The sequence below is a fragment of the Zonotrichia leucophrys genome, chromosome 5 (genome assembly GCF_028769735.1).
Source record: "Zonotrichia leucophrys gambelii isolate GWCS_2022_RI chromosome 5, RI_Zleu_2.0, whole genome shotgun sequence".
NCBI lineage: Eukaryota > Metazoa > Chordata > Aves > Passeriformes > Passerellidae > Zonotrichia > Zonotrichia leucophrys.
Window position 1 is genome coordinate 38,148,201 of NC_088175.1, and position 144,179 is coordinate 38,292,379.

General features: G+C 41.8%; 1 protein-coding gene and 1 long non-coding RNA gene across 7 annotated transcripts in view; one reads left to right on the plus strand and one right to left on the minus strand.

Annotated features, from left to right (window-relative positions):
- Positions 1-3,772: 3,772 nt before the first annotated feature.
- Positions 3,773-110,258, minus strand: LDLRAD3 (low density lipoprotein receptor class A domain containing 3). 6 transcript variants are annotated; one of them, XM_064714810.1, is made up of 6 exons: positions 110,145-110,258; positions 77,363-77,509; positions 57,752-57,877; positions 55,199-55,333; positions 10,145-10,490; positions 3,773-8,572 (listed from the first exon to the last, which is right to left on the minus strand). In XM_064714810.1, exons 1-6 carry the CDS (start codon positions 110,176-110,178, stop codon positions 8,344-8,346), a joined length of 1,017 nt encoding a protein of 338 aa, XP_064570880.1. In that variant the 5' UTR covers positions 110,179-110,258; the 3' UTR covers positions 3,773-8,343. The 6 variants fall into 6 exon arrangements, with proteins under 6 accessions (XP_064570880.1, XP_064570879.1, XP_064570881.1 ...); XM_064714809.1 differs by having other exon boundaries at positions 3,773-8,575; XM_064714811.1 differs by lacking the exon at positions 110,145-110,258 and adding an exon at positions 103,071-103,141 and having other exon boundaries at positions 3,773-8,575.
- Positions 110,259-139,946: 29,688 nt separating this feature from the next.
- Positions 139,947-144,179, plus strand: part of LOC135448019 (uncharacterized) — a 6,300-nt gene continuing 2,067 nt past the window's right edge. The window contains exon 1 of the long non-coding RNA XR_010440381.1: positions 139,947-140,054. This is a non-coding gene — a long non-coding RNA (uncharacterized LOC135448019). The remainder of the gene's footprint in view (positions 140,055-144,179) is intronic.

Here is a 144,179-nt window from a genome sequence, read left to right on the forward strand (position 1 = left end):
TACCCTTCAAAGCACTATCTTGAGCTAATTTTTCAAATGTCAGCATGAAAGGCAGCCAGGTCACACTCTTCTCTCTGTAGTTCCTTGTATCTCTTTGGGCTACCTATAAACTCAGGGTCAAAATGACATTTCTCCCTCCCACCTGCTCCCCCTCCTTTCCCCTGTTCCATAAAGCAGAAAATGTTAGTGCCAGCCACCTGACAAAGTGTTCCTTCAGGGCCTGTAGTACCTGTGGCCCTCCCTCCACACACTGTAATTCCAGTGTGCATCTTTAAACCAGCATTATTTACAGCAAACCATTTCCAGTACACTCCCCCAGCTCCCTTCTGGAATCCACATATTTGTTATTTGTTATTCCTTTGTGGAAACCTACAGAAATACCTACTCTAGGGTAAGACCCAGCCTGAAATCTTATTCTAGAGCAAAATCCTCCCTCCATCTGAAGAGCTATACAGAGTAACTGTTTCAATGAGTCTGCAGAAATAATAGGGCTAACAGATACCTAAAAGATAGAAGAAAATAAGGAATTCAAACATTTGTTCATATTTTTTGATCACTACAAGAATTTTCACAAAAAGAAAAAGAACTGCATCTCCAGACTTACCTATTTTTTTTTTCTCCATAAATCTGCAAAAAATCTTCTGTTAAATGGAATGGATTTAAAAGATTTCAAATACATGGATTAGACAACACTATGCAGTGGTCAGGACGCTGGATCTTGGAAGATGCAAGTTCTGTTATTCTTGAAACTCATTTTGATGTCTCTCCCTGTCTCAGCTGTCCCTACTTAAATAGTTCAAATTTTCCTGCCATCTCTGCAATGGATAAAAAGGAAGAGAGAGTGGTTAGTTGCTTGAGAAACATGATGCAAACAAAGCAGCCAAACGATTTCCATGTAGCTTCCTGAAGGAAGCTGACAATTGGTCTGGAATGATTTTCACATATTTCAGGTATCAGATACTAGAGAGACTAACTCATGCTGCCAAACCTGAAACAACCATTGGTTTTTCCTCTGAGTGCTGCACTTGCAGCTTCACAAAGGGTTACAGTGCAGGAATTTCTAACCCTGACCTGCAGCCAGCTCCTAGACTGGCCTTGCTGATGAAGAGCTGCTGCATCTCTCAGATTCACAAGTTTGCTGCCTGTTTTTTTCCTGTAGAAGCTCAGGTACAATTTTATTTTATGTAATTCATGTCTCAACCAGCATATCTAACATGACACCTTGCAAGTGGATATGTAAGCCAGCTCCTTTATTTCTGAAGCAAAGTACTCTCCAAATCCACTTCAGGTAATTCATTGGTTCTGCTAACTCCTCTGCTCTGCACAGATTGCCAAGGGAGAACAATAAACACAGCAACAGAGGCATGGAGAATTATTGCTCTTGACTATGCATCATATTTGAGTAAACAGAAATTAGCAAAAGACCAGCCAAGTATCAACCATACTTCCTTAGTCTGCAAATTCACTTATTGTGCAACACTTAAATATTTCTTATTTAGGTACAAGAGCTGGAACATGTAAGAAATCTCCAAAACAGTTTTATATATATATATACAAACATACACATTAAACATCCAACCTTACTGTCCTCCCCTTGCCCCCCACCTCTGTGAGGTAGTGCTGCTTTTGATGCAGCATTGGGCAAGAAGCATTTGGAGCATTTTCTGAAATAACTCTCTCACCAACAAATGAGAAGAAAAATATACTCTGTCAAACACAAGATCATACTTCTTCATCACTGTGCCACTACAGGATCCACATCTGTCAAGGAAATAGCAGGTGTTGCAAATAAATGTAAGAGACTTGGATTCATTCAGTCAAAATGATGCTGCCAGGGTGCTCCTGGAGAAGTGGGAGGTTTGGGTGAAGCTGAGCTGTTACTCCTGTTGTTCCTGCACAGGTGAAGGTTATTGTACTTTTGTGTGCTGAAAAAATGTCAGTGGTTTAAATCTGAAGGGGTTACAGGCTGTGGTATCAAATAACGACAGATGAAAGGTTTTACCTCGGGGTAACTGATAGGAATTAACCTTAGGTAAGAGACCAGGGAAAAAAAAAAAGGCACTTGTACAGTGGCTGTTGAGAAGAATATAGGAAGTGATGGTCCCAAATCAATTCTCAGTGAATGGGGGTCTTCTGCACAGTATCCAGCATCAAAGCAACTGCACCTACTGAAACACTTTGTCCCCATTCCCACAGAAATGCTAAGGGTCAGATCAGCCCCAAAACTGCTCTACCTCTTCTTCTCCAGTGGTCCCTGCAATAAGGCTGTAAGGAATACTACTGGGATTTTGGGGAGCAGAGAATCATGTTTCAGTTTATCTATTCATAGCATGTTTGGCAGATAAACAGAAAAAATAATTCCCTAGAGAGATCCATCCGGTACTTTTCCAAAGTGCTTTATGCAATATGCATACCCTCAACTTTGCTTTGAAAAGCAAAGAAGAGCTGTGAATTTCCACATGAAGATGTCTTTGCTTCAATTAATAACAGCACATCATTTTGGACTACAGCTCCCCAAACAGTGAAAAGCTGCTTAGTTCTCTCTCCAACAGATAACTGAGGCTGACTGATTAATAGACTGCTTGCAAACCAGCAAGAAAAGATGTTGCACTCAGAAATCACTGCTGCCCATTTAATTTTTAAGGTGTAAAAATTAGGATCTTTAAACAAATCAAAGCAGAGGGAATAAAAAAGACTAATTAGGAGCTTAGCTGGAGACTATAGTATTTATTATCAACATTTCTCAGCACAGCTTTTGCTGGGTGTGACTGAATAAGTCAGCCCTGAGAGCCCAGTATTCCCTCTCCTGCAGAGAGCCCACTGTGGCAGCCTCAACAGCTCCATCTCCCTTGTGCTGCTGGTGAGAATTCTGGATCCACAGCTATTTTGGGGCAGTTTGCCAGCACCAAACAAAGACTTCCATCTGAGAATCTGAGTCAGGGCATGTGATTTAATTAATGAGGATGACAATAAAACTGGCACGCCTTTGTGAAGTTAGCAAGAGGAAAAGAATCACAGAAGGGGAATATGTCAACTTCTGGATACTTACAGAGATTCAACAATTTAGACATAACATTTGAATTAGTTCTCCTTAGTCTGGGAAAATAACTTTATAACGTTGGGGTACTTCTTACAGCAATCCTTTAAGTGACAGGACTTTGTGGGTCTGGATGACAGTGGTGGTGCCTGCATGGGGCATCTGCCAGGGGCAGAGCCCTGACTCAGGAGCGCAGGCAGACGCTGCCTCCGTGGACCATCTGCACTCAAACCTGGCTCACACACCCGGCACGTGGATCCCAGACCAGAGATAAACAGGGACACTGTGCTGGGAACACGAGGGGTGGGAAGTGGCAGGCAGAAAGGGGGAGCATGAGGCCAATGCGGACAGCCCTGAGCTCTGCTGGTCAATCCATACACAGCAGCCAGCACAGAGCACAACCTCTGCTGCAGCCTCTACAGCTTTGCAACAAAGCAGACAAAACTGGTTCTGACACCTTGTCTTTGATAGCACAAACCTCGTCTTTGATAGCAAAATGAGAAATTATAGTAGTAAGAAATTTTCATTTGTATAAATATGGATCAGTAGATTTTTATACATACAGGTAAATGTGATTTCCAATATAACTTCATTTTAAAAATATATTTAAAACCCAAAAAGAATTAACAAAACTTAACATGGAATGTAAAAGAAATTGTAAGAAGCCTCATGCAGGAGACTATAAAACCAGAACAACTGAGACGTTATGAGACAGGGGACATGCCCACTTGTGAACAGTATTAAAACATCAATTTTATTCAGGAATACAGAATACATTTTTGAAGATTTCCAGTTTACAAAAGTTTAAGACAAGGCTGGCTTTCGACATTCAACCTCTTTTAAAGCATTTAAGTAACGTCTCCATTTCAAGTTGACAAAACCCCTCAAAGAAAGAAAAAAAAGACAAATGAAGGCCACAGTCCTGTACTGGGATACATTCAGACAAAATCCAGCACAGTATTGAAATTCTTCCTGCAGTCCATATTTTAGTCCATGGGTGTAATATAACCTTGTGTTAATAAAAAAAATACAGCAGATCTACTAAGAACTGCAAGAAAAGCCCTTGTCTTACAATTTTATTTCCAGGCATTATATGCAAAGTAGCTTCCAATAAACAACAGTTAAAAACAGTACTTGTAATTTGATCACCACATGAAGAAACACAGCATTCAATTTTTTCTTCATTTATACAATTTTAAAGATTCATTAAAAATCAGAATCAGTGTCCCTCCATCCTTTTCATCGTTAATAGTTTTCCTTATCTACTAAAACCATTTGTCTTTGCTACAATGTCTAAAAGGAAAGAGCACAAGATTAACAAGCTGCAGCATTAATTAAAGTGAGAGTCATCTCTTTCTTCCACTCAGTTTCTAAATCTATCACAAGGGCCCTATTAGCTGTATCAAAGTGAAGTGGTGTAAATAAAACTGATTTGGCTTAAAAGTAGAGGAAGAAGGAATGCAGTTATTTAAAACTTGCAATGCAGTCAGTGTTTCTGTATATGTCACTGCAGACAAGAGCCAAGAAAATTATTCACAGGTTCTCTTTTAAAAGCATCAGTGCCAGTTTTCCATTTCCAATACCAGAGAGGTAAATGGCAATTTGCCTTACAAGGAACTTCAGACTACTATCAAGCAGAATCACTAATGCCTTAATTTTAAATACACAGCATGCTGATTTCAGCAGAGGTTACAGTTGAAGCTCCTGAATTTTATTTATTTGTTTATATTTAAATGACCTTTCCAACATGCCTTTATTTACTTCAAGTAATCATTTCTTCAAACTCTTTTGTTCAAATATATTAATGGCTGCACTGAGAACTACTCAATACAGTGGTCACCATTCAGTACAGATGTGGAAACAGAATTTGGCTCTTGAAGAGAACTTTAATTAAATTTACTTTTGTATGGATAAGTCTGTGAAATAACATCCATTTGTTTAAATATTAAGTGGAAAGGAAAGCTCTTGGATGACTAACATCAAACTAAAAGGTTAAGAACAATTGCAAACAGGATGATCAATTCCAGTTTTATCTGCTAGCAAAAAAAAACCCCTACCACATGGTATTGGATGAACATTTAACTTCAGCCCTACAAGCTGCGGGATTTTCAATGAAATATTTAATTTCATCAGCACTCTTCCCAAAGATCCCACTGAATAATGCAGCGTAATGCTGTATTAACATACTAGAAGTGATACATCATAAACAATTTCTGTGTGATTTCAGCAATTTCAAAGAAAACAGCCTAGCAAACCTGTTCTACAAACCTGAAAACTGGAGTAAGATGAGCCAGCCCAAGTTTTAGCACACCTTTTTTGAACAAAACACTGAATTGCTGTAGTCCTTAAAGTTCAGCGGTCCCCACAAGTAACAAGGAAGAGGAAGACAAGACTTGTTGCTCTTTCTGGATCTCTACACAATGACACATAACACCCAGAAATGCAGGTAACAGCTTTTCCAATCAACATTCAAACAGAAAGGCACAATCTCCTTTTAAGTTGTGTTCTCAAAAACTAGACAATTCCTATACAAAGATAAATACACCCTTAGCTGGAAGGGAAAACATCACACCATTAAGAACATTTTTTCTTCTTTTTTGGTAAAGTCCAAATGGATTATCTTAATGCAAAAGTTACATGAATATATACATCCTGAAAGAGTATCTTTTTTTTTTTAATATATATATATGTACATATATGACAGTGACTGACACAAGACAGATGAAACAGGCTATATTCACTCTTTTCCTACTTCTTAGCAATGTGAGGCAACACTTTTCAAATGCCATAGGCACACAGTATTTGGGCTGCACACCCTCTGGGGTCTTAGAATACACATGGTGAAATGCAATCCCTTGTGGAAGGCTTGTTTAAGGGGTAGTGAACACAAAGATTTAGTTTCACTAATACAGGTTTAGGCAACTTTAAAATATAAAAGATACCTAGTTACAATGAAACTACTGCAAACTCTTCAATGGTGTCTTTTCAAGGCAAATATAAAGTTTATAAAACTATAACAGAAAACCATTAAGGTTAATACAGCATAACACAGCTCTCTCTTACAGAGGCTAAGCAGAACCTCATTGAAAGGCAAGAGGGACAGCAGGGTCCAGTGATCACAGGAGATATCCCTGCACCCATCTGTACCATTAACTCATTCACATACTTGAGTCTGATCTACCTGTAAAATAAAGAATAGCTGTCTGCTCTGTGCAATGACAACAGCCTGCCTATGACCTTGGTCAGTCAGTAATAAAGCTAAATCCTGCTTTGTGCAGGACAGCATAATTACATTGCTTGAGTTCTCAGCAAGGATGAAATCTGAGCCACTCTTATACATTACTTTGCAAGGACCTAGGAGCATCTCCACCAATGCACTTCACCACAGGCTGCCTAAGCCTGTAATGAATGCTGCCCTTAATCTGCTTCCAAAGTCAGCCTAGCCCATCAGCATTAGAATTCTCCAGGACTCCCCACCATGTCCTCAGTCCTGGAATGACCTGTGCTTGTAAACCTATCGGGTGCCTGCCTCTTGCATATGTGGCAACAGTCTTGAAAGCTGGAAATGAAAAAAAAAACCCCAAAAAACACCAACCCAATAAACAACACCCTAACTCCCTCCCTGAAAAATCAGGTGTATTTGTAAGAACCGAGACTGAACTTGAGCTGTTGCCTCACCTACACTCCAAATTCTTGGGTTCTGAGCATGTAACCTTTGGGCAAAAGAATCTACCTTACAAAGATGGTGAGGAAGAAAGCAGAAGGTGTGGGCAGTCAGCTTCCTTCACTTCCTTTAAAAAGCAGAGTCTGTTTAATGACACTATTCTTTTTTACATAGAAAGAGTGGGAAAAGTGGGATAAACAAACACAAATAACTTTTCAAGGCAAATTTTCCTCCAGACAAGAGGAAGACACTGCACTGTGTTCTGTATACTGAGCATAAGTACAGCACTGCAGTGGCATTTAATTTCACAGCTTCTTCCCTCTTGCCTCTCTAATTACCTTTAACCTCAAAGGTGCTTTCACATGGTGATTCACCAAGGTGCACTGAAACACTTTTGACAGGAGACCATTACAAGACTTATGGCAGAACAGACATAAACAGTTCTGCTGCAGAACTGTTTATTTCAACCAAATTTCAACCAAATGAACGTGAATAACGCAAACCCTGTGAAAACCAATTAGCTTATCAAAACCAACACTTTGACATCAGAGTTCTTGTGGTGTAGCAGAACTAAACCCAAGTGATACACTCTGTACATACCTACATACAGGCAGATATCCATTTCTGTTCACACACATGCTGAAGATGGGATACCAAGCCCACACCTTTCACTGCATGACCTGCTTTCAGGTATTTTACAAATATAGCAAACGACTAATGTAGCAAGCTACATTAAAGCTTTTTGTGCTGGGTGTTTGCCTCAAAGCAGTTTTGGTGTTGAAGCTTTTGCTGGAACAATTTGGGGGCTTGTTTTGTTGTTCAGTTGTGATTTTTTTTAAAAGGGAATACATGGAGTAATGTTATGCCACACAGGAAAAGAAGCCCTGCCCTGTTGTTTTGAGAAGCTTCAGTGCCTCTGTACTCAGCCTTGACATTTGACAGGTAAGCCAACCTTTGTGGTGTTGCTGAGACAATCCATGCAAATTTGGCCTAGATACTGGCAACTGAAGGAAAAAAAACCTGACTTAGAGTTGCTGCATCCTCACAAGCTTAAACCTCCTTCACAGTGAGAACGTTCCAGGCCACGCAGAGATAGGTCAATAGGAGATTTTCTGCAGTTTGGGCACTGCCAGGAGACTGGCATTGGGCTTCAGATCTCCAAGCAGCATGAGTGCCTCTCATGTGCTTCAGTCACCACCAGTTGGCACCAGACAGTAACAAGAAACAGCTCCCACATTGAGAGGATGGAAGGCGGTCTGAAAACGAGTCCTTCGGGCACAGTTCTCCTGTGCAACTTCTGTAAATATTATACACACACATATATACATTCATATACAGTAAGCAGTCCAATAAATACACCACATCAGTTCTTTTGACAAAGCACTGATGTTTCTCTTAGTTTTCTGAACCAGAACTTGCTCACAGAAATACTCTGGAGAGATGATGCGACTCTACATTTAGCTCTCCTTGCTCTGCCTTTGATGAGCCCAAAATGCTGAATTCAAATATTAACTCAGTGTGAACTCAAAACAAGTCATCATTCAGGCACACATCCCCCTGAAACCCATTAGCCACAGCAGATTAACCCAGACAGTAAATGCCTTCTGGCCATCCCAACTACTGGAGCAGTTACACTTCTCTTTCAGCAGTGTGGCTGATCTACTGTCCTCTCCAGCAGAGTTCTGTGCCCATCCATGCTGCCATGGACGTCTCTCGTCCAGCTGTCGGATGTGCCCACAGGGCTTTCTGCCACGGGGCTGTCTGTGCTGGCCAAGCTCCCCGACCGAGAGCGGTAAGGAGGAAGGTCTGCCTGATTAGGGGGTTCAGATTCACAACAGTAAGGTGGTGGAGGAAGGTCAAACCAAGGTGGTCTGCTGTAAGACACACAACAGAGTAAGAAGTTACTGAAAACAGTGAGACAGAAGATTGTACTCCAATGATGAAAAAAACCAAACAGTATTTCTTAACTTTTCAATTATGACACAGATCAAGAGATCTCAGACCTGCTCACATTATTCAGGTAATTTCAAAATATCCACACCACCACTAGGAAGCAAGGTTTGTGGCCAAGGTGCAATATAGTAATTACAGCAAACCAATTTAACAATCCACATGCTGAGTTAGATGGCTGTGAACTTCCAACAAAGCTGGCTCAAAGACAGCTGTGCAAGAGGCAAAAAACTTTTCTGTTTAACATTTACTCAGAGAAAACACTAAAAGAAGTCACATTAAGTGGTGAATTTACACCTGTAGATGATGATGCCAGCAGAAGAAAGCTCCAAGGAAACTTCCACTAAGTGACAGAGATTAATGGCTTACAGTCTACAAATAAATAACAAACTGAATTCTCCACACTGACAAATTACTTTGGCTGTCATGAGATCACACGCAGAACAACTGTTAAGCAGGCACAGGCAAGATGAGCACTGCATTCAGCACTGCATTGTTCTGATAGCAAGCAAGTAAGGGTTGAGCAGATTGGTAATAGGCACTGGGAGCAATTAGCTCCAAAACTGCTGATGGTTTTATCAGCGCAGGTGAAAAGTGATTACAATCTGGACACCTGCTCATTTAGTTGTCCTTAATAATGCAAATATATCATAATTATGAAAGTCAACATTAAGACAAGGGACCTGCAGCGAACAGGAATTTACAATTATTCTTAAATCCCACAGTTTGTACTGTAAATACCAACAGGGTGATAGTGAACAATCTGAATTGTTAAAGTTTGTACCATATCCTTTTTAGGTACAGGGATGTCTGCTTACAAGTTTTGTTTGGAAAGACTTTACAGACAGAGGTTAAAATGAAGGTTAATTATCTACAAATAAAACCAGTGCCACAACTACATAACTCCAAAAGCATCACATACAAGCCACACCCACACCAAACTTCAAAGCATTTTCTGCTATTTAAATTAGGAAGAGGCCTTTCCAGAGTTCTGTTCTTTTCTTCTCTTGGTAAAAGGTAAAACAGTGCAAACCAGAAGAATTATACAGTTCTTTATAAAAGAACTGAAGAACAATCTCACCTTTATATCGTTATCATAAATGAACGGGGCTGTATTTTTTCAGTGCTATGACCTACAACTTACCTGGGGTTTTTTTGGTGAAACTCCAAATGCAGTTTTCACATTTTGATTTCAGACTGGCACAGGTTATCACTACTAGACAAGCGATACATTATCCCGCCATTCTTAAATTCTTACTACCAATATGTGCTAAGAGACCTGAGTTTGCCTCAAACCCCTTTTAATACCAGTAACAGTAAACAGACCTGAGGACCATGAATGAGCTCAGATTTACTGAAACTTGACTCTGTGCAAGTGAGAGAAGCACAGCACTGGACTTCTGTCAACAGCAGCAGTAAGTGGGGACCAGCAGCACAGGTTACCACCAGCAGAGGGATGCTTTGGGGAGGTCACACTCAGCTCCTGTACATACCTTTGGTCGAGCACGGCCTCTGAATAGGACGGTGGGGAGTCCAGCTCCACTGGCCTGGGGTAGGGCTGGCTGGCCACGTACTGGATGCCGTTGTTGACGTTGTAGGTGACGCTGCAGTGGTGCGGGTGGTCGAGGACCACCAGGCGGGACAGCAGCACCGGGTGCTGCAGGCGATGCACTGGCAGTGTCATCAGATTGTTGCGCTTGCGCTGGTGGTGCAGCACCAAGGCCAGGAAGGCCACCACGAGCACGAAAATGACAGAGCTGCCAATGATGGCATAGGTAATGCTCGGGTAGTAAAGCAGCTGATTTTCAGAGGTCACGTAATCCTGGCCGCTCCCTCCCTCTGCAAGACAAAAGGAAAAGGAAGCCTGAGATTGGTTTCAATATAAAATTGATTTTGTCCTACGCTGTGTTTTCTGCTAACACGCTGCGTGGCAAAGAAAGTTTTTCCTTTTTCCTTCAGATTGTGAAAATGAGCTCATTAAAAGCACGTGCATGCAAATTGGAGATGGTAAAGTATCCCTCAGTCCATCCTCATCCATAGTAGTGCCAGCATGTAACTTACTAGGGAGAGAGAAGCTGAGAAAGAGGAAAATACACATTGTAGTAGGAAGCATGAGCATTATCATGGGAGTATCTCCCTCACCCATACCTAACAGTCACAGCTTTGGTTTCCAGAGGTGAGATACCCAGTTCCAAGCCATAAGCACAATACTTCAGCTGCACCTGGCAATGCTCACTAGAATCAGACTTACAGAAGGTGCAACATATTTTGGCTGTCCTTTTTTTTTACTTTACATTCCCCTGACACCATTTAAGCCCCACATCCACAAAGTCATGCAGCCATTGAGCAATATATTTTTGGGCAGGAATTTCTCTTTCTTTACTGTGCAGCCTGTAATTCCTTATGGCCTCAAACAGGCTATTCTGACATTCATCTACCTCAAGAAAAATATGAGGCTGAGTAAAAACCAAACCAAACTAAACAAACAGAACCTCAAAATCCACACAATTGTGGATGATCCATCCAAATTCTTAATTTCCTCCTGCAGAAGGCTGGCACAGTTAAGTCTTGGCACGTGATTTTCCTCTCTTTTCCTTATCAAGCAAAACTGCTTTTCAGTCATTCAGAATTGCAACAGAACCACTAACATATTTCTCTAACAACAGATAATGAAATATACACTGTGTCCAGCATAATGGAAGATATTTACTCAAGCGCCCAGCGTTTTCATCCAAGATGCTTTAGGTATCTCTCTCAATATTTCATTTTGGTAGTTCACTTCCATGGTTAAACACCAAACCACAATTTCCAGCATCAGTAAAAACAGGTCCTGCATTTGTCAGTAAAACAATACAACATAAAAGGGCTAATCCTTTAAACATCTCCATTTTAAAGCATACTTTCATAAGAAGAGATGAGATGGGAAAAAAAGACTATAACACAACAAAGAAAATGTGATTTCTTCATTATGAGAGTAGTGAGGCTCTGGAACAGGTTGCTCAGAGAAGCTGTGGATGCCCCATGCCAAGAACTGCTCAAGGCCAGGCTGGATGGGGCTCTGAGCAACCAGGTCTAGTGAAAGGCTTCCCTGCTCCCAGCAGGGGGGCTGGAATGAGAAGGTCTTTATGGTTCATTCCAACCCAAGCCATTCTGTGATTACTGATCCTGATACCAACTACGAAAACTACCACTCAGATAGAGCTGTTCCACTGACGATGCCACTGCAACCACAGACCAAAGCTATGCAGGACAGATGCAAGCCAGACTTTTCCTGATACTTAGTGTAACACCTCAGGGAAGATCTTTGCTAACTTTATTTCCCTGTGCAACCGTACTAGAGAAAGCAGAAATTACTGTTTCCAGTCAACAGTTGGTCTCTGGCTCACTCGGCAAAGTGAACCAAGTCTGCACGAGGAATGTAAATGAGAACAGAAGGAAGGAAAGGAATTGACATGCATTAGTAATTTTAATTACAGCTCATCACATATTACTCTGGCTCCTTTAATACACTCACTAAATTCAACAGCTGAGAAATGAATTCATGTCTCGCATTGCAGACAAGGGCAGTACAGATCATTTTTATGCAAGCATCAAGAAGTTTACTTGCAAGGACTGACCCATGGATGAATACTACTACGTGCAGCAAGTGCAAGGAAGGTAAATCTATTATGACATCCCAGTAAAATACATTGGACACTCAGTACATTGGCATAAGACTGAAAACAGGATCCCTTTGCAGACCTGATGAGACCTAATTAGTTACCATGGGGTCATTCTGCAGCAGCTGTAGAATTATTCTCTGTATAATCTCCATCTTACTAAAAAGGGGAGAAAAATGAGAAGTGAATTATCCATCAACTTTTTTTCCCAAACTTTTAAAGTTATCCACCTGTTTAGGATAACATCTTCTAGGTCCTACAAGAACCAGTTCTATAAATCCAAACAAGTTAACTAGACTGCTGAAGAAAAAACTGCTTTGTCAAAAGTCAGATGGGATCTGATGACCAGCTTCACAACAGTGTGAAACAAAACATCTCTTATCTGATTTTACAGTCCTTTTCATACAACAACCATAGACATTTTGCAGAGATTTGGGATAACTTTGCAACGAACACGCTGTTTTGGAGATTTGGGATTACTGTGGCTAATGAAACATTTATTTACCAGTAACTCTATTCCTTTTTGGAAGTTCAGATCTGTTTCTCGTACTCCCATTTAATTAATTGTCTTTCTGAAACCAAGAGCAATCTAAGGGTATGCCTACAGATCTTTGTAGAGGTCTCTGAACCAGAAGAGCTATTAGGGTGCTGTTTTGAAAGTGCTGTCTGGTGCAACCTTTGAAGCAGCCAAAGCAGCAATATTGCATTTGGGACTGGAATTAGCATCTCCATCAGTTCAGCTAATTCTAGCCCATGTGTGTCCAACATGAAGCAGCACAGGGGAGTACAGATATATCCTGTGAAGAGGAAAGAATCTGGTTCGTTTGTCGAGTGCTCTTTCTTGCACCCCAGGCAGGGCTGAGGATTTGCAGAGACACCCTCCCCACACAAAGGATCCAGCTCCCTAGACATGCATAGCCTTTATACCTGTCCCGGAACACACTGTACCTGAGATGGAGTTCTAATCAGGAAGCTTCAGCTACCACTGAAACTAAATATTTTTTCACCACAAAAACAATATTACTCTTACTTTATTGGTGGATTTTCTGGGCCAGGAAGACATAACCTTAAGGTCCCTTAGCAATCCACACTCACAAGTGAAGTCCAGGGGCACTTCACTTTTGCTGTGATATGATTTATTCCACAAAGACCAACCTGTACCTAATCTCTCTTTTCTAGCAAGGCCAGTAAATCCAAGCCTGCAAAAGATGAAAGTAACATTACCTGAGCCTATCAGCACTGCTTGGCTTGCAGTCCTAGAGGGGTGAACTGCCCTTAATGGTCTTCCAAAGTAACATTTGACAAGAAAATTGCTCTATGGCATAGCTAAAACAAAACATAGTAAAGAACTAGGAGACAGTTTTGCATACAGGAGACTTTTGCATCAAGTTTTTGCTTTGTCTTCCTATGTACCTGATCATGTTAAAATAAGTAACTTTTTAGAATTCCTTGATAACATTCTGTTTTTTTTGTAGAGCCTGGTGAATATTCAGAGGTTTGGAAGGGAATCAGGGGTACTGAGCTGAGACTGCCTGATGAACCTCTATCTATCTGGCACTCGATGTAAAAGGGAGAAGGTGAGATAAAGAGAGCACCTGAAAACTGTCTGTAGGACATGCACGACTACTTAAAGAAACAAAATCCATGACTCTTTAGCTCTGCTCTAATAACTTCCAGCAAATGTTTACACATCACAGAAGTCATTTAACTGAATTTCTTGGTAATTCAGTTATCATCTCCCAGGAGAAGCAGGCATTATCCAGGTAGGTTTAAAAAGCTCTGTCTGTTCTGCTACTAACCACAAATGTATGAAAAACAGTGAGTAGGGAAACAAATTTCATTTAAATTCATGGAGTATTTACTATTTTGTGCCTTTTTTTTTTCCCCTTAAGAAGATTCATTTTCTATCATGCCACATATAAACAGTTTATCAATGCCACTTATGCCTATTAAACCCCAGTATCTGGGAAATGCCAAATTCACAGATTAGAGATTTTTGGAGTGTAAAAAGCCTTGTGAACAATTTAGGAAAACACTGATAAAGGAAACATAGCAGGTTGTGCTTAAAAGTCTATTTTATTGACTGTGAACAAATTTGCTGTCTCAAAGTTTAAAAAAGATCTGAGAGTAACTGCATTAAGTCTGCCAGACACAGGGATGAGAGGCTATTATTTTATCTTTCACAATCCTCTGCTCAAGTCTGGCTTTTCACAGTTCATTGGAGAAAAAGCTTTTGAAATACATAATCTGAGCAGACATCTGTAGCCTTAATGAGCACGAGTCACGGTCCATCTCCAACAAAGATGCTACTGTAACAACACATTTAAATTCCAACTGGTTAAAGTGCAGAGCTGCAGCTTGGAAGGTTAAAGAACAAAAATCAAATGCAGACAGGCAGAGCCTCTGCACATTATTTACTTTTTGTGTTTGGAGCTCTTAGGGCATCCAGCTAAGTCTCTCAAAACTCTTATTAAATTTTTCATCCTTGATGATTTTATGTACCATTAAAGAAGCCTCTCATAGATTTTTGTGCACTGAACTCTCAGAATGTTCTTTATTCTAATGATGTTTTTCTAACTGACTTATCTTTTTCCCTATTGCCCTTCTCAGTGTTACAAACAAGATTTCTCTCCGGCAACACAGCACCTTGACCTCATGAAGCCTCCTGCTAGGTTACCACTGTTCCCCTCCTGAACAGCTTCACAGTTCTCATGGACACCAGAGACAAGGGTTTGTTTTCAACTGCATTCAAAGCGTGTTTTTGCCCTGCTATGGCTTTCTCTGTTTCAGGCACAGAATAGAGATTCACTAATGGAAGTGCTACACATACTAAACAGGTCTTATCTATGGGAATTGGCCAAAGGAATACAATATGATTACATTTTTGCTTAACAGGTAAATGGGTAAGATTTCTGGGAAGGCACCAGGATGAGGCTCCTTCCAGGTATGTCTGTAAGTTACGGCTGTACAGACAGACAACAGGCACCTGCACAGATGTCATGGCTTCAAATGGCACCAAGGTTATCCTGTGTTTAACTCCCTGCTAATCACAGGGGTCCCAAATGCCCACAGCCCAGAATCACAGCAAACAGAACAGCCCTTCATCCAAGAAGTTGGAGCAAAGGGTGGATCTATTCACAGATCTTGAAGTTGCCCATCAGGTAATTTTCTCCACCTCTGCCTGGCTAGCCCCACCTGAAAACTAGATAGTGACGTTCCCAGGACATTCTCCAAAGGTGTTTCATACTGACAAGAACTACATTTTCCTGAAAAGTGTTTCAAATATCAGTCAAAAGTCTTAAATACCACTGGATGCTCTGTCTTTACCTATTCTTTCAGATGACTGGAAAGAAAGTCATGACCTTGCCTGCACAAACACAGCAGGACCTCTTGATATGAAGAACTAGTTAGCTGTACATATATATTTATATATTTACATCCCTATTGATACTAGTACAGCAATTTCAGCTCAGAGCAATGAAACAGAATTTCTCTGCATAATGCACTTTAGAGGCTCTGAGCAAAATAATGGTTACTGCTCCCAAGAATGCAAAGCTAAGTGTAAGACTTGGAACTATATATAATTATAAAAGTAGCTAGCAAGACACAGATAAACCTAAGGATAGTAGCAGTCAGCAGAATTAGAAGCAGTGCCAGCATGTCTCATTCAGTGCACCAGAATGGGTGCATTACCAGTGCCTTCCTCCCCAGACTTAAATCCTCATCCTGACCACACGCTGCAAGAGCTGTGCTTTCAAGTCTTTGCAGCTGCTCTAAATGAGCAGCTGAGTCAGCCTGAAGATCAAGAGCCTCACCTCTCACATGCCATCCTTTTTTATCTTCTGCAGGGCAGGATAATTACTCCATGCACTTCACACACACACACAAAGAAAAGCAAAAAACTGAGCAAATAAGTAGAGAACTAAGAAATACTTAGCAGTAGTCATAGCAACCAAAGTTCTAAAATTAACTTGGCAGCAATGTAAAAACCTGCAAAGCCAAAACCTGCCATAAAGCGCAGAAACAAAAGGTCCAGGCTTGGCAGCTGGAGGGAGCCCAAGGAGGAAATTAAAGTGTTACTCAGAAGTAATTTAGAATTACTCCAGCACTGATCTATGCAGCAGTTCCTGGACACATGATAGGATAGTGGTGTACTTTGATTAAATCACAGCCACTAAAAAAACCCAGCCCAAAAGAGGGGTAAAACATAAAAAGGAAGAACTTTGTCCTGTAAGTCTCCGCTTTCTGGTTTGTAAATGTAGGGTCACCATTAACAAGGCTACCATGAAATTAGTTACTATAGAGTTCAGGTAACATTTTAGGACAGGAAGATGCCACTCAGGAAGAGTATGGGGCACTGAAAGCTTTAAGGGCTACTTTGGCCCCTCCAAGCACTAAATCAAACCTGCTCTGCAGAAAGAAAATCTCTAACTGCACCCACCAGAAGGCTCTTTAGTAGACCAAGTTATAAAATAAATCAAGAATCTGCTTCAAAGAAAGAAAAACAGTATTATCTTCATAGCATAAACATGCTCTGGTGCTCTTGCTGAGCATGACATTACAACTACACACCTCCCAGGCTCTACTGCCATTTCAAACAAGGTGCCTAAGCTGAAGATAACAGCCACTGATCCTAAAGCATAGCCTGCTCCTTCCTCCAATCTCCCAAGAGATATTCCAGTCTCACACAGTATTCTCCAAGTGCATAAAAAGTCCAGGTTTGGGGTCTTTGGCTGCTGTGTAATCTCTTGTGTACCATTAGTGAGTAGTATAGGACAGTCTTGAAAGTTAAAATAATATAATATTTTAATGGGGATGTTAACAGAACTATAAAACCCAACCAGCAAGACCCAAGCACACTCAGTCTCCAATACTTAAGGAGTAATGGACATACACTAGAATACAAGTTCCACCTCATCATGAAAAAGAATTCCTTTACATTGAGGGTGGCAGAACACTGGAACAGGTTTGTCCAAGGAAATGATGTTATCTCTCTCTGGAGACATTCAAGAGGTCGCTTCCAACCCTAGTGATTCTTTGATTCTGCAACATCAGCTTCATCTTCACTTTAACTAAAGCATACTATTTTCTACCAAAAACCCTTGGCATCACAGGCAAATATATGTGCAAGTGCACTGTGCTGTCTTCTGCAAAAGTTAATTGGAGCTCAGAGCCTGGACATTGTATCAGCTCCCTGCCAGTGCAAAGGCATGCCCTACCTTGATTAATTTTGAAAGGTCATCAGTACAATTCTAAGCCAAAAGTACGATGGAAAACAGGTTTGGCAAAGGCCGTGGGCAGCTCTGCCTTTCCTATTCTCTAAGTGTTTAGAATCCAAGTTTCCATGACATAATCCACTAGCATTCCTTGGAATCATGTGAATATCTAGGAGGCAGAAAAACCCAACAAATAAAAACAGAAATTAAACTAATTAAAATGAAAATTTGTGGATGAAATGCTTGTGTTTTTATCATCTATCAACTGTGAAAAGAAATTACACCCATTGCAAAACTGTTACCAATTTATCTTGAGTGATCTATATGCCTGAAAAATGCATGTTATTTCAGCAGAATGTCTGGGAAAAGCTGAATGTGGGATGCTGTGCAGGACAGCTGAATTGCATTTTTAAAGTGTTTATTCTGGAGGCTGGCAAGAAGAGACACACAGTGCTCAGCTAGAATGTGCACATTGACTTTTTCCTGGGTGCTGATTAGTGCCATGAACAGCTGGAGCATAAGGAGGATAATAAGGCTTGAAGAAATACAGTGCAGGACTTATGGAGCCTGCAGTCAGGTATACATGACAAGAAATACTGCTTAAATGTGATTTAAATCTATTTTAGAGTAAGTTTATAATCAGTTTATAAATTTAGTCTAATCTTTCAAGAACTGTATTTTAATGGCTCTGATTTTTGAAAAAGTATTAGTACAACATCCATGTCCTATTTTACATATTAATATTGTCAATCGTACTTATTTTCCAGAATTGTGAAGAGGAGATGTTGCCAGATGCACAGAACACATAGTTTCACTTGTTCAAGAAGCTACTAACAATCTAGAAACCATGAGCAGGTAGTGATCCCAAATAAAAAAAAGAAACAAATCTGCAGAGACAGAGAATACCTTCCAGGTCACCGACTCCCTTTCCATCAGCCATTCATTCATACCTACTCAATGCCCCTTCAATGACCGCCTCCAGGATGCCACAGAAGGAACCAGCAGCAAATCCACTCCTGCAAGAGCCTGCAGGCCACCCTCTGGCTCTAGGAATCAAAAGGAGACTGGAGAGGAAAGGAAAGACTACAACAACTGAGCAATGTGGGCAGACACTGAGTCCAAAGCAAGATTAGCTCAGTGCTTGGCTCCAACAGACAGTGCACCTGTGTGAATTTACATTCTGAGATGCTTTCCCTCTTAAAATTATCTTGACTTTGCATTACATTTGTTTGACACACAAACTAACGTTTCCCTTAGGCACAAGCTTTGTAAACTCAAGAAACTCCTGCCAAACAGCAGCCTGAGTAGCTTCACTGTTCAGGTTCCACCTCCAGGAAGGTCTTAAGAAACATTGCACCTGGATACAAACCAAATTCTAAATATTTCCTTACATATGATATGCATGTACATACAACAGGGAAAAAAAAAGAGCAAAACACAACAGCAGAGAAGACAGCAACTGGCTGTGAAAGCAGCTCTTGCACCGCCCTTTTTGGCCTTCCTGATCACAAGACCCTGACTGTCAAATGCCAGAGAAAGAGAGAGGGAGGAAGAAAGAACAGAGAAGCAAATGAGGCAAAGAGAATAAAAAGAAAAAAGCTGCATTTGAAAGCTAGTGTACACAAATGGGACACTAACAAGCATCTGGAAGGCATTAACACCAGGAAGAAGATAAACATGTGCTTTTCACCCTCTGATAAAAATCTCACTTGACAGAAGAGATGACACTGAAAATAGGGAGTGGGAGGGAAACATTCAAAGACTGTGGCTGCTGTGGCTCATTAGAAAACTGAAAGCTTTTCAGGGGGGTCCAAAAGGCTCTGCTCTGAACCTGAAACTATTCAGTAATTACCTGAATGACAGAGAATGATTATTCAGCTTGCTGTTAGGCACATCAACCCAGCTAGATGAGATCAAAATTAAAACTTATTTTAAAATAGCAGAAATAGTCAGGATCGCATGCAGTCAGGTGTCAGCAGGGAACAGTATGTTCACTGGCAGTGAAAAATACAAACCCAACAGAATCTAGCTCTAGCAAGGTGTGTGCTCAAGCATATATCCAGCTCAGGACATCACACTTTAAAAAAAGAGCAAAGGTGAATCATAGCTTGATGGAGAACAACATGAAGATGCCCACATAGACACTAACTACCAAGAAGGGATTGTTTAGGCTGAAGAAAACATCGCAGGGAAGCCTATAATATGTTAAAATACAGAAGTTTGAAATTAATGAGAATCAAAACCATGCCTGCTCTAACAATGTAAGCACAGGGCTTTCAAACACTGCAGTGTTTGAACAAACACTGAAGTGTCCCAAATTACTAATGTGAGAAATCACAGCTTTATTTCACACATCTAATTGATTAGAGCTGTCACCTCTGTCAGTGAATAAACACTAGTAGCACCACGTGCCTCCATGCCTAGAATTCCAGTTACACTGATCACTCTGATGGTTTTTCCATAGGGACTATCATTCCTGTAAGTCCTCAGGAGAGTTTCTCAGTTTTTCAGATGAATATAAAAAAAATTCCGATAAATTTAAAGTATGTACAATCCAGGCTGAATTTGAACCACTGACCTCCAAAGGGAAGGCACTACAGTAACTTACTACCTACATGGGTAGCTCTGGTGTGAGGTGCAACTTGGAAAATGGCAAGGAGAATGCAGCACTGGAACAGATCCCCTTGAGCTAGCAATGGTCTAGCTGTGCTTTGGAAATAACCTGAGACCTCTGACAGTCCTGAATGCATACACTGGCCTGCAGTCAGAAGTAACAACACTTTCACCCTGCCAATCAAATAACCCAAAATACCTCACAGAACCTAAATTTGGGTTATTTCTCCTGGTGAGCTGACACACCTGTGTTTGTTTCACCAAACCTGTCTTCAGATGCACAGAAAAAATACGAAAAACACCTTCTAACAATGAGGATGGAGGCCCTCTTGTAAAGAGCTTTTATATCATTTGTTACATGATCCCATTATTCTCCCAAGTTCAGTAGGAGTTCATACTTCATTGACAAATCAATAAATTCTGTAAGCCTTAGAAGCCAGCCATGCATTCGGAATGGAAGGAGGAGCTCAGCCCCTCCTTTAGAGTACAGAGGACATTTGGACACCTTTACCCTGTGAATGGACTTAGTGTAACATTTCAGACAGTAAATCAAGATATTATAGTACCTGGGATTTGATCCAGAACCTTTTTTTTGAAATATGCATTATAAAAATTTTGGTCTCACTTCAGCAAGTTTTCATATAAATAAATTTAGCAAAAAAAATATCTTTAATTAGAGAACGGAGAAAATTGCTGCACTTGATGAAAGGCTGTTTATTCAGCACTGACAAATGCAGCCTAATGAATGTGAGAGTGCCAGATCTTATTCTTGCTGAAGATGTAGTCTTGCTTTTTGTTTCCAGAGAGATTGTGGAAACATTTATTTTCCCTTTGACCCTGGCTGACTGACTAAACTAGTCATACTGAATTGTGCAATTCTTGATATGAAAAGCATGTGTACAATGCAAGAAAGAAAAATGTATTTTAAAATTTGTATTAAGAGGCAAGAATCATCATTATTAATCACTATGTCAAGATAATTACTGTATGCAAGGGCAAATGAAGAGATTTTTGGTGGCATACTTATAGTTCTCGTTCTGCCTGAAAAGACTGGAGGCAAATAATAATGATTAGTACAGCTTAGCATAGTTTAAAAGGCACTGAATTAGCTAATGTGTCACACGAGAACGAACCTTTATTGACAGAAACTTCAGCTAATGCATAGCAGTGGTAAAGAAGGTTAATAGAAAACTGGCTTATCACAAGGAAAGGATATTAACTGCATTATGGCATGATTCTGCAAAACCCCAATGAAACCATGTTTGAACACTGGCAGCCTATTTTGGCCAGCTTACTTGAAGACAGAATTAGGTTGATGGAGAGTGGAGCTTGAGAAACAAAGATGATGAATGGGGGAAACAGGGCTTAAATATCAAGAGACAAAAAAGCATGCTTTATTTAGTATTGAGAAAATATTACTAAAAGGAGATATGACTGAGGTATTTATAATAGCCTCTGGTTATAAAAAATAAGCTCAGTGACTAATTCTTAGATTATTGGACAGATCAAAATTAAAGGTGAATGAGGGTAAAAGGGAAAAGATGCAAGACAAATTTAATGAAACACTTCTCAGGAAGAAGAGAAAATAGGTAAAATGATGCTTCATGACTAAATTTAAACAAAAGCTGGGGGACTGTGTGGGCTGGGTAAAAGCTTCTAGGGAACATAATTTGTAATAGTTGAGACATGTTTCCACTTACACACACACAAGCATCTGCTGCAATTTTAAAAATCACTCTTAACAAAGGTTGAGAGTTTATCTAATTTGAAAGAGGAAGAAACAAAACCATTTACTACTACTCCTTTATAGTACAGATACAAATGGCCAACTATAGTATTTTTTTAGCACTATTCCTTTAAGTATTTAAAGACAAATCACATAAATGTTACAGTAATCCAACAAGATAGGTAAACCTATTCCATATCTAAAAAGCAAGACTTAAATTAATAAAACAATTCACTTCAAGTTGCAGAGCTAAAAATTGTCAGCCAGGATCAGAAACTGGGAATTCTCAGCTTCCATCAGCCATACCCTGCTCTCCACACTCACAAAGACTTTAATGAATTATTTACTTTTTCTTTACTATCAAAGAGGAGGCAGCTTTATTGCTTTACTCTTAAGGTGCATTTAATTATCCTTGAGCAACCCAGTCCTGTCCTCCCCAGCACTCTGTGGTATTTTAACAAGCTGTCTATATACAGTGTTCACACGTTAAAGATGGAGGCTGATTTAATATGCCTATGTCTCAGCTTAAAAACTTGTTTAAACTCAAATTAGGAAAGAAAATTAAAAGAAAAAAAAGACCAAATCACACTGGATTCTAGTCTAAGTGGAACAAATCAGGTATCTAAAAAATACTGAATAAAAATGCATAACAAACCACAGACACACACTGGTCTGCATGACTCCTTGCTCCCTTTACAAACAGTGTTAATTTTTCAGCAGATTTTGTAGCTATAGATAAACACCCCATAAACAAAGACCTCTGGATGCTGAAGGCCTGACTGATCCTAACATAACAATTTAGCAGTCAATCTTACCTTGTGCTTGATGGTTCCTCTGCATCATGCTCACCTGTGCAATTCTACATCCTTATTTTGAGTATTTTAAATACACAAACAACAAATTGCACAATTTGCTTTCATCAGGCTTTTCACAAAAGTTTCAAGAGCTGTAAAATTGGAACATAGTGGTTACCTGTAATTCATAAAGTGACAGATGACCTGCGAGACCTCTACCTAGGAAAAATAAAACCTAAAATGCAATTTTCACACACTGGGGTGTAACTATCCTGCCTTGGGAGTGTCACTGCAGTTTTGAAGGGATTAAAACAAAGAGCAGTCTCCATAACTAAGCCAGCTAAAAGTTTAATTAAATACAATTGCTTGCTGTGCTTCCCTTCCCCAAACAGCCTCATACATATTTATCACTGTAATTACAGCAGTAAAAACCTCCACAACTAATTATGCCATGCTTCTCATCTTCTGTATGCCTGGAATTTTTTACATAATTACTACTGAAATTAATTGCAAGTTAGTTAATTTTGCACTTTGTCCTTTCAAGCTTAATTGAAAATTAAAATTTTTCAAACCAGTCATTCTTGAAAGCATGGTGCTTTTACCTCAGATGGTGCCATAACCAAAATGCTATTTTAATGGCTTTTAGTAATACAGCAGAGGGGAGTAGTGTAAATGTTATCATTTAAAATAAGAGAGCGTTGCTCTAATGTATATGTTCCATATGCTTGGTAGTGCTACACTTTCCATAGAATTTTCAGCCTGCCCAGTGGCCCTTGGCCTCTGGTGCAGTGCATTAGCATGTCATCCCTTGAGGCAGAGACTGCTCTCAGCCACACTTAGCTTAGATAAAGCTCAAATGGAATTTCATTTGACTATGGTTTAAGCATTGTGGTAATATTTTAAGGGTGACTATTGATTTTGGATGTCCAGTTCTACAACTGATTTTGAAAAAGTAATGAACATTTCCTTCCTTAAGAGGTATGCGAAGAGGGGAAGAGCCAAGACTGGACTTGGTCTAGAAAAATAATTGCCCAAAAAGTTTTGACTTAGCCCAGGAAGCACACAGTGTCCTCATTTTCTAGGGTAGTCTCTGCAGTGAATTGTGATTTACTGATTTGGGAGTGCCTTTAATGAAGGACAACACAAAATCTTCCTATCAACTAAAGAAGTATCTTGATGCCATGCTGTGACAACAGACAGAAGATGCAGAACCCCTGGATGGGGATCCCAGCAATTTCCAAAACACCACTGGCACTCAAAAAGGACCAGTGACACATCTCAGCAAACCAGGGGACATTTCAGGGGCCAACACCATATAGTCCCATGTAACTCAACCCACTATTTTTATTTTTTCACTATTATTTTCATTTAAACCTATGTCCTTAGGATCTTATAATAGTGGCAATATTAGTGGGTTTTGCCCACTCAAATAATTCATTATTGTTTTAAACAAAACAACGTCTTTATTTCAAACACCTTTTCAATCTTAACTTCAAAACTTCAATCTTGCTGTGTTTATTTTTTTCCATCTGTCAAGAAATCTTGCAAATTTCTAATCAGATAGAAGACTTTCAAAAGCACAAGAGAACCTTGCTAGGAGAGCACTTGTTCCTCACTCCTTCACTATAAATCTCCATAAGCCAATGACTCAATGGATAATTTTTCCCTTATAATCTTTTGTTTTCAATTTCTGTGGAATCTTTCAATTCTGTAGACATATTTAAATTTCTGTAGATTAGTTCAATATCTTGTTGCAACAAAAATCAGGGTGGTTGGGGAGTAATTAAAAAGGTAATGAATAAGAAAAATCACTGAAAGTCAAGAGTCCAAGAATGCCAAGAAAGCTCTTTCAGCAAGTGTCAAAGACCTATGACAAGTGATCCCTTAGCAGTAAATGAATACAATATTTGTTCTGTCCGAGTAGACTAAGAGCTGCCAGTGAGTAGTTGTGAACCTGTGAGCCACATGTGTGTTATTAGCTATGAGGTTCTGAATAAACTAGACTGGTATAGTGTCAGAAAGTAATGATTTCTGTTTTACAGATAATTTGCATTTCAATGAGGAAAACCCCTACTTGTTTATTATGTCCAGTTTAAAAGTTGAAGCAAAACACGAATTCACTCGTGCATTTTCATAGATGGACTATAGTTCAATACTTCTACCCACATAAAATTGCAAAGCTTTTTGTAAACCAGTCTCACATTTTCTTAACCAAAGAAACTTCATTCTGGTAGCAAGTGTTACACAGATGTATACACAAAAATACAATGAATGATTGGGTGTGAAATTCATGATATTTTGTACTCTGCACCTTTATCTGATGAAAGTCTTCTATGCTCTTATTTGAACCTCAGAAAACACGGTTCAAAAGTTTCATGCTAGTTCAGATGTTCTAAGGATTTCTCAGTGCATACCTACATACTACACTAAAAAGCATTTTTAAAACCTAAAAAGAACAAGGAAAAAAAAATTCTGTCAGTGTTACACATGTTGACAGTCACTTATTTCAACTACCCCACCACAATACTTCTGCTTTAATTAAACATTAAATCAGTCAAGTAGGCATGCAGATTTAATTACTGCTGTGGTTTAAAATGAGCTTATTTTCCCTTGAAGCCAGTGAAGGTTAGCAGGATGACCTCGGTATAATGGAAAATCCTCAGTCTGGCAGGATGCTGGACATGAATTTGTCCCTTATGGCACAGTTTAAATATCATTCTCAGTAATGCAATGCTCACAAAGAAGTACTGGTTTTACAAGTTTAATCCAAACATACCTGAGGTCTATGGCAACTGAATATTTGAAGGAAATAAATCAATCTCTTTTAGGCAAACAGCCTATTCAGCATTAACTTTGTCAGCCCAGTAAGACTGGACCTGATGCAGAAGTCCCCAGACTTCTTCATGTCTGATTGATACTTTTCTCCTCTGAATCATCATTGTGACCATTTCAGCCATCTCAGTGGGGGAGTCAGGGTCAGGTCACTTCAAGTGGAATGGTCAGAGCTCTCTTGGGGACAATGGGTGGTACAGGAAAGGGGAAAGAAAAGAGGAGTCTTTCAGGCCACATGGTATCAGTTCAAAGCAGTTCCCATCAGACGAGAGTGAGGATTGTCACCTTGAGCAGAGTCTTGTCCTGTTCACACCAGGGGACTGAAAGAGGTCAAGAGCACATCCACCACAATGATGGTAAGAAGTTCTGTTGTCTCCTGAATTATGTCCTACAGGGACTTCTGGGATAGCTGTCAGCAATCTGAAACCCACCCACTGATTTCCAGACCTCTGTGAAGGACAATTTGTGTACACTTTTCTGCACTAAGATTTCTGACCAAGAATCCCAAAGGCTCTGTGTCAGATGCAGACAGTGATTCTGGTTCCGGGCAAACTCCAAGCAATGAGGGCAATTATCTGCTTAGTGATAGATCTGAGTAGTTGAAAACAGGGCAAAGCTGTTTAGTAGGAGGCAACTACAGACATTTGTATTTATTAAAAACCTAAGTATGCAGTGAAAAGCAACTGGCAGCTGAGAAGGTACTTAGTAATAGAGTCCTCTTGCATTTAAAAATTGCAGATGTTCCTGAGTATCTTTGCAACCCTACTCTAATACTCTGTCTAGACAAAAACACCATAGAATGCATAACATATGACACTTTCTATACCCTCTGTGGGGATTCAGCAATAAATCAGGTTTTCAGACTCAGAAAAATTGCATTCTTTTGAAAGTGACTTGCCAAATTTCAGTAAAGGAAAGGTTTTCTGCCCTTGGGAACAAACCCATGATGCTTTAAGAATGAGTACCAAGAGATCATATCCAGGAAAATAACTGAACCAGTTTTGAAGTAATAGGACCTGCAGAGATCAAGGAGAAAACAATGACATTCTATGCTGCACACCCTCTTTTTAATGCTGCATCTTACACAAACACTCCAAACTTGACACTCATTGTACAGAACAAATATTATGCATGTTCTTCATTGCATGCTAATTCTGTAACAGAACTGCAGCATTATGACATTCAACACAAAATCAGTATTCTTCCATTCTCCTCCTTCACTAGCATCTGATAACAAAGGCAACTGGGGCTGTGATTCTTTCATCTCCCCAAGTTACTGAACCTACCCTCTAGGTTGAGGCCAAACAATTACAGAGTTCACCCAGGAAACAGGAGATGCCAAGTCTCATCTCTTCTGCAGGGACTGCTTATGCTTTCCTATACATATAAATACATGAACCCTACTTATGGAGAATGGAACACAGAGCTGCCTCCTCCCACACCTCTTTTGGATCATCCTCCTTCTTTCTCTCCCTTACTGACCCCAAGGACTCTCCAATTCCCTCCTACAAAGCAATAAAATGATATAAAAAGAGTGTTTCCACCCATATACCCTGAAGCTGTAGAGTTCAAGGTTCTCTCTTAAGGTGTTTTGCTCATAAACATTTTAGGATGAGGGCAGCAAGGTGTTCCATCCTCCAACAAAGATTTAACTAACCCTGATAGAGGATGAAAGGGAAATTCAGCTTATCCTGAGTATTTCTGAGGTAAGTGAATGCAAATGTTACATTTCTGGTGGAAATTAATCCTGTTTGTGCCCGTGAGCCCTTCACCTTGGGAGTCTTTGATAAATGAACTCCAGCTGAGAGCCTCTCAGTCAGAGACGTGTGAAACCAAAGCCAAACTGCTCTGCTCCACCCAAATGGAAGCAGATACAGAACACTTCAGCATTAATCCAGGCCCCTCTTTGGACTAACTGCTTGCTATACAGTGGCACAGATATTTCAAAACCACATCCTTCTCATTCAGTTATCTCCACCATCATCATCAGCGTATTGTAGAAAGATTAGCAACAAACTTTCTTTCTGACTATGTCTTTGGCATAGTTTCTTTATTGAAACTCTAATGAAACTAATTCATTTGCTCACTAGTTGTTTGTTGTTCCACTGCTAACAGGATATACAGCATTTCACTCAATGAACTGCACATCCTTATTTAACAATCCTTTATACTGCACTGTTTTTAAATAAGGGACCAAGTGAAAAATCTGCTGCATTACATCATACAAGGCAAACACTTTCTTAAACAAGGAAAATTTGCTTTCATCTGAAGCCCACAGACCAACTTCATTGGTTCTATTTACTTATACTTGCTGAATGCACGCCATAAAGCATAAGTATCTGCATGGCAACACATGGTATGTGATAAACATCTTAAAATACTTTATGGAAATGCCTTCTTTTCCAGCTCCTGTCCATCCTACACCTGAATTTTTAACACTTCAAGGGGTGACTTGAATAAACCCTAACTCAGACTGAATTGTATGAACATAGCCCAAGGTTCTGACTTTCTCCTGTAACTAATGACACCCTTATAAAGCACATAGTACATGCTCCTAACTATTTTTCTTGATAACCTATAGTAAATCAGGTATTCTGGAATTTTCCTTTCACCCCTCTGCTCTGACAAACTCCTGATCATTAAAATCTCAGAAAAAGATGCAAGCAAGTGCTTTCATCTGTCTAGAAGAATATTTTGAACTAGGCTGAAAATCAAGAAACAGAAGATACAGACCTCCACTATTCAAGCCACAACATGTCCATGGATGGAGTCTGTTGTGCATTACCAAAAGCTTTTTGGCAGGAAGAAAACATGCCAGGAACCTGTTCTCCAGTAATATTTGTACATGTATATGAAAAAGAACACATCTGTTAAGACTGCATTAATGTTCAATTTTGATTGCTCTGGACAGACAGTTAAAAATTAACCTGCACTGTGGACTGAAAAAAAACCCCAAACTTTCTACCCCTTCTAGTTAATACAGATGCGTTCTCCTCAGGAAGAAAAACACTTTTTTCTGTAGCACACAGAATTGTGAGTGCAGGTTTGCTGTTCTGCCTCGTGGTTATACTGTGCCATTTAAATCATACACCATTTAAGATAAAATAATATGAAGTTTATGATCCTGTCAGTTTTTAAAAGCTAATGATATGTGCTACTTAAAGCAAACTGCAAGCCCAGTGGGAGGCATTATAATTAATACAGTTTGTTCAAAGAAAAACAAATGCAATTCCCCCTCATCTGTCAGCCAGCTGCACTGCAACCTGAATGCAAGCAACATGGAACAATAAAGCAAGAGTGTGAGAAAATCAGACAGAATTGGGGCTCAACAAAAACCAGTAAGACTATAACCGCATCAATATCAGGCAGAAAGATTTGAGTTTGTAACATCTATTTAATAAATATAAAATTTCCCCATCTGTTCTGATTTCAGGTTTATCTTTCCTAGCAGAGATTACAAGGCAATTTTGAAATGCTCCCTCCTAAGGAGAGCTCTTAAATTGTAATTATAAATTATGAGAATTTGCAAATTCAGGCACAGAGAAAAAGCACAGTAGAAAACAGGGGAAAGAACAAAGGAAAGTTTGCACAGCAGAATAGGCCATAGGAATTTCTCCCCAGTCCCTGAAATCACACCCACACCAATCAGGGGGTCCCATTAGACACTAATCTGATATTGATTTTAATCTCATTTACACCAGATTAATTGCTACAATACCAGATGATTTACTACTCATTTAAAATGGAGTATGTTATACTCAGATTAGGTCCTTAACATTTTGACAGTCTTAATATTGATTCCCTCACAGCATCTAGTCTTGCAGAATTCCTCTAAGGACATCTACAAAGCCATTATTTCAATTTTTTTTTTTAAAACAACACCACCAACAAAATTTAAAGACTGGCTGTCAAGCATTCACAACAAATTTGATCAGTACTTGCTAACATTTTCATGCTCCAATATTAGTATGGTACTTCCAAGCACTTGCTGAGGCTTGAAACAACAGAGACATTGTAGTTTTCGCACTGATGCAAATGTAAATTTTTTAACATGCTGCGCTGCTGACGTTAGACAGCCTTCATCTGAGTCAGAAACCAGTCCTGTGGAGTGCAGGTTAGCCAACAGCTTCCAGGTAGGACATGTGCACAGGTATCCTTGGTAGAAATCTACCTAGACAACGGCAGGGGCACAGCCTCCTCCCCTCCTGCTGAGCCCAAGTGATCCCAGAGCTGTCAGCTGAACATTTAAGTTGAGGTGCACATAAATGTATGGCTGAGTTTAAAAGTACCATGGCAGTGCCAATGTATAGCTGGGCATGTCTTCACACACATAAACCTGTACAGCTTCATTTCCCTTCATCACTTGGCTTCATTTACGGCCAACAGCTGTTTCTATCTTTAAATTATCAATACTTCATTTTATAAGATAAGGAGAACAGTCAGCCAGTCTCTACACTATTATAGAGTAGTCTCTACACTATTATAAAATTCACCTGGCCTGTGAGAGGAGTAACACCAAGAATCTTCCTCTTAGCACATTTCCCCTTAAAGCACAAGGCATGCATTTTTTTGAATTGTGTTAAAAGGAAATGGGTGGATAATGACATACACTGCAGATCTCCTTAGAAAGAAAATTACTCAAAATTTGACATTCAGGAAGCTTTAAATAAATTAATTTTTTCTTGCACTGTTTTTCTCCTTCCCTTCTCCCACACCTCTACAGATGTGAAAAAAAATTCAAAATCTTATTTATACAAGTTCCAATATTTATCTTGGTACAAAAGTTGTAATAATATATTCTTTTTCAAGCAACAGGGACAATGCTGAGACCACACAACCCAGAGGAACTCAGGATGGCATCCCTCAGCACCCAAATAGGAAAGTGAAAAACCACTGTCACCACCAGCATTCGATCTCCTCCTCAGAGCTGACGATTGCATTGCTCTAATTTTTGCTTAGCTCAGTATTATACAGCTGTGCATACAATACATGCATCATACTTGTTAGGAAAACAGAAAACTGTTTTATTGCTCATTGACTACTATAAATGTTAATAACTGTTCCACAGCCTCTATTCTTCTTGCTGCTTTCATACTCTTTAAGGGAACGATGTTTTTGCCTCACACAACATACTGACCCCATTCGCTGGATTTTCAGCTTGACTGGTCATTTCTTTGAACTGGTGATTTAAAGTGGTAGATACTGTATTTCTAACACATCTATTTGTGACAGAATTCATATTATCTTTTAAATTTGGGTAACCTGACTGTTGCACTTAGCTATGCAGAGAAACGGAACAGAAGCAACTGAAGGAGCAGCACTGAACACAGAATTCACATCAATTAACTACATAACATACATAATATTTTACATGATGCAGAGTTTATATTAATTCTTTTCAGTATGTACAGAATCATATAAAATTCAGAATTGTCTTCAGAATGGTAAATGGGTTTAAAGTTTAATGGGTTAGAAGTTTCCTTTCAGACTCCACTTCCAAAGATGCTAAAACAAAACAGTGTCTTCTCAGATATTGATTATAAGCAATTAACAAACAAGAGCTGTTCTTTGCTGAGTTGAGAGGGCACGGGAGTGTGCCAGGTTTGGACTGCCAATAAATCAAGAAGCAATGAGTTTCCTTTCCCTAGCACCTCCACAGCACTTGTGTCATCCCCCAAACTCCATGGGGCTGGTATGTTGTAACTTCAGGGGAACAGAGGCCACCATATACAGGGACTGTGTGAGCATGATCATTATGAAGATGCCAACAAAGAAATTACTTTCCAAGTAAAAAGCCTCAATAGAACACCAGATGTTTCTTCCTAGGGTTAATTAGCAAAAATTCTCCCCCACCTCTGTAATAGAAAAAAAGGCCTCACTGCCTTCCCTGTTCTCATGTTTATTTCATCTTTTGGCCTTTATCACTGATTTGCAACAAAAATTCCTCCTTCTCTATTTCCAAGAAGAGCAGATCTGAATGAGCAAAAACTTATCTTTTGAGGAAGTACACCCTGGAAACACTTTTAATTGCACTGTTTTAGTGAGAAAATATTAACCTCTTCCTGATAATTAGTGGATTTAATTAATAAGGACAGTCTTTCAAAAGAACTAAAATCTGACTTTCTAATGCACACCAAGCTTAATGAAAACCTACATAAAACCAGAAGCAGGGATAATATACCTATAGTCATTAAAATTATATGTCAAGACTGCAAAAAGGAAAAAGGCTATCCAGGAGACAAAAATTACCTGTGTAAGCAAAAAAAACCCCACCCAATAAAACGTCCCAAAACAAAACAGATGGTAAAAGACAAATTATAAACTTTGATTCATCATTATTTACTTACACAGACAAAGCAAAAGAGTGACTTAATCGTATTCTGGTGTTCTGATACTTCCATTTAATCACTGGACTAATTTCAAATGGAAATGTAAATATATGAAAAGAGATAAAAACATTTGATAGATTTAGAGGCCAGAGTAAGTATTCTGAGATCATAATGTAAATACTTATTTTGTAAATATCCTCTTGTGACCACGTTATTTTTTATACAACTCTAAAGTGTTCTTATAAGAATTCCTAGGTGAAATGGATCTTCAGTATTAGACTCTTCTTGCTGCTCAAGAGGATTAACAAGGCATAAAAAGAGTCACGCTAGAAAACAAAGACTAATGTCTACAATCAGACTCCATTGATCAGAAGGGGAACAATATTTTCCCTGTTGCCCTTCAAATTGCTGATTGATACAACGTTCCACAAGCTGAAAAATGCTCATTTCACCCATGCAGAAGCCACACAACAGTTCTGCGTGTCAGCATAATGAAGTATTAAAAGCTTTTTTGCTTTTAATACAGGAGCACCTCATTGCTAGAAGTGAAATAATCTACTGGGAGAAACATGATTTGAATTGAACTGCAAACATACAGCAGGATCCAATCAAGATCACCCTACTCCAAAACACCTTGTCAGAGATGCCCTTGGGAATTGCATAAAATAACTCCTAACCTTTCCAAGGGCATGTCCAAAGGAGAAATGAACTCACAACTTCTTCCTGAGCAATGCCATCAAGTGAACTTGTGACAGTATGTTTCTGTCCTGCTGGATATAAGAGACAAGATACTAATGCTTACTGTCTTTTTAATGTCTTTTTACAAGGGCATATAGTGACAGGACAAAGGGGGTGGCTCTCAACTGAGAGCAGATTCAGATTATGTATTAGGTAGAAATTCTTTACAGTGAGGGAGGTGAGGCTCTGGAAGAAGCTGTCCTGAGAAGTCATGGATGCACCATCCTGTTCAAGGCTAGGCTGGGTGAGGCTCTGAGCAAACTGATCCTGCAGGAAGTGTCCCTGCCCCTGGCAGAGAGCTTGGAACTCGATGATCTTTGAAGTCCCAACCCAAACTGGTATTAATGATTCTATGAGTAAGTAAGCAATCAACAAATAGTTTACATAAATCTCTAACTATACCCTTTGAAGATAAAGGAAGTGCAACTGCTAACCTAAAAAGTTGGGGGGAAAATTATCTCAACAGAAACTTGTTGTAAGTCACATAGTAGGATCCCAGATGATCAAGGAATTAAATTTATTCTCTCAATCCTTTGATTAGATGGCCCACATGTCAAGGATGCCTTGTTTAATCTTTATGATCTCTGGTGATGACTACAGTGTGCCAGGAAGCCTTCAGACAGATCATTCCTATATTTCTCCTCTAGCTAAAAGCAGAGTAGGAATAGAAAGTGTTATTAAAAATAAAAACTATATCTTTCTTGATTTGCAAAGCCAGTTGCCAACAATGCAGATCCTTTTAGTAACACTGAGAGGGATCAAGAGCAAGGAATACCTTCACATATTCAGCAAGTAAGCACTCTGAACTGCACTGTCAAATGCATGACTAAATGTCAGACTCCCTCCAGCAGCTCTCTTCCTTCTCTGGAGGATGCATTCAAAAAGCTAAGCTCCACAAATATACCTAGAAAATCCTTCTTCCCTAGGAAAATGCTCTGTATAGAGGAATCATTAGAATCATTACAATATCAATAAAACAGCAGATTAGGACCACAAGACTTCTCAGCAATACCCTGCTCCCGAGTCTGTCAATGCAGCCATGGCTACACCAGCACAAACAGCTGGGATGTTCCCATTTACTCTGCAATTGGTCTGAAGTACAAACAACAATAAATTCTGGAGCCACAGTGGACTGGAAAATTCAGCATAAAGAAATGACATTAAAACATCCTTCTTTACATCTCTGAAGATTAAGACAGCTCCTGCTTTTAGGTGAAATCTAGTCAGCGTAGGATGGCAATAAACGAAGCATGCAATGAGTATCTACTCTCAGATGGGGCTTCAATACCTTTCCTAGATTAGTGACATTCTGCTGAGCCACTGCATCCCCAGCACAAGTCTGCAGTTTGAAATCAAAAATACCTGGGCCATGATGCAGAGTGCTACTTTGGGTTAAGAAATTTAAAAACAAATGCCTGCATCTGAAAACATTGTGCTGGATAGACATCACCAGTCTTTCTTCAACTGACCTAAACTCAATGCTGCAGTAAACAACAAAAACATGGCCAAATCTGTACCTCTGACTGACAGAACAGCAAACATTCCCAGGATTAACAATTCTGGAACCATGGTCTCGTACTGATCCTATCCTCTGACACAAGGCAGATTGAAGGAAAACAGTATTGATCATCAATGCTTTATCCATGGGCATACATTTTAATTCTTTGGGGTAGAAAAATAGGGTGTTTGTATGAATGCTTTAGATTTGTTCATTTTTACAGTTACTGGCCACTTTTAGAAATTCTACTATAGTTCAGAGGCAATATTATTCCCATGGATGAGGGAACAAAAGTAATTGAGAGCAGAGAAACAGAGTCACAAGGTTGGCATAAACAGTTATAACAAAGAAGGCAAATAATTTATAGTATGAAAGGATGCAAACACAAAAAGCTTAATGTTAACCTGATGTGATGCCAAAAAAATAAAACAGACTGAAAAGAAAATATTTGACAGTACATTCTCTGGATCATTAACAATGTCTAAAAATATCCTTGGTCAGCAGCTTTCCTTGACACAAGCGATCTGTTCAGAAAGACAAGTCAGCCTCCCACTAAATCCTGATCAATTAAAAAATTCACAGGATACAGTAACATCTTTTGGCAAGTTAAATATCAAGTGCTTTGAACATCTGACTAAGCATGGTAGTGAGGGAACTAACAATTAAAGCAGCAGAAAGCTGAGGAGGCACAGGAGGGAGAAGTACAGAGGACAGAAGTTGGAAATACCAGAGTTCAAGCTGCACATGAAAATGCCACTCATAAGCACTTGATTTACATAGCTGATCTGAAAACTGATGTAAATAAATATTTCCTTTGGAAAAAATATCTACTTGGCATACAAGAATCAATCACATGATTACATGTTAATAGACAGAAACAGAATGCTCTGAACGCATTTAATTATAGTAATGGGAACCGGAAGGGAAAACATTACCCACTGGAGTGACAGAGGCTGTGGCAAGCTATTCTGATAGAAAATCAAACATGCTATTCCAGAGTTTTCTATGTGCAGCCCAGAGAAAAATGATCTTCCTTTTGCTCTAGCAATTTTAAACACAAAAACTCAGCACTTACATGACACCATTAACAGCAAAACAGAAACTAAAATATAACTAGCATAACCCTGGCATGGCACAATTTCTGAAAGGCTGATAATCCCTGCAGAGTGACTGTAACACACCAGAAAAACTCAGCCACAACACAACCTAGAGCTGACTTCTTTATCTGTGCCACAGAGGCACAGCAGCTCTTGAAACAGGCACAAACTTACTTAGCAATAGCTCAAGACATTTCACTCATCCTTGACAGAGGCAATGTAGCTGTCAACACAGGAAATTATACACAACTCTGACATTCAAGTGTGAAGTTTCTAATTTTAAAGGTTCATCTTGAAAAAGGTCTAGCTCAAATTTTACACAGGAAGGTGTCTGAAGTGGCCTATTTTCAAGTCATAAAAATATGATGAAACAGGAATATCCACAGCAAAATATCTGGGGCAAAATATGGGAGGCACGGCAACATTATTTCAGCTTTCAAATCAATCTCTGTATTGGACAAGGAGCAAACCAAAAGCTTTGACTGTTAAAGCCCATAGTGATAAGTTGAATATTCATGAACCAGATCATGGAAAATGAGCCCACCAGTAGCAGAGATGCTCTGGATCTGCTGCTCTCTGGAAGCCAAGACCACGCTCTTACAGAAGGTGGCAGGTTTCACCAACATTCACACTGCAGCTCAGGAGCCTCCCCTGACAGCGAGACAGCACTTGGGGTGTGACAAACCTGTGACGGTTCAATGCTTCAGAATGAAGCCTTATCTCCATCCCTATTTGGCTGCAGATGCCAGGACAACAAAAAATGCAACTGATTTATCTTGTAGGTGTGAGAAGGAAGAGCAATGTTCAAACCAGACTGTGCTGTAAAGACATTACAAAGGATATACTGAGTAATTATCAAGTTACTGCTTTTCACTCTAAGCTTAAAACCACATGGAAGTGATCAGATTTAATACTTAAAAAAATTGACCCTGACCTCTAGCGATATATAAATCATTAAATATTGTGCAACAATCAAACTACAAGTTTAGAAGTGCTAAGAAGCTGCATTGTCCATGTTCTCAGCATAACACAGACCTGTGGAGGAAAGTTCTTTGCCAAACACAAACCTCTCAATTTAAGAGGTCAAAATCTCTTCCATCCTGAACAGCAATCCCAACTTCATCCATTGCAAGCTTCAAAGTCAGAATTCACAAACTGACAACCTTTTAAGGTTAACTAATGGGCTTCGAAGTATGGTCTTGAACAATGTGCCTACTGAATCCCCCCTCCCAACCCTGAGAGCTAGAAGGAATTTGTTTTCACAGAAGGATGGGACAATTTGTGAATGCTATTTCCAATGGCACTTGACAGCACTCACAAAAAGTAGTTCTGGTACCATGTTCCACACATTGTACCTTCACAGAAGCACAGTATTCTCCCAGGGTAAATAAATCCTCGCATGCACATCACCTGTCCCTACCAGCTTCTGCCTGTACATGACTAACACCCACAACTAGACTTTAATAAGCCTTCTAATTCTATTTTCTGGTAGGTGAACTACCTGACATGGGAACTCCCAGAGCTGCCCTTCAGCCAGGAAAGTTCCAAGCAGTAGGATGTTTCATGTGGTGTTCTCATGTTGGATCAGACATACAATCAAGAACAATACATCAGGTCTCCAGGTGTAACAGGAATAAGGCTTTGTCAAACCTCACTCCCCTGACAAACACTTCCTGTAGTGTACTAGAAAAAATTAGGGACCCAACACTACTGTTTTTAGCCAAATAGCCAGAAGTTTTTGTTCTATGTATTTTCGCACAGCCTCACAACACATGCCTTTCCTAAAAGAAAGCCAGCAAATATGCAGCAGTAACCCCCCAAGCTTTAGTGGAATACACACAATACCATGCAGGACATGGTCTCATTTGCCAAACACTGCCATCACACTGTTAGATTTGTTTGGTTTATATTGTCAGGATTCTTAAAACTTTTAAAGATTAGTTATAAATCAAAGCAACATGACTCTTTTTCAACAGAACAGAGAGTCCTACCCAGCTTTTGCGGATGCATCTCATGCAGCTCTATAGACAGACACTAATTCTCCTGGCAACTGCACAAGTTAACAAAACCACATTTACATAATAGGATTGTGTAATAAACTCTTGGAAACCAAAAATCTCAAATTTAACAGTCAGCTCTTTGTCAATGTTAATGATATGCATACTTGTGTGCATGTGAGTGGGCAACAATCATCTGCAAAAAGTGCATTAGCATTAAATTTTGAATTTTCTGTGTCTTGCTTGGGTTGCAGATTTAATTACTTTTTAATACAGGCTTCTTGTCCATTTTCTGAAAAGGGAAATAGAGGGTTGTGAAAAATGAAATGCATCCACAGAATGTTATTGCTTTAGCCAAGTGATTATTTTAAACTGTTTTAATGTTTTGAAAGCTTTGTCTCAAGTAATCAAACACCACTTTAAGGAGGCTGTTCATGATATTTATGAATGCAATTTCTACAGCAATTTATTCTCAAGCTATTAGCTCATTGGGTCTCATGAGTCAAACACAGGATTAGAGTAAATGACTTTCCTGAGATGCTTGTGACAGTGCAAGACAGGAAAAAAGGGAATCAAAAAGCTACTGCCAACAGTAGAAATAGGAATTCACTTTCATCAGGAATATTGCCACACCACCATGCCAAAAGAGTCACAATACTCAAGGTTTTGTCTCAGATGAAAGCACAAGATCCTCATTGAAATACAGTCCTGTATTTAAGTGTCAATACCCAATTTGCAGTTTATTGGCACTTTTCACAGGACTCAGATTACAACTTCCCTTAGACTGTGCCCCATCACCCTCACTGCAATTTCTCTGGAAAGCAAAACAAACCCCAGAGCTGGCACTACCACAGCACCGAGTGTTCACAGAGAGCAAAGCAGTTCTTCTGTGCGAGCTCTCAGGACTCCCACTTTGCCTTCTGGACTTCTATGAACATGTCTCCTCTGAGCAAGCTCGTGTAATGAATTTAGCTACTGATAGTTTGCAAGGAAAAACTGATATTAGGATGTACCTAACAGAAGACAGACTGAAAAACTTGAGCTTTGGAAGCCCATTTGGAAGCATTTTAAAGATGTAGTAGTAAGTTGTAAGAAATGATGGTGAATCTGTAGAGTGGGAAATTCTCTCTCCTGTAGGAATGAGAACTACACCAACACTAAGGACTCCTGCTGCAGTGACAGCTGTACTTCGATGAACCAAACCTGTGCTTCATTTAAAGCCCACTTGGGCAGAACATAGGAGGCATCATAACTCATAATAGTAAATGATTTTAAATGACAACAGACAGGAGTTTTGTCCTTGCAAGGAATAAACTTTCACAACCTTAGATAAGCAAGTGAAACTAGAGAAAGCAGCAGCTTTCTCCAGGGCTGACAGAACAGATGGCTAAGGTGCAGCATGAAATCAGGAGGGAAAAGACAGATTGATAATCTCTTCTGAAAATGCTCCCACTCACACATTACTGCCAGAGAACAGACCTCTCCCTCTTCTTTCTTAGACTGCATAGCGGTAAAGGACCTTGTCTCCCACTTACATCTACTTTTGCACCTTTCCCACTACTTCTCCACCAACAGAACAAAAACCACATCAGCTAAACTGCAGCCATACCACACACCATTTATCACCAGAGGGGGGAAAACTGCCCAGGGGAAGGTGACACCAAACTGCCAAGCCCACAAGGCCCAGCAGAAAAACCTAGAGCTTCTCAGGTCACTAAGAGACACTGTGCAACAGTCAGCATCCCTTTCAGATTAATCAGAAAATTACAAATAAGCTGGTGTAGAGGACACCAGAGAATTTTTCCCAGTTAGAGAGAGAAGAGAGTCAAGCCCTCAGAATAACCATCACAAGCAATAACCACTCCTTTTTGTGTTCTGCTCTGGGTGACATACTCCCTCATTTCAGCAGAGCATCCCGGTGTCTCAGCAAATGAAGAGCACTGAACATCCACCTACACTTTCAGACTCTCTGCCCAAAGGGCAAAGGAAAGGATTTTCACCAGCATGGGTGAGACAGGGGCTGGTACAGCATTGCCAATAAATCAATGTGAGATGAAGCAAAGAATGACAGAAGGGAAACACCTTTTAACAAGCAGCAGCAACAATTAGAAGTTAAGAGATACTGGTGGGGCAGAAGAAAGGAAAAGTAGGACTCAAACTTCACTATTATGGCCAAAGAGATCTTCCTTTCTACCTCACTGAATTCCCTCTGAAAGTTTCTCTTATTTTCTTCTTCTTCTCTTTCTACCCTCCCATGGAAGGTCTCCTAGCCAGATCTGTTTTCTGGATCTTTCATGCAATACTTGGCTAGTACAGATGCTCTTCTGCTGCTTGAAATAATTTTCATGCAGCCTGAGAGTGCCTAAGAAAACAGATGCTGTTGAGCACTTTGTGAGGCTGCAGCAGAGCTACCTCTACCCACAGCAGCTGGACACCAGGCAGAGCTCCCTCCCTGCAACAAACCCTGGCCATTCCCTGGGCCAGGCAGGGGACAAGGGCCTGGAACTGGATCTTGCCCAAGGAAGCAGCTAAATAGGGAGGAGGAAACACCAAGCATTTACTCCCAGGATCACAAGATACATTTAGTGTTCCAAACTGGAAGTGTAAACTATGTAGGGCAAAAGCAAAGTTTAGAAATTGAGATCCAGCAAAAAAACACAAATAGGCAATAAATTCAGCTGGATTGAGGATGGATTCATGTGATTTACCAGTCACTGACTCTGAAAACTGACCTCAGTTACTTACACCCATGGAGAGAGAAACTAGTGCCAAGAAAAATGAAAGAGAATCTTTGTTTGATCATTGTTGTGAGTTCCAGAGATCAAAAAAGCCCAAACAGCATAATAAATAATAAAAATGAAGTCATAACATCTGTATCCCTTCTGTACTCCTATGAAATGAAGCACCTATGCAAATACATGACACTTGCAGGTCAGATAGAATGCAGAGGACAGAATGAGATCAGGCCAGGTTGAACCATGCACAAAATGTCAACAGAAAGGTTGATGCTTGAAGACGAAGCCGCAGAGCGGCAATTTAATAACTTCCTAATGACAAAATGGGCCTAAATGCAGCTGATCTAACCACTGGAAAAGTAACAAGCTAAAGGACAAGCTCAGCGCTACATGATCCTACCTCTAGCCAATGAGAATCTTCTTGCAAGAGTAATTTAGCAAGACTCAGCAAGAACTGGTCCACAAGACCTTAATTTAAAAAAATGCAGCTGGGATTGAGTGTTCATTAAAAACAGGAAGCACATTTAATGTATAGTTCACAGAAAGAGTGGAAGCAGCCCAGTGAAGGGGAAACCTCACTTATCTCAGCATCAGTTTTCATCCAAAACAACTGAGATAAATTCAATATCCCATTCAGGATAAATCAATGATCTAGAAAGTTTATTCTGGATGCAAAAGACAAAGGGAAGGTAAAAGTTAAGAGTCATTCTACACTACAGGCTTGCAGAGGCCTTGAAACCACATAGGCTATGTAACACTTGAGTTTTCCTTGGCTTTAGAGCAGAGGTGAGGTTAGAACAGAAAAACATGAGAGTTGCAGTTACAATAATCCCCCAGAAACAGTAATTAAATCCTCACAGCCTGAGGCCTTGAAATTTAGACTGAACAAAGCATAGCACAGTGTACAGGACAGGGCAAACTGAATTGTCAAGGTATGGCGATCCTTCTTAAAGCCTCTAACAAGGAAATAAGTGGAAAGAAGGACTCTGATATCTGCTCCAGTCAGCATTCTTTCAAGCAGCGAGAAGCCTTGCTTGTATTAAGTTATCTTTGGTGCTTCATTATTTACCTCCTTTAAAGAAAACCCACATTGACATTATATAAAGGGTGATCTTTTCAAATTTGCCTAGGAGTACAGAACCTACTAGAAGTTGACCTTACTTGTGCAGCTAAACATATGTTTTGGAAAAAAAAAAACACTTCATAAGTTTTGGCTTTCTTGTTGGGACAGAGCCATAGCACACATAAAAGAGACACATTCCTTTCTCAATGTGAAAAGGGCAGAGGTGTGCAGCACCCTTTTAATTTCCTTGGCTTTCTCACTGCATAGTTAAAGTAGAAGGGAAAAGGGTATGGAAAAGAAAAGAAAGAAAAAGCAAAAAGCTAAAGAAGTCTGTTGAAATTATCCAGAGAAGAGACAGAATATGATGCGATTGCAATTCCAGAGACAACTGCCATAATGTAAAATAATGGTTTTGGAGAGGCGGTCCTGCAGCCCCTGGAAAAGAACAAATTTAAGAAGTCTGAATAATTTTTTCCCCCTCCCATATCTCCCATAACTGAAAAACTCGGGGAAGAGCACAGCAGAGAACTCCACCCTGTTATGCATGACAAAGACATGTGGTTGAAAAAAGCCCAGGGAGATTTTTCTCTGAAGCACCACTCTCAGAACTCAGGGCAGTGAGGGATGCTTCTGGACAACTGCTGGCAGCAGCCTGCACTCAGGCCAGCTGCAAAGGCTTCTTCCCCCTCCTCCCTTTTAATGTATGAGTTCCTGCTCTGCACCCCAACTCTGCACAGCCACGTTTGCTGCTGTGTGCTGCATGTGGCTGGGGTTGGCCAAAGGCCTGCCCCCAGCTTACACTCCAGAAGCAGACTATTAACCCACTTCTTGTGGAAACTTCCTCCTCCAGCAGATGTTTAACGCAGTAACTTCTTTCAAGACATTCCCCCCCATCACCTCCTTCCAGTGCAAGGGCTTGGTTCTGGTGTCCAAAGGGAAGGTACTGCAGCCAACAAACACACCTCATGTCAAAAGCATCAGGACACTGCCCCCACCTAGCAAACCACAGGCAGGGAACTGCTAGCAGCATCAGAGAAACTCATGACATATGCTATAAATCACGGCCATAAAATACAAGCAGTACAAATAATATGGTTAAAAAGGCAGAAAGGAAATTCCAGCACTAACAGCTATAGCACAACCAGAGCAGAAATTGACTCCTTTTCTCACCTGATTGTGAAGTGCAGACACCACTAAACTTACACTAAATCTCTGCTGAAAGAAACACACAACTGCTATGAATACTGCTAGGGGGCAATGTTCTTGTAGAGGGCCACTGTCTGGCAATCTCATTGGACAGAAGAGATGTGGTCCAGAGATGGAAAAGAAAAGAACTTATACCCAGTCTTCTCAGGTAGATGTGTGATTGCTCCTGCCTTTGGGTTTTGAGGGTTTTCTTATTTTTTTTATGTTTTAAGCCTAGATGATCTCCTGCTCCTCCAAAGCGACACTAAAATAGGAGGACAATTATTGCATAGGAAAGATTTACCTGTATAAGGCAACAAAACTTTGTGATGTTTTAACTAGAGATAGTAGAGGGAAGACTGGATATGGCTTAGTGCAGAGCTCCCCTTGTCTAACACATTCAGAAAATGCAAAAAAAAATGTGCAACAAAAAAGCAAGACGCAAAATTTGAAGACAGAAAGAAACCAAAGCAAACAAACAGAAACAAATAGGGAAAAGCCGCTGATGTCTTACAGGAAAGAAGGCAATTAAAAAAAAAAGCTGGGGGGTGGGGGGGCAGCAGCACAAGTTTGACTTAATTTCTTTACTTGAAGAGTTTTTCCAACAAAAGAAAGTAGAGAGTATGGCAAAGGTGAAATGATGAATGAAAGAGCACAGAAACAGGAGAAACAGGTTCAGTATGTTTCCTCTACTCTGTATTTACACCAGGCTTTCTGGAAAGATTGACCATATTGCTGAAGTACAGATAAGAGGGACACAAACCAAAAGCATTTGGGAAATGCATTATTCAAAGGTTAACTCATTGCACAGTGGTTTTCCAGGTGCTTCGTTTCCACCTCAGACAGGTCATACAGCTTGCAGAGTCATCTGCTGGGATCTGTCTCCAAAATGTGGGCTCACAAGACCACATCTGCACATTTCCTCAGGCACTTGCAGCCAGCACTCCTTCACATATAGAGTCTTGAATTACATCCACCTTGGCCAGGAAGGCACTCCCTGAATATTTTCTTGCAATTATCAGTCATGGCTAGAACCTGATCTCATATGGCTGCCAACTAACCATCAACTGAGATTTACATATCAGGAGGTGCAAAAGGTAGTCTGGAAAACAAGGGAGAGGCCAGCAGTGGCTTCCACAAACACTGAGTGATTCAATCACACTGCTGTGACTTCAATGAAAAAAGCAAGAATTTGGGCTCAGGATTGTAAACCTTGGCAGCTAATTCATCACAAAACTGATCAACCATTGTGTGTGCAGATGAACAGCACGTTACTACCACCTCAGCCTTAATTATAAGAGCTGCCTCCCACGCAACAGCAATTGACAGGACTGTTGCCAACTGACCCTTTCATAAAATGCAATTTAAAAAAAAGAAAAAAAAAAAGAAGGAGGAGCATGGCTTAAGTCTCTACCTGTGATGTGCAGCTGCGCAGTACTATTTGCACAGCAGGCTCTGCTCTCTGCCACCAGGCCTCATCCTTTATCACAACAGCTGCTTCCATCCCCTCATTCCTGCTGCAGCCTCCCTGTCTGAGCCCATCTCTGAAGAACCTCGCTATTGAGCCTATCCCAAACACACCTGTTCCAATCTGGTCAGAAAAATTCTGCTTTAATAGCAAGTAAAAACAACAAATAAAATCAACCTCGAATTTGTTCAGTTTTGAATGGAACATATGGTCTTCTCATTCCCCTTTTTGTGGTTGATCACAGTTGACCAGTTTCTAAGCAAGGACACAACTTCCCTCACAGCACTGCATTCCTGAAGACACATACTTATTGTTTTCTAATTCTACAGTATGAAATAAAAATTTCAATTTGATGGTGACTTACTGTAAGGACCCATACAATATTCCCTTGCAGTATTTCCACAACTATTGATTTTTACAAGTATCAGCATATCAGCACAAGATACCTTGCAGAGCTTCCATTTTAATTGCACATAATGCTCCCTTTGCCTCAAACTAACTCCAAACCACATCTTCACAAACCAGTCAGCCGGGCTCCAGCCAGCATGGACTTTGGAGGTGACTGACAAAACAGTTCAAGTTTTAGTTCAGAAAACCTCTGAGGTCTAGAACTTGTGCTGCAGCACAGTTCTTAGTCTTCTGTAGAGAACCATAAACACTATTTGCAGTGAAAAAACCACCTCAAAAAGTTTTGAAGTGTTTTCCTAACAGCCATCACTAAATCAAGGCTGGTGCTTGTTTGCTATTCAGCATGAAGGAGGCAGAGGGAAATTACAATCTGGAAAAAAACACTTGAACAAATGGAACGAGTTAGTTTTTAATTCTCACAGGGAACACGTTTCCTACCCCTTAGCAAAAACACCAGATCCTCAAAATTATGTCCACTTAAGAGCTCGATAATAATTGCATTTACTGTAGTGCATTAATGCTGTCAGAAGCTTTGAAAGCCTCTGCTTTGAAGCCCCAGAGGATGTACTTCAGCACCAATGACCAGACTGAACAGTGACTGGCTGGTGTACTGCAGCTGAACGACAATATTCAGAAATTATGAATCATTTATTTTCTTCAAATGGCTTAATATTTTACACACCTTTTAAAAGTTGAAAGTTTGTTATTTCTCCCATGCAAAACAGAGATGAGGCATACAACCCAAACTACCCAAGGTTATTTACCACTCCAGTAGCTGTGAGCATCAGACAGCTCCAGCTGCTGCCACCCTTGTGCTCAAGACATGAGAACGGGCACTCTCAAGTGTCCCTGCCTTCAGCCGCATTAATGGAAGCACTATTTAATCATAAGATGCCACAGCATATGTCACAGTTGAGACAGCCTCAGTACACAGAGTTATCACTATACAATTTCAGAAAGCTTCAACTCATACAGAATAACACCTTACCACATCAGAAGGCTTCAGGCATCTATCCATACAGAGCAACCTTACTTCATAAGGCTGCAAGCATCTGCTTCTCTTGTTCTTTAGCCCAACCTTTTATACCCCTGATGTTGATGCACTGCACCTGTGTGCCCTCTGTTACCCTTGGTGGTTGGTCAGTGTCCCTGGGCACTCCAGGTCAATTGCTGTCAGTGCTGCTCACCTGCTGCTCACAGCTGTCCCCACTGGGGATGAGGCTGGGCTGCAGCCCCACCCCAATTACCACAAACTGTGTCCCTACAATGGGGCATATGTATCAACAGGAGTTCTGAACCCAATGCTGCTACTCACCAGGTTGTGACCTCCCTTAATAGCCCATACCTGTTTTGACATCTGAACAGAGATGCTAAAAGCACTTTATGGCACCACACCCTTCATACTTGTCCCCCTGCTCATTCTCCAGGTTTTACTGTTTGCATAGACTCTATATTACAAATAAACATAAAATTAATTATTCAGCTTCTAATTTGCATTGCATGTTGATGTTTATATAATTGAAAACCATATAATTACTTTATGTTTTAACATCCCTCATAAATATGGATTTTTAAACACAATGCTTTACAGCAAATTAGCACCAAAAATCTGGTAACGTGAGATGGGAGCATGAGTTACTTTGCCAAGCTCGGGGAGCAGCATGAACACTAAATACTGGTGTGATGTCTCTCATCACTTCACAATTTTCAGCAGGCTGAAGAAAATCCACTACAGTTCCCAGCTTTGCTAGGAAGCTTGATCAGAGTTTGGGACACAAGTCTGAATGCAAGAGCAACAGAGAAGGAAAATCTAGAATTCAACAGCCTCATCCTTCACACATTTACAGGTACTGAAATGCTTGGTTGAGGATGAATCTCAGCTTAATCTAAAGCCTGGCAAGAAACTTCCTTTTTAATCATAATCCACTTACTCCTCAAGTTTCATTTGGTAGTTTTAGACCAGCCAGTAGGAAATACCTTTCTCTGCAATGCCAGCTGGCAACTGGCTTGGGCTTTAAAGCCATCCTCAAGCAATGTGTGCTCCAGTGAATACAGCACACTGGCATGGCAACTTAAGTGTGATCTACAATAAAGAAACAAATGCCTTCAGCTGCAGAAAGTTAATGCTTCCATTGACCTGGCTGGGACCAGCATGTGGAAGGAGTGGGCATGAAGATCAGTAAGACCTGGTAGATACACTTTGACATTAATATCACCTCAGTCATTTGGTATCCCCCACAATTCAGTTTTCCATACCGTTATTTCTCCTATAGTGACCGCTCTGGCTGTTCATCTCTGCACGGTCACGCGTAGGATGGCCTTGGGACAGCCCGCGCTTCAAAGGATGAGTCTGGACTCTTCAGATTTTCAGCCTTTGAATTGTTTATTATTTCTTTTCTACAAAATTTTCTTTCAGCCCAACAGAGGTCTGACCAGCAAGGCAGCCAAGGGCACTCTCACCTCCTACTGGGCGGTTGTCTATTTTTATACTAAAAACTACGCACATCATATTTACCTTTATTTCCCAATACCTTTCACCCATATTAGCAAGTGCACCTTCACCAAGGACCAATCCCAAAGCGCCAACATCACTACAGAAAATGGATGACAAGAAGAAGAAAGGAGGACAAGACGCCCTGATCCCCTTCATCTTGTCTCCATAACCCCCCTCTACCAAAATCCCAAAATCTATATTTCACCCTGTAAATACTTCATTCTTATACCATTCATTCCCAAGTGACTCTCTCGTCCTCAAACAGGTGGCACATCCCTTGAAGGGTCAAAATCCAACCACCAGGCACTTCTAGCAACATTCCAGGATTTCCAAGCCCCCCCAAGGGTTGTCTCGGTAACTCTGGACATCCAGAGCGATGTGCTGAGTTCCCAAACTATAGGATCATATAAAATCATGTTTTCTGTAAGGCAGAATAAAACTGCAGCTATGCTAGCACAGTGAAGTGAAGCCATTTAGAGAAAAACAGGAATTACCCTAACCAAGGATTTCTCAAAGTAATAGACACAAACTGCCAAGGTCTGTTGAGGTCCTGCACTCATAGGATCACTTGCACTTCTAGGGACAATTCTGCATTTCTACCTGCTCTCCTCCCTACAAACCAAATGCATTGCAGCAGCACAGATTCCAGCTAAAGGAATCTGGCTAACCTGGAGCCACTGACCTTGTTGTTGAGCAAATGTCAGTAAAACTTCTCAGCAGAGCTCGGTAACCCTGCTCTAGGGGATTGTCTACACTGAAAACACATCGCTTTAGGTCAATCACACAATTGGCTATGTACTAAACTGCTACGCAGTCTGAATGGAGACCCTTTTACTCTGGCCATGTTGGCTCTGCTTGTGGCTTTAGCTTTGTATAAGAACAAAAATACAAGCTCTGCCAGAGCTCATATGCCACAAATTATTCCTAGATATAACTGAAGTAGTGAAAATATACAGATTTTAACCACATGCAAAACTAGTTACTGCTGGGGATAGAGTTGTAGCCTGACATTTTAGGAGCCACACCTTCCAACTTTACTGTTGGCAGCTGCAAGTGGAAAAAACCAACCAAAACCTAAAAAACTACCCCAAAATTGGACACACTCAAGTAGCTGAGATCTGTTCCCCACCCCTCCCTCCCAGGTATATGCAACAAAACTGGTCTTCTTGCCAATTCCAGAAAAAAATTGCTGCAGAAAGAACACAGTCCAACTTCTAAAAAGAAAGAAAGGGACAGTGGTACTCTCTGCCTAAGTCCCAGTGCAAACTGCTGAATGCAGCCACCTTCCTCAGTAGTTCATCTTGGGAAATCATTTCTAACCAGTGGTTACACACATGACAATGCCAGACCAAGATTAACAAGCACTTAAGCATAAATTAACCTCACACTTTTTGCTGACCTGCTTAATGCACACAGGTCTCAAAGGTAGATTTAGGCTAAAGCATTATTACTACCAGAGATTAATGCCACTAATCAGGCTAAACAGCAAGGTTTAACTAAAAGTGCAGGGTTGATGGGGCCAGACCTGGTGGGAGAGCCATGCAGACCAGCTCCCAGCTGGGCTTGAAAGTAGAATTACAGGCTGGGGCAGGCCAGTGATGAATGAGGGTTAGAACATGAGACAAGACACAGCCAAGCCAACTCCCACTCTGCTACTGAGAGTGTCTCTCCAGTACTTAACCCAGGAAACCTTTGTGGAGGCTCTTCCATGACAAATGTTTGCTATGACAACTCCCGTTTTCCAACAAAAAACAGGTTGCCCCTGTACTGAAACTGCAACAACAGAAGGTTTCATTTTAAATACAAATGCTATAATCATTTTCTACAGCAACTATAGAAAACACATTTGGTCACCTTACCTGGTGATTTTGGAACTGATTTTGTTTCACAGCAAGTCAAAGATTAACATCTGTGCCTTTTATTTGGATTTCCCCCAGTGGCAGCAAAAAGACTTGGGTCTGGCACCGAGAGTCCAGCAACAGGAGCCTTTTGCACCATTAGATCACATTGACATAATGAAAAGTTAATCCAATTCAGCAGCCAGGGCATGGCATGACATGCCAATACATACAGTGTATTTCAAACACCAACATAACGTTATAAACTTGTGGAAAACGTATTTCACAGGAATTTATTTTTACTAACGAGATCTCAAGAGAATTTAATGAGCCTCAAGATCAATGGGGAAAAAGAATGCCCTTTATTTCACACTTGTCTTCCTCAACATTTTATAGCCTGTTTTTGAAGTTCTGAAGCACAGGCAATGAAACTGAATATCCATGTCATCACCTCTTTTGGGAACTTTTAATTAGACATAAATGCCACAAAGTGAAGGTAAGAATATCTGGACACAAGCATTCAGAGCTCACATTTCATCTCTGCACACGTGAGAAGACCCCATGCCTTCTCAGATTCAGTTCCCATGTCTTCTCATCAGCCACTTGATGAAAGACAAGTATCCCTGCACCTCCTGTTTTTTCAGGTAGCCTGAGAACTGCAATTTCAATTCCAGCAACAAAAAACCCAACCAACCAAAATTAAAAATCATGGTATTACAATAGAAGTCCAGTGAGGCATTCCAGTGAGACCAGCACTCCCATGATGGGAGTAAGGTGTGCCTTGAGGGAAGGCATTTTGAAGTATACCTGTCTAAAGAACATACTTAACACAAGCTGGAAGCACCATGGTACTTCTCCATCCTTACTATCTTCAGAGAATTGCTTTCAGGTCAAGGTGATTGTTGCCAGATCCTATTCTTCTTCCCCATTATCTCTAATAAAGCTGTTGGTAAACATGGTGACTCCCAGTGACACAACAACCCATCCAAGATTTGATCTAGATCATAAAACTGATTTTTACAGTAGCCAAGTCATCATCTGCTGGTAAATCTGACTTGAAGTCATCAAAGGTGAGCTGAGCAGGAGATTAAGTAGAGAGTCTGGACACCTCCCACATCTAGAAACACCTTTTAAAGTACGTTTGTTGCCCATTTGAAGACTTGAAGTCATTGCTTGTCTATTGTCACATCACAGATGCTCTTAATAGAGCATCTGTGCTCCAAGCAGGGGCAGCTTAACATTTTGGCAGCATGTCTTTTATTACTCTGCCAAAATGACAGGCCTGTAGAAGCAACATGCTGGTCTACAAGGAGACTATTCCTCATCTACATTTACCTGTTCTGCAACAAAACCTTGTCATACTCACAAGCTCAGGGAGCTGAGAGGCATAGAAGCTCAAATCCACTTGTACCAGTTGTCTGGACCTCTCCCTGAGGTCCCCACATCTATTTTAAACTGCTTTAATTCCAAAGCCTCCATGCACAGAGAAGTAAGAGTTCCTCTCTCAATCCAACTCAGAAGATAGCATGTTTCTGAATGAGTCTGGACCCATCTACAGTTGGTTATTATCAGCTGTTCTTATCAAGTGATCAACAATCCATTTTACAAATGACAGCCGGCCCTGGGAGGCAGCACAGACCACAGAGTCCACATGCAGTCAAAATTAACAGAGATGAACTCGCCCATCACCTGAAAGGTCAGTACCAGCCACATGAACACCTGCCTCCATTAGCTCACCCTACCTGTTAGACCCCATGTTAGTCCCAAATAGATGGATACATTTTTTCCATGACAAGAACCCTCTCAAATAAATAATCTTTTGAGGAGAAAAAAAGGGAAAGAAGAGGAAGCATGGAGTCAGAGAATGGAGAAACATACGAAAGAAAAAATTCACAGCTAACAAAATAATTCCTATTAGTAAATATTACAAAAGAAGGATATTAGAGAGCTAAATATGGTCAGGCAAAGCCTTCATTTAATAGAACATTTGGTGACATTTTATTTGTGTCCTTCTTTATGCTTCTGCTTCTATTCAGTCTGCCTCTGTGTATTAAATTCCTGCTGCAGGCTGAATCTGGGCTAAGATTATGCACAATAATTGCAACTTGAGCTTCAGTTTACAGACTGAGACAATAATGAGTCAGAGACTCAATAAAACTCTGAATACAGACAGGATCAGACTACAAAGCCTTGGGATGTCTAAGTGATACCATAGCATTTGGGAATTTCAGAATTTTAATTTATCATGTGCAAAAGCCTGTTTACAAGCTCCATACAGAGCAGGGTGTTCTGGGAGCTATCTGTGCTTCATAAACTAGGTTTTGGGGTATTTCATTGAAATTTAGAGTACATGTGTTCCACTCAGCTGTCAGTTCTAAAACCCACTTTGCATTGTGACTCAATCATGCAAACAGTAGTAATGGCCTTGGTGTTTACTTCTACAGCCAGTCCACTTCCAGCTTTGCCTATAACTTAATCCACAGAAATTATCATCACAGAATTCATATAATCACTTAAAGATTCATTTTAGGAAGTCATAATTTTGAATGATTTTCCTCTTATTCAGGTCAGATTTTTTACTTTTTACTACAAGTTTTATATAAGCAGTTTATTTATAAATGCCCCAGAGAAAAGAACAGAGACTTCTAAAACTATGTATGCTTCTAAATCTGTTTTAGAATACTGGAGTATATAAAAATCATAATGCAAATTCAATGAAAAGATACACAAAAAATAGAAGTAGGAAGTATCCACATGGGACAGCAGTGGACATTACTAAATAGAACAAGAATTAACTTCTGAACACTTGCAAAACATTTGGTTTATAAGTTGACCACAATAGTACTGTTTACAAACAACTGCAGAGCTAGAATTTCAGGAATATAACTTAAGTCAAGAGCCTCTCTTTACAGCAGCAGACAGAGTGAATACAGACTAGCAGCAATAAAACTCCCTTTCCTAGGCAACGGGGTTATAGCTAGTAAAGGTATTTAGCAACTTAGATGGAGAAAAAATAAGGGCTGTGAAAGAAAAATGGGTTTGAATTAAACTACCCAGTATGCTTTTGTTAGCATTGAAGTCTTCTAAACTAAAAGTACAAAATGGAGGAAAAGAACCACCGTGAGGACACATTTAGATTAAAAAAACCCCAAACTAATTAAGAGAATAAATTAAACACAGTCCTAGAGCTGAACAAATTTATATGGTTGTTGGAAGATACTGAAAAGGAGTAATTCCTTCCAGAATTGAGTGGATGCCTGTCACAGAACAGGAAATCCCCCCAGCAACAGACAGGCCTGAGGAGTACACCCAGAGTAGATGCTAGGAATGATTAAGATTAACACTGTCAGCTAAACAGAGGCATAGGAGAAAAGTGTGTCGGGGAGAGAAACTTGCCTCTGAATTGAGATAAAAAAACCACAGAACAGGAGCAGAAATTTCTAATCACTGCTGGTTTTGTTAAACCTGGAGTAAAACCCTAGAAAGAACAGTTCTAAAGTAATTCATGTATTTGATTGGTGTGGATAATCCAAGCAATTATAACTTCCATCCAATCCCAAAACTCAAACACATACTTTGATGAATATATCACATTCCAGATTAAGGGAAATATTGTGCCATGCTACTTCACTGCAGGAAAACTGAGATGACCAAAGTATAGCTGGAGTGGGATTAAAAGAATTTCTCTGAAGTTCATCATGACAGTGACAAGAGCTACAGATAACTTCTGTGAGGAATTAGAGAAGAATTCTTTGACTTGCTGCTAAATTGGCACTTTTTAATCTGACGCATTCCTCATGACACACAGACCTTTGTAAAACACACAACACTCAGTTACAAGTGTTAAGGAGAAAAGAGGACAGGAACATCCTCCAAAATTTGATCTTCTTCTCATTTTCACAACTAAATCATGGGGCCCTCCTTCCTGTCAAATGAATCTGCTCTTATTTGTGACTAAAATTAATCTTTAAATGCACGTCTTCAGGTTCATCTCAAATTGCAGCATGCTAGCAAAGCTGTTATTCATCGAGGATGGCACATTTTGAAGTGTTCCATGTCAAAGCTGGGTCAGTACTTTTTCAGTAGGAGGCCACATTCCCATTTTCCCTGTCTGCAGAGTGACTCTTCTTGACTGAAAGGATCCTTACGCACGGAGGAGTATCTGACACAAACCAAACTGATACACTACTGGAGCTCTGCTAATGACAGCAGGATAAAGGAGCCTTTGAAGTTCATGGAAGAGCAGGAAGAGGTGATAATTTAAAAAGCTTGTCAGTATACCCAAGAGCAGAAGGAGAGCAAAGTAGCAATTAATAATTCACACTTCTATTTCCCATGTTGTCATAGTATCTCAAAACAGTTTGCAAACATTGATTAAGTCTAATGGCATGCCCCTGAAGCAGACAAGCACGGCTAAAGCTCTATTCCTACCAGCCAGGATGGCACTCCGGGAGCATTTCCTTTAGCTGATCTATGCCCTCTCTTCCCCATCTGTTAAACGGTGATAACGACACTATCATGCAGTGGTTCAGAAGCTTAGTGACTTCTAAATCAACACATTTACAGACAGAAAAACAGCACACAAGGACAATCTCATATGTCAGATTACACTCAATTACACTGAACTAAAGCTACCACATTTGACATAACACAGCCAGTGGGAAGAAACCCCTCTATCTTCATTTTATAACACCCTACAGATTTGCCTTGCTCTGTCCCTAAGTACCCATGGCACTTGAGTTGTAGTTAATGACCAGGATACTTCAGTACTGTGTGAACACGAACACATTGTAATTACAGTAATTAGATCTGCTGTAGAAAGAATTGTGAGAAATTAAGGACTGTCCACAGTAGCATCTAATTCCCAATTAACACAAAGTAGTTGCTGTGTTTGCAAGCCAGGACAGACATACTCATAGCTGCAAGCTCCAGAGGGAACCGTCATTTATATTCAGATGGAAAGTTGAACACATCACACTGTTTTAATCCTAGCTTTGAAAGACAGGTAGCCACACACTGGCCACTTACAGATGGTGAAACAGCAATTCAGGGAGGCTGAGCTGCCAAAGGGAAAAGCCAATTACACAGGTTCCCCACAGCCAGCATTTCACTTTGGGAACGCCTCATTCCCAACCCCATACTTTGACCATTTGTTTTTTAAACTAGCCCACAACCATGGCTGTTCTTGTCCTAATGGAGAGAGTTTCTTCTTCCTTGTTTGGGTCTCTTTCACACATATAATCAGAAAGAATTACTTTGCTTACCCTCTTACTAGTCTAACATTTCCAGAAGGACCAAATATGAAGACAAAAGTAACAGCTTCATGAAATACAGCTCTTTTCTTCTCTTGAGCCTGACTGTCAGTTCCAAAAGCAGATTGTCATGACAACAAACAACCTGGAGGCAATCCAGCCAATTAATCTGCAGAGGAAGCAGTCATCCCAATCTAAGAGAATAGCACTGCTGTTTTAAGCTTCAGAAGCCAAAATAAAAAAAAAAAAAAAAGAAGAAGAAAGCAAAAGAAACCTTACCACCCATATGAATGTGATTAGGCTGCCTTAGAGCTGTAGTGAAGAACAGCCCAGCCCTGGGCACGTGCTAGGCCCTTGGCAGCCCTTTCATTCTGCTCCCGACAGAGCAGGGGCAGGCCAGCCCCTCTCCAAGGCTCTGCTCCGAGCACAGCTACATTCCCAGGCTGTGATGTAGCTCAGCTCCCAGAAGAGTTAGCAAGGTGACCCCTCCAACCTTTACATGTGGAGCCAAGAAAAGAGCTCATAGGTTAAGCAGAGGTGTGACACAGAAGAGTCTGTCACACACCACTGCTATAAGCCCCTGTTTTGTTACCATTGCTTTTGTATGTTTTTCCTCTTCCTCTGTGAGTTGTCAATAATATTTGTCAGCTCAGAATTATTTTTATCAGCATCTTAAGCTCAGGATTATTTTATTTTCCACAAAGGACTAATACATCAGTGCAAGTAGATAGTAAAGTAATTGTCCTTCATTTTCACTAATTACAACGTCCTTCATATGCTGCTTTATCTCTCTTCATCTGTCCTGCTTTCTACAGGCTGAAGCACACCACATCTCCCCTGAAAATATTCACCATCTCCGACATTTTTTCTACTCCAGCTTCTTGGTAGTAACTCAGACATTAAAATGTTTAGCAACAGATGCCCAATATGCACTGTTTGTTAACCTCAAGTCATTCATACATACTTCTTGTTTTATAAAATACTGTGGGTATTAAGTTACAGAAAACAAAACTGAGAAACACTACCTGTAGACTTATATGATAGATTAAAAAGAATAAAAATGTCACTGTGTTTTAAGATTCTCCCAAGACTCAATAAACAAAAATTTTCAAATAAAAATTTGCTTCCCTGTCTTCAGGAGAAGGGTAAGAATAAATGCTTTCATTGTAGACATGTCCTGCAGTTAAAGATCTTTCAGAAGGTAACTGAGCAACGAAGATCTAAAGCTTTAAGCATACACAAGATTTACTCATCCGGTAAACAGACAGATTCACTTCCAACTCAGGTTTTACTATCAACCTCCCCCCAGGTCCAATCCATCTCCCAGAAGGACTAAATGGATTCCCAGCAACTTCAGTGAGCACTGGATTACAGATTACAAATGCTTCCTGCAAAAGTGTTATTTTTACTAACCAGAAAAAGATACCACTCTTCTGAGCACTGAGAATGCAATGTATGCATGTGCACACTCTCTCCACATTTCTCTCTCACTATCTGCAGCGCTAGCCAACACAGAGCAAGCCAACAGAATCGTCTTTGCTGCTGAGCCTGTTCTGTGTTGAGCTGGTATAATATTGCAGAGGAGAATAAAACCCCCGTGCCTACCTTGAGGGCTTTCACAGCTTTCTTCATCGCTGTTGTCTTGGCAGTTATTTTGACTGTCGCACACAAAGCTTTTATCAATGCAAAGACCATTTTTACAGTGGAATCGGGCAGTAGAGCAAAGCAAGGGATTTGCTGCTGCAAAAAGAGAAAGTGAGACCTTTCATTAGGAATTCTCTTGCTCCAGCAGTTAAATAGCTGATAAGCATCAGCTAGAGGTCACAACTCAACAGCTGGTCAATTCCATGGGTATGTGGGAGTAACTTGGCAATCAAACCAGCCCTGGCTCTCTAACCAGGGAGAGCTGAAACTTCTAATTTATGCAAGATTCATCACAATTAGCAGAGATTTAGCCCACCCACAGTTGTGATAAGCCTTCTGTTCATTTTCATGAGAGCCCAATCATGATCACTGTTCCACATTTGCTCACACTGAAGACATATGGACGGTAGAACTGCCTACCATAAATACTGCCTGTTGATTCCCATTACAGAAGGCTCAGTTTAGCTGAAGTTTCCTATTTTAAGACAACAATTTTGACTGAGAACTGCCAGGCAGTGGTTTATTTACCTCTGATTCTCTTCTCCATTCTCCTCACTATTTTGAATTGATATAACAGCGATATTGAAATCTCTCAGCCTCTCACTGCTTAAATTTCAACTTCTTTTTAAGGAACAATGTTTACACCCCTCATATATGTCATATACAACCATATTCTTCAACACAGTCATCACTTAGCTGAGATATGCATAATTTAGCTGGTTTTAATATCTACTCATAAATCAATCTCTGTCCTTTAATACTTTTTGGCACTCTTCTCTGAACTCCAAACATTTTTTGGTAATGGGGTGACTGAAATAGAATGTAACTTTTCAACTGAAAATTTTAAAAAGGCTGCTTAGATGCCCTGTCTACTTCAAGCGGCTTCTCTACCACAATGACAAAGGGGATTTGTTTCCAAATACTAACTGGCTTCCACTTTTTTGGCTTTAAAGTAAAAGCTAAATTTAAAGATTTTTTTAAACAATAAATAAATAAATACAACTTTAAAATCTGTCCTGCATATAACCTGCAGGAAAAATAACAAACACTCCCAATTTCTCCAGTTCCCCAAAAGCTTGTTTAGCACAAACATGCTAAAACTCCTTTGGTTTGAAACTCCTGCACGCTTGCATACCACATTGATTTTTGAAGTCACCTCAGAATCTAAATGGTTGATCCTCTTCATAAGCAGTAACTCGACATTTAGACATGCTAAAAAACACCAAGTGCCTCACTGGCGTAGAATAATGGAGAGATCAGTAGCATGTTATCATCAGCTTTAAGGTCCCATTAGAGCTACACATTACAAGCTCAAAGGAAATTGTGTCATTCCTAATGAACTCCATAAGCTGGTGCACTTTCAGTTGAGACTTGCCACTTGTCAGTCCACCACCTTAGGGATATTCAAAGCACTTTTGTCAAATTTTATTTTTAGTCCACGTGTTCAAACGTAACTGAGAGTAATTTCCCTAGCCTTCAATGCTTCTCTGGCTTCACTTTCTCCTCAGAAATACTGACTCTTTGCCACAGCCACACAGTCCTTGAAGGGCCCAAACCAGACTCTCCAGGACAACTACAGATGCCACCTTGAGAGGGTCAGGCTGTGGAAGCACACCAACCACCAACAAGAAAGGCAAGTCCTCCACAAGCAGACAGTGACAGATCATGCTAAAGATTGCCCCTTTTGTTATCTTTGAAAGCTGCTGTCTGTTGTCCTCCTCCTGACCTTTAAAAGTCATTGAAAACAAAACCTCAGCATGCCTCTGACAGGAGAATGAGCAAGTATTTTGCTGCAGGCTTTCACCTAGAGACCCATGCTTTTACCAGCTCTTGATAGTAACAGAAGAGCTGCTGGATTCAACATAACATCTCCCTACTGCTCTGCTATATCCCTGCTAGACTTACAGATACAAATGGATCTGTGTAGCCACATGCAGAGGGTTTAGCCCAAAACAAGCAGTACTTCAGATCACCTCTCTGCTACAACTTCCCTGCTGCTGCACATTGGCAGGCATGTCTGGCTTCAAGAATCTGCCTCTCCTTCCAAGAACCTGTTTCACTAAATATACCATTATATGCTTTTTTTTGTTGCTTGAGAACACGTATAAACAGAGAAACCCAGATGCACTGATGACCAAATACATCATATTCTTCAGTGACATGAAACAAGCAAATAAAAATGGAACAACTCAAATTATATTTAATATTTGTCCAATCTGAGTTACATCTGAGTACAGAGAACATGTTCAAAGCAAACATGCAGCTTAAAACTAATTTCAGGGGCTTGGAGTAACACACAGGCATCATATACAAAGCAAGACTGAGATGGACCTACAAAAAAAAAAAGGCAGACTCATTTTCATGAAGTGAAAAACCAAGGATTGTCTGGGTTGTAAATGACAGGGAGAATATATGACTCAGAAACAGAAGGCTACTGAATGTTTCCTTTCTAAGTAGCATCAATTAGTTGAAATAAGCAGCAGTGCCCTCACTTGCAAGCAGGCTCCCACTTACTGCAGTTCTCCTCATCGCTGCCGTCGGGACAGTCCTCGAAGCCATTGCACCGGAAGCGGCCAATGATGCAGTGGATCCCGCTGGCGCAGGGGAAGAACGTGGCACCACATTTGGATTTGGCTTTTGCTGTGAGAAGAGACAGAAGTGGGCAGAGATGAGGAAAACAATTTACAATGGCTAGAGATCCTATTGTAGCAGCACAGTTAAGGGTGCTCTATGTAGTGCTGTTGGCACCGATGTTAGGTGCCTTACAAGCAAATTAGCGTCTTTGTAAGACTAAGAAACACAAGAGACCCTCATAAAAATATTTTTCAGCCTGCAAACACAAATAACACTGCCTTTATTCAACATGATTGATATAAAACTAAGTGCAAAACAACCACTGTATCTCATGTTGCACAGCATGGTTATTTATAAAACATTAAATACTAACAACAGTATCAAAACGTGTTTAACACGTGATTACAGCATCTCACGATGATCTCAAGTGCTATGCATTTTTTACTTTACTGCACAGCCACTTTTCATAGCAAGAAACACTGCCCTCAGCCATAGTAATGCAGACAGGTTCCACCATGATGCTCAAGGCAAGCACCAGTTAAGTACTGTGGTATCACATCACCAGCTTAGAACAAAACAACTCCCAACAAAAAAAGCAATTTTACAAGACAAATGGTTACATTTTTTCTTTTTAAAATTATCTTTTTACTTGATAGACCACACCACAGGACACTGAAGACTTTGGACAGTCCACTCTAAAGCAAAGGCAGTCCCTGCAGGAAGGTGTGTATGCTGCAATGTGGTAACACCACTGATGGGAGAACATCAGGAAAGAAGCAAGATTCAGAGCTTGTTGGCCTTTTAAGCAAATGTTTCCTACTCCTACTCCAAATCTAAGACATGCTTACAACTCACAGGTACCACAGCAAGGGGCAAGTTTTTTAATGTGGCCCTAAGGCACATCAATACACCAAGCTGCCCAGTTTTACAAAGCCAGGACAAAGTCAGGTACTATCAGTGTACAGACCAAAAAAAGCATATCTAACAGGAATAAACAGCATTAATTTGGAAGGAATCCTCTCTTCCAGGATTAGCTACTAAGTACAGCTGTAGCAAATCCATCACTCAACGGAGTGCATATAAATTGTTTTAAACCACAACTACAGTAATTATCACTTGCTTTAGTGTCCTCTGAAATCAAATTCTTGCAGTTCCTCTCCTAGGTGTTTTTCTTAATTTTATTAGTAGTTTTCAATTAGAATCATGAAGTAATTATGATGAAGTAAAATAAGATGTATCACTAAATTTCATATATTCAACTACCACTTTTTCTGAAGACTATCCAAGGTCCACCTGGGGAAAAGAAAGTGAGCCATTACTTTGCAGAAAAAGATGATAAATTACCCTGAAGTAGCCACTGTGCTTCACACCTCTGGCAATAGAAAACCATCAGCAGAGACATTTGAAACCCCTGCAATTCTTCACACAACTTCAAAGAGCAGCTTCTGTGTTAGAATTCTGAGACAGATCTCAGCAAAAAAATTTAATAACCTCGAGGTGTGAGGCAACATCATACCCCCAAAAATCTTTAAACAAAGGCAGCAAAACAACCTCAGCAACAATTCAGTGTCATCAAAGCAAACAGTCTGTACTAATGCACTAAGAAGCCAATCAAGATGCTGCTGGAAGAGAGTGATAATAGCACACACACGTGAAGAGGTGCTCAATGTTTCACATGTTGTGTTCCTGTTTTCCTTTCTATAAGAGCTAACATCTTTCTGAAACCCTACAGTGAACACACTCCAAGTTCTTCTGGACAACTTAATTTAGAGACACATTTTGAGCCAGAACAGTTCCAGAGGGGACAAAAGGAAGAAGTTCCAAGAGTTTCAAGAAGGAGAAGAAATAAGGAAAGAGGGAAGCAACTGTGCTTTTGCCTCTGTTAACATTTACTGTTACCATTTCTCCAAGCAGGCTTACTTCTGTCACTTGGAGTCTGAATTCAGAGACTATCAACTTTCTGGCAAACCATACTCAACGATGCTCTTTGTCCTCTTTGAAAATCTTGACAAATTAAGGCTTCAAAATTATTTACTTTTAACATTTCTAGCATAGACCATTCTCTTACTCTTGTAGCCTATTCTTCCTGACAGATTTCAGACCGTGAATTGTCAAAACCAGAGCCTCTGGCCCTCTGAAGAGGTGATATGGCTGCACATTCCTAAGCAGAGTGAACGTGCAGCCAGAAGCGGCAGCGAGCTGTGCACGAGCCCCCTTTCAGGCATGACAGGCACAGGTCACAACATCCTCGGCTGCTCTGGCCCCAAAGGGTACAAAGCACATCTGGGACATTGCCTTGAGCTACCACAGTAAAGCCATAGGTAATATTTAATGTTTGGACAAACCTGGAAGAAAATCATGCTGGAATAACCAGAAACAAAGTTAAGAATTCTTTCTTCTCTACAAAGCATACAGATATAACACCAAAAAAGAGGGAGAAACCATTCAGGACAATTATCTAATGTAAGTATTACTTAGATGGTTATATAATGTTTAGTTAAACATTTTATCCCCAGACATCTATCTTCTCCTCCTCCTCCAGAGACAGCAGCCAGAGCACAAGAAAATTCTGTTTTACAATAAGTGTTCATAAAAAAACCCACATACTAGTAACCACAGACCAAAAACAAACAAGGAACTAAACACCTTCAAATTATCTCTAAGTTTCCCTTTTTTATAGTCCACTGATTTTATTTTTTTTTAACTGGCGAGAAGGAAAAAATAACAAACAAAACTCGAATTTAATTCACTATACTTGCAACAGACAAGATACATAAACCAATCCCAGTTCAAACTCATACTAGAGACCCTAGGAATATAAAAGAGCATTTCAACCACCAAGGTGATTCACGAGTCAGTCACTTACTAGACACAAGTCTTGCTCCCAAAGAGAACTTAGTTTTCCAAGTTCCAATTCCAGACACAAAATACATTTTTCATATGCTGTACACAAATGCAGAAAAAATTAGAAACCAGTAAAGGCTAAGTCCAAGTCACGTCCCCTGACTCTGGAGAACTCCACTGAAGAATTTCAGCTTTATTTTCAATTTGACATCCTTCTTGTCCCCTGGCATAGTTTTCCCAAGGTTTTCAAGTAAATGTTTTTTTGGTCACTGCTCATAAAGTTCCTATGGAAAGGACAATAATTTCTTCCAGAGTAGAAACCTACCTTCCCATTCTGCAGGATCTCTGGAAATACTCTAAACACGAAGGGCTATAATTTTCTTCGGGTCTGGCACCCTAACAAGTAACAGATACATATACCAGGATCATGACAGCCTATAGCACATTCAAGTCATGTGCTGCACTATCCCAGCATTCCTCTGCAATTCCAGCTCCCATTATGTGACTGTTACAAAAAGAGTTTTCTCCTTTGCTCATCATTGTGCCTCCTACTGTACAGGTTAAGAGTTTTCAGGGAGATCTGTATGTGAGAAGCTTTATATTGATCTAACAGCAGCTATCTATTTGGCTATTTCAGTGATTTTAGCCTCAATAAGCTTTCAAGAACAGCATTGTCTTTGCAATCTATATTCTTCTCTGCTATGCTTGGTTCAAACAGGCTCAGGATAATCAAGAATTACAGGTAGATCTGGAAATGACAGAAGTAAAAAAATGAACAAGCACATGTGGATTGTTTGACCTTATTAATCCAAGGTATTACAACCAGCTAAAGGAAAGGGAAGGGAGGAAGTTGGTTGTTTTTAAAGGAACTTGCAGGCAAGTCCCCTTGAACCCATGTCTCCAGAAAGGAAGAATCCAAAAGACCACACGCTGAACAGGAAGGGATGAAATACAGCAAGAAACCACAGAGCAACTTACAAAAGTGTCACTCTGGATTCAATATAGCAAGTACAAAATACTTGCCAAAAAAACTGCCATTCAACCAATTTGTGAGCCTAAGTCAAAAAAGAATCAATTCATTCCAGTTCCACTCTTTATTTGTTACCTGCTCATGGCAAAAGCAACCCAGGACTGGAAGATGAATGTGAATCTGTATTTACATTACACAAAAGGGAATTGCCATGGTATTTAAAAAGAGGCATCCATGAACTAGAGGAGCCTTCTATGACTCCATCACCCACGGGAAGAAATTGCTCTTCACTAAAACACTCTTCATGTCTTAAAATTGAAACATGAAGCAAATGGTGAAGATGGTGGCAGAGGGTTGCTGGCCACAGTACAAGTTTGCCAAATGCTCCCTCCAGGTTGCTTCACTTAAGTTCAAAAAAACTAATTTTGGCAGTTGTACGTGTGAGTGTGTGAAGTCACTCCTTATGCTACACAGAACCTAAGCCTCCCACCCTCTACTTTCAAACTCCAAAAAAATACTAACTTCCCATCAGGACCAGTAGTACACTCCACTGACAATGTGACAGTTTGCAGGCATAGCTCTACAGCAGTAACAGAAAAACATTTTGCTATCTTTAGGATCCCAAGTATGAAACTGTACTATTTTTAAAAAAGTGTGATCCATTTTATTATTTCTCAGCAGAGATGCACAATAGGCGAGAAAAAGAAATCAGATTTGGCAATACTGTGTAAAACCTTATGCTGTATATAGATGACACTCTTGAATAAAAGCAATTTTGGTACTCATGGCTACAATGACTTGGAACCTGATTAGAAGGTTACAACTGATCTGCAATGGGCAGGTGATTTTTCTTTTCACAGATAGAGCAGCAAAGACATCAAATGCATTTTATAATTAACAGTATTAACTGTAAGTTTAACAAGATCAAGTACAAAGTGCTGCACCTGGGTCAAGAAAACCCTGATGTGTAAACAGGCTGGAGGGTGAATGGACTGAGAGCAGCCCTGCCAAGAAAAACTTGGGGATTCTGGTGGATGAGACTGGACATGACCCAGCAATATGCACGTGGCCCAGAATGTCAAATGCATGCTGGGCAGCATCCAAAGCAGTGTGGCCAGCAGGGCAATGGAGGGCATTCCACCTCTTTACTCTGTGCTTGTGAGACCCCTGGAGTACTGCATCCAGCTCTGGGGTTCTCAGCACAGGAGGGACATTGACCTGTTAGAGGGAGGCCAGAGAATGGATCACAGGGCTGGAGCACCTCTCCCGTGAGACCAGCTGAGAGACTTGGGGTTGCTCAGCCTGGTGAAGAGAAAGCTCTGGGGTGACTTTACTGTGACCTTTCTGTAACTGAAGGGGATCTACAAGAAAGCTGGAGAGGGACTATTTACAAGAGCATGTGGTGACACGACTTAAGCTGAAAGGGAGTAGTAAATTTAGATTAGATATAAGGAATAAGTTCTTTAATGTGAGGATGGTGAGGCACTGGAACAGGCTGCTCAGAGAAGCTGCAGATGCCTCACCCCTGGAAGGGTGCAAGGCCATGGTGGATGGGGTTCTGAGCAATCTGGTCTAGAGAAAGGCATCCCTGCACATGGACAGGAGAACTGGAACTAGAAGATCTTTAAGACCCTTTCCAACCCGAACCTTCTGTGATTCTATGACTGTTGCAGTTGAGCCAGCTTATCTACACCTCAAGCATTTCACAGGTAGTTATAGTGAACCGGGTACTAATTACTGCGTGCAACACGCAAAGAGCACACAGCAGGCACCCCACACATGTGGCCAGTAGACAAGCCTATTTCCTTTTAACTTTACAAACATTTCCATTTTAAAATGTTTCTCAATTATTTTGTAATCTGAAGTGAGGAAACAGGATGCAGCAGATACAACACACAGACAGAAGTAAGCTACACAGAACCTGAGCATCTTTGAACTAAATTGTTGCCTTAGAACCTCTCCAAGCAGCAATTAAGTAACTTTATGCTGCTTCACAGCTATGCATCTCAACTCAGCAACAGATAATGAATTTGCTTAGCTAATCAAAACTTGATTACTTGCATGCGACAAGAGCAACTCTCAAGACAGAAACCACTGCATGCGGATGCTGCATTATTGCACAGACATCAGTATTTTCCTGACTTTTATAATAAACCACCTTAAACTCTGTTGTGGGTAATTTCGGTAAGGGATGTTACAGCCACATCAGACAGCACTGTAAAACCAGATTCTTTTGATGAATGCATGGTGAGATGCAGCATTTCAGTAAAGGCTTTACATGAAAGAGATAAGGGTTTCAATTTTAATTTACAAAGAAGGACTGATTTGACAACAACACATAATGCAAGCTGGATGGCACCAGGATCTGATTCCTTTCACCCCAAGAACTGATATAAACCCTAACCGTATTAACATTTACAGTTATTTTGCATTAGTTAACTGCTGTTTGGACCCTACAGTATTTTCAGTTCTGTTCCCAGTGGGAAAACCACTGAAGGCAAATGCATCATTTGTTGGTTCACAGAGCTCTGGAACAGGGCTGCCTTGCAGAACAGAGAAGTTTCACTTCCTCTGCTTGCTTTTTCTAGAAAAAAAGCTAGCACTTGAGTAATATTGTCAGTATAAAATGCACTCAATGGTCCGCTATGTCAGAACTTCTCCAATTCAAAACTAAACAACTATTTAAGTTACTGAGTTATGATACAAAACACAGTCAAACTGCAGAGCATTCACTGCACCTATAAAAAGCCCTTGGGTCACTCTTGCTTTTGCTCCCTGTTTAACAAGGGCAGTCAGAGAATTGCTATTCTTAAACTGCTAATGCAAACATAGAGAAAAAGAGCCTAAGGTGTACTTTATTTTAAAAGGAAGCAATTTTATGGGTTTTTAAGTAGTGAAATTAGCCCAGTAGGAAGCATCAGAGGTTGCCTCCAATATGGTAAACTATCAGCCACTTACATGAGTAGTGTTTACACTGTAGTTAGCAGTAAGAGAGAAAGGACAATGCTAAAGCAAAAAAAAAAAATAATCCAAGGGAGTATGCTGCCATGAAAAGTATATGGCTTCCTTCTAAAAGAGCAAAAAAAGAAAGCACTTCAGAGCTGAATTACTATGAGTCAGTGGCCTTTAATTCCTGCCAGACAGTAAGGCCTTAAAGTAATCCTTCATGGTCTAGGAGTCTATGTTTAGTCCTTCAAAATCACCACAAAGCAGAGATGTCAGAGCATGGACAAAAACCTTGGTTTCCAGACATTCAGTAAACCAGTTTCTCACTAAGAGAAGTATTTTAGAAGTTACTACTCACTAAACAACCCGAACAATAACATCTTACTAAAGGACCAAGTGAGCACAGTTTCAGAGTTGTTAACTTGCTCAGGATGCAAACAGGCAGGACAGAACACCACCCTTAAGCACTCCAGTAGCAGTACTCCTCAGGAACAACTGTGTGCCTGATGGGCTACAATCCTTCATTCTATTCTGGGATACTACCTACCTGTTCTTTTTCTTTCAGTTGTGCCACTGATTCCATCCAACTGTTAAACCTGTCCAATTCCAAGCTCTCCAATCGAGCTATTTACTGACCTCCATCAAGAGGATTAAATAATTAGCACCACAAACCCTTTTGATCTCCCTGCATAAAATGCTATCAAACATAAGCAGCTATTTTACTTGCCCCTACTCATGTGTAATTGAGCTTCAAATGAAACATTCACCATGGTCACTTAATTACAAATCTTATTATAACTACTAAGTATTTGGTTGCTTAATCATGAGTAAAAGCAAGAGCTAATTCCAGTTTGATATTCCAAGTTTGAGAGCCATCTGAGTAAGTGGCAAAAAAATCAGCAGCTGCCTTACAGCATCTTCCCAATTAATGCTGATGCTCATTTCATGCATTGTTTAATACCCAGCTTTGCTTAAGAATTCTGACTTTTTTACCTACCTGCAAGAAATATTCCAGGTCAACCTGGAGATGACAGGAAGCAGCAAGAAACACAGGAAGAGACTTAAAAGCACTTATTGATTTTGATATGCAACTAGAAGTCCAGAGGTCTTCCATGTGTATATGTGCATCTACTACACAACATACAACTACCTTCATTGAGAAATTCCTAGCTTTCTGCTATGTATTCTAGTTATCTAGAAAAAGAGGTGTTAATTTCATTCAATTTTTACACAAATTTTTACTGGGTTCTAAATAAGAACGAGACATCTAAAGATTGGTTTGCTGGAATTCTAGCACATGACAATCCTTATTAACATTAATACACAAAATCTACTGACAGCAGCTTTTCATTGCCATGACCCTTTCAGGATGCTAATTCTGGTAGAATATTTCTCTCTTCCTAAGTTCAGGTCCTACTGTTAGATTTTCTCCTTCCATATACTAACACACTCCCCACCAAAAGTTGTCAATATAAAAAATAATGCCGATTTATCACTGGAGGGGTATCGGGGACAGACGAAGGTGATACAGAAACTCCATCATCAGAAGGCATCACAAGACACTTGATTATTAGAAATCTATCATTCTTAGAGAAACAACAGTAGACTTAAGACCTGATTGGCCTTTAGGAATCTTCTCTCACACTGTTGGTGAACTATGAATAGCACGCTGGAGAATCATATCTCTAAACAACAGTTACAGAAAGAGAGATAATTATTTTCATTCTTTCCTCTACGTTTCCCAGGCTCAGCCTGTGAGAAGTTATCTCTACTCTTTCTTCAACCAAACTGAGGATATCCACACCTATCTACCATCCTGTAAGGGATCTACCTGTTTAGAAGAGGCAAGACTTTGGCAAAGATTAGCCAACTCAGTGAGCAGGCATTAAACTGAAGCGTGAGGTCCAAACTGGCAACATTCACTACATCACATCCAGCTGGGGAACAAGCCAGGCCAACCACAGCAACAAAAAATGTTCCTGATCTGACTACCAAGATGAGATCCAGAAGGAAAACTATCTCAAGGATGTCCACGGCTTTGGCAGATCCTCCTGCATCCCTTCCTCCAGGAAAACCTGCAGGAACCATTACCTCTCTGAAATGCCAGTACACCAACACACAGCACAGGGAAAAACCAGGCAGAATTAGAGATCTGTGTGCACATCCTCTGCAGTTAGAGAGACATGGTGGGATAGCCCACATGACTGGAATGCTGTCATGGATGGCTACATCCTTTCTAGGAAAGACAGGCCAGCAATGCGAGGTGCTGGAACTGCTCTTTATGTGAGAGAGCAGCTGGGATGTATCGAGCTCTGCCTCGGGCTGGGTGAAGAACCAGACAAGAGCTTACAGGTAGGAAGTCAACACGTAAGGGACAACATGGGTGACACAGATTCTGTGGGTGTTTGTTATAGGCCACCCTGCCAGAAAGGGGAAATCAACGAGGAATTCTCCAGTCAGCCGGAAGGAGCCTCACAGTCACAGGCTCCGGTGCTCATGGGGAACTTCAGCCACTCTGATCTCTGCTGGAGAAACAACTTGTGGGCAGACAGGAGCCCAAGAGGCCCCTGCAGAGCACTGATGGCAACACAGGTAGTTTTGACACAGGTGGTGGAGGAGCCATTGAGGAGAGGTGTGCTGCTGGACCTTGTAGTGACAAACAAGAAAGGACTGGCTGGGGATGTGAAGAAAGCCAGGCAATAACTGCAATTACAGCCTGGACCACATGAGAGCTAACTTTGGCATTCTCAAGGCCAAAGGAATCCAGAGGCAAATCCTATGAGTCATGGCCCTAAAGGTGGGAAGGTCCAAGGGAACTGGTTAATACTCAAGTAGTGCTTCCTCCAACCTCCAGATTGTTTAATTTCTTATTCATAGGGATGCACCAAAGGGGACAGGTGCATCCCTATGAGTAAGAAATCAAGTGAAGAGGACAAAAGACCTGCATGAATAAGCAAGGAGATTCTGGCAAATATCAAACAAAAAGAAATAGTATTGAAAGTGGAAAAAGGGACAAGTCACTTGGGAGGAACACAGGAACACTATCAGAGTAGACAGGAAAAGCTATAAGAACAGCTAAGGTCCATTTAGAATTAACGGGCAATGGATGTCAAGGACACCAAGAAGGGCTTCTTTAAGTAGATCAATAGCAAAAGGAAGAACAGGGAAAATTTGGGTCCACCCATTTGGGAATGAGGTGGGTGCCCTGGTGACAAAGAATACAGACAAGGCTGAGATACTGAATGCCTTCTTTGCCTTAGTCTTTGCTGAGGGCAACCCTTGGGAATCCTAAACCACGGAGGCAAGAGAGAAAGTCTGGCTTTCCCTTGGCTGAGGAAGAACAGGTAGGAGATCAGGCAAACTTGACACCCACAAATCCATGGACCCCAATGGGATGCACCGACATGTCGAAAGATGCTACTGCTAAGCCATTCTCTATCACCTCTGAAAGATCATGGAGAACAAGAGAGGTACCTGAGCACTAGATGAAAGCCAAGGCCACTCTACCTTGCCTTGGTGAGGCTGAGTTGGAAGGATTCTGTCCAGAGCTAGTGCTGCTCACAGAAGTTCCATAGTCTCCTCCTCTGGAGATATTGAAAAGCCACATGAACATGATCCTGTGCAACTGGCTACAGGTATACCTGCTTTAGCAGAGAAGTTTGACTATGACCTTCAGAAACCCCTTCCAATTCCAATCATTTTCATGACACAGATTCTGTGACTCCTCCTGTTTCATTTGGAAGCATTTAAAATGTACTAGATAGAGATGTAGAGTAAACCATGCAAACACAAAGGCAGACTCTTAGTAAACTCCTGTTTACAAGGAAAGTTGAACTCCCAGATCACGCTCTCAAACAAATGCCACAAGCCTCACACTTCCACCTTTCACACAGATGTTAGCACTACTCAGACCGATGGAATATTCCATCACCTGTATTTCTACTAATTATTTTAACATACTAATTTTATATTAACGTATTTCTAATTTAGCATGTTCATTATGCCAGTATAAACCTCCATTATGCCCACAGGGGATCACAGATCACTTAAAATGCATCAGTATTTGACAGCTAGGCAACTTTTGCTGCTCTACTTAGGGTTAGGGATAGGCCTAGGGTTAGGGTTTAGAAAACCACAAAGCCCAGAGCTCCAGGCACACTGCAGCTGCAAAAGGCATCCCAAGGGGAACACGGAACTGCCAAGACTTGGCTCCTTCCCAGCCTTTCTGCTTGGCACCAGCCTCACCCCCATACACCTTGTATCCCCTCACCTAGGGTCGGGCTGATTCTTAGGGTTTGGGTTAAGCCCAGTTTGTATCAACCATTTGTCTGTCTTGGTACACATCCATTTGCAGCAGCAGCTTGTCATCAGCTACACAGAGACAATGGCTGAAGTTCACGGCTATCTAACCCTCTGGGGTTTTTTTTGAGCCTTATCACAGACACTCCACACTTCCCAAAGTAGCAGACAGAGGTTCAATGAACTGAAGACTACAAGTTCAGCTGTAATACTTTTGAATTCTGTTACAATCATAAGGTTGTAACAAAATCCTCAGATATGAAAAAGTGATTTCAATGCTGGAGTTCCCCTTTTAGTATTTTTGGGGTTTACTTACTTTTTTTTTAAGTGCCAGGTCACTAAATCACTTACTTGCAAATAAGAAACAAATGAATACTTATCTTCTCTAAAAACTTTGTGAGCTTTGATACAAGACCACAGCTATTTAGCTCACACTGCCTATAAGCTGTTCACTAGCTAGACAGAACACAACCTATCAGCAATGGTATCTTCTCAAAGCTAAAAGATACACCTGACTAGCAACTACAGACTGTAGCAGCTGAGATGCCTTCAACTTTATTTCTGATAGAGCAATCAAAAAACTTGTTGCAAGTACACAATGCTGGATCTTAATCCCAGGAATCTGAAAGCACCTCTTCTAAGTATCAACCCTGCCCCTCATCTTGTGAAGAGTTACTCTTAGTCTACACCTAGCTTTAACTGATGCTTTAAGCATAATTTTCTGGGGCTACTGAGTATTAATTCAAAGTCAGTATTCTTTACTGATGGGTAGGATTAATCCTGCCCAAGTCCTTGCCCACTGCTGTATTTCTAGATCTCAGCTGGTTTAGACAATCCCTTCTGAATGAAGCAGACATTTCTATTTTCTTTTCTAGCAAAACACCACATCTCATTCTTCAGTGCACTGAGGTCTGCTTGTTGAATTGAAAGCCTAGTATTTAAAAGGATGGGAGCCAGAGTTACTTTGTGCCCTTTGTTCCTGTACATGAAAGCCATTCATTAGACTGACCCTGCTAAGTGGTTAAATCCAAGCAAAATGTCTTCAGCTGTAATAACTGCACTGTCATAATAAGCACTTATTAAATACCTTATAAAGATTGTAGCACTCATTGTCTTTACAAGATTTTTTCTCTGTCTTTAAAAGTAGCTATTAAAGCTGGTTACTTATTCTTAGCAGTGTGGAAGTCACGATTTTGACTGCTCTCAGAGCAAACCTTAACAACGTGAGGACACACATCTAAATTCAGACTGTCGCCAGAATGATTTGAGTTGTTAGTAATGACCATTTAGTACTAAATTTTGCCTTTGCCTCTACTGTAATTTTGGGACTTACAAAGGGAAATGCACACATAATGTGCCTTAGTCTATCAACTTGTGAACTTCCTGTAGAGCAGACTCAAAGCATGCTCTTGATTGAGGGCAAACTCCATTATTTACCTTTGTGAGTTTTTTTTAAAGCAGGAAACAGCAACAAATCTAAAGGCCACCTCCTGAAATATAGCCTGCATCAAAGATGGCAGGACAAGGCAGTCTGATACTCCCCATTTGAGGCTTCCAAGCATGTGACATGGCTTTGAAGCTGTGGTAGCCCCCACTCAAACCACCTTCTTCCTACTGCAGCCCGTGCCAGCAAGTGTAGGAGTTCTTGCACTCAAGAGCTTCTCCAATGACAGACAAACTTCCTCAGACTTGACTTTGGTTCCAGTGGGATTTTTTCTTTTTCAAATACTTTCCAGCCCTCAGATGCAGTTGTTAAAAAATACCTCCTTTGTAGAAACTGAATGCAATTAAGGCAGTTAAAATTCACCTGAAAAAAACTCTAGCTAATCTGCTTTTGTTCTCCAAGAGTTTCAGTTTCCCAAATGAAAGGGTTTAGAGCACAGTGAAATATTCTTCACATGATCTAGGAAACCCGGGCTACTAATTGCAGAGCGTGGGTTTCATGTGGCATTCCTGTGAAAAGACTCCTTCTCTCTCTCCCAGGGCCGTGTGTAGCTGATCATTACGAACCCGTGGCCTCGCTGCTCCTCAGCGTAGGGAGCTCCAACACCTGTTGCAAGTGAACACCAGAGGGAGCAGTAAACATTTGTCTGGTAAGAAAGCTTCATATTGGAGATGGAAAAAACACGGAAAATAAGGTACAGCAAACCTCGGGGAAAGTCCTCACCAGTGCAGAAACAATGAAGATTTAGAGCAAGCGTGCAGATACAAACACTTTGAATGATGCAGGCTTACTGATGCCACATCTCCCACCCCAGCACTCCACACCCCAATGACACCTGATCTATAAAATCTTCTGAGACTATAAAGCATTTATACAAAATCTTGTGTGCACTAAGATAGATTAAATGGAAATGCAAACATACTCAATATAGAAAGAAGACACAGAATGGAATGTGACAAAATAGGTCATGTTTACTATACATAAACACACAGTTCCAACTCTACAGGGTAAAAGCAAGAACATAGTTAAGAGACATACAAGAGAAGATGAAATCAAAGATTAATATGCTAACATATCAGCAATTAACAAGTAATTACAGGACTATCTCAAATGTTATTCTACTTACCTGACAAAGACAATTAAAATGCTTCTGCATTCTTGCAAAACCAGCAACAGAAGCATGGCCACATTCCCACCTCCCACCTTCATCCTTGCACTATGGGATGCAGCCTACCAGGTGTAGAAGTTTCTACAGTGTTTGTCACCAGACCCTGGCTTCAGCAGGGGTGCCAAGGGCTTAAATTTCTGGACACAAATGGAAATGTTCTTACCGGATCTATCGGAGACTTGGATTAAACTGGTTTCTCAGATTGCCCAAAACAAGTCACAGTGTTCAGGACCTTGAGAGTTAGCCTGCTGCTGTGAAACTGCAGAAAAGCTGGGCTCACCACACCATGCTGAGTGCAACCCAGGACTGCAGGTATTACAAAAACCTCAGTTCTGATTGCACTGGGTTCCCTACAAGCACATGTGTCTCAGGCAAAGAGACAGAACTGACCTTTAGCAGAAGCCTGCTTGGCAGGTGGCTTCAATACCTGTCTGGGGAATCCTAATTATAATGGACCATTTTCATGCAGCACTTCATTTAATAAAGACATTCTCCCCCATGGAGGAGACTTGCTCTGTCTGAAGGACGATCAGAGATCAAGGTTTGATGACAATGGATTGCTGGTGATGAAATGAGCTTTTTATTACCACAGTTCCGGATGTTCCTACAGACCTGCTCTTGCCAGCCAGCCCAGAGTGCATTGGCAGCACATCCTTACAAACATGGATGATACTCCATTGTTCAGACATCTATACAACCCAGTCACAGCTTTCAGCATTGACTCAAGCCTGCTTTACCTTTATGTTTGTGTTGAATGAACAACAGCACCAACTGGAAACAGAAACAAGTGAGAACACGCTGCCCCCAGGCTATCCTTGCACACAGTTTTCTTCTAGCCCACAGCTTACACTCTTCAGCCCTTGGATTAACACAGATAGTCACTGCTTCACTGTGTGCCACTATTTGCTCATAGCTAAACATACAAATTTGGCATCTCGCAGAAGAGCAACAAAGGAAAATCTAGACTCCTGGGTATTTGGTACATCTCTAATTCTGGCTGCTGTCATGCCAGGCACTTAGCGTGGATGATGTGCCATGCTCTGAATCCTCACCATCTGCTGCTCGTTAGCTGACAAAGGCAGCACATGCCATCTCCCCACTAGCTGCTGCTCATTAGTGACAAAAGCTATTCTGTGTTCACAATGTTCTCTCTGTAATAATCTAATACAAAGATGTACAAAGAGGCAAAGGAAGGAGGAAACAGAGATGACAGAGTAAATTATGAGCTTATCTAAGAATATTAATGCACTCTTAAATCTCAAGATGAGAAGCCTTCCAAGAGCAAGACACAGGTCTTGGCTCCAAAGGAATAGGTCAGCAGGTAGGTATAAAAGTCAGCACTAGAGATAATCCATTTACCTCAAAATGTTTCAAAGCATGCAAGCACACATTTCTAGGCTCCTTCCATTCAGGCTCTTTATTTTGCAAAATTTTGTATCTTCCATTCCCGATAACAGAAAGAACTGAGTGCTGACAGCATGCAGCTCCCAACCTGACCAGGGCAAACACTAACACCAGGTAGCTATAAAGCCTGGTGTGCAACCAGAGGAGGATTTAGGATCTGTGCAATCAATCCATCCAAGCTTCACAGGAAAGTCCTGTTGGTAAAGATTCTACATTTGTGAAGAAGAGCCTCAGCTTCCTTTATAAATCATCTACACAGGTGAAAAGCAGTAATAACAGCAACACTTCAAAGAAATGTGCATGGCAGATACTGGACAACTGGCTGAGGAGCAATCCAGTCGATAAGAACCAGAAGATGGGAATGAACTACAAAACAGTTCTCCACTGGGAGACACACTGCTGACAGCCGTCTACTCACAAACTACAGAGAACTGGAAGTACTCACAAAACATTCACATTGATATGGTAAATTAATCCTTTTCAAGCTCAATTAGTTGCTTGGAGGAAGAAACAAAGCAAGGTTGTTCTTCAAGAAGTAGTTCTTATGTACTAAAATGAGAAGTCACCATCTCAGCTTATTCCCTCCCTTTCATGTTTTCCCTCAACCCTCCACCCCAGATAAAACCAGGTAACATTTTTCAGTCATCACATCACCATTAAAGAAGGTAAGAGCATGAGAAATGTTCTGTGCACTAAACAGCACAAAGACAGCTGGCATGGGATGTGTTAAGGTGACAGGTAAGGAAACAGAGGAAGCACAGAAGATGACAGATGGTATGTGAGTGTGTGGGTTCTGGCAAGTGTGGGAGATGAAGGAAAGGCCATAAGCAAAGTGACACGGTTAACAGAGATGGTTCTGCAGAAGCAACAGAAAAGGGGCAAAAGGAAGAAAGGGAAGAGTTAAGACATTAATGGACAATGTGCAGGTAATTCTGCTTTGCATCTTATTTCCTCCTCACATTGACCATTGCTTTTCCACTTGCTGGCCACAAAAATCCAGAACCAGATCCAGAGTTCAAAGTTTTCCTGTTTAAAGGGGGGCAGACAGGATGAGATGCTAGAGCAACGGAATTGATAAAATATTGTTGGACATCCACATTCAACTGTAAGACAAATCAGAAAATAAAGACTTTCCACACAACACATGTCTGCATGACTACTTCCTCATGGTCATGCCACAACACAGCATACTCATCTTCACAACAAATGAACCCTGTAACCAAGCTCCTACTCACACAGAGACATTTCTAAGCAGGGTTAACACTTTTCAGTGTGAAATAGTTACTTGATGAGGAATCACAGACAAAGCAGCTTAAAGTACAGCTGCGAGTAGTAACACACTGGGAACTCAGCCATCTCATGCTGCTAATGCAACTCCTATGGCTTTGTGCTCACCATCAACAGCTCAGCTACTGCAAAGCAAAATCAAAGTAGAAAACAAAGAACTCTCAATTTCACTGCAAGGTAAGTTTTAGGAAGTAGAGCCCTGTCCTGATGGAAGGAAAGTAAAAAACTTTAGACTAAAATGCTGAAAAAACCCCATATATACCTATAAGGCTGCTTTTCAATGCCTTATCTCTGAGCTAGGGACAAATCTAACACCAGATTTGGTCTGTATAAGCCCATCCAACCTCTGATTACTTTATAACCTGAAAGACTGGTTGGAAACACTACAAATGTGGAGATTCAAATGAGCACTATCTGCATTCTGTTTTGGCTTATCTGACCTGTTAACAGCAGGCCAGCATAGGATTCACATCGATTGCTCTCCCTGCAAGCCTCTTTTGTATGCTAGTTTTACATTTGTGAGGGTGATCCAATAGCAGATAAATGTACGGCAAGAGGAAAGAACAGTCTAATTATCTTCATCAATTTGTGCAGGATCAAAAGATTGCTCATCCAGGAAACTGTCAGCCAATCAAGCCGGATAAAAGTATTTGAAAAAAAAAACAATCCAGGAAGGACAGTTCTGCAGCAACTTAAAATTCAGAGCTACAGCATAGCCTACATCACTGAGGTTTATTTGAGTCTGTGGTGACAAGAACAGCTTTTATGAACTGCCATTTTACAGCTATTTATATTTTATTGTCAGTTACTATGTTTATTACTGTCTGCAATTCACCAGACCCAACTGATTTTGGTAAGGAAATTTTTCAGAAGAGTCACAAATCATATTTTCTTTTTACTGATTCCTGAGTAAATACCCAGTCCAGCCTTCATTAGGAAAATCTTCATAAACATCATCTAATTGTATCAAATGAAAAAATTTATGCAAGCCAGTGTCCTGGGGTGACGTTATGATGCTTGTATCCCCATTCATCTGTTCTGTGCCTTTAAGACCGGCTCTGAAGAGTGAAGTTTTGTTTGGGTTTCTCTTATCAGGGACACAGAGACGAGCAGTACATAGGGCTGTTTTTCACTTCTTGCTTCAGCTTGCTGCTTTGCTTGCTCCCTTTTCTGCTCTTGCTTCTGCTCTGCTTTGGCCTCTGCTTATTAGCTAGTTCTAGCTAAACAGTCCACATTGCTTCCTGGACTGTTTCTCCTCTCCTGTTTCTCTTGCTTCTGCTCTGCTTTGGCCTCTGCTTATTAGCTAGTTCTAGCTAAACAGTCCACATTGCTTCCTGGACTGTTTCTCCTCTCCTGTTTCTGTGACCATCTCGAACCTGCTCCGGACTGGGACCCGGGAACACCGAAGGTTCGGCTGCAGCAGCTGGCCCAGCGCCGGAGGGACTGAGAACAGAGCAACCACCCCCGAAAGAGACTTTCTGATTTTGTCATCTTTCTCAGAGCGGTGTCATCAGGTATTGTTCATTTTGTGTGCTGGGGGTGCTGTGTCTGTCAAATAAACAGGTTCTTTCCACCTCTCTCAGAGGAATTTTTTCCCAAACCGGTTGGGGGGAGGGGCCGTGTGGGTTTTGCTTTCTGGAGGGGCCCTCCTTTGCAGATTCTTTAACAAATTTGCCCTAAACCAGGACACCAGACAACGCCAACATTCTTAGAGACACAGAAACTCCTGGTGTGTATCCTATAAATACAAAGAAGTACTGTCATTCAGCTTGTTTTAAAAAGTAGAAGCAGCACACCAAAAGTCATGCCAGCAGTCTATTCAGGAGCCAAGTAATAAGGAACCTGAGTCACACAGCTGTTGTCATCAGGAACATCTCAGTGAAAGGTACAGGTTGAACTTCAGATATTTTTATTCTTGCCAAAGCTCCCACTGATACAATTTTCTGCTGAGGTTTAAAGAGATGTGCATGACACTGATCAATCCTTGCAACAGGCCTGCCCCTTAATGTCAACATTTAAGTGTGAAAAGAAAATTAAACTAACCTGTCTTCAAGGCTGCAACACAAACCTGATACCTTAAAAGACTGCAAAGCATTAGATACTTCATACAGATAGTTTAATTCTTTAGAAAGGGAGCAAAGCTCACTGGCCTAAAGCAAAATTACATATGGAGATTTGCACAGCACAGGTATTAAAGCCCCATTATTTAAAAGGGACAGATTACTGGGGTTAAAGAAGAGGAATCAAGTTTTTAAAGACAAGATCATTTAACAATTCAAGTATTTCTAGTCAGGTAATTTGAAAGAAGCTACTCTTTTTCCCTTCTGCTCTATCAGCAAAGCTAATGTTGTCTTGGAAATGTCCTGGGAAAGGTAAGCTTCTTATAAATTCAGTTTAAGTGTAACAAAAACCCTCTGTAAAGTATACACATAGAGAAACCACGTTTGCTACATGAAAACCAGTAATGTCTCAAATTTCTCAGTTGCTCTAGAATCACATGAAATTTGATTTTTTTCACTCTTAAGTGGTTTTCAAATCACAGCATCATGATACGGCGTAATTTTGTGTCTGGTTAACACATGTAGGCTAGAAATTTTCATGTTGTGGCCGAGTAACATCAACGAAATCTTGCTTAATACTAAGAAAGAGATGAAATCACAGATGAAAATCAGATTAGCTCTCTAGAACTAGAAGTTCTTTAGGAAGGATTAAAACTTAAAAACACCAATTAGCAAATAAATTTAGTCCACTTTTTAGAAAGTTATTGTTAAAGTTCATAGAGTTAAGAATTGAATTTTGATTGGAGATAACAAAAATCACAGGGTACAGTCAACAATTTTGAAATGGAAGGAACTAGGTTTGATGGGTGAAAGTCAACTTACAGCACTACACCAGTGTGCTGAAGCAGTACATACAAGATACCTAAAAATCACAAAGCATCATGGAAGAATTGTAAGTCAAGTCCATCTCAATTTATCCATCACTTCAGGTACCTCCCCAAGTGCTGTATTAAAACTGGACATCGAAGAACATTAAAGACTTGAAACACTAAGTGTTTTTTCCAGCAAGATCCAAATGAGCAAAGTGGCAGCAGCTTTGTTCCCTCTCTAACACATAACACAGCAGTAGCACCAGTTAGCCAAGCCAAGTGATAACAAGCATGATAAGGTCACAGCAATGGTCACTTACGGCATTCCTTCTCATCACTGTCATCAAAGCAGTCTGGCAGCCCATCACACTGCCAGGCCCCAGGGATACAGCGTCCATTGCTGCACATGAAGTTTCCAGGAATGTTGCATTCATTCGTGAAGTTATTCCCAGGCAACAGTTGGCTGTCTGCGGGAAATGAAACAGAGCTAAGTTCATTGAGGATTTAACAAAGGCAGCAAAAGCTGTCACTGAGCAAGCTGTTCATCAGTGGTTGAATGAAGATTAAAGAAATGGACCCTGATCCTGGTTATTTTGTCATTATCCTATCAGTATCCTGTGCCTGGTACTTGGTAGCATTTTCCTTTTCTTTAATTCTCATTTTATCTGTTCTCCATTCTCACACACTATTTTGCTGATTTCCTCTTGCTATTTTCTTTCTAGGAACACACATGCAACCTCTATCCTGGTCAAAGCAATGTTTACTTTTAAAAAATTCTCTCTTCTTCACAGGGTCAGTCTAAACAGAATTAAAAAAACGAGGCTACATAAACTCAGCTCTATCCTCCCATGCTTTTGTCAGATTAGTACTTAGCTTGCAGAATATTTTGTTGTTGTTATTAGCCAAGGGCTATGCACAAGGTAACGCAGTGACAAATTCATACTAGATTTTCAATTAAGTTTTAAATATAGTGCTTCTGGTCAAAGTTAGAATAGAGCTTCTTGGTGTCAATACAGTCCCCTGGCACAATTTGTCCACAGGCTAGTAAGGCAGCTGGCACACTGAGTCTGCCAAGTGCAGGGGGGACAGTAGCAGGATACTGGATATCAAGAGAACAGTGAGAGAAAGAAACCTAGAGATCTGCTGTCAAGGTTAGACACAGCATTAGTCAGCCATTTTAATCTACGATTTTTCTCATTTTGTGCATTTTCTTTTGGAATGCAGATATAACAGAAACATGAACGAACTTCAGTGAAGGAAGAACAATGACACCCAACTGCCTTTGCTCCATGAAGCATCCTGGTGTTCCCAGGAAAAAAACATAACTCGATATATCACAAGCACTGTAACACCTTCTGTGCAGAATAACCAAATGTCAGCTCCTATCAGATCTACTACTGTTATCCTGCTGAAGAGTTTCAGCCATGATCTCCACATTCTTTCAATGAAAAAATTTAGGCCAAGCTAACTCATTTTAGAAATTTTTAGAGTTTCAAAAAGCAAAAAGCACGAACAAAAAACAACTTCCCTAAAAAAGCATTATCAAGTCTGTTTCTTTTAATAACTACTTTAAATAAATGCCATACTTCTACCCTATTAGACTGAAGCAACATTCCAGGAACAGGTATCAAATTTTGTTACCCAGTAAGTTATTTACAGGATTTCCTCTGTCGTATAATAACCTTATCCTCAATATTCTTTTAAAGCAAAGATGTATTATTAACCCTTTCACCAAACAAACAAAAGATAGTGGCAGATCAAGATACTTGCAGACAGCCCTACCCAAGCTTTGCTGAGGAATGGGAACATGGGAAATCTGACTCGATCTGGTTTCAAAGCAACCAATACTTCTCTTAAACCATGACCTTCATCAGCTCCTAGGAGAGTTGCATGTTACAGAAAGCAATTTGAGAGTCACAGCCAACACATCTAGAAGCTTGTTTTGTGCATTACTCCATGCCCAAAAAATCCATTGGTGGATAAAAAAACTGCCAAAACAATGGCACATGTGGAACTGCTTTAAACGGTATTACCCCTTCAGCTTCCCTCACACTTTGTAAGTCTCCTTTCATGGATCTTAAAAAACCTGTCAAAGAAATCCTCAGTGCAGTCCTCAGCTCCCAGCCCTCAGGAATGCGATGTTCCTGCCCACCCAGCACACAGCCCAATGCAAGACTGCACATACACAGAGGAGCAGCGTCACAGATACCCAGTACAGACATGGGAAGGACCAAAACACATCATCATGATCATTTTTCTAACAAGGTCCATAAAGATGTCAGGTTTTCTGTAGCCAACTTGTGGCACTGCCTGTTGGCAGGGGCAGAAACTCCTTCAATCTGGCAGAGCTGGCATTCCAAAGTTGACATATTTACCCTGCAGCCTCTTTGATTAATTTTGAATTCAACCCAAATAGGAGCTACATGGACGTGTTCAGTTAAGGAAAGGAGGAAGGAAAGAAGGGGAAAGTAGTCCATTTTCACTGCAACACATTGCTCACTTTAAGCAGCATACCATCTGGGCTGAATATAAAAAACCGGACTAGTGTTTCACTCTGAAGGGGACTGAGTAAGGAAAATCAATCTGTTTTAGCAGCCACTTGCAAAAATGTTGGTATCTAAATATTTAATATTCCCAAAAAAGAATCAGGGGAAAATAAATGAAAGGAAGTCATACTGAGCAAGCACTTCACACTGAGAAAGCAAGTCAAGGATACCCTTCACAAAACCACCTTTACCTGAAAGCACTCCAGAGAATTGTGGACATTACAGAACAGATCATTCATTACTGATCACACAGCGCTGTATCAGAAAGTATAATCAGTAAGAGCAGGCAATCAGCTTGGCCAAGGAGGTTTTGAGGAAGAAATACAGAACACATATATGTTCATTGCCCTTAAGAACAATGCCAGTAATGTCAGCCTCATGGCAAGAGGGATCCATCACCAAGGATGAAGCATGAACTCTTCCCTACCAAAGCTTTGGCATGTATTTTGGGGGAATCATGGGATCTTCACAGAATACTTTCCATGGATTGCTGCTTAAAGCTTTACATATGTGAAGAGAATTATTTTGATCAGATAGGTATGTGGCTGTGAGGCTGAGGGTTACTGATAATACTTTCCTGTCACACCATGCACAAATTATACTCCATACTAATTATTGTTAGTTTCTGCTTAAACCTTTCCCAGGTATAAATCCACACGAGGTTTGATTTAAGCACATCAGAATTCTGTTTTAACTCCACTGAAATCTGCAACATATATTGAAAACAAATGGAGAAAGACTACAGTAAGTCAGTAACTGGAATTTGCAGCAAGATGGCATCCAAAAGACATACCTTCAATACCTGCCAATACTTGATCACCAGCAAAACACATGACAAATAAAGAAAAGTCAGCAATATTAGCAGACTTGAACAAACATTATTTGATCTTTTTCTGTCATCTTAGAAGACTGCAAATAAGCAGTCAAGTGACTGGTAGGTTATTACAAGATTTGAATCCTCAGAGAACAAAAAACTACTTCCAGTTGCTTCTGTCAATTTAGCCCCACAGGACAGATGTTTCTGTTCATACCTCTTTATGTTCACATGAAGCATGTGACTCACTCCATGTCCACTTTACAGAGATCTAATGCAGGTGATGCATTCAGAGGAGGAATTCAAAAGCTGAGCATGAAGGAAGTGCTTTGCCTATACACTGCAGTTTAACATGTGCATGCACAAACTTCACTGGCAATAGAAGTATATGGTCAGCAAGATAACACCAGTAGCATTAAGGCAGACTTGGATTAATGCTCACTACACTGAAACAGAAGGCAGAGACAATTTGTGCTTATGGGAGGAAGTCAGGACTTACACAGTCACCCAGAGAGAGAGAGAGTGGGACAAACATGTTCAACCTCTTTATTACACTTCACCCCTCATTTAATTTCGAAGAGGAAGGCACCCATACTGAATTCAAGCACGTAGGGTATAAAAAGATTGCTCATTAACAGCACCAAAAGGGTAAGGAAAACACAACAATGAGGGTGAACTTTACGTTCCATGTCTCAAATAAGCATCTTTGGTATTACCCAAAAAGTTGTTTGTAGCTCAATGTTCATAAGTGTATCATGTATCATGTAAATCAGCAAAAATGCCAGTGTTCAATTTAATCTGCTTTCCTATGCACTGCTGCAAAGGTCCTTGCCAGAACAGAAGAAAAGCATGCCTGTGCACATTCAGGCTGGCTTTGAGAGGCAAAGAATAAGACAAGCGCTCTCTTGCTCTGCAGTGAAACCTCTGACAACACCTAAGCCATCTGCCACAAGTAAAGGACACCTGCCACTAATTATCTGACCACTTAAATCCCCTTGAGTAGTTTTAATCCCTATACTCCCCTATCTTCATTTAAACTGCCTGATGACTACAGTGCACATGATATATTAGAAGTTATGAGGGTTATTTGTAAGGGCAGATTGACAGTCCCACTGCAATACAAGTACTCAAAAATATTTCTTCACTGAAGCAGCAGGTAATTGGTGATTACTCAAGGAACTGCTCATTGATTAGGTTCAACTTCCCCTCCTTCAGTTTTCCTGAGATGAGGTATATTTGGTATCTGGCATTTTCAAGATTTACCATGGATCAATCTTAGCCAAAAGACCAGAAACTCCTATGGTAACTTCAAATTAAATGCTAAATATTACTGAGGCGAGTCAAAGACAGTGGGAAAACCATCCCTCTTAGAGCACTAAAATGGATAGCTTCTTGGCATTTAGAAAAACTACTGCAGCAAGGAACTCTGACTACTACCCAATGTCCATCATTCACCCATTAAATCCTCACTGCAAAACCTGACTTTGTTGAACTGGAGATCAATTAATCCATCATGGTCCCCACCTTAAATAACACCATTTGCATAGAACAGAGTATCTTCTTTTAAATATCTTACAATGCTAGTTGAAGCAATTGACACACCCTGTAGTAGGTGGCTGCATTTCAGCACTTAGCCATGGAAGAACCTTAATTAAATATAATCTTCTAAACCATTCCCTATTAAACAACCATTTGCTTTTTCCTTGCAACAACATGTGCAGGAAGTGAGCTGAGGTGAACAGGCTTACTTTAATCCTGCACCCTTCATGGCTGGACTCTATATTTGGGGGACTGGGCATTTCACTAAAGCTTCCCCACTTGCTTGTCTCAGCAGCAGTGCAGCTGCTTGAGTATACACCAAAAATACATCCCCCAGGTCTGCAGGCTCTTGGCACACTTACCATGATGGAAGGGAAACAGGCTTTGGGCCATTAACAGTGCAGAGTGAACACAGCTCCAAACTAGTACATGTTTAAATAGAAAAAGGATGCAGAAATAAATAAGAAGGAAGGAATAGTTTAAGATTACTGAACTTGGTGCACCTCAAAAGACAAGCATTCCCCAGCAAGAAGGTCAAATGGAGATTTTATGCTGCTCTTTTCCAAGCTAGAGCTACCCACACCGCTTCCTTAAAGCAGCAGCAAAGATGAAAATATTTTATTTTTAATACCTTTGAGGGACACCAACTATGTGAAGTCTAACAAGGACAAGTGCCAGATTCTGCACTTGCAGAACAGGGCAACAACCCTGGTTGTGTGTATAGATAGGAAATGAGAGGCTGTAGAGCAGTGCCTTGGAAAGGGCCCTGGGGGTCCTGTTTATGGGAAGCTGGATCTGAGTCAGCAGGGCCCTGGCAGCCAGGAGGGCCAACCCTGTCCTGGGGACATCAGGGACAGCATCACCAGCCAGAAAAGGGAGGGGATTGTCCTGCTCTGCACTGGGGCAGCCTCACCTCCAGTGCTGGGGGCAGTTTTGGGTGCCACACTATAAAAATGACATGAAGCTGTTAGAGAGTGCCCAAAGGAGGGCCATGAGGATGGTGAAGGGCCTTGAGGGGAAGCTGTGTGAGGAGCAGCTGAGGTCACTCGGTCTGTCCAGCATGGAGGAGACTGAGGGGAGACCTCACTGCAGCGCCTGCAGTTCTCTCCTGAAGGGAAGAGGCGAGGCAGGTGCAGGTCTCTCCTCTCTGGTGACCAGCATCATGACCCAAGGGAACGGCCTGAAGTTGTGTTAGAGCAGGCTTAGGTTGGATATTAGATAAAGGTTTTTCACCCAGAGGTGGCTGGGCACTGGAACAGGCTCCCCAGGGAAGTGGCCACAGCACCAAACCTGACAGAGCTCAAGAAGTGTTTGGATAATGCACTCAGGGTGGAATCCTTGGGGTGTCCTGTGCTGGGCCAGGAGTTGAACTTGATGATCCTGATGGGTCCCTTCCTACTCAGCATGTTCTGTGATTCTATGGCATGTTACTACAACAACACCCTGAGGAAAACATTATTTTTGTTTCCACAAAAACAAAAGACTAAAGGATTTATGCACAATTATGCAGAAAATCTGCAACAGATCTTATGACAGAATTTAGATTTCATTATTCCTTCATTTAATATTCCTTTCATTTAATAATACACTTGTAATTACTTGGCATCAGTTTTTGTATCAAATAGATGTGCCTATAAGAAATTAAATGGGGAGTAGGGGTAAACAAGTGGATTAAGCTCATGTGATCCATCACACTACTCCAATTTCCCAAAAAACAGGCCAAGCTCGACATTCCGCCCAGAAAATACTAAGATCATGCCTGAAATACGACAGCAGCAAGACTGAGTCTGATTCATTCATCATCAAATTTAAAGGAGTAACAGAAGAGCAACAGAAGTGATTAAAAAGCCCCTTCAATTTACCAGGAAGCACTATAGGCATTCTATTGTTTTTCTAACAGATGGGAGGGACTAGGTTTAAGCTTCCTCACATGACATTCTATGCCAATAAAAAAACTACCTACTACAACTAAGTTTAAGTTTCCCAATCAGAATCAGAACATTAGCTTTCAAAGATCAAAAGCTTTTAATTGCCTTTTGAGACTTGTTTCTGCAAGGACTTTTTTTGCAGTGTGCAGATGCAAGAGATCATAGATGGCTGTTAACACATTTTCTTGCTTAAAAACGTGTTGAATTACCTGCATTTCAGGGCTCTCAGAGAAGATGGTTAGCGCTGCAAATTCTAGGATGCTCAGCCTTACTAGCTGGGCAAATACATTTAGGCCTTACACACAACGTAAGAAAAATCCCACAGTTGCTCTGTCTGGAGAAAACAACTGAATTCACTATTAGGTTATTTCCCCACAAGCAAGTGGTGCTTCAAGCTGTTCTGTTATGTCACATGGCAATCACTTAAAGCGCTGATCCAATAAGAAGTAATCACAAGAACTGGCAAAAGTTAAGTGTGAGGCTGTAAAAGTGTTAATTCTCTGAAAAAAGCCCAACTCCATAATGTCAGTTGCTCTAGGAACATTTTACTATGGCAATGGTTAAAGTACACTAACTTACAGGCATAAAAACCACTGAAGTCCTTTGGAATTGGTAGCTGACACTGGACACACGCCTCCCTCTTTTACATCCCAGCATACAAAAACAATGCCCAAAGATGCAGCAGTACAAAAACACAGAAGGGGATAAAGAGTGCTTCAGCAAAGTTGTTATCTTTCCTCTTCTTCAGTAAGTAATTGCTCAGCACTTCTAACAATATTTAATATTTCTGTAGTCTCACGTCTCAGCACACAGATCAGACATAGAATCAAGTGATCAAATTCACTTTGCAAGTGAATGCAGTTTAAGAAAGAGCTACATTTTACAGGAAAAACAAACAAACAGACATCATTAACTGGTAAGGCAAAAGAATGTTTCAGCCAGCAAGGAAAAAACCCAACCATACAGAATTACAACCTCTGCACCTATAGAGAGCCCATAGAGTCCAAATTCCTCCAATGATGACAGCATGGAATGCTATTGCTACTCAGGGGCAGAAACTCCATGTCAAACTTTTCTGTGCTGCTTTCTATACATAGCTGATTAGCTAAAGGTGCATGTCCTCAACAGTTCAAGCTGATTTAAATCAGAGGAAATAGCCCCATCTTTCTTTAAACCCAGTCATAAATTCCTGTCTTCCTCTTACCATCCACTTGCATAAACTCCACCACAGGTGAGCAGCAAACTTTAAAAAACACATAACCTAGAGCCTGTAGTTCTCAGTGCTGCCTGAATCAGCCCACCACAAAGTTTCAAGAACTTACACCACCACAAAACAGAGAGAAAGGAACATGCATGCCCTCTCCAGATTAAGAACACAAGAAGGACTGTAGCCTTTCCTCAGGCTAAGTCAGGTAACCTAGAGCAAATGCTTCTGCCATTTTCAACTGCAATAGACACCACTTAGTCCCACAAAGTTGCTTGTCTTTAACAACTATGCCACAATTGCTTCTTTAAGCAGCAAAGTTTTCAAGAGCACTAACTTCTTATTGAGAGCTGTGTATCAGTCTTTTCCAGCAAGGAAAGCTGCCTGTCAGAACCAAACATGCCACTGTGTGTCCCAGTATAAGTGTAAATGGCGAAGGCTGGTTTCCCACACTGACATTTACTGGTGTCACAGGAACTTTCCTGTCCAACCACCAAGGAGGCACTCCGGTAGTCACACTCCTACTATCACACTCCTCACTGATGGGACTGAAACCCCTACACAGTGGGTGGCTCCAGTGACCAATGGGTGCACTTGACTCTCTGAACACCCCACACTCACACCATCAGACAAGGTCTCCTTACCACATTAACCCTGGTTTCCCATAGTGCACTCTCAAATCTCTGGTTCCTTTAATTTAATCATTGTGCATAACACAAAACCAGCTTGAGCTGGTGCCTCTGGTGAGGGAGCCTGAGCAAAGGAATTACTGTGCTTTCATAGCCTCAGTCTGTGCTGCCAAAAGTCTGGGGTCTTCCAACTGAGTCCTTGACTCCTGCTGTGCCCCAGTGTCCGATCACTTGGTCAGTGCCACAGGTGCCTGTGCCCTCTGCTGTGCAAAGGGTCAGCACCTGGTCACAGCCCCTTCCTTGTCCGGGGCTCCCAGCATTCCTCCCAGGCGGGGCACAACCTGCAGCTCCCACTGCAGCTGCCCACTCAGTGCCTGCTCCAATGTATCCCTCAGCACTGATAACTGACCATCTCAAAGGTGTGCTAAGAACAAAAAGTGCAGGGCTCTGAAAGCAAACTCACTGTGGAATAATGGTGAAGGCAAACCAAGATGAAGTTGTGGACACTATTGCCTTTCTGATGATAGAGATTGGCAGAGGGACCTTCCCTGAGCAGAGTTTGCATTTAGGGCGTGACAGCACATCAGGAGGGGAAGATAAGCTGCGCTACTGGTAGTGAGAGGACAACTCGGGCTCCGACACTGCATGAAAAGGTCACACCTCAAAAAGGGCCTGGAAGAGACAGATGCGTGTGAGGCTCCAAAGAGGAACCAAGCCCAAGGAAGGCCAGGATGCAGGACAGAGTAACAAAACAAAACATCAACACTGTCCTTAACAATAAAGAAAAAAACTCATAACCCTTCACTCAACAACACTGAGCTAATTTCCAAGTGTGAGGAGATTGATGACAGATAACCATGATTTTCATCTAGACAAGAGACAGATCTGCAGAATTCCCTACCCTAGGAAGGCAACTCAGCTCCTGCTTTGAAGTCTTGCCCTAAGAAAAGAAAAGGAGACCAGAAACCTCTCTCCTGAGGCTCCTAAAAAAATTTGGATGAGGAACAAGAACATTTTTCTAAATATATTGAATCAACAGTTAAAATTAGAAGAACTACCAGAAGACAATCAGAGTCAAGGAAAGGCAATAGCATAAGAAAAGGGACAGATTGTACTATGTGATAGTGACAGCACACAGACAGTGAAGATGGGATAGTATTCCTAAACAGAAGCATCACCTGGAAATACATTATAACCTCCTTGTATACATGCAAATCCAACGAAGAGGTAGGAGTGAGACTGAAAAGAGGGCATACATAAAGACCATGTGTACTGAGTGACAAAAAATGATGCAAAGTGAACTTAGAACATCCCTGAATACTTAAGAAGAAAGGCAACTCATTGCTCAGCAGCTGCAAAATGCAGAACTGGACCCTGTTAGAAAAAAAACAATTTCAACAAGACAAGCCAAAACAGAGCTTCGATTTCATAGCATCACCAGCCTGGGATATAATCAGCTGATTTTTATCTACCCTATATGCCCTATAAGCCATGGGGCAGTCACAGCAACATCCTTCAGACAGTCCAGGAGCTCTCACTACTCACGGTATTTTGGAGACCCCTGCTAACATACTGGTCTAATTTAACCACAGGACACAAGCCTCTTCAAATGTCATGCTCCAGGTCCACTTGAAGAGTTTTTGTCATTACTTTAGAGTTGAGAGGTTTCTCTTTTTACAGAGGACTCTGTATTTGCCCTTTTCCCCTACCTCTGGTCACATGGCCTCCACTAGGTAAGCCTCAAAGAGAGTTAAGTGGGGGCAGAAGATATGGCTCAGGAATGACAGACATGCACAAGCAATGGTTATTTATTTGAAGTTGGAAATTTCCCATCATCACTACCAGAGACCTAGAAAATAATAATTTCAAGTGAGAAATAACAGCTTTTATAACCACTTACTTAAAGTACTATTTTCTCCCATTCAAACTGAGCTCTTTGATGTGCTTTATACAGCAACAATAAAAATTTATCCAGAAGATAAAGTTACTCAGTGGTTGCTGCATGGATTAGACTGCTGATGCTTTCTGTAAGCAAATCAAAACCAGAAAAAGAAGTATAATTTGCATTTTGTCAACAGGAAATGTGCTGTTAGGCAGATATACGGCAGGGATTATACTGAAGGGAGGGTCTCACTCTTTTCACTGGAGTTCAGTTTCACCTTATGTCTTTCACTTATTGTGCCAGAAGCCATAGCCAAGAGCAATGATGTTGTTTCCTGTAGAGGAATGTACACAGTGCCTCCACACAACAGGACATTAACATGGGCAGCACAGTGGGGCTGTGCAATCTTCCTGCAAGGCACTGCTGACCAATTCTTTCCAGCCAATACTGCCACAGCAAGACACAGTTCCACACACCATGAACCCCAAACTGCTTTTGAGCTAGCAGTAAAATCAGGGGGTTCACTGCAATACAGGTAATCTTGGAGTTTGGCTCTTTCAACAGCTGCTGTATTTAACAGCACAGCAAAGAGTGAAGAACACTGGAATGAAAGCAGACAGAGAAAGATTTAGCAAAAAGCAGAAAAGCTTTTCACAAGAGTGTGAGAAAAATGAACTTCCCCTAGGAGCAGTGGATGCAACTGTAGACAAGTGACTCCGGAAAGGCCCACAAAACAAAAAGACCAAGATTCAGTGTGCATAGTGCACTAACTTTATTCCTTTCCCCACTTTTTGCTTCCTGACAGTTCTGTTTCCTTTATTTCCTAAAAGCCTCTGAAAAATTTCTCAAAAAAAAAAAAGGGGGGCATCTGCTTTTTAGATACATATCCTGATCCCAAAAGAAAAAATATCCTATCTACCCTACTCAAACTGCCTATGACACAAAAAGCCTCAGAAGAAAACTTCCCAGTAGGCTCTAGTTAAGAAAGACTACATATTTCAGCCCCTAATCCAAATATTTTGGGTGTCTCACTTGAACCCTTTTGCAGCTTCCAAACCTGGATGTGTTCCATTCAGATGAGTCAATCCCAGGCACAAACTCAGCTAACAAAAATGAATACATTTCCAGTTAACTACAAAACCATTCTTGCCTTTTAAGGCTTCATTCAACATTTTTTTTCTAACAGGTACTCTCCACTGAGCCAAATCAAAACTCAGGAGATCTCTAAAACCCAATGCTATAATGCCACATATCATTTTCCTGGCTAAACAAACAGAAAGGTCCACATTCCTTCTGGCACCCATCATTTTTCTGTGTGCTACAAAGTGTACATTCTGTAGAAGCCGGGGCAAAGACATGTCCAGGCAGAGTGCGCCCAACTGGCAAACGCTGAGAGCTGCAGGGAAAACCCGTGAGCTGGGGAATCACCTACAGAGCTGCACACACTAGGATCAGAAGAACCACACAAGATCTCAGGAACCTCATGAAAATTTTCAACTACACAAAAATCTTAATATCTCAGTAAACCAGAGAACTCAAAATGCATAGACAAAAGACATGGAATCTACATAGTAATAAATTTTTGATTCGCAAAATGCACAGGACTTGGTTCCCAGGCAGGACACATTTGTTTCTACACAAAATCCAAGCTGGAACTTAGCGTGCACTAAGCTCATAAATTTGCCAATCTTTTCTTCAAGCTTCTTGGAAAACAAGCATTATTGCTGCAGTGGCACCTGAGGCTGGCCAGAACAGAGGTTCTTCAGCACCTTGCTCGACACAATAACAAACAGCAGTTTCAGCATACTGCCATGAGGGTTAATTTTAATTTTGACTCTTGTTGGCTTGGTTGGCTATTTCCATAAATACCAACCCAGCAGATATAATTGCAAAGCAGGTATATTTGGTTCCAGTCCCTCTGCCAATTTAGTGGCAACTAATGTTTGAAAATTGCAGGGTGTAAATTTAGCATAGTGGGTCTCACATCATGTTTTTACTGCTGGAGACTGTATTTGATTAATGAGAATTAAAAGAAAGATACCAGACTTTATGAAAGCTTTTCTGGTTTTTCCCCAAATCTCTGGAAAGAAAGAAGTAAGAAAAATCAAACTGTATTGACTTGATAGGGATGAAAACAGTGCAGCTCAAAACTGTGCATTTCTGAGTTTCAGCAATCATTCTTTTCAAGTTGATGAGCAGAGAATTGCTAGTGCCAAGCAATGCCAAGACTTCTGCCAAGCAGCTATCAAATCTTGGTAAGAAAAAACAAGCAGTAGGATATGCCTTTGGAATACAAGGACAACCTGAACATATTTTCTCTGTAACAACAATATTCAATTTTCTTTCACAGCCCCAAGAAATCAGCGATTGGCTAGCTCTAATTGTGGCTTTCCCAGCACTACTCACATACACATTTACACCTTCCTGTCCTTCTCACTCATTACAAGAAGTTCAAAAGACAATGAAAACTGTACACAATAGGTATTTTTAAGGACACTTTGTTAAGTAATACACAGTGCCAGACTGACACCCACTGCCATCAAGAGACCACCAGTGTAATGCATACAGACACTAGCCGAGGTTTCTCCTACTTAACAGAAAAGTGCAACAAAAGCAAAGCAGCCCCCAGCCTTTGCATTTCCAAGAGTCAGCGTGGCAGTGCATCACTGCTGTTATGACAACTCTGATTCTTCCTTGGCAGAACAATGTCTCAGCCCACTCACAGTCTTTACTTGCTTCTGCTCATTTGGAGTTGGATTTTCTAACCAAATACCTAAGCAGACTTACTCCAGACTTACTGAAATTTTCAGTCCTTCAGCACCAGCGCCTCTGTCACACATGCCCTCTCTTTAAACACAGGCCTATATTTAAAAGAACAGGAATCTTGCCAAACATTGAAAACTCAGTTTTCTCCTAGGGAAACCTGAACTGAAGACATTTGGGAGCGATAAAGTTCTTAAAAAGGCACCTGAGATTCTTCAGACTAATCTCTCTAATTTTGACTGCAGTAATTTTCTTAAAAGTCAAGGTGACAGATTCTGCTCAGATCTTCTTTTGAAGGGTCACAGTCACAGCTGCCACCTCCACTGCTGGAAAGCCCAGTAAACTCCAACCACCCATACAGAGAGGCTTTGCCTATTCTCTGAAGCTACTCCATTAGCATCAGAAAAACAGGCTTCACAGGTGAAGTGCAAAGCTCTGAGGTAACAGACTCTGCTATAACTGGAAAATTAGTTAAACACTTCAGAAAGGTTTCACATACTTTGCATCAGACAAGATGTAAAGCAAATGAAAAAAAATTATTAAAGAGAGTGAAGACTTTCTTCCTACAAGACAAGTAGGAGGGGGCTTGCATTTAACACAATTATCTTCCCTAAATTTTCTCTTCAGTTCTATTTCCCAATACTGGCAATTTACTGAAGTATGTGGAGATCAGCACCTAAGCAAAAAAAGTCACTCTCACAAAAGCAAAAAATATTTGGCCAAGAAGACAAATCCTGTGCTTATGTCATAAAGACCATGAACTTGGGACCACTTTCAATATTCTTTTTATTACACACAAAAAAAGTCACTATCTTTCAAGATGCTTCCAAAAAAGGATGCTTTCATTGTTATTTTCACTAATGCTCAATTTAACAGGCCAGCTGTGCCATCCTGTTGGCAGGAGACATTACACAACACAAAAAGACAGTAAGCCATACTGTCTAGGACACAGGATAAGCAACATGATGAGAATGGTGATGTCATTGGCTAACCTGTGAACTCATATATTATACAAGACATCAGGCTGCTCTGTTTTCAGAGACCCCCAAGCAAGCACCTTGCAGCCTGGATCATTCCAGACACGCCTTTGTTCATCAGTCTGTACGAGAATGCTCATCATTCTGCACTGCACCAGAACCTAAACTCCTTGAGTTTAAGGACCCAGAAGAGCTGAGATTTGTGAATGACACCGACAACTCAGTCACATTCTCCTCAAGTCTGGAAGAAAGCCTGTCTGCATCTCATACTGCTCCATGTGGAATGAGACTCCTGTGACCCTGGTGACCAACCCAAACAAAAGAGGATGCTGAGAGTCAGGAGAGGCTTCCTTCAGACTACCTCATTCATAATTTAACTGTTAACAGCCATGTAACTGGAGTGGCTGCAGGAAAAATTAACTATATAGTTCTCTGTTGCGTTGAAAGCACTTCAATTGTGTTTGCTTTCTACTCAAGCAACAGGGCTTCACTTTATTTCAAGGGTTAGTCCCTTTGGGGGAAAAAAAAGGGATGAAGCTCAGCTAATAAATAGAACTAACTTAACTTCATTTTTAATCACTCAAGAAAGGCTAAATATGATTACTATAGTCTTTCACGTTCTCCTCCTCTCCTAGGCAACTAATTTTCACATATTCAATCACAATATAACATAGGAAATATTTATGCACTTGTTGCTTTGCAACAAGTTTTGTGTATGGGTATTTCTGATTGAGGGGGTTAACACAAAAATAGCATTCCTTTTGGCCATATACACTGACCCATATTCTGTGAACAATCTCAAAGTATAAAGGGAAAACTAACATAGAAAATATAATGGAGTGCTAAGATTAACCCAGGAACAAGAAACTTTGTTCAAGCTGTGTCATAGATCATATTGTTGTGTTTCACTAGGGCTGTGTTTTCTCCAGATTTTTCACTAAATAAATTTAGAATACACTATGTATTGACTGCATTACAGCTGATGACTGCACACACAAACTTAACTGAAGCGTTACCTCCATCAAACAACACCCATTTATTCCATGTGTGAACTCAAGACAGGGTCATGTGAAAAAGCCTATAATACAACACCCCTAACAAAGACATCCTTAGGATGAGGATACAAGTTCCTTTCACCTTATTTGATCACCAAGTTCATTCATATGATCAGAAATGGTACAGAGTATCCTTCAGCAGTCTGGAAGCTTCATCCAAAAAGCAGGAAGACGTTCTCAGAGACAGCCATCACAAGGTAACTCTACAGGGTCATCACTGCCATCATTTGGGTGGCCATTATGAATTTTTCAGTGTATTGCAGATCACCCCCTACCTGGCTGACATTCTCCATCGCACTCAGACACAACAGACCGTCAATCACAGCCACTGCCAGAGAAGGGCGGTGACACAACTTTCCCAGTATGTCCACATACCTTCTGTGTTTCAGAAGCATCTTGGCAGCAAGCACACACTGACAGAGATGCTTTGTGATCAAACATTTACTTAGCACTGAAAAAATCTGTACGGCAAGACCAAAACCACAGAAAAACTTTAAATGTATGGCAGAAAAAGTTTCCTTCCCCTATGTATTCCCAAACCAAAAGCACAAAATTCATTGTGCCACTGGAAACCGGAAACTAATTACTCCTTCCCCAAGTCTTAATTCTTCCTTCTGCTGCACCTTTATATCAGAGCTTCTCCACTGAAGATGTTCAAATCTCACTTGAGAAAAGCACTGATTCAAGGATTACTCTTGCTTGTGGAAAGTGATGTTTTAAGCCATTGTACAGACTTGAAAATTACTCTTTTCCCTTTCTCAATTTGCTGCCTAGAAAGGTTGACAATAAATATTCCTGTTAATAAACGGAAGAACAGATTTAGGAACATGAGGCAGGTACATTGTTGTGCAAAATATCCTAGCTGCAACACATTAAAGTCAAAACTCTCAGTTTGACAACTCGTCCATGGAAAACTATTTACTCAAAGCAGCAGCATCATTTGTGTCCTCTTTCCCTGCAGACAAGAGTGACTACAGACCTAACAAAGTTCAGCAAGCTGAAAAGATTAACTTTTTCATTTTAACAAAATATCATCGTGTGAAATTTCATTTTGAAACCAACACTCTTTAAAGGAAGCTTGGTAAACAGAAACTGAAGCAAGACTGCAGTAGGTCTCTAAGGAATCCCACAAAGCAGCTAATTGACACGGATATTCTTTCCAGACTGGTCTCTTTAATGAAGTTTAAAGACATCAGAACACATTAAAACAAAACCAACAAAGGGTGCTTGGGCACTGGAAGAGGCTCCCCAGGGAAGTGGTCACAGTTCCAAGCCTGACAGAGCTCAAGAAGCATCTGAACAATGCTCTCAGGCATAGGGTGTGATTCTTGGGGGTGTCCTGTGCAGGGCCAATGCCTGGACTTGACGATGCCTGTGGGTTCCTTTCAAATCAGGATATTCTGTCATCTCTGAGAACTGAGATGTCAATTCATTTTTATTCCCACAGCAGTAGAAGGCAGAAAGTTAATGCACTCAAACAAAACCATTAAGGTTATTTTAAAGAATTGTGATGCAAATTCTCAAGAATGTATAAAAATAGTAACAAAATCATTCTTCATGTGTGTTTAAGATAGAACTGAATCAATCTGGAAGCTATGTATGTTAATACAAAAAAAAAAACCACACAAATAACCCACCCCAAAAAACAAAACATGTATTTTCCTTTAATGCCTCCTTGCAAACCAGACTCAGATGAAAGACATGCTCCAACAGACTGAGCACTGGTTTTTAGGATGCAGCACAGGGTTTGAAAACATTTGGCACTGCCAAACCCTGCACAAGTGTTAAACAGTTCAGATTCTGCAAGGTGAGGCAATGTCCCAAATTTTAAGAAAGTGATCAGAAAACATATGAATAAAGTCCAGTTGTAGCTATTTATCTTTGGACCTTCATCCAGAAAAGTAGATGAAAAACCCTTGCAGTGTCCCAGGGGATAAGCTACATTGATATGTAGAAATGAGAGATGGAGAAGAAGTATTCATTTATCTGAGAGTGTGATACTGCCCTGCCTCCTCATCTATATTTTAGTTCACATCTTACACAGAACAGAGACTACCCTATGCTAATAAAAATAAGCACCACATATTTTTCAGGACATCTATTTTAAAGTTCCCCTCTCTAGCATCCAAAAAGAAATCTGCCAATGCTTCACCCTAGGAGACTGGAGACACTAATTTCTTGCTAGCAGGACGCACTGGAATTTGCACAACTCCAAATCCTCATCTGTGAATCCTCACATAAAAAAGCAAAACATATACAACTGTTATCCACTCCCAACTTACATATTCTGATTATAATGAAAAACTATCAGAAATAACTCACGTACGATTCAAAGTGGGGATCTAAAAGGGACAACTGAAACAGCCTTCTCACACAAGCTTAGAGACAAGCAAGCACTTTGAGCATCAGCAAGAGGAAAAGACAGCAGTCTAGAAATAGCCTACTTGAACAAAGAAAAGAAGCAAAAGTAACAAACAGTGTGTGTCACACACGCAAGGCTGAGTGCTCCAAGTTCAGTCTGAGTTTCAGCCCTTCCTAGACCTGCTGCTTTGCTGATGCAAAAAGAAATCCACCATCTCACCTGATGCTGTTTGTTCCATTCTTTTCATAAGCTACTACAATTTTATTGGGGCTTGAGGGCAAAGCATTCATGGAGGAGAAGGGAAAAGGCATGTGCACAACAACCGCATAAAACATTGGGAAAAGCAGAGAAGTGGAACTGACACTGGCAACTACCACTTCCTAGCATCTTACTTAGCAAATCAATCAGAAATAAGCTCCAGCAATTAAGTGATAATGAATTATTGATGACACTCACTTTGGGGAACCGAGCACTTACCAGCATTTATGAAACTGAAGAAACTGAGGTGGGTAAGTGCTATCCCTATTTTGCAGATGGCACAAAGCCAGGCAGACAGCAAACAATTCTGCGACATTGCGTCTTGCCGAGGATCGCTTATCTCCAGCATGTTATCTCAGTTCTGTTTGCACATGGTCACACATTACCTTGATTTGTAACACACTCCTGCTTCAGAGAGGCACAGTGAATGCTCCAGGTACAGAATTAATAATTTCAGTAACCACATCCTACTACCATTTCAGAGGTGGGGAGAAAAAGGCTGCTCAAAATAAAGGGCAGCAATATTGAAGCCAGGGAAAAAACACTTTAAAATGTGATCTACAACATATGTTCAGTGGCAGAATTTGCCCTTGAGAAACCAAAGAAGGTATTCAAGCTCTACTATTTCAAGATACTTTAAGTCTGTGCTTAACATGTGTTTAAGTCAGCCAACTTATTTTGCCAATGCAAATATATTCAACTAGAAACTCTGAAAAAAGCCAAGAATTCAGTCTCAGATTTAAAACATTCTTGCCAGCCACTCAAAGCTGTCAGTAATGCCATACAGGAACATTTCCTATCACTAACACATAAAAGTGATCTAGGAAAGAGAACTCACTCTACTCCTACCATACTTCACAACTGAGCTTTCCAACTGATGCCATTATCTATTTATACCATTAAAAACCAAACAGACAAAGGAGGATGTGAGCATTCACTGTACATTATCTATCCTGCCCCTTCACAATTTTTCATCAGACTTAGCAAGTAGACATGCTATTGTCTACATGCACTTAAAGGTAAGTCTCTCACACTGTACAGCTTTCACCCTCAAGAGCAGCTGCCAGAGCTGAGGCAGACACAGATGCAGCTTTACAAATTAGCGTCCCTACGTCATCCAGCTGGTGTGAAGCACCACGATGTCCCTTCAAACACCACAATGGTTACACCCATGTGAGTGTGCTGACTTGTAGTCAGCTCTCTGACGGGAATGCTGGTGACATAAGCTTCAGGGGGCAGAAGATGACTGTCAGTACCTGCCATGTAGTCCAGCCTTGCAGACCAGATGTCTTTCAGGGAAGGGCAGCTTTCTGTGTGGAATTTGAGATGACTGGAGATAGGGTTCAGCCCTGCCACAGATGTCTTACATGATCATATTATTCTGCTTTCCTTGGCTTCAGTTTTCCTTATCTGTTAATGACTATGAATGCTCTCCTATCCCATGGGAATACTGCCAGCATCCATAATTTATGTTTCCACCCTGCTTGGATGCTGAGAAGATGAGTACCTGGAGATATATACTGATCAGTTGTCTGCCAAATATATAAACTGTTTTTAAAGAAATATCATTAAAAATGCAAACTATTAATATTAAAGCCCATCTGTGCATCATATAATCATTAAGGAGGGAAAAGGCCTCAATCACTGAGTCTAAGCATTAACCCAGCACTGACAAGTTCACTACTACAGCATATCTCTAAGGACCACATCCTACATGTTTTTTGAACACTTCTAGGGATAGCAATTTCACCATTTGCTGGGCAATCTGTTCCAATGCTTGATCACCCCCTCAGTGAAGAATTTTTTCCTTATTCCCAATATAAACTTGCCCTGGCACAACTTCAGGCCATTTCCTCTTGTCCTTTTGCTTGTTACTCTGTGTACCTCAGCTCACTACAATGTTCTTTCAGGGTGTTGTAGAGAGCAGTAAGGTTTCCCCCCAGAAAAGCCTCCTTTTCTGCAGGTTAAACTACCCCAGCTCCTTCAGCTGCTTCTCACAGGACTTGTGCTCCAGACCCTTCACTAGCTCCAGTGCTCTATTCTGGACTCATTCCACTACCTCAACATCTTTCTTGCAGTGAGGGGCCCAAAACTGAACACAGGATTCAAGGTGCGGCCTCACCTGTGCAGAGTACAGGGGACAATCACTGCTCTGGTCCTGCAGGCCACACTGACTCAGGCCAGGATGCCATTGGCTTCTCATGTTCAGCTGCAGTCAACCAGCACCCCCAGGTCCTTTTCCACAGGACATCTTTCCAGCCACTTTCCCCCAAGCCTACAGTATTGCATGGGGTTGCTGTGATCCAAGTGCCTGAGGACTCAGCACCTTGCCTTGCTGAACTTCACACAATTGGCTTTGTCCCATTGATCCAGCCTGCCCAGATCCCTCTGCAGATCCTTCCTACCCTCCAGCAGATCAACACTGCCACCCAGCCTGGTATTGTCTGCAAACTCCATTTATTCCTCAACAGTAAACAGGCATTTTTATATTTTCATAATCAAAAATCTTTGAGTTATGCAGGTATGCAGCTGATACACAGTTCCTGGATTCTACTAAAATAGGAAGGACCACTCTGTAACAGATGAGCAGGAAGGAGTTTGGGAAATTGCAGCTCCAACTACCAACTAGATTCAGTTCACATAGTAACTCTCTAGAGATAAGTGATCCCCTAGACCTAAGAAACTCAAACCATTTTAGATACAGAAATTAACTGCCCTCTTATTTACACTTACAGGTCCAACAAGAACACCTAGTATGGTTCAATTTCTGTTTTCCTTTTGCACATACCCTTTACTTTGTTTAATGCTGGGATGTGATTAGTGGGAAAAGGGAACAACTTGGGAAGCTTGTTTGAAAATAGAGTATAAATCTGTATGTTTCAAAGTATCCAAAAATCATTCTGCCCTGGAAATATACCATGACTAGCTCTTGGTACAGCTGCTTACACCTAGGGTTTAATTTTGACAGTTAAGATCACTCAAATGGTTCTCTAACCAAAACATTTACTACAGCATTTCAGTAATACATTTTTTCCAACACAACAGGCCAACACAGTCCTTCTAAACTAAAACAAACAATGCTGGAACAGTAACTAAATCTGTGCTAAGTTAGTTTTCTTACAGGAATTTGCAAAGTAGCTTGGAAGGCTTGTGTTTGCAAACACCCAACATATTCCATCTTCAAGGGCCAGACTGGCAAAGGTGCAAAGATCATTCTATTTCCTCAATGCCACTGCTCATTTGAGACATCCCATATCAGACATGCTTCCTTTACAAACTGGAGATAACCACCTGATATTTTAGAAGTCTAAATCATGCACTCTTTGCTAGGTTTAAAACTGGCTGGATAGCCAGGTCTACTGGGGAATGTACATCCAGCTGGTGGCCACTCATAAGTGGTGTTCTGCAGAGCTGAGTGTTGGGTCCAGTCCTGTTTAATACCTCTATCAATGAGGCATTAAACTGACTGAGAGGACCAAGTGTCCTGTCAGCCAGTGTGCAGACAGTGCTAAGTTGGGCAGGAGTGCTGACCAGCTGGGCAGGCTGGATCAATGTGCCAAAGCCAGCTGTATGAGGCTCAACAAGGTGAAGTATGGGTCCTGAGGGAGCTGGGGGTGTTCAGCCTGGAGAAAAGGAGGCTCGGGGGACCTCATCACTGTCTACAAATGCCCGAAAAGAGGTTGTAGCCAAGTGGGGTTTGGCCTCTTCTCCCAGGCAACCAGCAACAGGACAAGAGGACAGCCTCAAACTGCACCAGGGGAGGTTGATGCTGGACATTAGGAAGAATTTTTTCACTGAAGGGGTGAGCACTGGAACTCACCTGGATGCACAGGGAGATGGTGACATCACCACCCCTGGAAGTATTCAAGAAGCAACTGGACATGACACTTAGTGCTACGGTTTAGTTGACATGTTGGTGTTCAGTCAAAGGCTGGAGCCAGTCTTGAAAGGCTTTCCCAACCTTGGTGAGTCTATGACTGTATGTGGGCTTAATTTTAACAGGATCTAATGGGCCTTACAGAGGTCTTTCAATACAGGCCCAAAGGAAGTTACACTGATTGCTTCTCCAACTGGAAAGTTTGCTCACAATAGAAATCTGCCTCATTTTGCAACTACTGATGAGGAAACAAAAGTACCAACACTGCAGGGAAAAACCAGCTAAACTGTGGCTGAGCAGTTTCCCCATGAGACTACTCACAAGGAGCAGTGGCAGTCAGCAGGTCAGCAACTCTGGATTCAACCTCAGTTAGGACATGAATATCCTGCCAATGATCAGCACTGGTTCTTGTGTTTCCAGATTTTATTTGACTCAGCTAATTGGCCATTAAGCTCCAATGAGGTGGACATTTATCTACAGATAACACAAGGAAATTGGAAAGTAAGCAGCCTGAGGCTACCCTGAAGACTGTTAACCAAATAGCAAGGCAGAGCTCAATTAAAACAATTCATCAGAAAACCTGTATAGTCCATTGGCAGATTTTCAAGGATCCCATTAGAAATTTTAAGGATATTCAATCTGATTAGATGCTGAAGTCTATCTCATGTAGAAACCATTAATAAGTAAAGAGCCTTTAACTTTGAAAGCCTGAACATTACCAAAGCCACAGCAGGAAGAGACACCTGGGCCTTTCCTGTGTAACTAACACGCACAATTTTGCATAAGAATGGCAAACCCTTTCTGTACTCTATTGAAAAACTTGAGACTGATGAAAAGGTGCAGCTGTGCAAACCAATGTCATCAACTACCCACCACTTTTGGGTGGACTCTGTTGACGTAACTAAGAGACACACACTCTTACATGCTACCTCAAAAAAGAATACATGCAGGACCTCTGAATCAGGAGTATTCCATGAAATGTCTAATATCTCAGTTGTTGAAAAGGGCAGGCATTTCAATCACTTGAAATTGCAGTGCAAATACGAAATTACACTGAAAAACATTTTGTCTCTCATTTTATGAAAATTTGAAGAAGAAAAATGGCTATTGTGCTCTTAACCTTACTGGACATATAATTCAAGTACAAAATAAGGTCACAGCTATTCTGGACTCTTTTTTTGAAAAGAAAGGTTGCAATGAAAAACATTCCAAAAAACATGATACTGACAGTAATCCCTATAAGGGAAAAAATCTGGCAACACTCTACTTCAAACTTGCAATTTAGAAGCTCACATTCCTCATGGAAGATTTTCAGGGTACAACTGGTACTGCCAACTCGTATTGTTTAAAAATCCTCTTAGAAACTCTACTATCAATGTCCTTTTTATCTTCCAAGTACTCTGTTAATGTTCTAGACAGACCACTTTGATCTTTGGACAGAAGCAGATTCTCGATTTGTATACAGCACGTGGAAGCTCCATTTTCAGAGGAGATAAAAAGAATAGGTTCCTGAAATTTAAATACTGCTTGCAGATAACAGAGGGAAGTCCTCCATCTGACTGCAAAAGGACAAATGCTTGTGGTTGGATTAAGAATGTGTAAGCTGAAAAATATCACAGGGATGTACTTTTCTCTCCACACTTGCTGATATTCAAAGCCAGTATATTCACAGGACTGAAAATGCCTAAAAAGAGTATGTAGATCTCACCTTTTAAGACAGGGCTACCAAACACTTCTTAGAGAACATTAATTGAATCGAGTCCTGTTGGAATTCTGATTTATGTCAAGTTTAACATCTAGAACCCTGGTCACACAGGAAAATGAATGATCTGCTCATTTAAAAGTTCACAGTGTTTTGGGTTGGTTTTTTTCACAATTCTACCTGTAAGTCCATTTATGCTCTCATTTCACTCACAACCAGGTACTGAACTTCAGCCATATGGATTGTTTTCCCCCCTCTCCATCTTCTTTTTACCTTTTAAAAAACTTGCTGAAAGGAAAAAGAAGCCTTTTTTGAGTTTGAAAGACAGCAATCACCACAAACACTGATCTTCCTTAGCCAATTCTGAATTATGCCTACTTAGTTCAAGGACTTGGTCTTTTAATAGTGACTGAGCAGTACGTTCTTCCAGACTCCAGGATTTCACAAGTGCAGGCTGCTTTCTACCAGACTGAGCAGATCTTGATTGCAGCATCTATACTGTGCTTTTCCAGTTACACAAACAAGCAAAGATGTTCAGATTTCACATGATGCCAAGGCCTTGAGAAGGCATTTCTTACTGTTGATCAGATCATGGAAGATTTAATTTGGCATCTTCAAGATCACCATCAGAGCCTCAAACTCTTTTGGTGGACAGCCATTCTCCTCAGGACAAAAACCATGCACATCAGGTTCCATATAACCATATATTTAGTTTAGGAGTGTGCAGTTCCACCCAGCTTTTAAGACTTCACAGTTTTGGACCCAGCCACAAGAGCAACTTGTGCCATTGGCAGGAGGCTGGCTAACAGGTTAGGACTTATTTGGCCATTGAAACTCATTGATTGCAGTGTGTTTCCTTTGAAGGTCACACATGCTGACTCTACCAATTTATGAAGAACTGATGCGCTTTGGCAGGTGAAGCAACTCTACATATTTAACACTCTAACTAGTCTATGACTGCACATATTTAACAACGCAGTCACAAATGATTTAGCAATTTATAAATCATGCCCTTCATCACGTCACGTAAATATTACCTATCCTTCATTAATGATTCCTGAGAAACAGCTCATTTGCTTAAGATGCACATTTCACTTATAAATTGTACCGGAAACTAAGACCGAGTCCCAAACAGTCTGCTCTTACTAAACTCCACCTCCCAAACACAGCAGCAAAGTCCTACACAGCCTAAAGCTGAGCCTTAGCACACAGCATAGCTAAGCAATGGACACGGAGGACAGGGAGAAGAAAAGCAAGCCCAGCACTGGTGGGAGAGTGAAGCAGAACACCTGCAATAGATAGAGGCAACAGAAAAATGACAATTCCTAACTGCAAATTCGGCATAGATATAGTAAGTATACATAACAGCATCTTTCTTTTTAAGTATAGAGGCATGGTGAGGAAATCTATGGCTAGCTCTATGCATCATCAATGGGTACACTTTAGTGAGGTTATGAGGCAAGAAGGATAAAGAGAGAAAAGGATATTGAGAGGAGGAAGGAAGTGGCACAAATCATCTATGAAAAGAAGCATGTAAAGACTAAGTCATCAGCATGCTGCTTCACAACAAGAGAACAAGGATGCAAGCAAAGAAAGAGAAAGGAAGGAGTTTAAATCTGACAAGAAAGGGATTCACAATCTGAGAAATAATGGCTATCTTTAGCCGCAGAATTTTAGCTAAGCTTATACATATAGAAGCAGAAACATTTAATTGCCCTTAACATAACTTCTCGCATTGGGAGACAGCAGCAGAATACCAGCCCTGAGACTGAATTAGCAGCCTCAAAACTCAAAATTGCAAGCTCAAGTATTCCCTTCTGTGGCCATGTGTGAGGAATGACTGCATTCCCTGTCAAGCAGCCACTGTTTAGCAGGTTTGACACGGTCCTGACCATGGGTTACCTGTGCAGAGCACCCCAGACAACCAACAGTACTTCAAGTTGTCAGCTCCTGCCCTGCCTTACAAAAGGGAAAGTGCAACTTGACAAATACATGCATTTTCATAAGTACATCAATTTGTGTGTCTCTATCATGCTTCACATCTTTGTACACCTAACACTTCTATGTTTGAGGAATCTTAATGCCTTTACGCTAACAACAAAAAAAGAAAGGGAAAAAACCAGGAACACTTGACTAAAACTTTTCATATCAAGAAAAATCTACTTACCTCACATCAAATCCATACCAGGCAAGGCAGAACATCTCTTAAACGCCAAATCCACTATTTTGAACTGTAAAAACACATGCCTGATATTTGTGGCACATAGCTCTTGACTAAAACTAGGGTAGCACTAACAGCATCAGAGAAAGATAGTAAGAAAGCTGGTGTCAAAAAAATAAAAATAAGACAAAAGAGGAGTGAATACAGTGAGGAAAGAATTAAATCTTGCCCAAAGTCATACCCTGATCAGCAACACAACCTGGAACAGATCTGTTGTCATCTCATTGCAGGGGTTCCATACTGTTGTCTCCTTATCACAAAAGTTCCATACCTTCTTGGTGCTTCTCGTGGGCAGCTCCTCAGAGCACAGCCTCTTTCTTCTTCACAAAGCAACCAACTGACTCCAGTTTCCTTCTCAACGAGGCACCCCACTCTTTTATAGCACTCTTCTTCTCATTGGTTACAGCTGTGCCCTGTTAAAGTCAGGCCTGTTCCTAATCTTAGCTAATCAGCCCAGCTGCAACTCCTTAGGGGTAAGATTACTTTCTACACTACCTTTATTTTCTTCTATTCTATCCCCCTGTATAGATCCTGCAGCACTAAAACGGTGAACAGCTTCGCCCAGAAGAATACAAGTTTTCAGCTGACACATATACACATGGCTGGTGATGGTGTTCTGTCTGGAGCTATAAGCATCATCTGACTCATTAACAATTGAAGTGATAAATTCATCTAAAATACATAAAGCAAGAGAAATTACTCCAAGGAGTGATGGAATTTGAACACAAATACTTAATAGCCAGAATTCACATCTTAATTTTTAATAGAACCACAACCTACTTGCTGCCGTAACATTATTACGTGTTATGAAAACAGAGATACAGCCTCACAGGAAAATGTTACCTAAAATCTAACTTCTTATTCAACAAACCAAACAGTTTCAAGATAGACCAGCATAGGATACCTCATGTGACGTAACTGGTTTCCATCTAAAATTTTCAATGAGAGAACCCTGAACCAGGAATCTTCCTGATCACATTCCCTAGGAGCCATCTGGAATCTGTCTAAGCAGATGAAAGATAACACAACACCAGAGACCCAGGGCAAGGTGCAGTACTTAGGGATTTCTCCTTTCATTTCAAAGGAAAAAACTAATCAGAATCCCCACTAAAGAATAAAAACAGCACTAAAACCTGAAAAACTGTATTTTTGCCCCTATTGAAACAAGCTATTTCATAACACAACAGCGTATTTCAACCATATTAAACTTATAGACTTCCCAATCTTTAACAAGTTAAGTCTCAGGCTCCTTGAGAGATACCAATGCCATTTTAAAATAGAAATTTTATGGCTAAGAACACATAGTATCAGGAGTTCATTAGCTCCCAATCCTAAACGATCCCAGATTTTAGCAGTTTCACAGCCACCTCACCTTCCATTCATTACCTCAGCTCCCTGTTCACTCTGACATGTGACACAGCAACTTACTCAACCATTTACACATTGACAAAGAGGAACTTTGCTTGATATGTTTTAATTGTGACAAGTTCACAGCTGTCCAGCCCATGGCTGGAAGAAGGCTTAAGAAACACAGAGGAAAAAACTATCAGCAGCCATCCCACCCCCCCAAATTTCTTCCATTTTCATTTTGTTCCTCTAGGGCCTTTTGATTATCCACCCATATGATTCCCCAATTCTTCAACACATTTCTCACACTAACAGGAGCTAGCTATTATTTCTCTGCAACTTCCAAAGAGTACGCATTTGTATAGGCTGCAACTAAAATACGTATGTGATTCCACAAGTTCCTTTGCAACCAAGAAGTGGGTAAGTGGGGATCTGTATAAGCAACAAGAGACCAAGGGCTCCATTTAGAAATCTCACTGCCTCAGCATTTCCCATGTGCAAGTTAAAACACACCCACACACCAAGCCAGCTACTATTACACCGTCTTCTCTCCTAAAAGGATTTTTCTGTCCTGATAGACAACACTGCATGCAAGGTGAGGTTGGCCTAAAATGCCTTTTAGTCTGACAGTTTCACTAGCACAAGAGGCTGCATGAAAGAAACTAAACATCTGATCAAATTACTGCAGTTTATAAGCTTCTAGATGTCAATTAATCTGGACACACAAACACAGTCCTTGCAAGTGCAAAACCCCATTGATCATATAAATCAAAAGTTTCACTATCAGAGGTAACTAATTTAGACAAATGCTTTCTGCCATGGTGTTTTGTTTGCTTGTTTTTCTTAAGCTGTTTGTTTAATTTTCAATTTTGTTGTTGGTTTGGTGTTTTGTTTTTTTTTCTTAATATATATGACCTCCTCCTCAAAAATTCTATAGCAGTCAGTAAATGTATGATAAACTGATTATCCTAATGGCCGACTATACAATTACTTCCAGCCATGATCTATTTACATTTCAAGCAAATGGCAATCTGTCATTCTATGTTTCACTTGAGAGCTGCCTTAAAGTACACAATTAAAACTGTTTTCACTTGAAATATTCCATTCTGCATCTTAGATATAGCCCATTATGAGATCCTGCCAGGACAGAAGAGTTGTTTTAATACTCGAAAAGACAAAAATGCCAAAACCCAACTATTGAGACCCAAGATGTTTCTCCTTCCTCATCTTTGAAACCTGCCAGCTGATAATGAAGTTGTTTCCAAATCCTTTCAAACCCTGAAAATGTCAGTTGAAATAGTTGTCACAGAGCGTCTTGTACCAAAGGCAGAATATCCACAGCTCCAGTCTGCAGCAAGCAGGACAACTGAACAGCCTTCCAGGCTTTCTAGCGATTCATAAAACTCATCAGCTTCTACAACAGATGAGACACTGAAATGGAGAGCATGGCTACCATCACAGCAGATCTCAGTTACAGATTTTTCAGGCCTACTCCATTATTGCATTTCTGCTCACATGGACAGAAAGAGTAACCACAGAACAGGATATATGACAGACACTACTCTGGTAAAATGTACCGGTTTGGAAAAATAAATTAAAATTTAAAAAACGTAAATAACACAAACAAAAACCAAAACAAATTCTTTCTCCAGGTGACAAATTAATTTTTAATTAGGCCTTCCCACATTGCACTGAAACAGAGATGCTTGAATCCCAGCTCAATTCATCACTGCTACTTAACAAATCAACATAACCCTGTAACAGTCTACCAGATTTACAGCAAAGGGAACCATTTTATTCCTCACCCAGTAGATAATCAGCATAAGAATGAAAGCAGGATGCAGGTTCCTATTGTCACAACAAACATATTATAGTATCACCAGGAAACTTTTTTCTCCAAAGAGGTATGGAGCTTGCTGGTCTCAGTATATCAAGCACTACAGACGGACTGCATGCTTGTAACAATTTATTTCACATTTGTACAAAGGGTGCATTTTTACTACCTATTTTCTTTATAACAATCTTCATTTCCTATCACACGTGACTGCAACATTGCAGTCATGTTTCCTCCCTCTCAACCTGGCAACTGCAGACTCTTTGCAGCAATTGTGCCAGGCAAGATGGGATGCTGGGAAGCTCCTGGGCCCTGCAACTCCCCACATTCAGTGAGTAAGAGAAATCTGTTTAAATCTAGCCAAGGACACACCTCCCCCAAATCATCCTCTGCTTATTTCACTCCCTGCACAAAAAATGTACTTGCAAGAGTAAAGTCTGACAACAGCCTCAAACATCAAATGTCGAATAACAAGAAACTGATTCAAAACAACTTGTGTGTGTGGGCACAGGCTCCTGTGACAAATCCCACATTCTCCTCAGCGTGGCTGGGGAGCTTTGCATTGGAGGGAGTACCGCTGGCTGCTCTCATTATGACCACTGGCAGACTCATATCTTCAGCAAATATCCAGTGCTTGTTGTTTATTACTGTCCCAAGCTGGAAGTTTCTTGACTTACCACCTCCAGGAATCTTTCTCCGTCTCTCCCACACTGATGTCCTACCCATGCTCACAGCTGGCTTATGTACCAAGAAAGACAAACACTGGCTATGAAGCACTAGACTCAGTTTAAGAGTTTTTAAGAGGACTGCCTGAAAAACACAGAACAGACCTACTGAATATACAATACAGACACGAGTATTCAGTAGAGAGTGGCTTTTTTCGCTCTGCTTATCTTACAGTGGAGACCACTACTCAGTACTGCTGATTACTCCTGCCATGCAGTACATAAGGTTTTCAGCAAAGAAATTCTACTATTAGCAGTACCTCTGAATGTCAGTACAAATGAAGACCCATGTAAGGAAATAATGGCTATCTCCTTAACACCATGTGGAAGTTTTAAGTTAGCAGATATTACACAATACAGACTAATGTGGTAACATGACTCTTCAAATAGCTCCTATCCCTGCCTGATTTTAGGGATGTTCTGGTTTTTTGCAAGATTTTGAGGTGAAGTTGGAAAATGTAATGAAATCACACGTGTGGCCCTTCATGTTTATGCTGTCTGTGGAATGGGTCCTGACTCTAACAATCTTAGACGAAAATACTGGAGGGAATAAGACACGGAAGCTTCCCTTAATACAGAGCAAGGTGACTATATTTTAAGAGGCATAATATCTACATTATATATTTGACTAATGTATCAGAAAGGCCCTTATATTGAACTGACACCTGGGAATGATACTTAGAAATCCCAGCTGTGCACTGCATTTTGATTCCCCAGTCAAAGACTGACATTGTAAAACCTTCTTCAGTTAAAACAGAAAGGTCTGTAATTGTCAGAAAAAAACAGTGTCCCTTTTTGCTCACTTTGTAAAAGCAGTTAATTTACTTGAATGTTTCTGACTCCTGCCATTTTTCTTCTTAATGGATGATATACAGGTCGTACACAAATCTATGTTCAAAACATGTTCAGTAGGATTTAGGTTTCTTTAAACTAAAAAAATTGTCTTGAATACACAGTACAGTGGCAGTCAGGATTACAGAACTCATTTTTCAGTTAGGGATTGTTTACATTTTATTGGTTTTTCAGCTGTAGTGTACTTGCAATTCACTGAAACAATCCTTTCCAAAACTCACTGTAACTGTGTGTAGATCAGCTTCCATTACTTCATCCAAGCAGTAGAAGATAAACATGGATGTCTGTTTCCTAACTAACAGACCTTCTTCTATATTAACTTAACCTGATAATGTTGTTACAGTCTGAGCTGGAAACAGGAATCCTTGCAGGACCTAACCTACATCCAGGAACTCCTGGGCAGACACTGAGCCAAAGTAAAGTGCTGGAAACTGGGTCACGCTATGACATGTACAGGGCAGCAGGAGGGGATCCGAGCTGAGCCTGACCTGCTTATACTGGCAAGAGCACGAGAGATGAAAGGAACTGGGTGCATGGCGTGTGAGCTGCCCAAGAGCTTGATGAGACTTAACATGAGATGGGGACTAGAAGAGGAAAGGAAGGTAACCAGGAAGCTCCTGTGCGAAGAACAGAGGCTGAAACTTCAGATCCATAGTCTCTTTCTGATCAATTACCAGTTAGTTACCAACTGAAATTAACAAGCCTGGCCTAAGTTCAAACTCGAGTATCATAACAAAGTAAAACTTTTCCCATGCAGATAGGCTTTTGCAGGATGGAAAGCACTACTTGATACAACTACAATGTTATGAATAAGGACAAAAATAAAAGATCAACTTTGCCTTGCAAAGGTTCACTGCCAATGCAAGTCAACAGTTACTTCTGCACGCTAGACTGTTTAGACAGGGACACTATACTCTGTTTATCTTCTGTTAACTGAAATCCATCCCTAGGGTGGCAAGGTTTCCCATCTGTACCCAAAAAAGAGTCAATAGGAAAAGAAGTATTTATATTTTATATCAGGAGTTACCAGAAGTAAAATTCAAAACAGAGTGAAGGCCAGGCAGAGACAAACTTATGCTCCCTGTGGGAAGCTTGCAGGGACGCCAAAATATACAGAGGAAGCAACATCTAAAAAACAAATCCCTAAAGACCCCCTGCTTTATTTTTCAAAAGAAAAACAGAACACATGAAAAAAGAAGTTTCAGAAATTTCTTTGAATCTGCCCCAAAGTAAACCAGAGTCTCTGGTTAAGTAACTGCAAGAACGTTGTGCAAGAACCACAGCCAGTAGTCAAAAAGCTGAAGTACCAACTTCCACACAAGAAACAGGTCTTTGTCACTGCCCCCAAGCCAAGGTGGAGCAGGAATATGGGGTGTGGGTGGCTGGGAAACCTTCAGATGTCAAGATCAGTATCTTGTAGATGGGATCCCTCCGTGTTAATCTAAGGGTGGTATTACAAGCAAATATATTCAACACATGGAAACATGTAACTTGCTGTGAATAATTAGATGAAATTTTGGCAGTAATAGAATGGAAATTAATAAGGAAGAAGGCAACATAATCCAGGTAAACAAACCTAAGCTTCGTCTGAAGCCTCCCAAAAATGGAACAGCGGAAAAAGTTTTACAAAGACACCTAAACCTCCAAAGACTTATGAGTGTCACAGTCAAAGTTTGCAGTTGTCTAATTTCAAAACAGTGCAAGTCCTGTAACTCTTCTCCTCCTTCCTATCCGTCTACACCAAACTCGAACTTTTACCATAGAAGCTGTGAAACTTACGAGTTCTTCATGACAACAAATACTCTTAAAAGACAAGAAAATAATTTGAGCTTGATAATCTGAGTTTTACGCACTGTGTGTCATCACTTCATCGCCAAGGCGTGATTCGGAAACAGACACAGCAGCATGCAGCCAGGCTACTTACACTGTCTGGAAAAGGGCCCGCTAAGATCATGTTGCAGAAATAATTCACACCTGCAGCAAAGCTGCACAAAACATCACCAACTCGCCAATTTTGACAGGCATATGCCGACCGTGGGGGGGAGAAAGAGTTTCTATACAGACGAATATGAGCAATAAGTATGAAATCCCCTTTCCGCACCCCAAGTAAAGCCAGGCAGGTCCCGAGCGCTTCACTTGGCCACATCCCAACGCGGGCCCACCGCCGCAGGGTCGCCCGCACCCGAGGCGGCCTCGCAAAGGAGAAGGGGGCGCGCCCCGGGATGCAGCAGCGGAGCCGCGGCCCCTTCGGCCCGGCCGCCACTTCGATGCCCGGTTCGGCCGCGCTCCATGCGCCTCGCCCCACGCCAGCCCCGCTCAGCCCCGCTGGGGCCGGGACCACCCCGAGCACGCCCCGAAGGGCGGAGGGGCCGACACGCACCCGCCGCACGCCCGCCGTGGGCATCCCGGCCCGGCCCGGCCGGAAAGGGAGGGGAGCGCGGCGAGTGCAGCCCGGGGAGGGCCGGCCGGCGGCGCCCCCGGCCCGCCACGAGCCGCCCAGGGAGGCCCCGGCGCCCTCCCCCGCCGAGCGGAGCCGCCCCCTCGCTGCCGGGCAGCGCCCCGGGGCACCGCCCCCGCCCGCACTCACCCGCCGAGCCCAGCAGCAGCCACAGCAGCCACATGGCCCCGCGCCGGCCGCCCCGCAAACTTCGGGGCTGCTCCGCCAGTCCGGCCCGACGGAGCCTGCGGCGGGGAGCGGCGGTGCGGGGGCCGGCCCGGGGGAGGGCCCGGGGGTGGCGCCGCCGCCCCGCCCCGCCCCGCTGGGCGGCCGTGCCCACCCGCGGCCGCCGCCGCCCGGTCCGCAAGGCTGAAGGGCCTGCTCATCTTCCTCACCTGTGCTACCCATCAGACACCTCCGGCCAGTTTTGACGGCCGGGTTGCGGTGGCATTGGCGTTTCTTACAACAAACTCTCCGCTTGCCGTGCAGCGGCGGACAGGAACCCTTTAGGAAAACCTGGAAGAGTTTGGGTCAGAGCTGCACCCCTGCAGGGGCGTACGTGCTCACTCAACACCTTCTGCAACGACCAAGGGGTATATTGCTTTCTAAAAGCCTCCCCTTACATCTTCTGATGCATGCTCCTCTAAACTTTATTCCCTAACTAGAAGACGAGGTATTTCCATAGCCAGTCAGAATCACTTCTGAGATCATCAACTCCAACTTACGACCAAACACCACCTTGTCAACTAGACCTTGGCACTGAGTGCCATGTACAGTCTTTTCTTAAACACTTCCAGGGACAGTAGCTCTAGCACCTCCCTGAGCAGTTCATTTCAATATCTAATCACCCTTTCTGTAAGGAAATTCCTCCTACTATCCAGCCTAAACCTCCCCTGACTCAGTTTAAGACTATGTCCTCTCATTCTGTTACTGGCTGACTGGGAGAAGAGGCCAAGCCCCACCTGGCTCCAGCCTCCTCTCGGGCAGTTGTAGAGAGTGCTAAGGTCACCCCTGAGCCTCCTTTTCCCCAGGCTGAACACCCCCAGCTCCCTCAGCTGCTCACAGGACTTGTGCTCCAGGCCCTTCCCCACCCCTGTTGCCCTTCTCTGGACACACTCCAGCACCTCAATGTCCTTCCTGAATTGAGAGGCCCAGAACTGGACACAATACTCGAAGTTTGGCCTCACCAGTGCCCAGTACAGGGGGAAGTGCCAAGTACAAAGGGAAATCAGAGGCAGCCATAGGGTTTACTATCCTAGTAAGGCTCTGAGACACAGCATTTGGGAAATTTCTATTGCATTTTCAATCTAGGGGCCCAATCCTGACCCTACTTGGTTTCAGTGGGAGCAGGAGAGTGGGCCTTGTTTTAAGGAACAACATTTTTCAGTATATGATGACCAGGAAGAAACCCACGTTACTGTGTGCCATTTTGCTTTTGTGCAAAAATCATGAGCAGTTCATTAAGTGGTACCTTTTGATTGTAAAGTATTCCCCTGTGTGAGTGTCTAGTACATAAGTAGATCTGCCTGTGTATAGAATAAAGTTTAACTCTCTAAAAAGCTTGCAGCATGTATTTAAAAGCTGGAGAGGAAGGCTTAGTGCCGAAGGTATTTTAGCTAAGAATTAAAGCCAGTTTATAGCAGTAAGAAGCTGCCAAATTATTTCTAAAACTGTGCTCAGCTGATCTGCACAATAATAATGTTTCAAGCAAAATTCTTACAATTCGTGTTTAACATACTCAGAGGAGCTTGTGGAGATTTACTGATAAGGGTTTCACAGCATTTGGAAAGATTAATTTTTTATTTAAAATAAGGCTTTTATTTGAATACTTAGATGTAGCTTCTGATAGTTTTTCAGCAGTATTTTAACCACGGATAGCTAGTTCCCACATAGAAGTCAGCTTGGGAACTAGTTTCCAGAAGGGGGTCTGAGAAGGAGGAGTGGTTTCTGACTCCTGAGGGATGTGGCTCTGGGAATTTCCTCTGCCTGCCAGGACACAGATCTCAAGCTGCTGCCCTTCCTTGCCGGGGTCCGTGTGGCACCCCAGTGCGGCCATCTCATCACGTGGTGGGCTCCTGACTACTCACCCTGACTACATGCAGCAACAGGGGTTCAGAGGCAAAGCAAGGGGGATGGGAGCCTCCTTAGCAGCTCCCAAGAAGCAGGATCTTCTGGTTTGCTGAGATTAAGTGGGAAGCTCTTCATCTGTGAAAGCATTTTGTACACCTCAGTTTCTTAGCCAGCACAGAATAAAAGGTCCAGTGTGATTCCTCATTACCTTTCGGATGTTGGGCTGTGTGACTAAAAGTGTAATCCCTGTTAACACAAAGATGCAGGGAGAACAAAGACAGGAAGAGAAACCTCAGTAACTTCATCAGGGAAAATGGACCAGACAACACTGGCTGCTCCCAAGAACATCAGATAAAACTGATTAAACCTTGGTAGCTAGTGAGAAAGAAGTCTGCCAAGAAACTGTCTCCCAGACACCTTGCAAACTAAAGGTGATTTTTGCCTATGGTATAGGATTCGTGAAGGGATGCAATAGGAACAGTATTTTGGGAACCTGCAAGACTTACTGTGCAATGTTTAGGGCAAAGAATGCAGAAAGGGAGAAGGAAATCTATGAGATGAGTTGAGGAGGAAAAAATGTGTGAAAATAAAGGAAAAAGGGGATGAAAGGGGCTGGCCAGATCTAGCTGAGCCCTGTGTTTGATCACCACAGCCTATCTCATATTCTAATTAAATCCTGTTTCTAGCTATCTTACAGGTAGGTGCACTATCACTTCTGAGGGGATATGTGTGAACATTAGTGAACTTCCAGCTACATTAGCCAACAAACAAACAGTCTGAGTATGTGTAAATGAACAGACACAGGCCTCAGGTCAACAATACACACTCTTATTCTCTTTATCCCTATGTGAACTGCCTTCTCCTCTCTCACCAGGGGAGATTTCTGGGTTTGTCCCTCAAAGCAAGATGTGATCCCAGCTCTGCTGCAGACTTTATGTGCCCACAAGCAAGTCACTCTTGTCAACCCATGCTTTGACTCTCAATGAAACTACCAGCCATCTACACCACAGAGATAAAGGATAAATAAATAATTTCAGGTTGCTCAGAATGTGGCTAGATTCTGAATGGCTGCCAGTAATGCAGCCTATAATCAGAAAAACAAGGAATATACTCTGAAAAAGAGATTAGCTTCATAGTAAATTATGCTGAAGTAATGACAAATTGTCATAGGATCCGTTACGAGAAAGCCACATTTTTTAGCTGTGTGCACTGTGGTTAAAGGCTAGAAAGGGAAATTTTCTTCAAACAAGCTTATCACAGAAGACTCATTGGTATTCCTGCAAGATCACAGAATTACAGAATTGCAACATGGGTAAGGTTCAAAAGGACCGCTGGTGGGACCATATGGTCCAAATTCTCTGCTCAAGTAGGATTTCCCTAGAACACAACACTTGGGGTTGTGTCCAGACAGCTTTTGAGTATCTGCCATGAGAGAGACCCCAGAGCTTCTCTGGGAAATCTGTTCAGTACTCAGACATCCACACAGTAAAATGCTTCCATATATTCGAGTGGAACTTGCAGTGCATCAGATTCTGCCTCTCATCGCAGTGCTTGGGGCCAGCAAGGAGAACCTGGCTCCATTCTCTTGGTGACCCCCTTCAGATATGCAAGTACAGATACATTGATGAAATATCCTCTCAGCCTTCTCCAGGCTGAACAGGCCCAGTTCCCTCCTCCAACCCTTGTAAGAGAGATGCTCCAGAACATCCTTGTAGCCCTCCACTGGACCTGCTCAAGGGGCTCCATGGCCTTCTTGTACTGAGGAGCCCAGACTGGACCCAGTGTTCCAGATGTGGCGGCAGCAAGCCTGAGTATAAAATGGTTCTTTTTTAGGTTTTGCAGGTCATGGAGTGTCTCCAACAACTCACATTGGCAGACCTGTCAGCTCTTATCTAGGGGGACAAATGATTATTCCTAAGTACATTGCAGAGGATCTGCATCCCCAAGAGAACCTGACCTTTCTAGGAAGTACCAATTCTCAGCATGTTGTAAGCTGAAGCTCAAATTTTTCATTTCTTGTTTCTAATCAGCTCAGTATACAACCCATATTTATTTTCACAATCATTCTTATGAGGTAGAAGTTGATTTTTTAGGGAGCTGACATTGGCTTGAGGCAAAAGAGCAAAATGCAATAATCGCTCTAGGTACAATCTAAATTTGCTGACTTCAATCTGTAAATAGAACTCTGAACAAAATTAATACTAGTAGTTTATATGTGTCATGCTCAGTGACAGGATTGATAATGATGAAAAGTCAGGACTGTTGTAATTAAGGATAAAAATTTGTTATAATGTATTGCAATATTTTGTATGTGACAGAACTGCCACTTAGCAGGCCTGGGAGTTTGGAGCTATGATTAGCAACAGCTTTTTGAAGGATTCAATATAATAATAATCAAATTTTTAACACACTGCAGCAAAATTATAAATGTGGATCCAAATACATTTATGAACTTGTCATCAGCATTAGCATCTATCAAGTTAAACAGGTATATTAGCATATCAGCTTATATCCATCTATCCACGAGAATTTGTCTTCATTATGGCTTTGTAATGTTCTGATCTCCAGTTCTCCTGGCTGTTGAAGCAATATTCTCTCTGCAAAACAGGGTTGGAGATCAGTTTTTAAAGGAGGAGTCATACCAGGCACTCAGATTCCCTGGAATGACTCATTTGATTCTGTCATCTTGACATGTGAAGGGCTAGTAACTGATTGCATTGGTATGGTCCTCATCACTGTGCCAGTTTAAAACATAAGGATCAAAACAAAAGCAAGGGACAGTTCTCAGACATGTGCAAATACATTGGCAGCCTTCTCAAAGAAAGCAAATTGAACTGGGATGGAGCTCAAAGAGTGAGACAGGCCTGTCCTGCCCCCTGCGGACCATGGGCTCCAGAGCCTGCAGTGATAGGAAGCAAACCTGGGCAAACTCATGTATCTTCCCTTGAGCTCCAGCAGTACCAGCCTTGGATTCAGGGATCCACCCAACCTCTTTGGCCTGCCTCTGTGCTCTCAGGAGCACACTCATCACTGCTTCCTCAGGCATGCAAATTGTTAATTCTAGGACTGGTCTCTAGAGATGTGAGCTACTCCATAGTTTGTATACACAAAAGGGATTTAATGAGCCTCCAGAAAGAGTATGTTATGATGGACCAAATCTGTGATGTTCTGCTAGTATGGATGAGGTTATCTTAAGTATGGAACCCTCTTCCTCCTCTCCTGCCAGGTTCTGGGCTCAGCAAGTTAGAGACTCATAGCTTTCAATAGCCATTGGCTTTTCTGCTCTAGTGCTATGAAAAGGGGAGGTCCCAAAGCTTTGGCCCATTCATTTTCATTTCTTTCTTTGCCCAGTCTGCAAAGGGCCCTCTGCTGTGCAGCTCCTGTTTGGCCTGAGCTGCAGCTCTAACACTACTCCCTGTTTGGGACTCAGAAACCAGAGATGAAAAGTCTTGTGAAGACAATATGTCCATAACCTGGGCAGTGCAGGACTGATAGTGCAATGCTTTTGTTCTTGAGCTATCCCATACTGCCATTGTAGGAGGCTGGAATCCTTGGCATAGCAGCATTTCCTGACAGCAGCCAAGGGACTTAGCTCACAACTCAGCCTACTTGTGATGGCAGCTTGGGAGTGTTACTGAGTGATGTCTCTGTGTTCCCTGATATCACAAAAAGGTGCAGGATATCACTCCTAATTTTTATCACTCAGGTAGCACACAGCTGTTTCTCCTCATCCTTATTTTACTCTGAGCTATGTTAAATTCCATTTGGGTCATTTTCAGAGCAGTTTTCCCTCTTCCAGCCGTCCACCCACAAACACACACACCTCCGTACTTGCCAGCACTGGTCTGTCTATTCCACATTGCTTGCTCAAGCCAAGTAAATTCCCAATTCCAACTAGTCTGATACAAAGGACAGTGTTCAAAATCAGAAATGCTAGTGGAAAGTTCTGACACCTGTTTTATCTTTCAGTCCTATTCTGTGGAGTGTCGGGGGGGGCTACACTAGCAGAATCAATTGCAAAATAATGACACTTTCCAAAGTATTGCATCCTTTCTATTTTACCTGTTGTGCTGGTTTTGGATGAGATGGAGGTGATTTTCTTCACAGTGCTAGCAGGGGTCTATGTCTTGGATTTCCACTGAAAACATTAATAATAGACAGATGGTTTTATTATTTCTGAGCAGTGCTTGCACAGTGTCAAGGCCTTTTCTGCTTAGTGCATTGCCCCACCAGCAAGTAGGCTGAGGTTGCTCAGCTGGAACAGCTGACCCAGCTGACACAGGGTAGCCCAGACCATATAACATCATGTCGAGAAAAAAAAGCTGGGGATGGTGGAAGGGGGACATTCACAGTGATGGCATTTGTCTTCTCAAGTCACCATTACATGTGAGGGGGCCCCTCTCCTGGGGATGGCTGAACTCCTGCCTGCTCTTGGGAAGGGATGAATAAAAACCTTGTTTTGCTTTGCTCATGTGTGTGGCTTTTGCTTTCCTTATTGAACTGTCTTTATCTCAACTCATGAGTTTTCCCACATTTACTCTTCTGATTCTTTCCCCCATCCCACTGGAGGGAAGGGAGTGAGTGGCTGTGTGGGGTTTGGCTGGTGTCTGCAGTCAAATCAAGACACCTATTTATAAATATGGAGATCAGTTAGGAAGTTCTGTAGTTACAGTTCTCTAGCTACAAAGCCACACAAAGTTCTTGTTTACAAGCTCCTCACCTCCCACCGCTCCTCCACTCAGATCACAGTTTTATTTTACTTTATCTTCTGAGTACTTGTGTTTTCTGGAGGGACTCATTAAAAATCCATTGCACTTGAGGGGGAAATGGGTGAGTTTAATTCAAAATATGAGTTTTAGTCATTACCTAACATGTCGATATTTTCAGCCAATGATTTCAAAGGAACAGCAAGATGATTATGCTGTTACCAAATCTTCCAATCACCTCTTGGACAATCAGCATATCAATACTTTCCATCGAGGTAATGGGCAGTGTGTGAAATTTCCAGGCTGCTTCCAGAATCTAAAGTAAATGAAGACAAGTAAACAGGGGGGATTATTTGGAAGTAAAGTAGCTAATCAATAAGTGAATGGATCAATGCATATCTCCTAGCAGTTTAGCTCCAGCTGTCCCTTAAAGAGCATCTAACAAGTAAATAATAAAAGTCAAATTGATTTGTCTAGGTAATGAAAATTTGCTGTAATTTGCAGCAAAATTATCTAAAACTACATTATGCATGTAAATCCCCTGCTAATGTAAAATGTTACACCTCCCATGGTGTCTGTGTCACCTGAAGGTCTGAAAGTTTAAGTCTGCCTCTGGTTTAACGTCTATTTTAGAAGTAGAGTGCCTGTCTTTTGCTCCAGGTTATAAAAGAATCACGTCATGAAAGCTGCCTTTTAAGTGTATATGTGGGAATCTTTTTCTAAATATTTTCACTAAATATTTGGTGCTATCTCACACTGATGCCTTTGTATACAGGGCAGAGGGAAGGTAACCAGAAGCAGGCAAGTAATTAAAAACACAAGGTGGGAGGCAATGGAGTAGCCAGGATTCTAAAAACTTCATAGGAAAATAAGCCCTAAGCTAAAACTGAATTTTCTGAGTGCCAGATCTTAAATTAATTCTTTTGGAATTGAACCCCGAGGTTCTAAATCAGTCCTTTAAAATGGTCTTGACCACAAAATTACTTTGTGATAAGGTAAGAAGTGAAGGAAGGAACGCATCTTATCTCTTCGAAGCTATCCTGAAATACAAGGCAACAAGATGTCAGAAGAAGATAACCTACATGGTGTTTGCAGTTCCTACTAAGAACATGGCTGCTATTTGAAAAACTGTGAATTAAGTAATTCTATGTTTGCTAACAAGGGTAAATTGAACGGAGTTTTTACATTAAAATATGTGTTTAAAAGGTTTGATTTTTAAATGATAATCTGAAATTTGGATTTTGTCCAATATACAGTCTCTTCAATGGCTAATGTTCCTCAAGCTGTTCATGAATAAAGTCCTCTTAAGCTCTTCTAGGGTTCATCTGGCCTTTTAAATGTCTGCTTCAGGATGAGCTAAATCCCCAGAAATGCCTAGTTCTCTCAATTAAATGTGAAAGAAGCCCACAATGTCTGGCTCCAGTGGAAACAACTGTACTGGAAATGTCTGGAGCTTATACAGATGCAGAGCCAACACCCTGTGAGCTGCAGACCTCCTGGGGCAAGAGGATGTGCTTAACCTGGGGCTCAGGTCCCTTCTCCCACCCCTGAGGTACAATCATCAGTAGTGAGTACTGGGAGGCTCAGCAGAAATTTATGACCCACACAGGAAATTGTACAGGTTTCTCTAATTTTCTGAAGGATGAAAAACTCACTGATTATTGCAAGAACCCTTTAATGAAATATAATTTTGTGTCCATTCCCTTTCTGGGGAAAAGGAAAGCTTCAGTATCTGCAGCATTTTCAGTGTGGTGGTTCTAGCAGCCCTGATTTGAGCAAAGTGCATCTTCCATTTCCATGCCACTGCTTCTGAACACTTGGATGCTTCCTAACTGATAAATGTAATGGCTAAATTGTTTTTAATATATAAGATCACAGCCCACACTTGTATGACCCAAGTCTGGTCATACAATCTGCAGGGGCCAGAAATGCTGAATCTCTATTTCCTAGAGAGGAACCTTTAGAGGAAGAGAAGCAGCAACTGAATGACTGTGTCCCAGCAGCTCAGTCATCTCAGCTTGACTGCACACAGCATAGACACAGGTATGGAATGGATTTAGACATGTATTGTGGTTTAACCTCAGCCAGCAGCTCAGCCCCATGCAGCCACTCACTCACTCTCCCTTGGTGGGTGGGGGAGACAATCAGAAGGGTAAAAGTGAGAAAATTTCTGTGTTGAGATAAAGTTCTATGTGTAAAGCAAGAGCCATGCACACAGCAAAGCAAAAGAAGGGATTCCTTCACCACTTTCCATGGGCAGCTGTTCAGCTATCCCCAGGAAAGCAGGGCTCTGTCATGCATAACAGTGCCTTGGGAAGACAAACACCATCACTCTGAATGTACCCCCTTCCTTCTGCTTCCCCAGCTTCATGTGCTGAGCGTGAGGTCCTGTGGTCTGGAACATGCCTGTGCTCAGCTGGGGTCAGCTGTTCCGGATGTGTCCCCTCAAGGCTCCTTGTGCCCTCCCCAGACTCCTCACTGGTGGGATGCATGAGGAGCAGAAAGGCCTGGGCGCCCTGTAAACACTGCTCATCAGCAAGGAAAACATCCTTGTGTTGTCAACACTGTTTCCACCACAAATCCAAACATAGTCCCATGCCAGCTACTCCAGAGAAAATTAACTCTATCCCAGCCAAACCCAGGGCAATAAGGGATATGATTCTATGATATTTTTATTATTGTTTGTTTGTGACCAGTGCAGGGTGTTGGATGGGAATAAGACCCCAAGTTATAGTGGGGAGTTGCTCTTATTTTACACAAGAGAGCAATGGCATATTGAAGCACTCACTTTGATGGTTTGCCTTGTCTGAAGGGAGTGCTCAGTAAAAGCTTTCTGCTACGTCTGTATCGACATAACTGGGATTGTTGGTCCCACATGAATTGAGCCAGGAAGTACTGCAGTACAGAGATGGTGCAGATAGGAAAACAAATGTCAGTGACAGACAAGATCTAATTTCAGCATTAGGCTAGCAATGTGACTGATGCTGAGCCAGTAGGAAATTATTATGGCCCAGATTAGATTATGCATGTAATGTCAGAAGGGCCCTTCTCTACCCCTGCACGCATCCCTGCCCTTCCCCACAACTCTACAGTGAGCAGTCAGCCCCCTGCCTCTCCTCCATCACACTCTTGTTAATATAGGTAGGTTAGAAAGCTGTATAAGCAATTACAAGCTCCATCATAATGTTCTATCACCCACCTTCCCTCACCCTCTCCTGAAATCTCATTAAAGAAAGAAAAAAAAAAAAAAAAGAAAACCTGTCTGTATGGAAATCCAAAGTGACCTCTCTTATGCATCCATTGGTATTTGGTTCACCTGACAGAATCACAAAAGACTTTTCAGGTCCAGGAGCTACTTGCAATGTCAGCAGGGCCAAGAACAAAATGAATGACTTTGCCACAAACCAGAATGGGAATTCAAGCCTTAGCAACTCCAGTCTCACCTGAAACTCTCCAGTCAGCAATTCCCACTGGGACACCATTGACCAGCAGGACTCCCCCAGCAAAAAAACCTGTTCTCTCTTTCTCTGTCCAACAGAAAAAGCAGGTTTGAGTTACAGTAAAGGACAGTTATGTTTATGAAATGTTGTTTCCAGCCTCACTGATGAGGAGAGGCTGGAAACAACATCTTTTCTCATACTCCAGCCAGAATTAACAGAGCACTATGCAAAGCCACACATCCACATGTGGTAACATGAATGGGCAAGATATCCAGTGAAGAACCATCCAGCTGACTTCATGGGACAGTGGACAGACTTCATGGAAAGAGCCCCATGGAAACACCACAGAATCACTATCAGGAAACTGTTTCTATCATGTAGGCTTACCATCAAACCTCAGCACAAAAGCTGGAAGAAAAGTACCAGTCTAACATCAGCTCTAGGAGAGGATGTAGCAGAATACAGGAGTTATCCCTGTTTCTCCACATGTGGCTGCATAACAACAGGGATTGTGCAGAAAGGAAAGAAACTGTAGGGGAGAAGGTTTGGGTTTCCTCACTCAGCAGCACATACTTAGATATCTGAGAACCTCCTTGCTTCGACCCAGGTGAATCTGAATGAGCTCTGCTGACCCAAGTGTCTCATAGGTGTGCATCAGACTTAAACTGAAAACAAAGCAAAGTTTTCACTGATTTGAAATTTCATATAAAACCAGTGCAAATCTGGATATGAAAACAAAATAATCTGAAGTCAAAAGGTTCATTTTTTAGAAGTTTTCATGGTGCTAATGCCCATGAAATAGCTTCATTACTCTTTGTGTTACACTTATAGTTTTGCATGAGATGTTGCACAAATCCTTAGCATAGGATTGTCCTGCGCTTAGATGGCCAGAGGGGTGATTGATTTATTTGGTAGCAGCTAAGTGTTTATTCCATGTATAGTTAGAAGCCATTGAGGACTGACTAGAGCACTGTATAGGCATTCCTTTGGGTTAGCTTGTAAAAATTTAGTGGTACACACAGGGAGTGCTTCCCTGTGCTTGCAGATTTTAGCAGAAGTCAGGCCTGAGCAGAACTGTTTGAAATGCTGGTGTCTGAACTAGCTGCATCAGATAGCATGCTAGTGGGATTTGGGATAGCATGGAAATGGGATTTGTCTTTATTAACCCTCTTTTCAAAATTTTAGTTTTGAGTCAATCATTTATTTCCAAGTTTGACCTTTCTAATGGCTGAGTTGTGACTCACACTGAAATTTAGCAAGCCAGATTAAGCTGGCCTGAAACAATCTGAGAGGTGTCATTTAAAAGATAGCTGTCCATACTCTGATTTCTGCATGGAAGAAAAAAGAAAGCTCCAGCTTGGAAACACATTTGAATATAAGTTTTTGTTATATACAGTTTGTGAAGATTGTAAAGCATAGAAAATGGATAAGTAAAGAAAAATTAATCAGGAGAATCCAGTGGCAAGGCAAGTTGGAGACTCTAAAAGAGCAACACAAGTTGTATTTCTTCAAGACTGAGACAGATCATAGCAGTAGCATAAGCCTCTCATGGCAAATTTCCTGTCTTCATCACTAAGTTAGGAGGACACACATTTTTTCTGCTCTGTACAGAGGAAGAAGGAGTTAATGAATTGATACCACATCAGGTCTGTTAAGATACTTTAAAGCAAATGGTAAGTAAACAGGAAACCAAGCAACAGCAATGCTAAGAAACAGCTAGTAACATCAAGCAATCTAACATCTCCAGGCCAAGACAACTTCTGTCTGGCATATTATTACAGATCTTGCATCAATCCTGTCCCAAATAGAAGATAAATAGTTAAACCAATGTTTAGAGTCTGCCCTGTTGTTCTGAAGCAGGAGATAGAGTTCCCAGATCATCCATGTCAGAGATGTATGGCCTAAATGCAATGCAAAGACTTACCAAAGCCACTTAAGAGCTTCCAAGAAATCCTTTCAGGAAAGAGATACTCTCAAAAGATTCCAAAATGACATTTAAAATATTCTTTCTTGCAGCATGTAGGATTAAAACCAACTTCTTGTCCTTAACTCTTACCTCCTCTAGCTCCCTTTTGGCTGTGACATTGGGGAATCCTTCATGGCATCTGTGATTGCTATTTAACAGTGTGTCTTCATGAATGTCACCATAGGGAATCACTGAGAAATGCAAGAGCAGGCACCTGGGGAAAAAAAGGTGGGGTATTAAAAATATACAATAAATCTTTGAATTTAATCTACATTCAGAAGAGAGAATGGAGACTTGGATCAGGAATGGAAAAATAATTTCACACTGTAAAACTAGCCCAGAAAGCCTTTGCCTTTCTGAGTACTGGGGTGCTGTTATCCATTTCCAGTATGGGTTGTATGAGCTGACCAAGAGGATATCCTATTCCATCCATGTTCCCTTTTGGGAGACAGCAGGATTTTGTTGTGGTTCTCTGCTGCTCTTTACCCATTTGGATGACAATTTCCCAGGGTGCTGCCCCTGTGCTCAGCCCAAGGAAGACACCACCCATGACTGTGACCTCTGTACAAGGCTGCTATAAAAACAGTCTTGCAAGTGTGGTGCAGCACCTGGCTACTTGCCCTTGGTGATGAGACAACCTCCCTGTCTTTGGGGAGGCAGGCAGCTGCCTTGCTGCTGCACTCAGGCAGTGTTCAGCTTGAGGTCTCAGGTGGCCAAAGCTTACCAGCATGGCAGAGACCAGTCCTTCCCTAAGGAAAGAAAGAGACCATGGGACACAGGCTCTGAGAAGCCTCCAGGTTGTTTTCTAGCCTGGGCTAAGTACCTGTCAGGGCTTCTTCCCCTACAGCGTTTCCAGAAGAGAAGCTTAAACTAGTTCCTGGTGTTAGCTTGCCAGGGATTCATGCCCCACCAAGGGACCATCAGATGGGACTGGATTTCACAGATTAGAGGCTCCATCCCTGTCTCCCAGGCCACCCCATCCATGCTGTGGTTGGCAGGGCATAGCAGCCTGGCACACATCAGCTGGATACTGTACTGTGCTTATGCATTGTGAATGCCATAATGTGGGGTGCCTGCTGCCAAGCCAAACAGCCTCGTGGCCTGCTGCCTGCTCCCTGCACTACCACAGCCCACTAACAACGTGTCATGGGAGCAATGGAGTGCCCCTGTCCATTGTGGGCCATCTGAGGCTTTATCTTCTGAGGCAGCATTCGCTGGGAGACGGGAAGGGTGCAAGGAGGGGAAACAGGGGTGGCTCCCCCAGGTCCTGTTGGGCCCCACAGCGGTGTCACCCCAGGCAGTGGCAGGGAGGAGAAGCTGGCAGCAGGCACCAGACCTGCCTGCACTTTGTCTCAGAGGACTTAATGCCCTTAGTCCCTTTCTCCACCTGATGTGTCTACATACAAAGCACTGCCAGTCCTCCTCTAACAGGCATTATATTATTATAGGCATTTATCTAAAGCACCCGGGACCTAGACACTGTAATTAGAGAGCAGTTAAGGTCAGACAAGTGATAAGTTAACAGTAGTCTCTGACTCAGCTTACATGCCTTGTTCATCTTCACTCAAAACCATTCAGATGGCTGACAGTCATATAATTTTCTGCTAGGTAATCCTGAATTTGTGAGTGTTTGGCCCTGAAATCTTTCACAAAATTACCAAGGTTGAAAAGTGAGTTACTGTCTTCCTAGATAGCATTTCCCCTGGCTGCCAGCATCGAGCTCTCCCATGTGAGTTTAGTCATCTCCCATGATGTCCTGTGCCTGCATGCACATGGATTAGCAAAAATAAATGGCCATGACAGTGAGGAAAATGCTCTCCTTGATTTCATATCTTATCCATGGTAATTACTTCCTTTTCAACTTAATGCTCCTCTTGGTATCTCCTTCCTTTTTCCCTATCAGCCTTTTCCAGTAAACAACAGAGCTTGCAAGGTTAGCTGAGATTTTTTTTTTTTACTATATGAAGGGCACATCAGCACATTAACTTACTGGACATGTAGCATCTGTAGCTGCTCAGAGCACTGCATCAACAGCACCAACAGCAGGCAACCCAGTATGCTCTTCAGCAAAGACACGGTCCTCCAGTGCCCATGGGAGACAGTCCAAACCATTATGGCAGAGGACCAGGATGACTGTAAAAGTAATTTTGCCCTTAAAATATGCAAGGCTTCACATAAGGGAAGTGATCCTTTTGGAGCAGAAAGCCTACCCCCTAAATGCAGCTCAAGCCATTAGAAAACAACCTAAAACAGAGTACTTGGATTATTACATGACGAATATTTTCAGTTTTAAACTATCTGCCCAAAACCTACCCCAAAACCATGTTAAAACATAGTTTGAATATTAAATATATTCCTAGAGCTGTGTTTGTTTTTTGTCTCTCTCCCATTGCACTATCCCACTTTTATCTCATCTGCTAAGTTCATCATCTGCCTGTTATATCAGGTATGTACCAAACCCACCCTGCTCTGCAGACATGCTTCTGGGAGACGAGCTGGGCCCTTCAGAGATCTACAGGGAGCCACCATGGAAAAGTTGCCATGTCCTCACTGAACTGCATGTGCTTGGAGAGGACAGCCATCCCACCAGTCAGAGGAGAGCAATCATAACAGCTAAATCATGGGACTTCAAAGCTTTTGCTGCTTTGTGAATCCTCAGCACAGCAGCTGACGGGTATTGTCATGGTGAGCAAAACTGATCAGTCTCTTTTAATCATGTCACACTTCATTTGTGCCACAAGTGTCAGGAAGCTGGTCAAAACAAGGTTAACGGGCTACAGCTCGTCACAGGCCAGTAATCAGATTAAGTGGGCAGTTGCCCAGTTACTGGCCATGATTATATTCACCCCATGATACTGCTTTTAACTGTTTGTTACTAGGCTGCCAATCTGGTATTAGAGGCAGGAAGGACAAGGCTGAGAACCCAGGGGAAATTAGTTATTGCTAGAGATTAAATGAAGCTTCCACAAATGCAAAATAAAAACTGACAAGAAAGATATAGAAGTATTTTCATTTTCATGCATAATCTATTACTCTTTTTTTTTTTTTTTTTGTATTATGAGGGACCATTTGTATGGACACAATAACTTTGAAGCTATTATTATACACACATGTATTTACCTCAGCACAACCCATTAAGTAATCTATTTAAAGCTGAGAAAAATGCACAGGGCCTTTTCCTACTGTTTTATAGGTCATAATAAAACAGAATCTTTCCTTTGACACCTCCTTGATTATTCAATTTGGGATGCATTTTTCTTAGCTGTCAGATTTCATTACTACATCATCAGTTCAGTGGGGACAGAGCATAAACTGTATGGTGTCAGTGCAGCTCCAGGTCATGTTACAAATCCGTGGGGTCCTGCAGAGTAAGTGTGCAAAGAGAGTGATGTAATTTGAAAGGAGACACAGATCAGTCATGCTAATGTCCCTGGCTGCCTAGCATCACCCTAAATGCTGGGCCCCTGATGCAGAGCTGCTATGGGAAATAACAATGTAATAAATTCAAAGATTTAAAAACCACCGTGTTTTAAAGCCAATGTGATAAATAAAGATACAAAGTCTCCTCCTTCCTCTTCCTTCAGTTTTTAGAGGATAAATCAGAGGATTTTGCTGAGGAGGCCAAGCATGGGCAGGAGGGTCCTGGAATGGCGGTGCCTCCTGATGGCAGTCGGAACAGCTGCTGTGCTCTTCCCTTGCTGTTTCTTAGGCAGATAAAACAGAGGCACTGAATCAGAGCTGGCCACCCACCTCACACCATGAAGTACTTTCCCTTTGCCAAGATGTTAATTTAAGGGAGAGCATAACTGTTCCCAAGTTTGCACAGAAATACATAATTAATGAAAAGATAATTAAATTGGTTTATTATTTTGGGAGTCTGACCTTTTCTACAGTGAGATTCATATTCTCTGCCTTGGCATGTGTTCCTGTGAAAAGTTAGACATCTGTTTCTCTTCTGTGACTCTGGTTTTACTGTCTGGAAAGCGTATTTGATGCTATTAGATCTGAAGCCTTCCTATGCAATCAAAGCAGCTCAAAGATTCACAAACAAAGCCCTGATTTTCCTTCAAGTACAGTTTTGCCAACAGGTAGAGCTCCTCCTATTCAGGGTCTCTGCCTCAAGAAGTTAAAGTATTTAACACAAGCAGGAAGAAGTGTTCCTCTATGCACTTTACTCAGTCAGTGGAACACAGACCCAGAGCAAAGAAGAGAGCCAAGCTAAGAACGATGCTGAAATGATAAGAGATAACAGCCCCATGGCATTTGCACCCTGCCCAGCAAGAGGCAGGTTTGTACCCAGCCTTGCCTTAAGTCAGGGCTGTTTAACCAGTGAGGCAAAAAGCACTGCTGGAAATCATCTTAACAGCACAAGAATCGAGGAACCTCCTGAAGCCAGGCTTACCCAAAACAGCCACAGCTGCTGGAGCGCACGCTCCTGGGTGAAGTCAGGCCATAGGTACTTTGCATTTCGAGGCTGTCAGCACATCCTTCTCTGTCACATCCCCTCGGATCTCCATCTGGCACACACCTGTGTCTTGCTCCTGCCTCCTGGTAATGCAGATATCTGAATACAGGAGAAGCCTTTCCTTCAGCTGGTTCAAAGAGAGTGAAAAATTGATATCTGCCCTGACTTCCCAGTTAAAGCACCTCTTAATCCATTTCGGGCAAAATTATCTGGATTAATTAAAAAAATGTAAGAGGCTGCTGTGAGTTATTCCGGTTGGTTTTGCCTGGAACAGGACCAGGAGTGCTCACACAAACCAGTTTGCTAGGTGAGCTGATGAACAGTGGTGGCTACAGCCAGAGGAGGAGGTACCACCTCTGACTGGCACAGTTGGATTGACAACAGGACTTGTGGCCTTAGTCCTGCACCTGGCAGGAGAAAACCTGGTCCTTTCACCTTTCTAATTCAGGACATAGGTTTTGTCCTTGAGGGGATGGGGGTGAGGCCTGGTAAATCAGCACAGTGAAGGACAGTTTTAGTGCAATGTTTTTTTTAATGCGGAGTTGGAGCAAAAGGAAATACAGCTGAATGAGAGACACTCCCCAAAATTCCAGTGTTGTCCAGGGAGGGTGGTACAGGCCTGTGGGGACTGTCTGGGGAGAAAGCTGATAATGGGAAATCTTGCAAAATCCAAACTTAATCTCTTGTGCTGTGGAGAACTAATCCTCATGCTTGACATTAATCTTTTCAATGGAGATATAACACCCTTATCTTCCATGTTGCTGACTGAGACAGAAAGTAGGGCCTATGGTCTTTATAGATCGGATATAGAACTGCAGAAATCCTTACACTGACATTGTCTTTCTCTGGGTCTTTTCAAGATTTCAGTATGGACTGGGCTCCCTTTGGTGGCAGCCTGCCTTTCCTCTTTTTAAAGAAACATTCCCATGTGTAGTCATGATACAGTCCCTTCTCTTGACATAAAAAAATATCTCTTGATCCAGCAAGGAAGAGGCCATTGGCAAGTAGGACTGTAACAGCTTGAGACTCACAGCATCCCACTGGATGATCTCCAGAGCTGGAGCTGGCTGGCAGTAGCTACGGCTCTGGTTTCTTCCACAGTCTTCATTTGGCATCACCTGAAGGGTCCTCATAGTTTGGGTTTGCTGCCACAAAACCAGAACTTGTGTTGCAAATGGGGGCAGCCAAATTAGCTTTGAGACAAATCCTTCTTTCCTCACTGGAGCAGAGGCCAAACAGTTTGCCCTACATATAGCACTCGAGCCAAAAACACTGTTTTCTGGTCTTCTGGACTGCAGCTATAGATTCATCCTCCTCTACCTCTTTGTGATCCACCAGCCCTTCTGGAGAATTTTTGATTTCTCTTTTTTACCCCTGTTTCTTGTTTTTGCTGTTCTTAGTTTTGTTTCTTTAAAGAGAAAGGCTCTAAGTGGATACAACAGATTGCACAAGCCCTTGCGCTATCCAGGGCCTTGAGGGAGGGATATTTAGATGCTCACCAGCATCTCTATAAGCTGCAAGATAACATATAGGTTTCTATGGAATCAGGAAATATTGAACTTCATGGTGTGAGATAAAACTCAAAGGATATAATGCTTCATTTACCAGCAGACATGTTGTGGCAGAGCAGTACAGCCTTGCCAGTATTTAAAAGCAAAATGGTGAAACAAATCTGAATGTATGAGTCTTAATATGCATTAATTGCAACTAGAATCAGACTTCATTGGAGAGCCAAAATTATAAACACAGTCAAAATCTTCAGGGTTTCCAGATAACTCTAGGATTTGTGAATAACAGAGAAACAGGCAGTAGCAAGGAAAGTAATCAAAGTTCCTATATATCATATTGATTAAAACACAAGGACTGCCCTTCAAGGAGGAACTTTGCATCAGGAGGAAGATATATTGGCTGCTCTCCTAAGCTGCTTCTGGCTCTGCCAGAGGCAATTCAGGACATATGACGACATTGTCACAGATAAAAACAAATCAGTGTTTTCAGTCTCTCTACAGTAAAAATATAGCCCAGGAAGGATACATGTCTTAATTAACCCCTTGGGAACAGAAGACAAAAGCAAATAACAAACAGAATACCACCACACATGGAAAGCATTTTGACAGCTAATCCATTGAAGTCAGGTGATTTTTTTGTTTGTTTTCCTACAAAAGAAAAATTCACCTCTGTCTGGCAACCTAGCAAAAGGTCACACAGCACCGGAATCTTGTTAAGAGTCCAAGTTCAAAGACCCAAATGAGGCACTGTGTGGATTTCACCTACCTGCTGTTGTTCTTTTGTTGGCAAGGATTCCAGCTGTGCGTGGGTTGCTGCTTCACTACACAGGATGCAGGAGCAGGAGTGAATTATGACAAGCTGACATCACTATTCCCTTTGAGAAACAGATGCCCACATTTGACATCCCTTGAATCTCTCGCTTAAAAAATGAGAGCAAATGGATCTATTTGAAGTTTGTACAAGCAGGTGCATGTTGCCCTTCGGCTATACACAAACACTCAGAAAGCACAATTAAAGCAAGAAGAAAACAAAACCAGTTTTTCCTTTGCAGCTCAAGAACAGGACACCTGTGCAGCAGGGAAAGAGCAGAGGGGGAGAAACAAAGAACAGTTTGTGCTGGGCTGACAGAAATGAAAGATGTTCTGCTTTTTCCTGAGCCACTTTTCATCAGTGTAAGAACCCTGATCAGGTCCTAGCAGACTCCAAAATGACAATAGTTTGTCCCAAGTATTTCATGGAAACTGAATTTTCTTCTGAGATATCTTCTAGTTGATTTTCTACAGAACAGAAAGAAAAGCCCTCCTTTTGGTGAAAGAATTACTTGGCCTCATGGGCATTCATCTGGTGGCAGTGCTGCTCACATCACGTCAAGGCCTTACCTGTTGATACCTGGGTAGCATTCAAGGGTCCAAGCAAGGCTGCCAGGAAGGCTGCAGGAAAATCAGAAAGGTGATTTTGCTCAAGTAAACCACTGGCAGATCGATGCTCCAGCTCTTTTCTTCCCCCACACGGGACAGCAGCAGCGCCTGCACAGGGGACCCACCACAGTGGGTCTTCCTCACAGTCAGAGTGGAGTTTTACAGTGACTATTTGCCATGAGAGCAATTGTTTCCCAAGTGAGATATAAAACAGGAAAGTTTTCACCATTATATTGCAGCTGCGGACTTTATTGGGAAGATGCTTCCCTTTCTGCCCTGAAGCTTCACCTCTTTGGTATACCAAATAACTGTCAATATACATGTTGAGGAATCTTGTATCTGTTGGAAAGGAATCAAATCCTTTGAATCATACAACAGAAAAAAGAATTTTCTTGAAAGGAAAATTCTAATTCACACGACTCGGAAGCAAAGAGCAGCTCTGTGTTAGTTATCTTGAACTGCTTGGACAGTGGAGAGAACTGCCAGGGTCACCTCAGTAAACAGCATTAGCAGCCTGGGAGGGAGCAGCCTCGAAGTAGGTGGCAATTGCCTTGGGACGTACCTACAGGCTGAAGACTCTGCTGCCACTTAGTCCTGGCTTCTCTGCATCACTGAAGCATCACTACAGCTAATTAACAGCAAACACAGTGGTGAAATGCTCTCTGCATATCAACATATGGTCACCACAAGCAATCTACAGCCCTGAGCTCACTGACAGCGTTGTGAAGTAAGAGCAAGAGCCAGGATTCGTGCCAATCCTGGTTTAACTCAGTGTAGCAATGCTACTTTCCCACAAAGTTTCCATGAGTTGTCTTCTCATCTGAATTTCATTCCTTTATCCTGCCACCGCATGAATCACTTGTAACCAACAAAGTCTCAGAATCTGGATAATCCTCTCCTAATGTAAATAACAGCAGCCTGTTTTGGTAAAGTGCTGTCAGCCCATCTCTTCAGCAAGCAATACTGGCAGGTGGGGCCTTAGCCTATCAGCACAGGAAACGAAATCACACTCAATGTCTCTCCCTCAACCCAGAAAAAGCCTGGAGGCTTTTATCTTGTGCCATCTGACTTGCCTTCATTAAGTTTTCTCTCCTGCTTTGCACTGCTCAGGCTGTAAGGTAAGTCGACCATGCAAGACTGAAGCTAGCAATAAATATGTCACGTTGAACAAATAGGACATGCAAATTGGAAGGAGTAAGAAACCTCTGTGGCGCTAGGACTGCCGAGGGGCCTCTGCAAGACTGTTCTTCATTGTGACAGCAAGAGCCTACAAACTACACTAGCAGTACAACTGTGGATATATAGCATCTAAAATGCCATGTTTCTGAATTTCTGAGAAATCTTAAATCCTTGAGCTCAAGTTCTCTCACACACAGAGGGCAGTTCTGATCATCCAAATGGGAAAAGAAACATTATGTATTGACAGCTAATATAATTTTCAGTGGGGAAGTAGTACTATCATAGCAAGCTGTTGTTAGGCCAATAAGAATTTAACTGAGGATGTATTGTATGAATGTTGTATTCACACAGCTTATCTTTGCTTTTAGAAACATATCTACTCTCTTTAGCTTAATAACTATGTGATGTCTCATTATATCCCCACCAAACACCTCAAGTCAAACTGCAGCATATATGCCAATTATGTTTTCGGGGCTTTAGCCCTCTTTTCCTGCCTTCTCTGTGGGTATCAGCATGACTTATGCCATCTCTCCTTCACCACCTAGGACAGCCCACACAGCCCTGGGTGTGCCAGAGCAGTTCAGGGGGTGCAGCTAGGCCAAGGCAGAAGTTGTGTCTGTCAGTTGTGGTCAGGACCTTCTCTAAGCTCTCAGGATGCAGAGACAGAGAATTTCCCTTGGTTTCCTCTCCTGCTTCTCCAAACAACTCTGATCCTCCATCTTGTGAAATAGGTTTATCTAATAAAAGTATCATATTGCATATAGCAACAAGAAGCAACTCCAACCACTCCTCGTTTTCAAACTCTAAGTACTTCCTCAGCTGGTGTCACACCAAATATATCCATCATCAACAGATGATGCTTGCTGACTTAAAATGAACAAAGTTACCTTCTTCAGCTACTTCCAGTTAAAAAACCCAAATATTTTTAGGAAGGCAAAGAGAAAGAAAGTATGTGTGGGCAAGTGACAAATGTAACTGAAGTAAGGAGGAGCACTGCTTATTGTTTCATAAAATTCACCATATGTTGTGTGGCTTCATTTCTCCAATCTTGTATGTGCTTATTTGATGATTTGATCAGCTGCTGACTTCATTTCATACTGCTGCCAATTCATGATTTGGTTGATTTGATTTGAGCTGCATCCCTAACCAAGGATTGCATTTTGTTCATTTTCAGTCCCTTTAGTTATGAGGGGGGAAAAAAGTAGTCTGCTTCAGAAGTACTTTTTATGATTTGTGTGTGTATGGTTATTTCATTTGCAGTAAAGACTAACAAGAAAACACAACCCAGAGCCTTACAGCCAAGGCCCTGGAAGAGCCACCCACCCACTGGCTATAGAGATAGGCAACTATACTGTTCTGCTTCTCCATCCTTCACACAAGCTGCTGGGACATTTACTGGCTAGCAGGTAGGTTTCTTTAAGATTACTAGAAGTGTAAGGAAGGGACTTAATAGACCACCAAGGCCAGCTTCCTGCAACTACAGATAAACATATTTTTAAATCTTCCCTTATACACTTCCAGTGTAAACTTACTAATGTGTAACTTTCAAAATTTCCAGTATTCTCTCTTGGGAGTTATGTACTGTTACCTATAAACCATGGAGTAAGATAATTGCTTTCTTGTAAGTGTTTCAGAAAATTTACATGAATAGATGACACCTCAAGCGGTTGCCTCAAATCTAGACATTTTCAACAGCCTTGATGTCAGACAAAAACTAATGGGGCTGTGTAGCATCAGTTCCACTTTTACCCTTGCTCCCCATGACAGCCCGTGCCTGTGGACAGAGACATCCATGGTCTGAGCAATGCTCACCATGTGAGCACAGGTAGGGCTGCACTTCAACAGAGGGAGTAGAGGAAGGGTGGGATTGTGCATATCAGATTGCTGCATGAGTCCACACATCTTAGTGATATGTGGACATGATTCTGGCAAGGTGCTGAAAATGATAATGCACCCTCTGCTAATCTGGGCCATTCAACATTTGTTGTTCAAACCTTGAGTATGAAGAAGAAACCTTGACAGTTTTTTTCTGTTTTCCAGAGAGTGAAGAAGGCTACAAAGATTATGGGGAAATTATCTTTTTTCTTCTCCTTATCAAAGTCAACTGCCATGTTGCAGATGTTACCAAAGTCAAAAATATTAATGAGTAATAGCTCCATCCATACTGTGGTGCCCTTCTGCAAGGGCACAGAGCAGTGCAGTACTGATATAGGATGGCAGAACAAAGTGACAGGGAAAAGCTGGTAGAAAAGCTGTATCTGGACAAGCTGCAATACACACCAAGGGAGCATTTACTCTTGAGATTTTTGTTTTCTGAATTTCAGATCAAGATGCAGAAAAGGCATTAAACACGACTGTCTTTCATTTGAGTGTGTGTGCCTGGCATGCCTGGAAGTAGAGAACATGCAAATACGAAATCCTCCCATGATGCACAGAGGAGCCGGCAAGAAACAGAGGTACAGCCCCGGCAGCCCAGCGTGTGCTGTTGTGCTCTTTGCTCACCAGCTGCTTTTGAGCAAATGCAGGAGGCTGTGAGGGCTACATACCAAACAGACCACACACGGCTCAGGGAACAGTGCACCAGGCACAGTCATGGTTACTCATGGTTACTTAGCTGTGGGGAGAAAGAAGTCAGGGGAAAGGCCTCTGTCTGAGAGGTGTTGACAGGCAAAGATGAAGGAGCAAAGCGATGCAGAAAGTGCTGTAGATTACACATACATACACAGGGAAAGAAAAAGAGGAAAAAGAAATATGACTATGGATGTGAAATGTTGGGAAAATTTCCATCTAGGTTCACAAAGTGAAAATATATCTCATTTCATTTGCCCTCTCCCCTCTCCACATTTATTCACAGGACCTGTTTACCCGCAGTAGTTATGTGGACCTGATACAGTCACACAGTCAGCTCACCTGAAATACCACTTGCCACCAAAGGGGAGCTGCAGCAGCACAGAGCTCAACGAGGCTCACAATTCCTGCAAAATTAATTTCAAAAACAGATTAGTTTTTTCCCTTAAGGCAGCAGGGATACAGTGTGTTCCAGATTTCTGATCATACCACTCACCTGAAGGGCAAAAGGATCTGAGAAACAGAACCTTAAACTGTATTAATGACAATTAATTTCCAGATCCCAGAAACAATAGAAGGCAGAGTTTTTTAATTAAAAAGTTTGAAGATGACACTGGTAGAGGCAGAGTGATTTATGACCTGGTTTCTTTCTTCCAGAGGACCCAAGCATCTGCACCATCTGCTAAAGCTAGTGGGATTCTTGGGTGCCCAGCACCTGTGAAAACTAGGTCATATTTGTCTTGTCTGCTCTGCAAATGGGGAAAGAAGCCACAGAAATATGCTTTTTACTGGAAAATCTATTTTTGGGGTTTTTTTTTGGTGGAAAGTATCAGTTGACTGATTATTTCTCCCTCTGCTGATATTCCCACAAGATCCAGAACAGAGAGGCATGGGAAGGGTTTACTCTGTGTCCTTTAGGGTTCCCTATGATCTCTCCTGCCCTCTTGAAAGCTGACGTCTGTCCATGTGACAGGATGTACCACACAGCTCTTGGGCCTCCAGAAAGCAGGGTTTATCTTGGCAGGATCCTCCTTTCACTCCCACCCAGCAGAGAAGTGGGGTTTGCCTTTGGGGTCCTCATAACTCCCTGTTGCTCACCCTGGTCTTTCAGAAGGACATAATCTCTTTCAGCTGTGAGCAGCACCACAGCTCTTCCAACCCAGGCATGGCAGAAGTCCACAGGCAGAACCTCATCCCAGAAAGGCTGTGGAAGCCATGGGAGCAGTACAAAGGCTGGGTAGGAGGTGGGAGCAGTGGATGAAACCTCAGGGTGTGCACTTGAAATCCCATTCATCAGGGATATGGCCTTACTCCAACTCTGAGCAGAGCCATGGCATTGCCAGAGCTTGTCAGCAGTTTGAGGAGCTTTGGGTTTTATGGCTTAGAACACGACAGAACAGAGCTTCCAAGGGTGCCAGATACACCCTGGTCCCTAGACCCTGCCCTCCCCAAGGCTGGTCCCTCTGGTGGTGGTGGTTGACAGGGTTTTACACTAACACAGGCAGGGAAAACCCCGGGATGTGTCTTTACACCGAAGGGGTCAGCAGGTTTCCAGGCTGGCCGCAGGGCGCCCTGGCGTGCGCAGGAACTCGGAGTGGGGAGTCCCAGGTTGAACATAGCTCTCTGGGATCCTGCTGCTGCTCCAGCAATGCCCCAGGTTCAATCCCAGAGCCCTCCACATTTCAAGAAGGATGGTAAGTTCATCCTGCCTGTCTGAAAATGCAGTTTATATGAAAAAAGATTTTCTGTGGAGCTCAAGTGATTTGCCAGTGGTCATGACCTATCTGTATGCCCACAAAGAACCAGTTAGCAATAAAGACACATGCTGAAAACCTGCTGGCTTCGTGTCTCCCTAAATGAATATATTTTCTCAAGCAGCATGAGGGCTTTTGCTTACAATGTATTTAATATACTTTACTGCTGACAAGGGTATCAAAAAAAAAAGGAGAGGAAATTAATCTCATGATTTACTTTATCTTCAAAAAGACTAAGAGACCAGTTACTGCTGTTAGGAGACAGGGCACAACATTTGTATGCATATGTAATATATATATGTACAATATTGGAGTGCAGTGCATGCTCAAGAGGCTACTCCTGACCATAAAATGAGTGTCACATTTTTCTTTTAGGCCCTAGCATGTGAGAAGTGTGGCTGTCAGGCCCTGATAGAACAGCCACAAAAGACACCCTAAACCTGACAGACGGTGGGCAGGAGTTGCTTGCCAGCTTACCTCTTCCCACACACTCGGCTGCCTGCCAGTGGGATTTGTGGCTTTGGAATTTCACCCCTCAGCCCAGTAACACTACCTACAACTAACCAGAGTGCCGTTGCAATTCCCACCTGAAAAGAGACTCTATGACATCTTTTCTCCTATCTCACCTCTTTTTAAAGTGGAAAACAAATTAACAGGAGCACAGAAACACAAGAAATGGGCAGACATGTGACTGATGCCTCTGACTATCTCACTGCACCAGGCTTGAGCCTTTGCTCCACATTGTGGCTACTGACCAGCATGGCTGTGGCCCTCATTATGTTTCAGAGTACACAGAGGTTTAATGAATATGGTGGCTTGCTGCTCTTCAGCCCTTCCCTGCTATTGGGTTCACACTTCATTAACTGAGAAATGCTTTTCCTTGGGGATCATACTTCTTCTTCATTTCACCTCAGCTCTCAACTAATTTCCAGTCTACTTCTTGCCTGGCCCTGGGAAAAAACAAAGTGATTATGGCCTGGATCAGCAGCCAGGGCAGGAAATTGGTGTAAGAGATGAGATGCCATCAAGATTGGTGACTCATGACTGCAACTTCAGAAATGGAAGTCCCACTGCAGCAGAGGGAGCTGGTGTCCATCAGAGCAGCACCCTGAGAGTCAGTACAGCCACCCTACCAGTTCTGACCCTGCCACTTTCACCTCCCTGCTCTTCCAGTGCTTTTGGCACCTCTTTGTGGCTGTACCTCCCTCCGGAGGAACAGCAGCATCCATCACTTCGCTTCCCTGCTTTCAGTCAAGCAGGCAGCTGATTCTTTTTCTTGGGAGAGGCTTTGCTACTTTTCCTACCTCCCAACAAAGATCCATCAGAGTGCATCAGCAGATCTCATGTCAGTTGTTTCTTCAGCCCTAGGGGTCCATAGGACTGTGAGGTTTTTATTGGACAGGGTAAGTAAAACTTTCTGCCTTGTCCCTTTCTCAGGGGCAGCAAAACTGATGAGGAAGGAACAAAGTGGTGGGGAGCAATGTGAGGAACAATGTCCTCTGTGGGTTACACAGGGTAGGCTCTCAAAGTTCCAGCATCAGGTGTTCCTTGTCTCCCTCACCACCTGCCTGCATGCAGTGGGGACCCAGCATCTCCAGTGTCACCAGCAAAGAGGTCACAGTGGACTCAGGGAAACCACCAAGGCCATGTCTAGGACTGAGGTGTGAGGATTAAATACTGACACTTCCCAGATGCTGCATGTCCAGGCTGATGCAGGAAAGCTGGGCAGACCCAGCAGTGAGCATCAAGAGTGGCCCCAGGCACCTGCAGGGAGCTTGGAACCCTGGAGTACCCATCCCCGGAGCTGGAAAACTGAAATAGGGAGTAGAATGAAGCCCTTGTGTCATGGTTTAGGAATGGTGCTCCCAATTTAGTGCTCCCATTAAAAAGAAAACTGTGAGCTGCTCCTCCTTACTCCCCTCTGAAGGGTAATACCAGGCAGAGATCACAGGGTGAGGTAAGAGCAATTTACTGGAAAAAACAATGAGATAAAAAAACCAAACAGTAACAGCAGTGATGGTGCCCCTGTACTTCCCACTGACGAGGGCTCACCTCAGGTCCTGTGTTCAGTCCTGGGCCCCTCACCTACAGGAAAGACACTGAGGTGCTGGAGTGTGTCCAGAGAAGGGCAGTGGAGCTGGTGAAGGGTCTGGAGCACAAGTCTTGTGAAGAGCAGCTGAGGGAACTGGGGGTGTTTAGCCTGGAGAAAAGGAGGTTCAGGGGAGACTTTATCACTCTCTTCAATTATCTGAAAGGAGGGTGTACACAGGTGAGGGCTGGCCTCTTCTCCCAGGTAACAAGAGATAGCACAAGAGCAAATGGCCTCAAATTGCACCAGGGCAGGTTTAAATTGGATATTAGGAAAAGTTTCTTGACTGTAAGGGTGATCAGGCATTGAAACAGGCTGTCCAGGGAAGTGGTTGACTCACCAAACTCAGAAGTGTTCCCAAAATGTATGGATGTGGCACGTGGGGACATGGTTTACTGATGAACATGGCAGTGCTGGGTTAACAGTTGGACCAGAAATCTTAGAGGTCTTCCCCCACCTTAACTATTCTAAGACCCAGGTATGGGATAATTCTGCTGCTTCCCCACAGCCTGCCCTTGCATATGGCTGCACTCCCTATCCCTTTGCCTGTGGAGGCAGAAGATTTATTTATCACATTTTTGCAGTGGCTGTTGCTTCATGCCTCAGTTTCCCCACTTAGAAATACACAGGATTTTTGTGCCTCCCCTGGGATGCTTTGCCTCTTTGCTGCATGGCTCTCAGGGATAGGAACCATCTGCTGGGATGTCTCTCCAGGGCCACACACAGCGGTGCCCCACAGGACCTGGCTGCTAATATTAAACAGGGCTTTGGAGCCAGTTCCGATGATAAACTCACATTAGCACCAGGGCAAGACTGCACACAGCAGACAGAGCTGCAGGCAGCCCTGGGGGTTCACCCTTGCCCTCCTGGCCACGGCACTCCCTGGGTGTGTGAGCAGGCGGCTCTGGCAGCGCCTCAGCCCTGTCTGAACCACATCAGCATCCCCTGCCTCAGCCTCTGGCACAGAGGAGCACGGGCTGCTCCTCCCTAGCCCCCAACTAGGCTGCTTTGCTTTCACCCCTTGTTCTTTGCTGAAACCCCTCTGGCACAAGGAAGTGGACGTGCTCTAAAGACACTGCCTTTTCTAAAGCTGGGAGACAAAGCCCTTATTTGCAATATACCTCAACAGGGAGGAATCAATCATTTTCAGTTTCTTTGGATTTGCACATCAGGGAGCTTGTTTCTTTTCTTTCCCCTCAAACACATCGTGGGTGGTTTCCCTGCAACAAGCTGGGGAAGGGAGGAAGGCCCTTATTTATTTACTTCCCTATGGAAACATCTCAGCTGGTATTAGTTAACAATGGGATTTTGTGGTGGGAGATAATATTCTGAGGGGAGGCTCTCTCTCAATGGCCTGACTTGGGGCATCCGCACACTGAGGGTATTTGTCCTCAGTGCTGCTATTTACCCTCCCCAGTGCTGCTGAACAGAGAGCAGCAAGGAGATGCCATGGCTCCTCGTGGTCTCTTCATGTATGCTACAGAGATAAATATTTTTACCTGCAGTTGTGACATTTGGCTGTACAAAAAAAGACAAAGCCAGCTACTGCACACGAGGTCTACTCAGTGCTGCTGCTCTTTTAAAGCTGAGTTGTTAATTTTTTTATTGTTTGGGGTTGTTTGTTTGTTTGTTTTTTGTTTAACCTCACTCAGACAACTGCAGCGCCATAAGGGGCTTGAAGCACAATATTCAAATATGAACTTTTCCAAAATTTAAGGGAATTTCAAATTTTAAACATCAATATTTGCCTTTAAATCCTGATGGATCCAGGATGAAAAGTCTGAGATCTCTTTTCCTATGTGCTGTAGTGCCTCCAAACACACTGCTGGGAAATGCCCCAGTGCTGCAGAAGGAAAAGGTGACCATAGCCAGGTGTTTTTCACCACACAGTGCAACATGGTGATAACCAAATAGCAGGATGGGATAAATCCTTATAAATCCACACAGCCTAATCCCAACTCTAGCAAGCCACATTCCTGTCTTTCTTTGAACTTGATTTTGTTTCCGTTGTACCCTGTCAGGAGCGTTTCCCATTCAGAGGAGGTCAAATATAACCTTTTCAAGTCCCAGCCCACAGAGGATTAAATACTTGGCAAGTCTGGGAACAGCAGGGGATGGGCATACATGTGTTCCCAGGCAGGATCCCAAGCCTGTTCCCTCCTGCTTCAGCAGATGTTTCAGCCTGGTTTAGGCACTCAACCAGCTGCTATGACCCTGAATTCCTGTCTTGGAGCCAAAACACATCACCTCATCTACCTGGACTCCCTCCCTGAAGCCAGGTCTCTTTCTCAGTGAGTCAATGGAAGAGAACTGTTCATAGGTAGGCAGCTTCTTAAGGAGAAAACAGAGAAAGAAAACCAGCCTTCAAATCAGTTTTTGGACTACAATCACAGAGAATAAGTGTAGGAGCTCTGAACATAACATCTTGATACCTTCAGAAATGCATGGTCTCATCCAAACAGAGGACAAAGCCTCAGCAACTGCACTGAAGTGCCCCTGGTTTGCTGCTTGCAGCATTTGTCTTACAGGTGAGCTGGTCAGCCCTTCTGAAGCAGTAGAGGAAGCTCATTGCCCCAGGAAAGAGACTAACAGAAGCATTAGATAGAAAAGAGAAGTGCCAGCACCAGCACAGGCCCCTGTGTTTTGCAGTCAGCCCCATGTGCACAACTACACCACAGGTGCTGCAGGAGAGCTCAGGACTTCATTGGTTTGGGTATATCCATCTGCAAATTCTTTGCTACTTAAAAAGCCTCCCAGCTGAAATGTAAAAGCCTGTGTTAGCATAGCAGCCACTCAGCACTGATGTTAAAGACCAAAGGTTTTCCTCCAGACAGTTGGCATCACCAAATTGTGTCTCTTTGTTCGCCTGTCCAAACCCCATTTCAACTTTCCAAGAGTAAGTATTTAATATTGCTCCAACCCCTCCCCCCCCCCCCCCCCCCCCCCGCCATTCTCTCAGGCCAACCTCTTTCTTAGCTTTGGAGAAGCAATTATTAAACTTTTGTTTAGTCTTGGGAAAAGCTGAAACAGTGTGAATTTATTCACCAAGGAGACATGCATGCTGTGTACCCTGGCTTTTGTTGAATTGCCATTTTGACACAGGCTGCCTTTGGAGAACTTCCAGAGGTGCCTGGCATTGTTTGGGTGCAGTGTGAATGTGCTGTGGAGAGCAGATCCTGAACAAAAGCAGAAGCCCAGTCAGGCTGGTCTTCTCTCCACCACTGATTGTACTAAAGCATATTACAATTTAACCCCTCTAGCAGCAGGTGAAGTTACATTTAATAAAGAATTTGAGAGCTGCACTCATTTAGCTGCAACAAGAAGCTGCTCTAACATAGGCACAATGCTGCAGGTACTTTCAAACTAAACACCTGCAGGACAGAAGTGCATATGCATTAGTGACCGGACACTGAAAGGACAGGTGAAGAGCTGAATCCCCTTCCCTCGGCTACAGATTCAGGCCGAAGAACACAAGCACTCCTGTGGTTTGAGGACTAATTAAGCTGCTTGTGAACCAGCAATTAAAGGAGGTGGGAGCTGTGTGAGAAGGGATACATCCATGAGATGTTCTGTTTCTGTGAGGGTTTTTTTTTTCTGCCTTTGAAAACATAATTTTGTTGGCTCTAATCTTGTGTCAGCTTGTATTTAATTCCTCTCATGTGAAAGCAAACCACAGAACAACTGATGCAAAGTTGCCTCACAGGGTTGGCTTCATGTGCTTGCGTGCCGGCCCACTAGAGGCGGTGTGCAGTACTCACAGATGCTGTGCTGGGACTGTTCTGGGCTCCTCTGTGGTTTCTTTTTTCTCCGGCTGCCCGAGGGGAAGAAGCATGTTTCTCATCCTTGGCTGTAACAGAAGTGGAGGCAAGCGTGACTCCTCTGTCTGGCATTGCTCTCCCTCTGTGATCAGCTCTCTGCCTGCCTTGCAAACAGCAGATGAGGGAGAGGGGAGCCGCTGCCAGGCTGCACGAGATGCACTGGGGGCACTAGAGACACAAACTGGGGATCAATTGTTGTAGCAGATGATTTCTGTGACCTGTGAGAGCCATCAGCCATTAGGGAGTTAAAGCATGCAGGCAAGTTTTAAACAAAGATCTGGCTTTGAGGTGATTCAGAACAGTGTCTGCAGCTCTGCTGAGTTAAAATGACAATGTTCATCAGCTCTCAGGCCTCAGGGCTTCCAAGTCTTCCACAGGGTGGAGGTAGGAAAAATGTCCCTTTAAGGAAGCTGCACCTTCCTTCAAAGCAGCTGGAGCTGCAGGTCCTGCTGGCAGGATGGTGCCTCAGCTGACCCACTGGTCTGCTGGGGACAGAAGCTGGGCTTTGATGAGCTGTGAAGCAAAACCATCCCTGTCTCCTGCTATACAGTCAGGGCTGATGTCAGAGGGAGTGAAGTTCCTGGCAAGTCTGTGATCTCAGTACAGCCCTTCATGGCAGGCTGATCATTGTGCCTGAGCCTCATCTCCTCTCTCCCTCTCCCCCTCTGGCGTACCAAGCACTATCAGGGCTCAGACATGATGCTGCTTTTGGGTAAAGAGTTGTCTTGTTCAGTTTTGGCATCTTTTCACATCACTACATTTCTTTGTCAGCCCATATTCACCTCTCCCATTGCTAAACATCTCACAGCTTCAGAAACCCAACCATCTTCTTGCTCACTGCACACATGCAGAAGTCACCAGAAATTGCAACCACATAGATACCACAAAATAGCCCTTATCTGTGCCTCCTCCTGCGAGTTTGATTTACAGGAGCTGGTGTGTGAAGCATCACCATCCAGCAGTGCTTGCTGACCAGCACTGGCAAATGAGACACTGCATGTACATGCATCTGCTCCAACTGCTTCCCTTCTTTGGGTCTCCTTTTACATATAAAGCCTATAGAAGTATAACAAAATAACTAGAACCTTACATTTGTATCATTAAATCAACTTCAGCCAAATGCTTTCTAAAGAAGGAGGAAATAAGGAATGTTTTACATCCTTAAACCTCTTTGTTTTGCCAGAAGATTTCATTATTTAAGGCTTAGTGAAACAAGGGGTGAAAGATGTCAGCCAGGGGAGCCCTCTTGGCTCACATTCAGCTTCCTGTGCTTAAAGAGGTTTGATGTGGCCATCGGGAGAGTGTCGCTTCCTATTGTGGTCACAGCCAAAGCCTGGCAAGCAGGGAGGGAGAGGAGGGGAGGCAGACAGTGCCTGGGAGCTGGAGGAGTGCACAGAGGCTACAGTGAGTGCTGCAGCAATGCAAATTCAGGATCCAGAATCTCACCCCAGGGCACTGAGCTCATGGTGAGCTCCTCACATGCCATTAGCACCAGTGGGGATGCTTCAGCTGCACTGGGGAGCGAGTGAGAACCCCTCTTCCATTGCTATAGAAACGACAGTATGAAGTAAATCAAACATGCTCCTTTTTTTGCATTCCAATAAAATGGATGATTAAGAAGCACAAGGTTGAGACAAACGTCTTGCTCAGGCACACTCCGACTGCAAGAGCAAAAGCCAAGTTAGATTGACTATGATGAGGACAGCAGTGTTTAAGCCACATTGAAGGGTTATTGCTTGCTCTATTGAAGAAGTATTTCTCTGTGTTTCTACCTCTGTCATCAAGACTGCTGTTGGAATTCTTCATTTGTTGCCTCCCTGAACAGATACATCTTCAATTTTGCACCAGTGTCAAAGCATCTAGTGAGTTCAGGGCAAAGTGAGCTGTAAGCTGACCCCTCTGGACAACCAGCCTGTGGCCAATAGCAGCACATTGCTTCTCAATGCAGAGCCAGAATACACACACACACAGAGGAAAAAAAGCCTCAGGATTTGCAGGTTTTGAAGTAATTTGTAAAATAATTCTGATGTTGTTAATGCCTCAGTCTGATGGGCCCTTTACACCAATCTGAAATCAGTCCATCTGATTCACCCATTCATCATCTGGGACTTGCAAACCATCCTATGCTTGGTAAAATCTATGTTGTGAAGTAAGAGCTCAGTGCAAACTAAGCCAAAATGGTAGTTATCAGTCTATTGGTGGTGGTAGTGATGTTTATTTACTTTTAAAGAGAAACAAGATTATTTTTACTTTCCAAGTCAGAGGAATGGGAAGTGTTAAAATGCATAGTTCTTGAGAAAGCACCTACATGCACACACAGGAATACATGTGCAGTCAGGCATAATTGCCTAACTGATATTGGTAGTTAGTAAGTCAGACACAGATTTTAAAAAAAAAGGAAAGAAGAATTACAGCCCTCTCAGAAAAGAAATTAAATATCCAGGTCTCCATCTGCTTAAGAATCCTGGGAATTTTCTAGTCTTTCTTTAGGAAATGCCACATAATAACTGTATCTGAGAAAGGGCTGAATAAAATGAGGTAGGACATCAGAATCTGCCTTTTCATCCTGCAATTGGATCTACTGCCTTTTGTCCTGTGTGTAACACTCTTGGCACCAAGAGAGGTCTCCTTAAGGGCAGCCGTCTGTCTGTTCCAGCTAACTATAGCACAGGAACTGCAATTATCAACCTTTCCATTCCTCAAATTCCTCTGCTGATCTCCTCTGGGATAGTATTGTAGCTATTCTTTGTTTGCAAATATACATATTTTACCAGACTAATTAGCTGGGAACTACATTTAAACTGAAGCCACATGGCAAAATCTTGAGGGTTTTTTTAAACACTCACGTTATGGAAAAGTGACCTTCTCTCTGTAAGCCTTGGCCACAAATTATTTGTGTTCACGAGATGGATTGAGGGATAAAGGCTAAATGCAAAATCAACTCAAAAACTTACAGAGGGTAATGTGGTTTACTGTGAAACTACTTTCCTGGAAAGCCCCTTATGTTCTTGGTTTCATTGTCCCTCTGATGGAGACACAGAGATCGGTGCTGGAATTAACTCCAGTTAGATGGAATGACCTTCATGGTTACTAAGGCCAGCCCTCATTCTAAGAAGTGTCAAAAATATTTCAAAACCTTCTGCAAATAATATACTGTGTTCTTCATGTGTTAATTTTTTAGCAGCCCAGATGCTGCTTGGATG

What these genes read in the sequence shown, in the direction of transcription:
- LDLRAD3 (XM_064714807.1), bottom strand. Translation starts at nt 103,019, where the DNA reads ATGACAACAGATCTGTTCCAGGTTGTGTTGCTGATCAGG. An exon ending in CAGTGATGAGAAGGAATGCC is followed by an intron (nt 57,878 to 77,362) that starts GTAAGTGACCAT and finishes CTCTTCTCACAG; the next exon opens with CAAAAGCCAAATCCAAATGT. An exon ending in AAGTGGGAGCCTGCTTGCAA is followed by an intron (nt 55,334 to 57,729) that starts GTGAGGGCACTG and finishes CTCTTTTTGCAG; the next exon opens with CAGCAAATCCCTTGCTTTGC.